This window comes from Lynx rufus, unplaced genomic scaffold (assembly GCF_022079265.1).
Source record: "Lynx rufus isolate CCGP_SWC_20201006 ecotype Redwood Valley unplaced genomic scaffold, mLynRuf1.p SCAF_34, whole genome shotgun sequence".
NCBI classification, from domain to species: domain Eukaryota; kingdom Metazoa; phylum Chordata; class Mammalia; order Carnivora; family Felidae; genus Lynx; species Lynx rufus.
This window is the reverse complement of record NW_025814850.1, coordinates 821047-959118: the sequence shown is the minus strand read 5'-3', so window position 1 is coordinate 959118 and position 138072 is coordinate 821047. Positions and strand designations below refer to the sequence as shown.

At 50.2% G+C, this 138072-nt stretch overlaps 8 protein-coding genes across 12 annotated transcripts in view; 7 read left to right on the top strand and 1 right to left on the bottom strand.

Annotated features, from left to right (window-relative positions):
• The window catches only part of STAT5B (signal transducer and activator of transcription 5B), a 65338-nt gene extending 11244 nt beyond the window's left edge, over positions 1 to 54094 (top strand). Inside the window, exons 2-19 of one of the 2 annotated variants that reach the window (XM_047093574.1) lie at positions 27490 to 27627; positions 31122 to 31278; positions 32407 to 32496; positions 33679 to 33853; positions 37280 to 37410; positions 37669 to 37820; positions 38324 to 38479; positions 38907 to 39086; positions 39473 to 39560; positions 39639 to 39761; positions 41228 to 41320; positions 43622 to 43828; positions 44853 to 44947; positions 45048 to 45178; positions 46033 to 46203; positions 50422 to 50473; positions 50808 to 50915; positions 51447 to 54094. In XM_047093574.1, coding sequence (XP_046949530.1) covers positions 27500 to 27627; positions 31122 to 31278; positions 32407 to 32496; positions 33679 to 33853; positions 37280 to 37410; positions 37669 to 37820; positions 38324 to 38479; positions 38907 to 39086; positions 39473 to 39560; positions 39639 to 39761; positions 41228 to 41320; positions 43622 to 43828; positions 44853 to 44947; positions 45048 to 45178; positions 46033 to 46203; positions 50422 to 50473; positions 50808 to 50915; positions 51447 to 51573 — 2364 coding nt within the window. In that variant the 5' untranslated portion in view covers positions 27490 to 27499 and the 3' untranslated portion in view covers positions 51574 to 54094. Of the gene's footprint in view, positions 1 to 27489; positions 27628 to 31121; positions 31279 to 32406; positions 32497 to 33678; positions 33854 to 37279; positions 37411 to 37668; positions 37821 to 38323; positions 38480 to 38906; positions 39087 to 39472; positions 39561 to 39638; positions 39762 to 41227; positions 41321 to 43621; positions 43829 to 44852; positions 44948 to 45047; positions 45179 to 46032; positions 46204 to 50421; positions 50474 to 50807; positions 50916 to 51446 lie in introns of those variants that run through there. The other variant, XM_047093575.1, reaches the window with a different exon arrangement.
• Positions 54095 to 59850: 5756 nt separating this feature from the next.
• On the top strand, positions 59851 to 67025 carry GHDC (GH3 domain containing). 4 transcript variants are annotated; one of them, XM_047093535.1, is made up of 12 exons: positions 59972 to 60238; positions 60393 to 60704; positions 61001 to 61122; positions 61270 to 61771; positions 62169 to 62361; positions 62462 to 62533; positions 62607 to 62740; positions 63110 to 63195; positions 64289 to 64354; positions 65909 to 66087; positions 66345 to 66598; positions 66935 to 67025. In XM_047093535.1, the coding sequence occupies exons 1-10, from the start codon at positions 60067 to 60069 to the stop codon at positions 65954 to 65956; spliced, it is 1707 nt and encodes a 568-aa protein (XP_046949491.1). In that variant the 5' UTR covers positions 59972 to 60066; the 3' UTR covers positions 65957 to 66087; positions 66345 to 66598; positions 66935 to 67025. The 4 variants fall into 4 exon arrangements, with proteins under 4 accessions (XP_046949493.1, XP_046949491.1, XP_046949492.1 ...); XM_047093536.1 differs by lacking the exon at positions 64289 to 64354; XM_047093537.1 differs by lacking the exons at positions 64289 to 64354; positions 65909 to 66087; positions 66345 to 66598; positions 66935 to 67025 and adding exons at positions 59851 to 59961; positions 63463 to 64223 and having other exon boundaries at positions 60154 to 60238; positions 60424 to 60704.
• HCRT (hypocretin neuropeptide precursor) lies at positions 65970 to 67401 on the top strand. Its single transcript, XM_047093538.1, has 2 exons — positions 65970 to 66087; positions 66935 to 67401. Exons 1-2 carry the CDS (start codon positions 66067 to 66069, stop codon positions 67307 to 67309), a joined length of 396 nt encoding a protein of 131 aa, XP_046949494.1. The 5' UTR covers positions 65970 to 66066; the 3' UTR covers positions 67310 to 67401.
• Positions 67402 to 69781: 2380 nt separating this feature from the next.
• Positions 69782 to 85655, top strand: KCNH4 (potassium voltage-gated channel subfamily H member 4). Its single transcript, XM_047093555.1, has 16 exons — positions 69782 to 69857; positions 71753 to 71986; positions 72317 to 72463; positions 72589 to 72722; positions 73550 to 73793; positions 74141 to 74298; positions 77039 to 77246; positions 78234 to 78428; positions 78822 to 79021; positions 80649 to 80898; positions 81487 to 81731; positions 82381 to 82419; positions 82619 to 82971; positions 83246 to 83352; positions 83964 to 84037; positions 85260 to 85655. Exons 1-16 carry the CDS (start codon positions 69782 to 69784, stop codon positions 85653 to 85655), a joined length of 3060 nt encoding a protein of 1019 aa, XP_046949511.1.
• Positions 85656 to 88701: 3046 nt separating this feature from the next.
• RAB5C (RAB5C, member RAS oncogene family) lies at positions 88702 to 112361 on the top strand. The gene is made up of 6 exons (XM_047093327.1): positions 88702 to 88805; positions 107447 to 107701; positions 109220 to 109371; positions 109578 to 109700; positions 110608 to 110701; positions 111444 to 112361. Exons 2-6 carry the CDS (start codon positions 107536 to 107538, stop codon positions 111557 to 111559), a joined length of 651 nt encoding a protein of 216 aa, XP_046949283.1. The 5' UTR covers positions 88702 to 88805; positions 107447 to 107535; the 3' UTR covers positions 111560 to 112361.
• Positions 112362 to 112836: 475 nt separating this feature from the next.
• On the top strand, positions 112837 to 122466 carry KAT2A (lysine acetyltransferase 2A). The gene is made up of 19 exons (XM_047093326.1): positions 112837 to 114438; positions 114621 to 115246; positions 115386 to 115509; positions 115844 to 115989; positions 116096 to 116185; positions 116476 to 116657; positions 116753 to 116944; positions 117857 to 117963; positions 118168 to 118278; positions 118362 to 118498; positions 118585 to 118793; positions 119004 to 119130; positions 120007 to 120117; positions 120581 to 120724; positions 120988 to 121102; positions 121198 to 121234; positions 121314 to 121377; positions 121514 to 121598; positions 121733 to 122466. Exons 2-19 carry the CDS (start codon positions 114908 to 114910, stop codon positions 121924 to 121926), a joined length of 2514 nt encoding a protein of 837 aa, XP_046949282.1. The 5' UTR covers positions 112837 to 114438; positions 114621 to 114907; the 3' UTR covers positions 121927 to 122466.
• On the bottom strand, positions 113099 to 113587 carry HSPB9 (heat shock protein family B (small) member 9). Its single transcript, XM_047093249.1, has one exon. It carries the CDS (start codon positions 113585 to 113587, stop codon positions 113099 to 113101), a length of 489 nt encoding a protein of 162 aa, XP_046949205.1.
• Positions 122467 to 122897: 431 nt separating the features above from the next.
• On the top strand, positions 122898 to 131177 carry DHX58 (DExH-box helicase 58). Its single transcript, XM_047093551.1, has 13 exons — positions 122898 to 123052; positions 123182 to 123350; positions 123557 to 123758; positions 124142 to 124332; positions 125081 to 125197; positions 125803 to 125929; positions 126086 to 126277; positions 126951 to 127204; positions 127722 to 127871; positions 127959 to 128120; positions 128914 to 129104; positions 130168 to 130264; positions 130560 to 131177. Exons 1-13 carry the CDS (start codon positions 123033 to 123035, stop codon positions 130743 to 130745), a joined length of 2058 nt encoding a protein of 685 aa, XP_046949507.1. The 5' UTR covers positions 122898 to 123032; the 3' UTR covers positions 130746 to 131177.
• Positions 131178 to 138072: the final 6895 nt, after the last annotated feature.

Below are 138072 nucleotides of genomic sequence, written 5' to 3'. Positions count from 1 at the left end.
TTAGTGCGTTTTAAACCTAAATCCATAATTAGTTAATTCAAATGTATAAAGACAAATAAATATTTTTGTGTATTAAAGATAAAACCATAAACATATTGCTCAATATGCCTTCATAAATAGATCCTGTTGATATTATGGTTCCTTTTTGCTTATTCTTACATCCTCTGCCTCCTGAAAATGTGATCAATCTTATTTAACCCAAAACTATGTTTTCCTTTGGCTTCAGTTCATTTATCATTGCTGATTTTCTCTGTAATCTGTTTTATCACTATGATATTATTATGACCAGTTAGAATAATTCTCTTTCTTCTTTTATGTACCTGAATCACTTTTACCAAATCATGAGATATTTTGAAAATCCTATAAATTTGGGGCCTCAAATTTAGCATATATATTTTATAATATGGCATCAGTCAATTGTAGAATATATTTGAATATTAATATACAAAATGATTCATTGCTTTCTTCATTTAGAACTAGATACTTGATTGTGTTCTAGTCTTTGTCTGATTTTGAGAGCTTGGTTATCCTCACAAAGATTTCTTTTCCAAGTCTATAAGTCTTATGGTTACCTCTTTAATGGAGTTCAAATATATGTAAGATTCAAAAGTCTGTAGAAAAATTACTTCCTTCAGAAGTTAACATTATAATTTTGTTTGAAACTCTGTAATCTGCTTTTTGTCTCTTAGCTGCCAGAGGGCTTTTTTTTAAATCAATAATTTATTTTTTAATTTACATCCAAGTTAGCATACGGTGCAACCATGATTTCAGGAGCAGATACCTTAATGCTTCTTACCCATTTAGCCCATCCCCCCTCCCACAACCCCTCTAACAACCCTCTGTTTGTTCTCTATATTTAAGTCTCTTATGTTTTGTCCCCTTCCCTGTTTTTATATTATTTTTACTTCCCTTCTCTTATGTTCATCTGTTTTGTATCTTAAAGTCCTCATGAGTGAAGTCATATGATATTTGTCTTTCTCAGACTAATCTCACTTAGCATAGTACCCTCCAGTTCCATCCATGTAGTTGCAAATGGCACGATTTCATTCCTTTTGATTGCTGAGTAATACTCCATTGTATGTATATATACCACGTCTTCTTTATCCATTCATCCATCGATGGGCATTTGGGCTCTTTCCACACTTTGGCTATCGTTGATAGTGCTGCTATAAACATTGAGGTGCATGTGCCCCTTCGAAACAGCACACCTGTATCCTTTGGATAAATGCCTAGTAGTGCAATTGCTGGGTTGTAGGGTAGTTCTATTTTTAATTTTTTGAGGAACCTCCATACTGTTTTCCAGAGTGGCTGCACCAGTTTGCATTCCCACAGAGGGCTTTTTGAGGTTGTGTACATCTGTGTATTTAAAAACACTTCTGGGGCGACTGGAGTAGCTAGCTCAGTCAGTTGAGTGTCTGTTGATTTCAGCTCAGGTCATAATCCCAGGGTCTTGGGATCGAGCCCTGCATCAGGCTCTGTGCTGAGCATAGAGTCTGTTTAGGATTCTCTCTGTATATTTGTCTCTCTCCATCCTCCTCTCCCTCCCCCTCTCCCCCCCTCCCCCGTTCATGCATACTCTCTCTCTCTCTAAAATAAAATAAATAAAAATAAATACACTTCCAAAGTGAGTAAAGAAATTTATTCCAAAATTTTCCAGTAATTGGGCTACCAATCAGGATAAAACTTAGTGAATATTTGTTGACTGGTAAATGAATGGGCTGTATAATCACATATGCTTTTAAGGCAAAATTAGACAAGGTACCCCATTAAACTATATTTGCCAGAGATTCTTAACCATTTGGGGATTAGGGGACCTTTTGAGACTCTAATGCAACCATAATGCAACCATTGACTCTCTTCCCAGTAAAATATACATAAACATAAAATTTTGCATACATTTCAAGAGGTCCATGGACTCAGGTTACAAGCCCCTAATATAAACAAACAACCAGCCCTCCATTAACACAGGTGGTGGAGGTGGGCACATATGGAGAAGAGATAGATGATCTAAATTTATAAAATGTGGACTGACTTAGAAACCTCTAGTCTGATCTTGTTACCTGGGGACTCAAGAGGGACTTATTTTCCCCCGGGAACTCAATAAATATCAATCTACTTCAACATTTTAAAGGTCTGTATTCCATTGGATAGCCCCAGCATAATTTAGTTAATCCACTATCTATTCATGGATATTTAAGTTGGGGACACCTGGGTGGCTGAGTTGGTTAAGTGTTTGACTCTTGATTTTGGCTCAGGCCATGATCACAGGGTCATGGGATCAAGCCCATGTCAGGCTTTGTGCTGGTCATGGAGCCTGCTGGAGATTCTCTGTCTCTCCCTCTGACTCTCCCCTGCTTGCTTGCGTGCATTCTCATTCTCTCTCTCTCTCTCTCTCTCTCTCAAAAAAAAAAAAAAAAGATATTTAAGTTTCCAGTTTTTCTCTTTTATAGACAACAGTGTGGTGCAGATTCTTAGTCTGAGTGTGTTTTTTGCATTTACTGTACCATCCTCTTAATGTAAGTTCTACAAGTGGAGTTGCTGAGCTCTCTGCATAGATAGTGCCAAACCACCCTCCCAAAAGACCACCCCAGTCAACATGCCTAACAAGAACTAGTTCATGAAGGGGATGGCCATTTCCCCACATCTTCCATAACTGAGCGTTGGTAACCTTCATATCTTTGTTAGTCTCTCATATTTGTATTTCTTTGATTTCCAGCAAGGTTAGATGGTGCTTCACGTGTTTATTGGCCATTTTGTTTCTTTGTGATTTGCCTTTTTTTTTTTAACGTTTATTTATTTAGGGGGGGGAGGGGCAGAGAGAGGAGAGAGAATCCCAAACAGGCTCTGTGCTGTCAGCATAAATCCCAACATAGGCCTCAATCCCACAAACCATGAGATCATTACCTGAGCCAAAACCAAGAGTCAGATGCCTAACAGACTGAGCCACCCAAGAGCCCCTGTGATTTGCCCTTGTATATAATTAGCCTGTTTTTCTATATAGCTGTTTGAGTTTTCCCAAAGATCTTTCTGTCTTGCATATTACAAATAATTTCCTCCCAGTTTTTTCTCTTCTTGGCTTTCAACTTTGTATAGTATTTTTTGCAGTACAAAATGTTAAATTTTTATGTTGTCTAACAGCTTTTTCTTCTCTGATCTGGTTATTAAGACATGCTTAGAAAAACCATCTCTACTGAGAGATTATAAAATTTTCATTTGTATTTTCTTTTAGAATGTTGTGTGGTTCTGGGTTTGGTTTTTGGTGGTTTTTTTACATAAAGTTTCTCCATCCATCTGGAATCTATTTCTCTGTAAGAAGTGAGGTGGGAATTGTAGCTTTGTTTTCCTGAAAACAGTATATTTAGTGGTGACTCACCATGTGCCAAGCACTGAGCTAAATGTTTTACATGTATTAACAATTTTAACCTAAATCAGTTCCAAATATCTGGCCAATTATCAAAAGAAAAAAATCCACCATTTCCCATCAGCTCCTTCTTTCTCTACTGATAAAGCACATGCTTATCATATATTCTAAGTTCTTATATCTGTTCAGATCCATTGCTTCTCTCTCCTGTTCCAGAGATCAGTTTGTCTCTGCATATACCACATTGTTGTAATTATTGGACATTTTATTTGGATCACTACATTTTTTTTCAGAGAAGTCAGGTGAGAATTTTCATGGACTTCTTTGTTCTTTTTTTTTTTAAGTGTTTTTTTTTAATGTTTATTTATTTTTAGAGAGAGAATGAGAGAATGCGGGGGAGGGGCAGAGAGAGACTCCCATGCAGGCTCCACACTGTCGGTGCAGGCCCAACGTGGGGTTCTATTCCATGAACCGTGAGATCATGACCTGAGCTAAAATCAAGAATCGGATGCTTAGCCAACTGAGCCACCCAGGTGCCCCTGGACTTCCTTTGAAATATGCATTAGGATAGATTTTTAATCTGACTCAAAGTGAATTTCACATTCTTTGAGTAGATGGTAGATAATCACCAGTAGTTCCATTAAAGATAACACTAGATTTAGTCTTAAACCTATCTTCCTACAGAGATGGTAACAGAAAAGTAATTTTTTAAAAACAGTACTTTGTCCACTCAACTCAAATAGTGTAATTTCATTCTGACATTTCAGTAAGTATAGTAAAACTTTATTTTTTTAATTTAACTTAAAAGCTTAGGTTTGCTGGGGCGCCTGGGTGACTCAGATGGTTAAGCGTCTGACGACTTCAGCTCAGGTCATGATCTCACAGTTTGTGAATTCAAGCCCCACACCAGCCCTCTGCTGTCAGTGCAGACCCCGCTTCGGATCCTCTGTCCCCCTCTTTCTCTGCTCCCCCACTTGCACACGCTCTCCCTCTCAAAAATAAATAAACGTTAAAAAAAAGAAATTGGGGCACCTGGATGGTACAGTCGGTTAAGCATCTGACTTCAGCTCAGGTCATGATCTCACAGTTTGTGAATTCAAACCCCACATCGGGCTGTGTGCTGACAGCTCAGATCCTGGAGCCTGCTTCGGATTCTGTGTCTTCCCCTCTCTCTGCCCCTCCCCACCTCGTGCTCTGTCTCTGTCTCTCTCAAAAATAAATAAACTTAAAAAAAACTAAAAAACAAAAACAAATAGGATCTCTTGCCCTCTGGGAACTGAAGCTATTGCTCTATAAAGGGAACAGAAGCTATTCTTACCTGAAGAAGATGGTATTCCTAAAACTTCCTACCAGACCCCCACTCCAAAGTACACAGAAACATGCACATATGCACTTCCTTTTTGTTAAACTGCTACCCTGAAGCATGGTTGAAGCGTTATCTACCTCCTGGAAGTCCTTCTCTTTTTTTGAGAACAGGAGACTAGTCTGTGCTGTGTGGTAGCTGGGCTGGAGAATAGACAGGGGTAGAGGAATTATTTTGTTACTTAATGGTATTCCTGACTAGAAATTTTAACATCTTTTCCTTCAGAAACAAAATTATAAAGGGTAACTAAGTTTTCTAAGATTGTAGATCAACTGAGGTTTTGGGGTTTACCTAGGTATTTTTGATCTCTCTATAACTTTGTTCCTATGGGAAAATGTTCCATGTTCCAAACAACACATGTGCAAATGAGTTTTGGAACATGAGTCCATTTGTAAGGTGATCAGGAAGAGGATATGGGGAAGATGTTGGGAGTTGCCTGTTGTTTTTATTACAGAAAGGTGTAAGGGCCTGAGTATTGAACTTTGATGCGTTGACCTAAATTGTCTCATCACCTCTATGACCCTACAACCCTGGAACTAAAACATAAAACAGCTCATTCTGTTGTAGGTATAACTCAGCTATCAAATCACTTTTAGGTAGAGTTTTTTGTTATTTTGTTTTCCTTCTGTGTGTGTGTGTGTGTGTGTGTGTGTGTTGTCGTCGTCGTTGTTGTTGTTGTTTAAACTGAATTTTCCTAGAAAAGAAAATTTTTTGATGTTAGCTACTATTCATTTTTATGGTGTACATAAAGTTGGTGCTTGGAATTTGAGATCTTCTGGTTACAGATGAAATTTTTTCCTTTCAAAAGAGAGTTCTCCTCCAATGTTAGTTTAATCTTTGGCGATAACCTAAGGAGGGGAGTAATTTTTTGTTCTCTGGAGATGAGATGATAACTCCAACTGTGTGTGAAAGACTGAACAAACAGAGCTTCAGAAGGCTGACTTGATAGAGAGATTCTAGAACCTAGTAATGCCTAAGCCCCGCTTCCTTCCATTCTTCAGTCTTTTCTACTTAGTTTATCTTAATGATCTTTTTAGATTTCTGATTGTAGAAGGAACCTTTGAAGAAATGGATGGAACTTCTATGTTGCTTTGAATATTGGCTGACCTCAAAGGCATATTAGTTGGCTTCTTAATGTTCAATAAAACATTCTAGCTCTTACTACTAGGTAGGCCTTAGGAACCCCTTTATTTTAGTTTGGTGTCTAAATATGTTAGTTATATTAAATATATATATTTTAAACATCCTGATAAAGTCTACTGAATATAAATTATTCCTCAATAAAATTGAGGATTATTTCCATAAAGAAAAAAATCCTTTTTTTCCAAGTATGACAGCCTATTTTAGAATATTTAAGATATTTCCTTAAAAATGAAAGTTTTAAAAAATTGTTATGCTTCAGGGAGTCTGATTCTTCTGTTTTAAAATTCATTCTACTCATTATGTTGCACAAAAGATTGTTGTGTTGAATTGGGAAACAGGTGGGGCATTTTCAAGTATTTCAAAATACTTTTGTTATACCTAGGTTTTCACCCTAATGGTACTTGTTATTTTAGTAGAATGTGACCTATATTTTATTCCGTGGGAAAAAGAAGAAACGAAGTGTTTGCTAGTCACCTGCCATCTTGTGCTGCTATGCATTGATAGGTAGAAACTTGAGTCCTATGGAGTTTTTAACTCTCTGCCCTATATTTTTAGTACCTTGTAGAGATGGAATCTGCAAATCATCTTTGAAAGGTAAATGATTTGATTTGATTGTATCAGGCAGGAAAGCTATCCTCTATATCAAACTGAGTATCTTGAAAAAAAGCTGGACTAATACCGCACTGAAATGATCTTAACTGTGGAATCCTTTATTAGACCTGATTTGTTTTGCATGTACTACATAGCTCCGTAGAGATGACCAGCTTTCAACAGGGATGAACAGATGTCCTGGTTTTATCAGAAATTGCTTTCACATTGCCAGGCCTTTCACAAAAGCCAGTCCTCAACCTCCATCTGATTTTGTGGAGGTGCTTTTCAAACTTTTCCCCAAATGTTGGTTTGAATACACAGACTTTTAGTGTTTACTTGTAAGATTTTGTAATAGTCAGGTGGTATCCTTTACACCCAATGGAAAAAAAAAAAAGGAAAGAAAATTAAAAGCCAAAATTAGGAAGTATAGCATAGTGTGTGTTTATTTGAATTTTCAAGTGTTTAATATCTGATACTAGAGTCTAAGTTTAATAAAAGTTGTGTCTGTTTTTTTCACTGCTGTATCCTCAGTACCTAGAACAGAACCTGGCATCTAACAGGTGCTCTTTATAAATACTTACTGTTTCTGTGAGGGGGTTTGATCCACTTTTGTTTACAGTAGACAGATACAGTAGACAGCCAAAAACACTGGCTGGTGTTGAAGATACCTTAATTCCATTTCGTTTATTCCCCTTTAATCTCAATGGACAGGGTGTGTATCCAGAGACCGCTTCAGCCCTCAGTAGGGCTGAACGTGTATGCCTTTTACTGTGGAAGAAAAACAAGAGAGGGGAAAGCCAATTAATTCCCTATATTTCCTTTGGATTTCATTTACCGGTTTAACTAGTTCAGTTCCATTAAGGACATTTACATTGTCTTGCAACAATTGTCATGCACCTATCACTGTCTATCTCCAGAACTTTTTCATCATCCCAAACTGAAACTGTATCCATTAAACAGTAACTCCCCATTCCCTTCTCCTGCAGTCCCCAGTATCCACCATTCTACATACTTTCTTTAGAAGTTTGACTATTCTAGGTACCTCATATAAGTGGAATCATATAACATTTGTCCCTTTATGTCTTTTTTTTTTTTTTGTCTTTCCCCTGAGTTTTTAGTTTTTGCTTTGTACCTAGACCTAGCCAGTGATGCATACAAAATAAGTATCCAGACAACTTAATTCAGCAGCTTGTTGCATACCACTAGGGGGTTATTAAAGCTTTGAAAATGTGATTCCTAATCTTTATGTCTGTAGGCTTATCTCCTCCAGGGCTTGCTGATAAACCTGCACTGACAGTAATAACAGAGATTAGTCTTTCTTCATGTTTCATAAAGCAAAGTGTTCTCTTCTTATAGCCTGATGATGAACTGGAAAATTACCGGTACATTGTTGTAATTGTTTATACCGACATTAAGACAAACTCTAAGGGACAACAGCTCTGAGAGAGGTTGAATTGTTGCTTCATTAAAAAATCATGTTCATAACTTGTTTCTTTTCTGTTTTCTATTCTCATTATATCTTCTCGTTCCTTCCCTCCCTTTCCTTTCCATGCCTTCCTTCCTCCTTTCCTTCCTTCCTCCCTCCCTCCCTCCCTCCCTTCCTTCCTTCCTTCCTTCCTTCTTTCTTTTTCATTATTATTTTCCTGAGTAGTTGCTGCAGAGACAAGCAGATGCTATGGCCCAAATATAAATAAAACAGTCCACGGCTTTCTATCATTCTACCTGGAAGGAGAGGGAGAAAGAGAGTAAGAGAACTAATCTGAAGGAGGAAATATCCCTAAGTTTTTTAAAGGACAGAACCTGGTGTGTTGAGAGAAAAGAGAAATATACTGCTCCCAGTATATTTATATTTGTCTGATGGGTAAAGAAAGAAAGAGAGAGGAGGGATAGCCTTGGAGAATGATTTGAAAAGCAACCTGTGCAATTTCTTTATTTATTTTTTAAATTTTTAATGTGTATTTATTATTGAGAGACAGAGAGAGACAGAGCATGAGCATGGGAGGGGGAGACACAGAATCTGAAGCAGGCTCCAGGCTCCAAGCTGTCAGCACAGAGCCCGATGTGGGGCTTGAACTCACCAACCTCGAGATCATGACCTGAGCCAGAGTCGGATGCTTAACCAACTGAGCCAACCAGGTGCCCCGCAACCTGTGCAATTTAAATTTTAAGTAGGATCTTAATCTTAATGTATGTACTGTTTTAGAGCCTCCTAAACAGAACATAGAACATAGAGCCAGTAAAGAGATTTTCTACCACTGTATGCCTTGCTCACTGACTCTGGGCAGATCTTTTCTGCTATCCTTGACTCCGTTTTCTCGACTTGTAAAATAGAGGGTCACCAGTTAGGTTCATAACCTTCGGAGTTTGGGCCGAAGCCATTAGAATATGAAAGCCATTTTGATTATTTATTTACTTTAAAATTTTTATTTTTAAGTAATCTCTATACCCAACATGAGGCTTGAACTCACAACCCTGCGATCAAGAGTTGCATGCTCTACTGACTGAGCCAGCCAGGTGCCCCTGGAAGGTATTTTTTAAATTCAACTTTTTTTTTAATCTGCAAATGCAAGTGTTACTATGCCAGAGACAGAAGTATTGACAATGAGAAATTATCCAAAACCAAGATCAGTTCCTGTTAGAAAGGTGGAAATATTTGTCATGGAATTCAATAACTGTCTTCTGGGATTTCTGTGACTTTCAGGATGTTGGGGGAATATTCCAGTTCTTGTTTAAATATTAATGAATATAGAGGCCCCTGGGTGGCCCAGTCAGTTGAGCATTCGACTCTGGCTCAGGTCATGATCTCACAGTTCACGAGTTCGAGCCCTGCATCGGGTTCGCTTCTGTCAGTGCAAAGCCCACTTTGGATCCTCTGTCCCCCTCTCTCTCTGCCCTTCCTCTGTGTGCCCTCTCTCTCTGTCTCTTGTAAATAAATAAACATTTAAAGAAGTATTAATGGTTATATGTTGCCATTATTGCCCTGCCCCCACTTCTCCCAAATTTAGATTGCCAGTATTTCTAGTTTACTGGTCATAAGTAGATTTTTGCATTTCCTATTTCTTGTCATAGGGCCCTCTTGCAGTTCAATATGCTTTTATTGGCCTTACTTTGGTTTTCTTTACAGCAGCAGCTGCTAATTAGTGACAGCTTTTGAGCAAGCAGCTTGTCATTTTTGGCAGGGGTAGGGGACATCCATAGCAATTCAAGACTATATTTTCACTTACTAAATTTACTTTGCTCCATGGAAATACATCTTAAATAAAAAATAGTCTGTAGCCAAAGGTGGCTGTATTTGCAGAAATATCTTCCTGAGTTGGTATTCGGTCCTATAGTTGAAGAATTCTCAGGAGATTGAAAAATAGGTTCAGTGTCTATCAGACCGATGCCATTAGTCCTGAGTCATCCTTCTAACGTTAATCTACGTTCTGGATGTAGAGCCTCATCATCTTGTTTTGGCATAATAATAAAACCTTTCTGGATTGTCTTTGGTAGTATGCATGGTAACCGAAGGAACGAATTGTTGATAAACGTTGTGCCTTCCGTTTATACTCAACTTCTTTCTTGACACATAATTAAAGGAAAGAAATGGTTTGGTTTGCATAAAGGAGAAGCTTTCTTTGGAATTTCAGCTTAATATTAGCACCATCATATTTCATGTAATTCTCTTTGAAATTGCTGCAATGAGGTGTTGGCTCTATTTTACAAACTTGTCACGATATTTATGGAATGGTACATTGCGATTATATTTACCTTGATTAGCACCAATGATGAGTCAAAACCTCCATCACAGTTTCTATAAAGTGTGATTCAGTCCCATTATTCCCGTAATAAGGATTCAAGTTAATGACTTCCACAGTGTTAAAAATAATGTCTGAAGGAAATAACTGACCTACTATTCATTTCCCCCAATTTAGGGTTTTTCTGGTAACACAGAATTCTACAAAAATTATATTTAACACGCAATTATTGATTACTATGCACCATGTACTGTATTGAGGAGATCAAAATGAATGAGACATGGTTCCTGCCCTGGGATAACATATAGTCTAGTAGTTGAACAACAGATAACTCAAAGTTGCCTTGGTTCTTATGTCCAGAGTATAAGGTAAATTCTAATTCTAGAGAGATAAAGCATCGCCTCTTTTTAAAAATAGGATGATCAAAATGATAAAAGGCATAGGATACAAGTATTATGTTGATTCTCTTTTCAGCTAGAGTTATTGAAGACTGTATGGGGCACCTTTCATAAGAGTATGGAATTGCCAGGTGTCCTTGTCCCAGATTTTCCCTTGATTTATTGCACGGCACTATTAAATTCAGAAGTTGTCTTTCACATCAGAGTAACTACTACTTAATGGCGTGGCTTAGTGAACCCACATGATCTCCTAACATTGAATTAATATTTATTGTGCACTGTGCACACTCACATAATTGTTTCTATATTTGTCATATTAGCATGTATCAACTATTGCAGGAATTTATCATTTGTACCTTGTTTGTAACTTCATGTGTGCATCAGTGTTAGGTAAGTCGATGTTTAATTATTGATATAATGTAAACAGTTACCAAGATAACTGACTTCAGTAGCTTTTAAGATCCTGTCTTACCTCCTAGAACATTTCACCAGTTGTTGTCTCATTTGTATTAATGATATTGTCCCTTTCATGAGAAATGTTTTCTTCCAGCAGAAAAACCTGAGTTTAGGATGATCTCTGGTAAATATTGATGATGGATGGTGACATATCTAAGGGAAACCCAACTGAGGAATTCAGGAACAAATGTAACAAATGTAACCACTCTGCTGCTTATAGGAAATGTCACAGTGCTAATTTCTGACCACAGGTGGTCAGGATCTAGGTTTTGGCCTTTTTGGAAAGTTACTCACCTCCAGAACAGTTCTCGTTATTCTCCTCCCACTCCATTTTACAATCTGAAGCTTTTAGCTGATTTCTGATTGAGTTAGAGGGGTGAAGGTGAGCCCCCAAACACCTAACATGGCTTCTTTTGATTTGTTTGAAGGTTTGTCATCTCGATGTTCTCTGACCTTTAGGAAAGGGGAGTCCCATTTAAAGCATTTTTGGATTGTCAAATAATTTTTCACACCTACTTGTGAGTTGTACTTTTTGTTAATTCATTTTGTAGTGTTTATCATAAAGCAGTCTTGGGCCACAGGTATCATGTCAGGAGCTAGGTGTGGACCATTGAGAGCATGAGCCCCGAAGGTGGGCAGCCTAGGTGCTAATCCCTGCACCTTCACTTGCTTGACGCAGGACTTTGGGCAAATTCCCTCTTGAGCCTGTTTCATCTATAGGAGGGGGATACTAATCATACTGCCTCATATGTTTGTCATGAGTATGTGATATGCATACAGCAGTGCATAATGTAGTAAGAGCTCCTTGAACGTTAGCCATTACTATTGTTAATTATTCTTATTACTCCTATGGCTTGGACCCTCTTTTTTCTCCTTTCCCAAGCTAATTCCTTTGTTATTATTTAAGTTTTGATGATTAAGTATAGGAAAGGCTTGGGAATTTAATAGTTTATTTTGGTTGCAACATGAAACAGTTTTTGTTTCCAACATGAAACAGTTTTATAACCTAACTGCAGTTAGGTTATAGCGTATGTAACAAACTAATAAGTTTTTCCTTAAACCCCAAATTGTCTTCGTTTCAAGCGAGGTATTGTCAAGAGTGGGTTACATTCTCTTCATCATCAAAGCCTAGAATCTTTAGAACAAGAGTTTGTCTCAGAAAAAGCCTCCTGTCTCCGTTGCCACCACAATCTGAAACTAACGAGGTAGAAACCACATAGAGACCTATGACATGCTGTAGGAGCCCTTGCGAAGGACCCGTCACATTTTCTTCTAGGCTGTACGTAGGTAGTTAAGCCAGGAATCCATCTGGTTGAGAAAACTTAAAGAAGTTTTCATTTTTCCTTCCTTCTCCTTCACTTTTATTCTCAAAAGGGTCTAATTTTGTTGCCTTTAGGAAGATTGAAAGTATGGATGCTTGCTTAATTTAAAGAAGCCTACATGAGAATGCTGTGTTGTTTCTTTGGGAGTGGGAAGACTTCAGTCTTATTATTCCATTAATATTAATTATTCAGTAATTAATTACAGAATTGATATTCAGTCTTACTCCATAACTGCTAGGGGTTACTACCTAAAGAGGATTTAAAATCATATTTTCTGTCCTCTTCCCCTTTTTGTTATTAGTCGTATAGCCTTTTCTCCCCCCATGTCTGATCTAAGAAACTATATAATCATATATGCGCTTCTGCTGATTGTCAGCATTGAACCTGGCCATTGCCTTAGCATGTTTGGCAACTGATGTGACTTCAGTTTGAGAAAAGGAAAGCTAAAGATTTATTTTTATATCAATCAACTGGGGAGCTTATATGTTGTCACATTTATTGTAGCCAAAATACTATTTTATTTTTAGGTGGAGAACTCTGGAGCATTGGTATAAAATCTGGGATGGTTCCAAGTCTGTTCTTTTCCTCATATTAAGTCCACATTAAATCTGGTAGTTCTTAACGGTTCCATTGCCGTTTAAAAAGTGTAGCTCTGTGTGATCTTATTGTCTTTAATTTAGTCAAGTGAGACACTTTACATTGCCTCAGTTCTGGGTGTCACATTTGCTTTGTTTTTCTTTGGAGCTTTACTGGAAACCAAATGCTCTTGCGTACTAGCTGCAGAAGCAGGAGGGGAAGTTGGCAAGAATTAACTGCTTTCTGTTTGGTCTGTCTGAGGCAGCTGACCTTTTGGAAGGAAATCGCTGCTCTTTGCTTCTTCCTGTAACAGTGCAGCCTGTAAAAGAACATATATGCACAGCAGGGTTCTGCCGTTATCCTGGCTGATGTCTTGGGGCATAAGCTGTTATGCTTTCACTGCCTCTGTCCTGTGCACTCAAGTTCACGGTGCTCAGTTGTGTAGAAATATCTTCCTCAGTACATAGCGAGAGAGAATGCTTTTCCAGAAAAAGTAGTCTGTTTTAGCGAAAGTAATTGTATTGCAGAGACCCAATGTTAATGCTGTGGTATACGTGGACAATTACTTGGTGCACAATTTCAACTCATCTTAGTGTTGAACGTTCTGATATCAGTATTACCTCTTATACCAGACAACCTTTTTTCCTGAGAGAACAAACGTTTTGCATTTTGATTTTCTGAGATGTGAGCATTTATTTATATACTTACTTATTTCAGTTTATTTATTTATTTTGAGAGAGAGAGCTTGAGCAGGGGAAGGCAGAGAGAGGGAGAGGGAAAGAGAATCCCAAGCAGGCCCCGCACTGTCAGCACAGAGCCTGATGTGGGGCTCAAACACACAAACTGTGAGATCATGGCCTGAGCTGAAACCAAGAGTCGGACACTCAGCCAACTGAGCCACCCGGGTGCCCCAGTGTGAGCTTTTATTTAAATGTCATTTTATCTCAGAATTAGAATTAGCTTCTTAACATACCTGCTATCCATTGTGGGACCACCTTTCCTACAGGACTTGTTTTACTTAAACACAGTGAGCATTTTACCCCACATACTGACATCATTTTCCAAAAGCTGCAGTCGGGCTTCATAAATGGGTTATCAGCCAGTGAGTAACAAAGGAACCAACTGATGGGACATTTCTCTCTTAAAGAGCAGATTTTGGTCTTCCCTTATTTTAACCAAAGCATATTTAAATTTTTTTTTAACATTTATTTATTTTTGAGACGGAGAGAGACAGAGCATGAACAGGGGAGGGGCAGAAAGAGAGGGAGACACAGAATCCGAAACAGGCTCCAGGCTCTGAGCTGTCAGCACAGAGCCCGACGCGGGGCTCGAACTCACGGACCGCGAGATCATGACCTGAGCCGAAGTCGGATGCTTAACCAACCAAGCCACGCAGGCGCCCCAAACCAAAGCATATTTAGGTTCATTGTTTTGTTTTGTTTTTTGAAATGATTTATATTTAAGTAACTGTAAGCAAAAATGAAGTTGATTATGGTTATTGGTAAATGCAAAGAATACAGCTACATGGAAAAAGGGCAGAATACAGTGTTCTCCATTTAGTTGGGGTTCACTGGATAGGTGTGCTTTTCCAACATATTATTGGTTTCTCTCCTAGTGTTTACTGTTGATAGTAAAGATACTGTTGATAGGTGAGCATTAGTGTTGATGTGCAGAAAAGGTGTAGGGAGGGAGAATTAGCTCAGGCTTCCTTAGCAGGATTTCCCTACAGTGCTTCTTTTCTGTTCTTGGAAACTGGTCTGATCTGTTCAACCTTCCTGAGATAGTGAAGAATCCCAGAGGGAGTGCAAACCTTGCTTAGGCTTTGGGTGTAGGTTCTTGACACAAAGTCAGTCAATATCAACATAATAGGAAGACTTTCCCCCAGTTCTGTTGGCCTAGGAGCACAGTGAGGAACTGATGGCTAAGGCCTTCCGGGATCTGATCTTGTAAGTATAATCTTCTATAGCGTTGAATTGTTACCTTTGAACTATCAAGGGACTTCACCTAGGCCAGTTGTGTTCAGGTGCATCATTAGGGATAATAGAAGTGTGGTTTTTGAAAGGGAAATCTTGCACTGCTGTGAGTGGTTTTCTGTGTATTCCATTCTGTTTAATAATTGGTACAAGTTTGCAGGGACATTTAGTCATATCGTGGATGAAAAATCATCCAAACGTGAACCTAAGTCTGTAGTATTTCTTGTCTTGAAATATGACTTTCCCATTCTTTTTTTTTCTTTCAATTTTCCATGTTTCTTTCAGAAGTCACAATAAAGCCTTCTAAATGCAAACTCCATTACCCCTGAGACCACTAATATTCAACCTGGTCTAAGTTCTGGTTTACCCATTTTTTTGCCCTATTGGTACTTTGAACTTTTTGGTATGAACATTTTCAAACATACACAAAATAAGAGAATAGTATATAATGAATATCCATAAATTCATCCCTCAAGTTCAAAAATTACCAAAGTGTTCTTAACCTTTTTTCTTCTACTCTCCACAAACACACTGTTTGGTTTCTTCTGGACTTGAAATAAATACTTCAAAGTATATTTTTGTGCCATTTACTTTTATACCACTTTTAAAAGAAGGGTTTGTTAAACGAAAGAATAACATTAATAAAGTTATTGAATGCAAGGCAATTTAGGGGATTTAAATAAAATATAAATAGATGTCAAAATTATAAATTAATCTTAGCCATTAATAGTCTTGAACTACTACTTGAAAACACGTTGTGTTGCTGTGTATTTGAAAGTGATAGAATTGTGCTTCTTTTGAAAGAATTGCAATTTCTGAATTTTTATTATTTCATGCCCTACTTAAATCAAGTCTACCTAACTTGTAAGAAAGTGCCATAACCTGGATATTGTCATGTAGGAAGTATTTGTTTCTATGTCTTCTGTGTGTCCCTTTGTGGTTGGTTCTTGTGGGATGAGTAGTACCAATTGCTCATGCTCATTAAATTTATATTTCAAATTTACATTTTAAACAAAATGTAATAAATCAAAAACTTTATTAAAAAAATTGTACCTGGGGCGCCTGGGTGGCTCAGTCAGTTAAGCGTCCGACTTCAGCTCAGGTCACGATCTCGCGGTCCGTGAGTTCGAGCCCCGCGTCGGGCTCTGGGCTGATGGCTCGGAGCCTGGAGCCTGCTTCCGATTCTGTGTCTCCCTCGCTCTCTGTCCCTCCCCCATTCATGCTCTGTCTCTCTCTGTCTCAAAAATAAATAAACATTAAAAAAAATTAAAAAAATTGTACCAAAATGCCTTCACCTAAATGGAACAACTGTTTATAGTTCTCTTTGACCTTGCTCTGTTATTTGTTCTTTAGCATACACATTGTGTATACTTTTCATTTAATATTCTTTTCTTTATATTTAAAAAATATATGTACATTGCTTTATATCTCAATATTGTCTTCATACTTTATTTAAATTGTCACACAATACTCTATCAGATTAATATATTATAGTTTAACCATCCTCCTATGTTGAATTTAGGTTGTTTCCAGTTTCTTACTGTTGTATATTATCTAATTTAACTAATGCTTGTCCCTGGGAATTGCCCTAGTGTCAGGTGCTCTTCAGAGCAAATTTTGTTAAATGGAAACTTAATGCTACTGTAATTCTCAATGGTAAGAGGGAAGATGTGAACTTTAATGAGGAAAATATTGGGAACATATATAGATTTATTAATAAATTGCCCTTTTTGAATCAAAACAAGAAGGAAGGGATTATCTTTCATTTAAATGGTACAGAAACTGAGTATATTGCGGTAGGAATTTTTATTTTCTGAACTAATCCAAACTATACAAAAGCCACATTCTAAGATGAGTTGGTCTTGATTAACAGTATAAAATGGGTACAGCTATAAACATTTATTAGAAATTGTGAGGCTAACATAGGGTTACATGGCAGTCTCACATCATTTCTTACTTTCCATAATGCAGAAGGTCATTATTTGTGGGCTACAGAAAATGTTTTTAGTTATCTGGAAAATGGCATTGATGTAGCTTCTTCCCAAATGGGTTGTTCAGGTTGCTTAATGGATTTCAACACAGATGATAATGCACGTGTATTCGAGCCGTAGGCCAGCGTGGCATGGAGTCCAGTTTGTATAACAGTGTCCTACCAGCTTCAGCACAATGTCTCAGAAGTCCAGACTTTTATGTGCTGCCAGGGACAATTTCAAGATGACGGTCAAACCTCTGCTCTGTTTTTTGTTTTTCTTTCTTGCAATTTTTGCCCTTAATTTTGATTTTGAAAAACTTCTAAATTACTGAAAAATGGAAAGGACAGAACAATGAATGAACGCTCATGTACACTTTGCCTACATTGATCAATTATTACCTTCCCTTTATCACCCTTCCTACCACCACCTTCCTTTCCCTCTTTGAAAGCCCGCTGCAGCCATCACGACCATTTTTTATCCTTAAATGCTTGAGTATGTATCCACTAAGAACAAGTCCAGTATCACCTCAATGCCATTATCGGTCTCAAGAAATTTAATATTGACAGAGTAATATCCAATCTATAGGCTATATTCAAATTCAATTTGAATTTAAAATTTTAATTTTTAATTGTCCCAGTAATGTCCTTTAGAGATGTGGTTTGTTTTGTTTATTTTTAAAATTATGCCCTAGGTAGTTATCATGTCCCTTAGTCTCCTTTAATCTAAAAATTTTTAATGTTTATTTATTTTTGAGAGAGAAGGAGACATAGACTTCGAAGCAGGCTCCAGGCTCTGAGCTATCAGCACAGAACCTGATGCGCGGCTAACTCAGGAACTGTAAGATCATGACCTGAGCCAAAGTTGGACGCTCAACCGACTGAGCCACCCAGTCACTCCTAGTCTCCTTTACCATTTTTCTGTCTTTCGTAAGAGTCTTACAATTTGGATTTGTCTGACTGTTACATGAGTAGAAGTGAAACATTAATTTGTGTATTCTTTTCAGTAGATCACATTTGGAGGCATATGCAACAGCCCCCCTTATCCACAGTTTCACTTTCTACAGTTTCAGTTACCCACGGTCTTTCTGACATATTGTCAGAAGGTTAATAGTAGCCTAATGCTACATCACTTTGCCTACGTCATTCACCTCAGTTCATCTCATGTAGGCATTAACATCACAGGATGGATGGGTGTGGTACAATAAGATACTTAGACCACATTCGTATAACTTTTATTATACTACATTGTTACAATTGTTCAGTTTTATTTTTAGCTATTGTTTTTAATCTCTTACTGTGCCTGATCTATAAATTAATCTTTATCATAGATATGTATGTATAGGAAAAACATAGTATATATAGGGTTCTGTGCTATCTGTAGTTTCAGGCATCCACCGAGGGGTCTTAGAATATATGCCCTGCGTGTAAGCGGGGGAGACTACTCTAATGTCAGTTTGTTCCATGATTGAGGATATTCGATTATTTGGTTGTTCATCATTTTCTTCCACTGAAAATATACTTTTCCCTTTGTGAATAATAAGTAATAGGTGAGGTAACACTTTGAGACTGTGAATATCCTATTCCCCAACAAGTACCACCTAATGGTTTTAGTTGCTATGATATGATCCTTGTCTGAGTCTACTCTCTTTATTTTTGAGGTTGCGTTTTTCACTAAGATGCCTTATATTTAGGTGAGCATTTTAAATATATGATAATCCACTAAGACTTGATCTGTATATTTCACAGATAGCTCCCTCTCTCTACCTTTCCTCTGCTTCTCCATCACCCCCTTTCCTCTCACTCTTCTTCCCAGAGTAGTACGTAATGATTTGGCTGTAACATGAAGATTTATGACTGATTGTCTTCCCAGAATATTATCATCTCTATGTTGCCTGGGCAAATTTTTCCTTGTTTGCTTCTTTGTGAGCCAAATGCTTTGATTCTTTCTGTTCTCTTCCCATCTGTTTAATAATCTGATTTTGTTAGAGAATTGCCTTCCTGATTGCTTATAAAGTAGTGTTTAGAAATTTTTTTAAAGAGCAGATGGCTCTGGTATTGACCTACTTTTAGATGGGATCATTTTACTCAAACCTTACTTGATATTCAGTTTAATATGAGTAAAGTTTTAATCCACTATTACTGCTATTTCACATTTTTCTGTCCCTCCAAGTTTCTACTACTAGGTTAGGTGACTGCCACCACTTAGTATATGTAATAATGTTGGTATTGACAGTAATGCAGTAAACATAACTAAGGAACTGCTCTTTATATTCTGTCCAAAGTCTTTAAGTATTAAATGGTGCTGATATAGTTAACAGTTTTGAATCCTGATTCCTTGCCTTAGACTTTTCAGATCAGAAGCAATGTTTATGTATCTCTTATTTCATCTGCCAACTAGTCCAAGCCTTTGCCCAAATCAGAGCCTTATCATATTAGGTTTCTTGCTCTAATTTCTTTTTCTTTTAAGTTATGAAATATAATAAACATACAGAAAAGTACAAAAAATAATATGACAAACCACGACAAGTTCTCAGGGCAAAGGCCACCCGATAAAGCGGTAGACTCCCCAGATCCAACACAGACCAGTGGTGTGGGACCCGGAGCAAATTTTTCATCCCCAAAAGAAATACATACTCATGAAGAGTCACTTCCCATGACTGCAGCCCTTGGTAACCACCAACTTTCTTTGTGTCTATGGGTTTGTCTGTTTGGGACATTTCATATAATGGAATTTATAATAGGTAGCTTTTTGTGTCTAGCTTCATTTAGCGTAATGTTTTAAGGTGCATCCATGTTGTAGCATGTGTCAGTATTTCATTCCTTTTTATGTCTGAATAATATTCCATTTTATCCATTTTATTTTTCCACTTATATCCATATCATCCATCCCTTCGTTGATGGACATTTGGGTTGTTTCCTCTTTTTCGCCATTATGAGTAATGCTGCTTTGAATATTTGTGTACAAATTTTTTTGGACATAATGCTTTCAGTTCCCTTGGGCATTTACCTAGGAGCTGAACTACTAGGTCATATAGTAACTCCATACTCAACCTTTGAAGAACTGCCAGATTGTTTTCCAAAGTTGTTATGCCATTTTACAATCCTGTTTAATTTGTTGAGCCTTGATTTCCTCATCTGTAAACTGGGGATAATAATAGTGCCTACCTCCTAATATTTGTGTGAGGATTAAATGAGTGGATTCATAAAAGTATTTACTGTTATAAAATATAATTTTTTTAATGTTTATTTATTTTTGAGACAGAGAGAGACAGAGCATGAACGGGGGAGGGGCAGAGAGAGAGGGAGACACAGAATCGGAAGCAGGCTCCAGGCTCTGAGCCATCAGCACAGAGCCCGACGCGGGGCTCGAACTCACGGACCGCGAGATCGTGACCTGAGCTGAAGTCGGACGCTTAACCGACTGAGCCACCCAGGCGCCCCTGTTATAAATAATATAGTAGATATCCAGTAAATGATAGTAAATGATAAATCTGGATGGTGGATAATAACAGTAGTAAATGTTATTTTAATTCATTTTTTGATCTGATTTCTGAAATTTATTTTTTATTTATTAGATGAATCAAAATATTTGTTGCTAACAATTCATACTTTAATTAGTAGGGGTCAGGTGTGTCCTTGGAAAAGGCACAACTTCCTGCTGGCTTGGTCTTCTCTGTCAGAAAAGCACATTGGAATGGGTGTTCTTTCTTTCTTTCTTTCTTTCTTTCTTTCTTTCTTTCTTTCTTTCTTTCTTTCTTTTTTGAGTTTATTATGCTCAGTCTTGCTCTTGTTGCACTACCCTTCACAGTTCTTGGGGTTCTAATTCAGTGGTGGGAGAACAGCCCTCTCAGTGTGCTCACTCACTCTTAAAATAAATAAATAAACATTAAAAAACTGGACACAGGGAGAAGGAAGCCAACTTTGTAAGTTTAAGGTTGTAAAGTCAGAATAATAATTGAGAACTTATGATGAACCAGGCACTGTTTTAAGCATTTATACATATTAACTTATTTTTACAACTCCCCAAGGGATGTATTATTAGCACTGTCTTATAAATAAGGAAACTGAGGCACAGAGAGGTACAAGAAGTTGAATCTCACAGAACTCTATTTAGGTGAATTTGCCATGATCTGCAAAACTCTAACTCCCATTTTAGAGACTTTAGTCCCGGGATATGATGTGATGGGGTGGTGGTTGTGGTGGGATGGAGAGTAGGAGTTACAAAATGCTTTAAGGGGGGCGCCTGGGTGGCTCAGTCAGTTAAGCGACTGGCTTCGACTCAGGTCATGATCTCACACTTCGTGAGTTCGAGCCCCACATCGGGCTCTGTGCTGACAGCTCAGAGCCTGGAGTCTGCTTCCAATTCTGTGTCTTCCCCTCTCTCTGCATCTCCCCTGCTCATGCTCTGTCTCTCTCTGTCTCTCAAAAAATAAATAAATGTTAAAAAAAAATTTTTTTTAAATGCTTTAAGGTACACATGAGGGGCACCTGTGTGGCTCGGTTGAGCGTCCGACTCTTGATTTCAGCTCAGGTCATGATCCCAAGGTCGTGGGATCAAGTCTGCATTGGGCTCTGCACTGAGCATGGAGACTACTTAAGATTCTCTTTCTCTCTCCCTCTCTGCCCTTCCCTGGCTTGCATACAGGCCCGTGCTCTCTCTTCCTCTCTTAAAAAAAAAAAAACAAAAATTATGCACACAAGCCCAGTGCAACAGATCCCTACACACATTTTAACTCCTCCCACTCCCACCCCAAACTAGAATATATTCACTCAGTTGGCGTATATGCATTGGGAGCCTTCAACTGTCATGTACTCTATACTTATCTTCCTCCACAGTTTAGCTTGGAGGACCTTGGCACCATGACCTTGGCCACAGTGTTCTAGAAGTCTTCAGAGAGAGTGATCTTCTTCTTCTTCTTCTTCTTCTTCTTCTTCTTCTTCTTCTTTAAACGTTTATTTATTTTTTGAGAGACAGAGGGAGCATGAGCAGGGGAGGGGCAGAGAAGAGAGAGAGTCACAGAATCCGAAGCAGGCTCCAGGCTGTAAGCTGCCAGCACAGAGCCCAACATGGGGTTCGAACTCATGAACCACGAGATCATGACCTGAGCCAGAGTCGGATGCTTAACCAACTGAGCCACCCAGGCGCCCCTAGAGTGATATTTTTCTTGACAAAGGTTTATATTTTACTTTTAAAAGGGAAGGCATCTAATAAGAGTGTATTTATTATTGAGACAAGATTATTCCTAAATCCCACTCACACATACCATTTTTTAGTGGACATTCATTTTTATGGTTTTCAGTAAGACTGTAACATTATGAGCTATTAGACTTTGAACTTTTTTTAAACAAGTGCCTGACAGTCTGCTTTATTTGAGACTCCTAGGATATATCCAAATATATAAGGTTGATTTCCGCACGTTAGGCTTTTGGAAAGTATGACATTCTGCATCCAAGGCTAATTTGGGTTGTTTGGAATGCTTATGAACACTAAGAATGCAACTAAGCAAAACTCAACTGATTCTCATCTTTGGCTAAAAATAAGATTGTGAATCCATTTCCCAGTCTTTAGAGAAGCCCCTGTGATGATTTACCAAAGATACAAACCACTTCCTTGTCAGAACATCACACGTTGAAGACAGAGCTGCCTGTAAATAAGCAAAAGAAAGCCTGTATTGAGGACAGTTACTGCATATGTAGAGTAGTATTTGGTGGCAGAATGAATACTGGTGACAAAGGACAGGGTCTCGGCTTGTGCCAGGCGTAGGCATGGCTTAATGATGGGTGTGAAGAGTTTGGGCATGTACGAGGGAAAGCGCTACTTAGGTTCTAGGTTCTACTGGTACAGTGGGGGTGGGGTGGGTTTTTTCTCCAAATTGTATATTTTAAATTGTTACATGACAATTGCAGTAATTCATCTTCTATTCCATGCACATATAACTCTTAGTTAAAAAGTAAAATGAAAATGATGCTGTACTATTTATTGTACCTTTATTTTATATGTTTTTGATTAGTAGGCAAAATCTACTCTCCAGCTCTATCAAAGCATTTTTATGTAGTGAAATTAAAAGTATTTTGTACTTATCAAAATAAGGTGGTTACCACCTTATATTTACCAGCTATTCTTCAAATAGCATTTTAGAAAATATTACAACATGTTCATATTTAGAACCATAAAAAACATTCTGACAGATTCTAAGAGTTCAGCATTCTGCTCTTTGATAATAAGTGAAAACTAATATAAAACTTAAGACACAATGGCATGATATTTATATAGTACCCCTATATATATGGCATATTACCATTGTACTTCTTTCTTAAAGCAATAATGGATACTTGGAATATGCTCAACCAGCAGGATATGTGAAATATTTACCACGTATGTATTTATTCACTAGCAAATATGTCTTGATTACTTCCTTACCATGGCAGCCATTATACTTAGGCATTAGGGAACACAGTAGTAAATAAATGTGCTCCCTTCACTCACTGGTTTTTTTTTATGTTTATTTTCGAGAGAGAGATTGAGAGAGACAGAGCGTGAGCAGAGGAGGGACAGAGAGAGAGGGAGACACAGAATCTGAAGCAGACTCCAGGCTCTGAGTTGTCAGCACAGCCTGATGTGGAGCTCAAACCCACGAACTGTGAGATCATGACGTGAGCCAAAGTCGGACGCTTAACCAACTGAGCCACCCAGGCCCCCCTCCCTTTACTCACTGTTCTTAGACTTCAGTGGGGAAGATAAACAAAAATAAGTTAGCAAAAACTAAAAAGTAAAATTACACATTGTGGCATATGTTATTAAGGAACAAATAGAGTATTGTTAATACAGACTCATCTGAGTTGTAAAATCTGTTCCCTTTTCTGGCCTTGGTACTGTATTTCTTTCCTTTTTTTTTTTTCTTCAACTTTTTAATGTTTATTTATTTTGAGAGTGAAAGTGAGAGCAAGCATGAGTGTGGTGGGGAGAGGCAGAGGGAGAGCGAATCCCAAGCAGATTCCATGCTGTCATCATAGAGCTGGATGCAGGGCTTCATCCCACGAACCACGAGATCATGACCTGAGCCGAAATCAAGAGTCAGATGCTTAACCAACTGAGCCACCCAAGTGCCCCATCTTGGTATTTTATACTGATACCTTGTTCCACAATAACTTTAAAAAGACCTGATGTATTTGACCAAATTGTGTGTATACATTTATTTGTTCACCAACAACAAAAATTTACAGAATGCTTATGTGCCAGGCACAGTTCTAGGCCCAAGAGAAACAGTGAACAAAACAAAGTCATTGTGTTCATGGTGATTTCACCGTAGTGAGAAGGCAGTAAACAAATATATGATAAATGTCGGGAATGATAAATCATGTGAAGAAAAGTCAAGTAGACCAAGAGGATACAATGGACCAGAAAATACTACATTCTTTCAGTGGCCTAAGGGGCCTCTGAAGAGATCAATGTTTCCCCCCAGTTTTTGTTCTTTTGTCTCTTGGGTCAGTTCAGCTAATGAATGGAAGATTCAAGAAAATTTTTGTATCTGTTGGTATTGTTCACATACTCATTAAGACTGCTATAGTGAGGTCCTACTTCTTTCCGGTTCCTTACCACCAAAAGAGATGAGTGCCTGAATTATGTTCTTCATTCCTTCATTGTTCTTCCATACACTTCAGTGCCTAAGAACCTCCACCCAACCCATCCATCCCGTCACCTTTTATCCAAAAAACAAGCCTTTGATATCTTTTCCAATTTTCCAAAATCTTGGGATATGATTCATTTAATTAAAAATTATATTGTACAATTAAATGTCTTCCAGATGTTGGATTATAACATGGGATTGCTTCTGGAGAGAGCTCTTTTATCTGAGTCTTTCTCCTAGTAAACTCCCAGCCATTGAAATTTGATGTCTTGGATGATCTTACAGTGATCCCAGCTTTAATGCCCAAAGCCCTAAATAAAATTGTACACCGCTCAAGTGTTCTATAGCACTGCACAAGTCTAAAATAGGTAACTGGCATCCACCCCACACCTCATTGTTGGCTAACTGACTTGTCCCATAAATAGCTTAGTGTTATACGATCGCACAACTACAACTAACAGAGAAGGGATTTTTGTTTCCTAACACACATGTGTAGTCTCTGGTACTCAACAAAATCAAGATTTGATTTACTGCACCCTAACCGTAATATACTTAAGAGAATTGTGCAAATCAGTAGCCAAATCATTTTGGATGGATTTCAAGTTAGCCTTGCCTGACATCAAATTCTACACTGTGGATCATAGAGCAAGATTCAGTTTTACTACCTTGTGTACATGAAAGTGATGTTGCTGCCGCAATCGGGTTGATCCCAGAGAGTTTCTGCCAAATGAATTAAAAATTCTCTGCTAAGTGGCCAAAATGAACAAATCAGGAGACTATAGATGCTGGAGAGGATGTGGATAAACGGGAACCCTCTTGCTCTGTTGGTGGGAATGCAAATTGGTGCAGCCACTCTGGAAAACAGTGTGGAGGTTCCTCAAAAAATTAAAAATAGACCTACCCTATGACCCAGCAATAGCACTGCTAGGAATTTACCCAAGGGATACAGGAGTGCTGATGCATAGGGGCACTTGTACCCCAATGTTTTGTTTTTTGTTTTTTTTTTTTCAACGTTTATTTATTTTTGGGACAGAGAGAGACAGAGCATGAACGGGGGAGGGGCAGAGAGAGAGGGAGACACAGAATCGGAAACAGGCTCCAGGCTCTGAGCCATCAGCCCAGAGCCTGACGCGGGGCTCGAACTCCCGGACCGCGAGATCGTGACCTGGCTGAAGTCCGACGCTTAACCGACTGCGCCACCCAGGCGCCCCTACCCCAATGTTTTTATAGCACACTCTCAACAATAGCCAAATTATGGAAAGAGCCTAAATGTCCATCAACTGATGAATGGATAAAGAAATTGTGGTTTATATACACAATGGAGTACTACGTGGCAATGAGAAAGAATGAAATATGGCCCTTTGTAGCAACGTGGATGGAACTGGAGAGTGTGATGCTAAGTGAAATAAGCCATACAGAGAAAGACAGATGCCATATGGTTTCACTCTTATGTGGATCCTGAGAAACTTAACAGAAACCCATGGGGGAGGGGAAGGAAAAAAAAAAAAAAGAGGTTAGAGTGGGAGAGAGCCAAAGCATAAGAGACTCTTAAAAAGTGAGAACAGGGGCGCCTGGGTGGCGCAGTCGGTTAAGCGTCCGACTTCAGCCAGGTCACGATCTCGCGGTTCGGGAGTTCGAGCCCCGCGTCAGGCTCTGGGCTGATGGCTCAGAGCCTGGAGCCTGTTTCTGATTCTGTGTCTCCCTCTCTCTCTGCCCCTCCCCCGTTCATGCTCTGTCTCTCTCTGTCCCAAAAATAAATAAACGTTGAAAAAAAAAATTAAAAAAAAAAAAAGTGAGAACAAACTGAGGGTTGATGGGGGGTGGGAGGGAGGGGAGGGTGGGTGATGGGTTTTGAGGAGGGCACCTTTTGGGATGAGCACTGGGTGTTGTATGGAAACCAATTTGACAATAAATTTCATATATTGAAAAAAAATTCTTTGGTAAATCTGAGAAGGCATCTTGGTAGTTTTATAAAACCTTTTCTAGAGTCAAGAGCATGTTTTAAAAATCTACCTACTCTTGGAATACAATGGTTCTTGTATTCTTTGTTTAAGAATACATTCTTAGCTGGAATGTATTGTTTTTATGTCAGAGAGATTTTTAAATACTATAACAGAAGATTGTTTCATAAATTCCTTCACAGTAACTCAGAAAATGACACTTGGGGCATTTTTCCAGATAAATCTGTGCCCTTTATGTGTAAAGCGTTGCAGCTTAGGTAACTAGTAATAACACATAGGGTTCAATTCATGCTTTAGATATTTTCACTCTTCTTTTACTGGGTCTTTTTCAAAATAGCACATTTATTATATTTCTTAAAAGTCAGAATACCAGATCCAAAACAAGTGATTCTTTTAAAAATCCCTTTGCTAATTATTTATCCTGTTGAAATGCTGCTTATTATTACTTTTATAATGTTTCTTTATTTTTGAGAGGGAGAGAGAGGGTGGCGGAGGGGCAGAGAGAGAGGGAGACACAGAATCCAAAACTGCCTCCAGGCTCTGAGCTGTCAGCACCAAGCCCGATGTGGGGCTTGAACTCCTGAACCATGAGATCATGACCTGAGCCGAAGTCGGACACTTAACCGACTGAGCCACCCAGGTGCCCCAGAAATACTGCTTATTATTACTTCAAGTTTGGAACAAAAGTAAAGAATATGTGATATCAAAGCTATAGGCAGTTCTTCCCCTAATGTTGGCTTTGTACTTTTACTTGTAGGACTTCAGTTTGTTTTACAGTCAGAGCTTCATAGACCCAGTTATATACCTTCCCACGGCCACGTTGAATGTGTACATTTTGAAACATTTTTAAAGCTAAAATTCAGTTCAAAAATACTGATCTACCAAGAAGGGCTTAAAAGCATTTGTTTCTAGGTTTTATAACTGTGAATATTTAGTCTAGTGGATTTAAAAGCTGAAGGGAAAAAAAACCAAAAACCCCACCCAAACCACTGATTGTTTGTTTAACAGGTTGCAAACCATGGCTGTGTGGATACAAGCCCAGCAGCTCCAAGGCGATGCCCTTCATCAGATGCAAGCATTATATGGTCAGCATTTCCCCATTGAGGTGCGACATTATTTATCCCAGTGGATTGAAAGCCAAGCTTGGTAAGTGAACAGAGTTTTTTCTATCAGATTTAGTGAAACATGGGCATATGGGAAGGGAAACATGATGGAGACTTTAAAAGTTGTACATTTTTTAAAAAACGACGTGGGGGCGCCTGGGTGGCTCAGTCGGTTGAGCATCCGACTTTGGCTCAGGTCATGATCTCTCAGTCTGTGAGTTCGAGCCCCTCATCGGGCTCTGTGCTGACGGCTGAGAGCCTGGAGCCTGCTTCCGATTCTGTGTCTCCCTCTCTCTCTGCCCCTTCCCTGCTCATGCTCTGTCTCTCTCTGTCTCAAAAATAAATAAAAACATTAAGAAAAAAAAAATTAAAAAAAAAAGACATGACCCATAAGAAGGTATTTAACCCTAGCTTAGATTTTAAGCAGGTGGAATAACTCTTAGGATTTTTAAAATAGGATTTCCCCCCTTTAGTAAACTGGCTAAAAGCATTAGAGTATTGCTGCTAATAAACAACAGTTAACAAATATGTTTTGAGTGCCTATAGGGTGTAAGATAGGAACAGATAAAGCCCTTGTCCACAGGGATGCCTGGGCGGCTCAGTTGGATGTCCGGTTCTTGGTTTTGGCTCAGGGTCATGGCCTTGCGGTTCATGGGGTTGAGCCCTGTGTTCAGGCTCTGCGCTGACAGTGAGGAGCCTGCTTGGGATCCTCTCTCTCCCTCTCTCTCCCTCTCTCTCTCTCCCTCTCTCTCTCTCCCTCTCTCTCTCTCCCTCTCTCTCCTGTCATTGCTGGCGTGCACTCGTGCACACACTCTTTCTCTCTCTCTCTCTCTTAAAACAAATAAATAAACAAACTTAAAAAAAAAAATGAAAAGCCCATGTCCACAAAGAATTTAGTGCTTAATGGGGCAGCTAAGGTATGCATATGTATATCACTTAATAAAATGTATTGATAACAAATTAACAATGGAGATGTTGGTGTTTTTAAAAATTTTTTTAAATGTTTATTTACTTTTGAAACAGAGACAGAGTGTGAGCGGGGGAGGGGCAGAGAGAGCGTGAGACACAGAATCCGAAGCAGGCTCCAGGCTCTCAGCTGTCAGCACAGAGCCCATCGCAGGGCTCGAACCCACCGACTGGGAGATCATGATCCAAGCCAAAGTCGGACAATTAACTGACTGAGCCACCCACGTGCCCCTATGTTTCAAAGTTTATGCATACCCATAAAGGCTAAAAGCCAGTACACCAAAATATTAACAATAGTCATGTCTTGGTGGCAGATTTAACAAGCGTGTTTATTTTTATTTTCCGAATTCCTGCTTATATACGCAGAGATAAAATTGTTTTTAAATTCTTTCAGAATTAGTATAATGTAGTAGATTGACAACATTATTGCAGGCTGTTGCTGCTCTGCTCAGGGTCTGGGAGCATGTTGGGAGGCCACAAGCCTGTCTGTCTGATCTGACGTGCTCATCAGCTACTTCAGGCCCCCCACCATCATGGCGGGGTGGGGTCCTCTCTGGCAGAGCCCAGGAGAAGCCGGCCACTATGCGACTGTCTGGGGAGAGCTGGGTACCTGTCAGTAATGCTGCCTTGGAATAATTGAGGTTATGTGTTAGTAACAGATTTCTGTTTGAAAACTAGAGAGCACCAAAGGAAGGCAATTTTCTGGGCAATTTAAAAAATCTCAGCCTCGTGTAATGAAGTGATAAGAAAAAAAAGAGCTAAATATAAGCATGTCGGCTGCACCTTGCTTAGTGCTTTTCCATTTCCTTTTCATTTTCTTTTCTGTTTTAATGATTTGGAGAGTTCAGAAAACTGTTAGTAGAAAGTTTCTGGTGATTTAAAATTTCATTTAGTAGATCTCCCATGTAGTTTCTCACCGAATGAATGTTAAAAGACTTGTGTTGCTATGAAGGAAAGCCTGAATTTTATTTATTTTGGTTTTCTTAAGAACATAAAGATTTCAATAAAAAAAAATGTTCAGTTCTTCATGTTTAAGCTAAGAAAGGCTTTTTTTTTCCTTTCTTTTCTTTTTTCTTTTAAGCAGAGAATTGGGTTTTTTTATTTTTTTTTTCATTTATTTATTTTTTGAGAGACATAACAGAGCACAAGTTGGGGAGGGGCAGAGAGAGAAGGGGACACGGAATCTGAAGCAGGCTCCAGGCTCCGAGCTGTCAGCACAGAGCCTGACGTGGGGCTCGAATTCACAAACTGTGAGATCATGACCTGAGCCGAAGTCGGACGCCCAAACGACTGAGCCACCCAGGCGCCCGAGAATTAAGTTTTTAAGTACCAGAACCAGTACTTGATTTCCATGAGTTTTGCTCAGAGACAGGATCTTCTCAAGAGTGGGTTCCTCAGACAAGGAACATTATTGCCAACCAAAACAGAGGTGCAGCTGCCCTCCATTCCTCCCAGCTTTTATTTAGTACATATTTTATTTAGTTCAGAGAGCACACGTATTTAAAATTTGGTTTTCTCTACTGTCTTTGCTTAGAGTGCAGATTTGGGCGTGTTATGTGATGAACTACATTATCAGTGTTGTGGCACACCTGTTTGTGCCTTTGTTTGAAATTACTTGCTAACTGACTTCAGGGGTTTCGAGGTGACGGAGCCTTTTAGCTACCTCTAGATCTCTTGCTTGGCTCCAGACCCGGTCAGCAGTAATTGAATGTTATTTCCATCTGACAGCTGTTCGGTTTCTTCAGTGAGCTGAGTTAAGCGATTTCATACTGCCCAGTAGCAATTGTTGCCTAAATTGTTTTAAAAAATAAAGAGTTGGAGAAGGGAGTGGGGAAAAGAGGGAAGGCAGGAAGGGAGAGAAGCCATCCAACCCCTGTCACCAGTTCAGTGCCTCTGAATGAATACAAAGTCCATGGAGTGGTTTCTCTGCCTCACGAGAAGAGTTAGCACTGCCTGCAGGTCCCAGATCTGCAACTGGTGATAGATAGAAATGTCTGATTTGTATACATAGTTTCAGGCAATTTCTGTCCTAATATCTCATTTCCAGGGCTCCTTAGAAATAGTAGTGTTGTTTCACCTGCCTTTACTTAAGAAATACTATATGTGGAATTAGCACATAGAACTAGTCAAGGCTGGAAAAAGCATGTAGAACATTCTTGACCTTGTGCCCCCTTACACCCTTAAGGGGTAACTATAAATAGGAAGTTATCAGAGCCCTTATTTCCTTCAGAGTACATGAAGCACTTTCCTTTTCCCTTCATTTCTAGAAGCAGATAGCATAAGCACCAGAGAAGTCAGTAGGAGGAAGGAGAAAGGGCAGTACATTGTTTAGAAAAAAAGAAGAAAAGAAAAGAAAATATCTAGTCCACTAAGCTAATTAGTGGATGAGGGATAGATTAACATAGTCGATTAGACATCTAGTCGGTTTGAATTGAACTGCTTCCTAAAATTTGCAGTGAGCATTATGAAGAAATCACTTTAGCTAAAGAAAAGGCGTGATGCGTTGAGGCTGCATTTATACAGGCTCATGTGCATGTATGTATACATATGTATGTAATTTTTTTCCCCTAGGGACTCAATAGATCTTGATAATCCACAGGAGAACATTAAGGCCACCCAGCTCCTGGAGGGCCTGGTGCAGGAGCTGCAGAAGAAGGCGGAGCACCAAGTGGGGGAAGATGGGTTCTTACTGAAGATCAAGCTGGGGCACTATGCCACGCAGCTCCAGGTGGGTGTGAAGGCTGGGTCACACTTAATCCTCTCCTTCATTCAGTGCTTCCCGTAGAGATTTTCTTTCTCCTCTGGAACCCAGTGTTGTGGACTTACATGTTCGCCGTATAAAGTTCTTACTGTTTGGCTTTGTGGTTGTAGCCTTTTGTTTTTAAACTTTTTATTTGAAAACAATTTCAAATTTATAGGAAGTTGCAGGATTGATACGAAGAACCCGTACATATGCCCAGATCCACCCGTTGTTAACATTTGCTTTGTCATATTCTGTCTCTACACACACGTACACACACATTTTTTTTGTCACTCGAGAGTAAGTTGCATACGTCGTGTCCCTTTGCCCCTGAGTACTTTAGTGTGCGTTTTCTATACATAGTTATAGTGCAGTTATCATCTTTAGTGCATTTAACATTGATAGAACACTTTTCAGTAATCTTGTATCTGTATTTCCATTTTGTCAACAGTCAGTTGAGTCACAATAAAGTCCTCTAGGACATTTTTTTCCCACCAGCCCAGGACCATATATTGCATCTGGTTGTCATGTTTCTTTAATCTACTTTAATCTGGAACTGTTCTCAACCTTCTTTGCCTTTTCTTACATTGACATTTTAAAATAATTCAACTCATCTGTTTTTTAAAGATAAAATGAACATCTTTTTGGGTCTGTGTCATGTCTCCTTCTGATTAGATTCAGGTTACACATCCCTGATGAGAATCCTGAGTAAGTGATGTTGTGTCCTTCCCAGGGTATCACATCTGAAGACATACACCATCCATCTTCCTTGCACTGGGGGTAGTAATTTTGACTGCTCGGTCAAGGTGGTGTCATTTCTCCTCTTATGTGGCCTTTTTGAAATTTATGTATCCTGTTTCCAAGAATGACACCCTAGTACTTTAGGCAAATTAGGAGGCAAGAAATAAAATAACCTTACCTTCTCACTGTAATTGGGTTTCCTATGATGTGCTTTTCTTGTCCCCCATTAGTATTGGAGGAGCCACATTGCTCATGATTATGTCATCATGTCTCCAGGAGTCCCCTCATCATAAAATCTTACCCCTGCTCTGAGGTAGGGTTAGGCCCCATAGCACAGAGTGGAACAAAGTGATGTCTGCTATTGGGTTCTTTCAGAACACATATGACCGCTGCCCCATGGAGCTGGTCCGCTGCATCCGGCATATTCTGTACAACGAGCAGAGGCTGGTCCGCGAAGCCAACAATGTGAGTGTCCCATGGATGTGGGGAGAAGAGCTGGGAAGTCCTTCCTTGCCGCCCTCTCTCTGGACCCAGATCTCTCAAGACAACTCAGTGTGCATCTGTTGATGTTTCTATAAATAGAGCATTGTCCTAAGGGGCACAAAAGAAATAGAACACTAGTCTCTGATCTTAATTGATTCATGACCTTGGTGAGATTACCACCTCAAAACAATGTGAACAAGTGCAAAATAATTTAACCCCAACTGAACAGTTTTTGAGTAAAGGCATGCTCATGTTCAGGTGAGATTACTTAAGAGGGATTTCTGCTGAGCCCTCTCTTAGTCAAGCATAGAGGGAATGGCTCAGACCAGGTCACTTAAATGGCTGGATCCATAAAATCCTTGCTGTGCCTGCCCTAGAACTTTGGGGTCTCCATGATACCATGTGTGAGAGATTCAGCCTCTTCCCTCAGTTAGAATAAGGTCTTGAGTGAAGACACAGATGATGTACGTTCACACAGCCTTCTTCCCCACTGTGTCCCCAGCACCTCACACGGTCCATAGCCCTGGATCAGTGCGTGAATATGGAATGAGGCATCATCATCATTAGTAGAAAAACCCAGGTATATCCTGGATGTGTTCACTTCTAGTCTCTCTGAAGGGAATTAGATGGACCCTGTTTGGGCAACTCTGATGGAGGCCAGACTGTGAAAGAACTTTCTATTATGGCATATGAAGGTGCCACAGTTGGTCAGGTCACCTATTTCCCCCTCCTTTTATCTCCCCTCCACACCAGTTCTCACAAATGATGTTTGCAATTCCTCTGACTCACAATTTTGCTTTTGGGGTTTTCGCTAGGTTATAGGTGCTAGCATTGGCTTTTTCTTCAGATTAAGGCCTGAGGTTTTCTTTCTCTCTCTCTCTCTTTTTTTTTTTAAACATTTATTCATTTTTGAGAAACAGAGCATGAGTGGGGAGGGGCAGGGAGAGAGGGAGACACAGAACCTGAAGCAGGCTCCAGGCTCTGAGCTGTCAGCACAGAGCCCGATGCAGTGCCCGAACTCATGGATGACAAGATCATGACCTGAGCTGAAGTCGGATCCTTAACCGACTGAGCTACCCAGGGGCCCCAAGGCCTGAGGTTTTCTACCATCCTCACTGCCCAGCTCACTTCCACCCACACTCTCCTCTCCTGATATGTCCTCAGGGTACTTCTCCAGTTGGAAGTCTTGCTGACACCATGTCCCAGAAACACCTCCAGATCAACCAGACGTTTGAGGAGCTGCGACTGGTCACACAGGACACAGAGAATGAGCTGAAGAAGCTGCAGCAGACTCAAGAGTACTTCATCATCCAGTATCAGGAGAGCCTGAGGATCCAGGGTGAGGCCAGGGCAGCCTGGGCGGTGTGTGTTGTGAGAGCTACAAGGAAGTTCAGGTCAAATTGGAAGAGAATGGGGTTTCTGTTCAGAGGCACTCCCCTTTCTGTGGAGTAGCCGGGAACCATGTGCTCTAAAGATCTGGCAGGGAGGATGAGACTTAGGAAGGGGAGGAGTCACGAGCTTGCCTTTGGAGAGTGTGGGTCTCACTCAGGCTTCCCACACCCAGGGAGCTCCTGGTCTGCTGGGGAAGAATTTCCTCCTGTGGGAAGAAGCTCACAGTCTAGTAAACAGTACTTTTGTATATAATTGGTGTTTCATAAATGCTGCTTTGCTGAACTGTTAAATTCTCCAAGCAGGGAAAGCATAAGGGCTAAGGGCTGTGTTTGTAGTGACAAACCTTTAATGTTTTGTGCAGTTATTCAGAGAGGCTGTCCTGACACAGAGCCTGCTAATGCACCTCAGTTAGCCTTGATAAGCAAAGGGTCCCTTTCCTGGTATAAATCCTGCTAGGTACTTAAGTACTGAAAACGTCAGTCTTGAGGCTGACGCTTGGAGCCCCACCAGCGCCCCCTATTGGCCTTGTTAAGAATTTGGCAGAGTGACTTTAATGCTAATTTTGTCTCCCTGCAAGCATGCCCAGCTGAGAATCTCAGAAAAGCCTCTGCTTGACCAGCTGTACAGACACATACCCATCTATGTAGCATGTGCGCCTCTAATACCGTGCTTGTGGGCTCAATTTTATAGCGATATTGCTATTATTATTAACTCAGTCTTCCATACTAATTATAAATTTTTTGAGAAGGGATTGTGTCTTATCTCTGTACCCTGAGGTTGGTACATTGGCTGAATCATAGTAGGTATGAATAAGTGTTGATGAGATGATTCTAGCATGTTTTCTTCCATCTGAATCCATCTCAGACTGACGCAAGAGAAAGGATGGCCCTCTTCCTAGATTAGGGAACGGGAGAATTCAGGCTATTAGTTCTACCCAAAGCCTTTGACTGGTTGATAGTACTTCCAATCCTATTCTTGGGTTTTCTGTTTCCTATTTATGGATATGGGTTTGATTCTGGTTTGGGTTTGTACCCATCATGCCATGTCAGTTCAGTCTCATGTATCAAGTTCACCCATCAGAAACACAGACTATCGATCTATTTGTGCAAGGGGAGGCTCAGCTTCCTCCAGTGGAGCAGACAATTGCCTCATGTCTGCTGGCCTCCCTCCCAGAAGCTTCTGCAAAGTGCCAGGAGAGACCTAAGTGGGTCACCTGCATAGGGAGGTTGGGCCCAGGTGTGGGGCTCACCACCGCCTCCCTGGGGATGCGGGCAGGATTTCCGAGGTGGCTCCAGACTGCTCTGCTGTGTTCCAGGCCTGGACAGTATTCTTCTCTCTCAGTCCCCGAGAGTGGACTCCAAACCATATTTCCAGTTGTCTTCTAGCTCTGGGCTTTTCCTGACTGTTAGAGTTGCTTTAGTCTGTGTGTCCCAGCTTGTGTGTCCATGAGGCAGGACCTAGGTCAGTGTGAGAGGGCCCTCAGCAGCCTGCCAGGAACTTGCCCAAGACGTGCTGATGCTCACCTCCTCTTGACTCAGGCCCAAGTAAGGACACTAGAATATTCTTTTTTTTAAAAAATTAGATAGACTGCACACCCAACATGGGGCTTGAACTCACAACCCTGAGATCAAGAGTTGCATGCTGTATGGACTGAGCCAGCCAGGCACCCTGACACTGGGATATTCAAATAGGTGATCGGCAAGGCGTAATAACCCCAGCATTTAGGATAGTGGTTACCTTTGGAGGCAGGGACGGATGTGCAAGCAGGGAAGGATGTACAGGTAGTTTTCAACGTGGAAATGTTTGATCTCTTTTTTTTTTTTATGTTTTGTTTATATTTGTGAGAGAGAGAGCATGCATGTGCACGCAAGCGGGGATGGGGCAGAGAGAGGGGGGCAGAGTTTCCAAAGTGGGCTCTGTGCTGACAGCAGACAGCCCGATGTGGGGCTAGAACTCACAAACCGTGAGATCAAGACCTGAGCCAAAGTCAAACGTTTAAACGACTGAGCCACCCAGGCACCCTGAGAAATGTTTGATTTCTTTAAGCCAGGTTACTGAAAGACAGGTGTTCCTTGCATCATTCTTTCTGCCTTCCTTGGGTCTTGAGAATTTCATAATAGATGTTTTGTAAGAGGGTACTGAGGCCTCACCGACTCCCCTTTCCTGCCATGGATGAGCTTCCCAGCAGCTAGTGTGAAGAGAACCTGCCTCCCTCTCTGGCACCCTTGGGTGCTAGAACCTTCCCTCTCCTGAGAGGATCTTGCTGCTTTCGTGTTGCCAGTGGGCCCTGGGCATTCTGTCTCCCCATCTCCCTCGCCTTTTCCCTTTCGCCCCTTCTCTTTCTGTCCCTCTCCCTCCCTCTCTCCCTCTCCCTCCCTCTCTCCACTCTCTCCCTTTCTCCCCCTCTACCCCTCTACCCTTCTATCCCTCTCCCTTCCTTGCCCTCTCTCCTCATCTGTCTCTCCCTCTCCCTCTCCCTCTCCCTTTCTCTCTCTCTCTCTCTCTCCCTCTCCCTCTCCCTCTCCCTCTCCCTCCCTCTCTTCCTCTCTCCCTCTCTCCCTCTCTCCGTCTATTCCTCTCTGTCTCCTTCCAGTTGGTCAGCTGAGCTCACGGTGACCCACCCTGGACAAACAAACACGTTAGGCACCTCCCAGCACCTAGAGAAATGCCTTCTTCCCTAGGAGAGAGGGCTGTGCTCCCGGGGATGGGACAAAGCTGGAGATGGGACAAAGCCAGCAGGCAGGGGCTGCCCTGAGGGGGCTCTGATGTGTGGGGTGGGGCTGAGCGGCTACTGGTCTCTGTCACCCTTTAAGCCTGCCCTGGGACCCCCTAACCAGTAAGGACACGCTCATCCCTGCAGCGTGTGCGTGCCGGGCAGTTCCTTGAACGTGTTCTGTGTTCCCACATATTTAGTCCTCAGCCAGCCACCGAGACAGGGGCCAGGATTCTCCCATTTTGCACATGGGCCAACTGAGGCACAGAAGCGTGATGCACGAGTTCACCCAGTTAGTGAACGGTGAGGGCACACATCAAACCAGGCAGTGAGGCTCCAAGCTGGACCCCGTGTGGCGTGAGGAGGTCTGGGCAGCCAGCTGTGTAGACTGAGGTGGGAGGGGAGGCCGTGGGGCAGGATCCTCCTCAGCTATACCCTCAGGTTTCCACCTACACACCCCCAGGAGGGGAGATCAAAGGCGAGAGGCCAGAGACCAGAGCCTGCTCATCTCTGGCACCCTTGGCTGTCAGAAGGCCAGCTTGCCATCGGTCAGATGTGTCCCTTGAGGGTCTGGCCTCCAGAACGTGTGTGTGCGTTCCCCTGGGCTTCCTGCAGGAAGCTGGGAGATGATGGTCATGGGTGTCCTGTTCCCTCCTCCAGCTCAGTTTGCCCAGCTGGCCCAGCTGAACCCGCAGGAGCGCCTGAGCCGGGAGACGGCCCTCCAGCAGAAGCAGGTGTCCCTGGAGGCCTGGCTGCAGCGGGAGGCCCAGACGCTGCAGCAGTACCGTGTGGTGAGTGGGATCCGCGTCCTCTCCTCCCAAGCCTTGAGGTGCACATCGCAAGGGGCGCGGGGAAGCCGAGAGAGGGCTAGAGCCAGGAAGAGAGCAGGACCCAGCGGAGCTGGAGGCCAGATCGTTCTCTCCCATGGGGGGCGTGTGGGCAGAGCAGGTTGGGAAGAGGGGAAGGCCTGGGCCTGGGGCCTGGTCCCTGGCCCCCAGCCCTGCCTCCCGAGGCCTGCAGTTGGGCGTGTTCTCCCCACTTGCCTTCAGGAGCTGGCCGAGAAGCACCAGAAGACCTTGCAGCTGCTGCGGAAGCAGCAGACCATCATTCTGGATGATGAACTGATCCAGTGGAAGCGGCGGCAGCAGCTGGCGGGGAACGGAGGGCCCCCCGAGGGCAGCCTGGATGTGCTGCAGTCCTGGTAATGGTGTGTGGGGGGTGGCGGGGGGCAGGAGGGGGCGGCAGGGGCTGGGAGTGGTGCAACCAGCTGCTCGTTGTGCCTCCTGCGTTTCCATGAGCAGCCGGCTCCCTCTGTCCTGCGGCAAGACTTAGTTCACTAGGGGTTCTGGTTCCTGATGCGGACTCTGGGGCCCCCGTCTGTGCCCCCTGCCCAGGAAGGGAGTCACCGTGCTGGGGAGTGGGGCAGGGCTGGGTGTGCAGAGTGACGCTCGGGCCGATTGGACCCACTTCAGGCTTGCTGCCTCTGCGTATTTCTCTGTGTTTCTGGAAGGCGGACGCTCTGCTCTGCTCTGCTCCGCTCCGCTCCGCTCCGTGGTCGGGAGTGGCGGCTTAGGCGCAGAGCCTTCCTGGGTGAGGGCGGAGCTGGGTCTTGGGGCGTTCTCCTCAGACTGGAGCCTCCCAGCCTCGAGCCTGGGGGACGGCGTGATGCCATTGTCCTCCCGTTGGCCTGGGGCTCCCGTGCAGGTGCGAGAAGTTGGCCGAGATCATCTGGCAGAACCGGCAGCAGATCCGCAGAGCTGAGCACCTCTGCCAGCAGCTGCCCATCCCTGGCCCAGTGGAGGAGATGCTAGCTGAGGTCAATGCCACCATCACAGACATCATCTCAGCCCTGGTGACCAGGTAATTCCTGCCTCGGGCCACACCCAGCCCCCGTGCGGTTGGCATGGGGGAGGCAGGCGGTGCTTTGCTGATGGTGGGGGTGGGGGTGGGTGGGCTCTTGCTTGAGTCCTTGTCTCTGTTTGCCTCGGGTCCCCGTCCCCGCTCTGTCCTCAGTTGCTTTAGCTGCTCGGTGTTGACCTTGCCCAGTTTCTGTTGTGGACACCATGTGGACTGCCCTTGTCCCCCGCAGCCCATGCCAGCTGCTGAGTCGTTTCACTGCCTCCCCTCCAGCCATCTCCTCTGACTCTCAGTGGCCTCCCTGGGAACAGGGGCGGTGCCGTGTGCCTTCATTTGCCTGCTGAGCCCCGGCAGCCTCCCTCCACAGGGGAACCAGACCCTGTGCCCTGAGCCGGCATCATGTCTGGTGTGGTCACTTGTGTCCCCGCAGCACATTCATCATCGAGAAGCAGCCCCCTCAGGTCCTGAAGACCCAGACCAAGTTTGCAGCGACGGTGCGCCTGCTGGTGGGCGGGAAGCTGAACGTGCACATGAACCCCCCCCAGGTGAAGGCCACCATCATCAGTGAGCAGCAGGCCAAGTCACTGCTCAAGAATGAGAATACCCGCAAGTACGTGTGCCCTTCCCCCTGTCTGCTTCTTTTCTCCGTCCTTACTACAGGAAGAAGTGCTCGGGCCTCCTAGCCCACACGCTGGACTCCGCCATTCATTATACGAGCCCCATTAGCCCCACTGTCCCCTTCCGGCTCTCGGAGAAACAGTGTAAGGAGTTTCTTCTGTGAAAAGAAACATATGATTATCTTTCATCTACTAGGGATAAATCAAGAAAATTTCTTTATGTTAATGTATATTTATTTCTTGTATATTTCAGCAGCTATCATTTCCTGTAAATGATGTCGGTTTTTACAACGTTCTTTATTGCCCCCCCCTATATAATTTCTACCCCACATTTACCGAGACGCGTGAGTTTAGAGTCGAGTGTCTCTCTTCTCTGCAGCGACTACAGTGGAGAGATCCTGAACAACTGCTGTGTGATGGAATACCACCAAGCCACCGGCACCCTGAGCGCGCACTTCAGGAACATGGTGAGGATGGGAGAAGAGGAAGAACACATTTTCCCTGGTTGTTTGAGGGCTTTGTCCTCTTATTTCTCTCCTTTGCAGTCCCTGAAGCGAATTAAGAGGTCTGACCGTCGTGGAGCAGAGTCAGTGACTGAAGAAAAATTTACAATCCTGTTCGAATCACAGTTCAGTGTTGGTGGAAATGAGCTGGTTTTTCAGGTCAAGGTAAAGGCCTCCCTCAGCTGTGGTGTGTGTGTGTGTGTGTGTGTGTGTGTGTGTTTGTGTGCGCATGTGTGTGTACTTTATATAAGAAGAAAGTTGTTTTGATCACATAGTGTCTTTACTGTTAATGAACAGAAACTGGGGAGACTTCATCCTTAAAACTGTATCTCTTAGATTCTCTTAGGAGCTACAGTAATAAACTAAAATAGCTGGAGAAATAGGTAGGAATGAGTCTAGAGAAATATCACTCCAGATGAATTTGAGTAACAGTTTGTAGTAAGTTTTAGACATTTGTTACTTGCTCTTTTTTCCTAGAAATGTCTCTATATTCTTTCTCTTTTCTCTTGTTCTCCATTTGAGAAACTTAGTGTATCCTTCAGAAATATCCAAGCAACATCTTATTTATTTATTTATTTATTTATTTATTTATTGTTTAATTTAGCATATGGTGCAACAATGATTTCAGGAGTAGATTCCTTAATGCCCCTTACCCATTTAGACCATCTCCCCTCCCACCACCCCTCCAGCAACCCTCTGTTCTCTATCTTTAAGAGTCTTTTAAGTTTTGTCCCTTTCCCTGTTTTTATATTATTTTTGCTTCCTTTCCCTTATGTTCATCTATTTTGTATCTTAAATTTCTCACATGAGTGAAGTCGTAGCAACATCTCTTTTAAAGTATCTAAAATCTGGGGATGCCTGGGTGGACTCAGTCAGCTAAACATCTGACTTCAGCTCAGGTCATGATCTCCGGGTTTGTGAGTTCACCCCCCACATCAGGCTCTCTGCTATCAGCCCAGAGCCCACTTCAGATCCTCTGTCTCCCTCTCTCTGCCCTTTCCCTGCTTGCACAGGGAAAAATAAATAAACATGGTGTGCCTGGGTGGCTCAGTTGGTTAAGTGTCCAACTCTTGATTTCAGCTCAGGACATGATCTCCCAGTTCGTGAGTTCGAGCCCTGTGTCAGGCTCTGCGCTGACAGTGTAGAGCCTGCTTGGGATTACCTCTCTCCCTCTCTCTGCCTCTCCCCTGCTTGTGTTCTCTCTTTTTCTCTCTGAAAATAAGTAAACTTAAGGGGCGCGTGGGTGGCTCAGTCAGTTAAGTGTCTGACTTCGGCTCAGGTCATGATCTCAACAGTTTGTGAGTTTGAGCCTCACATCAGGCTCTGTGCTGACAGCTCAGAGCCTGGAGCCCGCTTCAGATTCTGTGTTTCCATCTCTGTCTTCCCCGCTCTCATTCATGCTCTGTCTCTCTCAAAAATAAACATTAAAAAAATAAATAAAATATCAAAAATCTCTAAGATTGCACCATTGTGTAAAGTCCTGTGATTCTTGGAGCCATTGAGATTTTGTATTCACGGGTGACATTTACTGAAACTTGAAGAGAGAATGAATATGTTGTGATAGAGGAAAACAAAAGCAAGACAGGAATGTGCCGCTCTGGGTGCTCAGCCCTTTTCCTTTGTCTTTCTAGACTCTCTCCCTCCCGGTGGTGGTAATTGTCCATGGCAGCCAGGACAACAATGCGACGGCCACTGTTCTTTGGGACAACGCTTTTGCAGAGCCTGTGAGTCAATCCCTCGAACTTGTGGGTCTCAAGATCTTGATGCTGGTGTCCTGAATCTCTTTTATGTGTTCTTCCCCAGGAAAGCATAGAAAACTGTAGTTTTCTACAGTGGGCGGTAGAGAGTATGTGGAGAATGGAAAGAGCATAGGCTTGGAGTCTGTCCAAGGGCTGAACTCACGCCTTACCGTTTCCTTATGTTGTGACCATGGGGAGTTCACTTTCCCTCTTTGAGCCTAAGTTTCCCTAAGTGTCTGCACCACAGGGATAATAATGCTTCATAGTGCTGTTAGGAAGATGAAATTAGGTAACATTCAGGGGCTCCTGGCTGGCTCAGTCAGTAGAACATGCAAATCTTGATCTTGGGATCATGAGTTCAAGCCCCATGTTGGGCATAGAGTTTACTTAAGAAAAAAAGAATGAAATTAGGTAACATACAAAATACAAAATGCTTGTCATATAGTCGATACTTAGTAAATGTTAATTTGAATCTTTGGGTGAGACCATGAATGGAATTTGGGACTCCCAGTTTCCTTCCAGAAGTGAGACCTCTCAGGAGGTTACTGTAGCTTAGCAGTTGCTTCCTGTCAACTTCCCTCCAATAAATGAGGGTGCCATTCAATGTGCTCCAAATTTTAGGTTATGTGATTCATCCCACGTCTCTCCAAGAACGAGATGTTTTGTCTGAGGGAATGAATATGGTTTTGTTGACTTATACATCAAATGCTATCAGAAAACCACTAGTGTGTGCTTGTTGAGCATTTTCAGAACATTTCATCAGGAAAAGTTGTAGATGTTGTACATTTACAGTGGAGAGTAGTCCATATGGTAGGTATTCAGGACATAAAAGTTACTGCTTGTCTAACGTGACTCTAACGTGAAGAGTCTAACCGAGTTATCTCAATGGTCCTCTTTAGAGAACAATATTTTAGCTGCAAAAGGAGAGGTTTTTAGCAGAAATCCTACTGTGCCCATTCTACAAATCTTGAGTTTGAGTCTCCTCTCAAAACTCTCTGCCTGCGTTGCTTCCTAATAAGCCTCCTGGATAGAAGTGCCCCTCTTCTCTCATTCCCTTCCCTGCCTGCCCACCAAGCTCGCTCCCCATGTGACTTCGACATCTCCTGCAGCATGCCATTACTGAATAAATTGCCTAAGTTTATTTAGGCCTGGCCTAAATAAATAAGCATTTTTAACATTTTCAGTTGTGTTAATGACTGGCGTACATCTCACACTGTTTTAAAATAAATACATACTTTTGGGGATTTATTCTACAGATATATTTGCATATGTGTCAGATGACTTACGTGCATCGCAGCATTGTCTGTCATAGCTGAAGATTGCTAGGCTGACACACAGATGTCTGTCTACGGAGGCCTGGTTAAATATTGTATTGTTCTTCCAGACTGTGGAGTATTTAGCAGCCACAAAAAGAAATTTCTTGAATGTGCTGCTATAAGTAAGGTCTTGCAGAGATAGAATTAAGTGAACAAAAGGAAGATGCAGAACATGTGGATTTTATGCTACTACTTATAATTTTTGAAAGGAAAAATGTGTGTTTCTTGGTAAGCATTGAATACCTGTGGAGGCATACACGGTCAACTAGATTACATGCTCTGGGCCTGCTGGGTGGGACACAGGTTTAAGAAAGTGACTCCATCAGATACCCTCCCATGCTTTTTAAATTTTATATCATGTGAAGGAATTGCCTATTCCAAAACAATTTTTTGTAATAATGAAAAAAGAAGAGGAGGAACTCTGGCCAAATAGGATGAAAAAAACAGTTTATTAAAAATTAATGTTGTAAACTGTTTCTGAATAAAGTGGTCCAACTCACAGTTTCCACTCTTCAGCATGAAATTTTCTCAGTTTGAGCTGGAGTTCAAGGGCAAAGATCACACCTGTGCACATACGTGTGTGAGCCCACACCCATTCTTTCTGCCTGCCCTTAGAGAACCAGTCTTTCAGATTTCTGTTCCCATGGGGTTTACGGCGTAAACCAGACCTTTGGTCACGTTTTGTTTCTGCAGCCTTTCGAACGTAGGCTTAAACTGTACGTTCAGCAGCTCATTTACAAAACACCATGGACAGTGTGAGGTTACCTTCTAGGCTGTGTGTAAAGAAGGCAAAATGGAACCTTCTGCATCTCACAGAGCTGCATATGCCATAAAAGTTAGAATTTATCCTCAGGCTCAGCAAGACAAATGTGTGTGACTACATTGAGCCATCACTGTTTTTGTTTTGTGGGTGGAATGAATAAATCATGCAACTGTTTTCTCCTAAGATCCTGGCTTCTCTCCCTCGCAGGGCAGGGTGCCATTTGCCGTGCCCGACAAAGTGCTGTGGCCGCAGCTGTGTGAGGCGCTCAACATGAAATTCAAGGCCGAAGTGCAGAGCAACCGGGGCCTGACCAAGGAGAACCTCGTGTTCCTGGCACAGAAACTGTTCAACAGCAGCAGCAGCCACCTTGAAGACTATAATGGCATGTCCGTGTCCTGGTCCCAGTTCAACAGGGTGAGGGACGCGCCGCCAGCTGCCATTAGATCAGTCCTTCCAAACCAGATGCCTTCCAGAGTCTTCCTGCCCCAGGGCACTTGTTCTTCATGATGCTAATAAAATGTGCCCAGCGTAATCACCAGTTTCTGAATAGATGGATAAGCACATAGCTTTTTTTATGTAGAAAACTAGATCTTTGAATATTTAAGTAAGCTGGGCTTTGTGTGCAGCTAGTGCATTTTTTTCCTTTATAAAGGAAACAGAGCAAAGCAAAAGGTAACATATCTCAAAAGAAGTAAAGCTTTTGTGGCCAGAAGTCCATGGCTGTTTCCCATGGACTCGCTGGTGCTCGCTGCTGTGTGACCCTGCAAAACCAGACTCCCCCCAAGACCCTCAGCCCACAAAAGGGAATGCTGGTAGAGGAAACTTCTCCTCTAGCATCGGGGAATTCAGATGTCACCTATCACATCTTTGACTTTGTGTGTGTGTGTGTGTGTATACTTTAAGCATTTTATTTTTGAGAGAGTGCAAGCAGGGGTGGGAAAGAGAGGGGGTGGGACAGTATCCAAAGTAGGCTCTGCACTGACAGCTGTGAGCCCGACATGGGGCTTGAACTCACAAGCTGTGAGATCGTGACCTGAGCTGAAGTCGGACGCTCAAATGACTGAGCCACCCAGGTGCCCCACATCTTTGACTTTAAATCCAACTTTTGTTTCTTTGCTTACGGCCCCCACCCCCCAGGTGTTTTACATGACCTAATTCAAAAACAGCAAAGAAAGCTCAGATCCAGGTGGAGGTGTTTATAGCAGGGGTCCACTGGGTGTTGGTAATCGTTGTTGTTTTTTCCCTTCTTTCCTCCTCTCTCTTCAGCTTTTTGATTGTAGGACCATTTGGTAAAACTCGGACAGGCATGTATGTTTGTACGATTCTGACAGTGTAGATATTTGTTTTCCATTTGATTTTTTTCAGTTAAATCATATGCAGGCAATATTCCAAGTGTTACTCTTGGCCTTCTTGTGTTCACTGTTGTATCTCCAACCAGGAGAATTTGCCAGGACGAAATTACACTTTCTGGCAGTGGTTTGATGGTGTGATGGAAGTGTTAAAAAAACATCTCAAGCCTCATTGGAATGATGGGTGAGAATCCTTATTTCCTAAGTCAATAGAGGTTGAAGCTCTTCTTTCCTCTGTTAAAACATCACACTCTGCCTCTGCTCCTTTGGCCTTTGCAATCCAGGGCCATTTTGGGTTTCGTGAACAAGCAACAGGCCCATGACCTACTCATTAACAAGCCTGATGGGACCTTCTTGCTGAGATTCAGCGACTCTGAAATCGGTGGCATCACCATTGCTTGGAAGTTTGATTCTCGTGAGTTCCTCCCTTTTTAAAACATATCTTGGCTCTAGTTAGCTGCTTCTGTTGCAAAATTACTTTGACAAATGACTTACTGAATATTTGTGATGCAGTCAGCTCTGAGGAAGGGAGTGCAAAGGTGTCACCAGGACCCAGTTGCTGCTGCTAAGGCAGCCCTTGTAGAATCACATCACGGGAAACACAGTTAACTGATTTTGAGAAACGAAACTGTGTAACCCTGACATGGCTACCTGTAATGCAGCATTGTGTCCACAATCTCAGCTGCTTCCCTTTTGAAATGTCTGCCGCCTTATTCGACCCTGAGCTTATTTCAATGAAGAAATACTTGGATGAGTTGGAGTCATTTTAATTATTCCTTTCTCCTAATCCACATAAAGGCATGGCCACAGATTCTTTCCATCCAAGAACCGTTTTTTCCTCTGATCCTCAACATAAGATAAGAGTAGCTTGCTAGTTTTTTTGCAACTTAAAGATATTCCCAGCCTTTCACAGCTCTCTGCAGCCTCTGGCTGTCGGCAGGCTTCCTGTCTCACTCAGATGCTTTTGTACAGCAATCAAGGATTGGAGTCCATAAGAACTATTTCTTCTACAGAGGGACCGAAAAACCATTTGAACTTGAAACTACCTGAGATCATTGGCTCTCTAGGGAAGTGCCATATGCATTACCTGCTTTTTCCCCCCTGGCTTTGATAAATGAGTTGAACTACAACCTGTGGTTAATTTTAAATGGAGATCTTTATTGGGACAGTTTTAACGGAGAGTCTTTAATTTGTAGCATGTTTGGATTTTTTAACATTTCCTGTTCAGAAATCATGTTTAGAATACGATTATTCTGTTTATCGCTCTAGAGGAAAGGATGTTTTGGAATCTGATGCCTTTTACCACCAGAGACTTCTCCATCCGGTCCCTGGCTGACCGCTTAGGGGACCTGAATTACCTTATCTACGTGTTTCCTGATCGGCCAAAAGATGAAGTGTACTCCAAATACTACACACCAGTCCCATGCGAGCCTGCCACTGGTAACAATGTTCGCATTCTGATCTGGTTTTGTTGCGATTTGAGTTTTCTTTTGGTTTTTGTGTGTGTACGTGTGTGTGTGTGTGTGTGTGTGTGTCTGTCTGTCTGTCTTGCATGAAAACCTACACAATCAGTATTTAGTTATTGCTGTTTGAGTATTATTCAAGGCAGTCGTAAATCCTTGGCTATATTCTTCAGTCATATAGAAAACATATCTGCTGCTGACCCCAAATATCAAATTGAAGGGAACAAATTTATTATCTTTTTTCACATTGCTTTTATTTATTCATTTTTTAATGTTTTATTTATTTTGAGAGAGAGAGAGAGAGCACACAGGTGGAAGGAGGGGAAGGGAGAGAGGAGACAGTACCAAGCAGGCTCCATGCTGCCAATGTGAAGCCCAGCTCAGGGCTTGATCTCACAAACCCACAAGATCATGACTTGAGCCAAAATCAAGAGTCCAACACTTAACCGACTTGAGCCACCAAGGCACCCCTCAAATTGCTTTTAAAACAAGTTTAGATCAAATAAAACTAGAAAGGTGAAATTTGTTCTTCAAAACAGAGATGGTTTTATTGTTTTCTGAGTGTAAAAGTATTCTGTATTAATTGTAAAATTTCCAGAAAAGTATGGAGAAGAAAATACATACAGCATCTCTCATTCAGAGATTGACCACCAAAAATAAGTGTAGCAAATATTCTCCCTGTCTGTGCAGATATGTATTCTTCAGTCAGTCACAAGATGCTTGTTGGGGACTTCCTGTGTGGAGGTTACAACCTAGTAGTGGAAGGACAACAAACAAATACATGTATTTAGTGATGGATGCTATGAAGACAAGAAAGCACAGTCAAGGGGTAGAGACGGGTTAGGGAGGAGGATGGGGGTAGCATTTCAGTGGAGTGGTCAGGCAAGGTCTCTCTGAGAAGGTGCTGTCAGCGCAGAGCTGAATGAAATGAGGAAGCTAGCCATACAATGATCTAGACCAAAACCCGAGAAGAAGTGCAAAAACCCTGAGGTGGGAGTAAGACTGGTGTATTTGAAAAACCCCACGAGGGGGGCCCAGTAGGCCAGAGCTGAATGAGCAGGAAAGTGTGGGAGGTTAGGGCAGAGCAATAGAGGTGCCAGATCATGTCAGGCTTGGAGTTCAGTAAACGGTTTGGGTCGTATTATCCATCATCTTTTGTGATCTGATTTTTTTTCCACTTAAAAATGTACCAGAGGGAGGGGCACCTGGGTGGCTCAGTCTGTTAATCGTCCAACTTTGGCTCAGGTCATGATCTTGCAGTTCATGAGTTCAGGCCCCGCATTGGGCTCAGAACCCAGAGCCTGCTTCAGATTCTATGTCTCCCTCTCTCTCTCTCTCTGCCCCTCCCCTGCTTGTACGCTTTCTCTCTCTCAAAAATAAATAAAACATTTAAATAAATTAAAAATTATATATACCATAGGCAGAGTTGCAGGTCTGTAAGTATAATCTTACAACATCACTATAATGATTGCATGGAATTCCATGTACAGTGAGTGATTCGATGTCACTGATTTGAGAGACTGACAATTTTTTTTCTTTTTCTATAATTTATTTTTTATAATTTACATCCAAGTTAGCACATGGTGCAACAATGATTTCAGGAGTAGAATCCTTAAGCCCCTTACCCATTTAGCCCATCCCCTCCCAAAACCCCTCCAGCAACGCTCTGTTTGTTCTCTATATTAAAGAGTCTCTTATGTTTTGTCCCCCTCCCTATTTTTATATTATTTTTGCTTCCCTTTCCTTATATTTATCTGTTTTGTATCTTAAAGTCCTCCTGTGAGTGAAGTCATAGGAAATTTGAGACCGACAATTTAAGTTATTCACAGTTTTCTGTTGTGAATTAATATTGAGATAAGCTGGGGACGCCTGGCTGGCTCTGTTGGTGGAGCGTGTGACTCTTGATCTCGAGCCCATGAGTTCAAGCTCCGTGTTCAGTGTAGAGCTGACTTAAAAACTAATAATAATAAAAATAAAGAAATAAAAAATATTGAGATAACCTGGTACGTTAATCTTGTTCAACTATTACCCTGGATAAACTCCTAAAGTAGAATTTGCATCAAAGGATATACATGCTTTTTAAGCATTTTGACAGATCTTTGCAGAATCACCCTCCAGAATGGGGAATCCGTTCTCACTCCCACCGATGTCTGTTGGACCACCTGCTCCTCCATATCCCCTGCCAGTCATAGATTCTGTTCACTGGCTTCATTCTTGCCAGTCTGACTGGCATAAAAATGGTGTCTTGGTTCTTATTTTCATTTCTTTGATTCTAAGCAAGATCAAATGTCTTTTCGCATAATGATAATAGCAAAATCGTAACTAGAGTAATAACAGCTGACATTTGTTGAGTACTTCCTGTGCACTGGGCCCTTCCTGGGCAGCTTTCATATAGTATCTCATCTAATCCTCAGAACAGGTCTGGGAGGTACGTCTGTTACTCTCCTCACTTTACATAGGAGCACTTGAGGCACAGAGAAGTAACATAATTTGCCAAAGTCCACACAGCTAGAAAGTGACCAAACCAGGGTTTGAGCTCAAAGAGTCTAGCTCCAGAGTCTATTTCTTCACTTCCATGTTACTGGCTGTTTCTATTTTTTCTGTGAAGTGTGTTTCTATTCCTTGTCCATTTTTCTTTCGGGGTTCCATCTTTTCCTAATAAGGTGTAAGAACTTTTATATAGTAAATAAGCCTTTTATTATATATAGCAAATATTTTTCTCAGTATGTCATTGTTCTTTTAACATTTAAGTTTTATTTTGCTGAAGTGCAAAACTTGTATTTTCTATACAGCCTAATCATTCATCAACCTGTTTCCTGTATAGAGCCTTTTATATCATGCCTTCCCACCCTGCAAGGATGATTCTATTTCTAGGTGGGAATATAAGCCAAAATTTTTCAGATTTATGCCGTATTTTGGATTAAATCTACCATGGTTTCTTTTTCTGTTAGCACAGCTAGTTTAGGTTTTTAAATCCTATTTTTTACAGCATTTCTTTAGGTTTTATCTTTTTTGCCAATCCATAAAATTCTTTAGAAACTGTAAAGCACAAAAAGCATGCAGTATTATAAAAAGGCAGATCCTGACATTTGAAGGCGTAGAAGAAGCAGGTTAGGGTAACAAGCAACTTGTGCCCCGTGTGCCATTTCATTATCTTGGACTGTTTCATTGACAAACTTTTTATCCTCTTGACCTTAGCGTCGTCTTCATTGTCTGACATCATTAGGATTATATGTATTCCCATACTCACATACCCAAGAAATGAGACTTCATTCACCGACTTCAGACTATCACATTCCTACTACTCACTTAACTGGGTTTCTACAGTCAGCCTCTTAAAAAGGTAATTATGGCTGACCATACCACTCTCCGATCTGTCCCCTAGCCTCCCACATCCCAGTGGGGATTCTGGGGAGAGTGAAAGAGAGACACACGGACGTTCTTGTTAACCAGCCACGGGGCATGGACAGCACTCACCTGGATGAGTGACCATCAGATTACCCGCAAATGTAGAAAGCCCACAGACACAAAAGAGCACACAGACACCTGCGTGACACTCCCTTTCCTAAAAGAGGAGATTCCCAGAGTAACTCCAGGGGCCACCAAGTCAAATTCATTCCTTTCTTTGATTTCTCTGTGCAGCCCCTGACAAGTGTTTGTACTCCTTCCATTTGAAGATCTGCCGGGGTCGGGAAATCAGTTTTTCCCAAGACAACCCGTTTCTTTTGTGGGCAGTTCTAATTACGACAGTGTTCTTCTCTCTGTGATTGACAATGTGTTCCCTTTTGTGTTCTCTTCTGATCTCCTCCCAGTGTTGTTGCCTGGGACACAAAGCAAATCCTGCCACTCCGCCACATCTGTGACTTTAAACTTTTAAGATATTTTTTCTTTTTACACTTAGTGTGCAATTAATGTTTGGTTTAGATTTGTCCTGGAGCATACATTTTCTGTGGCTTGAAGAATTTATCAACACATCCAAGCCAACTCGGAAGATATCTTAACTTGCAGTTTTAATATTAAGGCTTCTCCTACACCAGGTCCCCCTAACAGATTCAAATATTAAGTGCTTGTATCAGATCCTAAGATAGAATTAGGTGCTTGTGTCCTGTCATGAGAAAAGCTGTGATTCTTAAGGGAGATTGCATTTTCATTTCTTTGAGAACTTTGGTTCTCATCACCATCCCCCCCTCGGCAGCTAAAGCGGTGGACGGATACGTGAAGCCACAGATCAAGCAAGTGGTCCCTGAGTAAGTGTCCAGGGTCCAGCCCTGGTCTTCTGCTGCCTCCTTTCCCTTCCCCCCGCGCCCCCCCTCCGCCCCTCACCGCTGCCCCTCCCGCTTATAGGCCCTGTAGGGCCCAGCACCCCCTGGCCCCCTGAAACCTGGCTCAGCCGCCGGAGAGGGAACTGAGCTTAGTCTCAATGGGACCAGGACCCAGGACCCCACTCCCGCAGCCGGACCCCCAGGCCCAGGGGGCGCTTTGTGCTTCCACACCCCAAAGAGATGTAAACATGCCCCTTGAGCCCTCCCCAAGTCAGCCGCTGCCCTGAGGTCACTGAGGCTTCTCCTGTTCCTCCTGCAGGTTTGTGAATGCGTCTGCAGACTCTGCCGGGGCCAGCGCCACCTACATGGACCAGGCCCCCTCCCCAGCCGTGTGCCCCCAGGCTCATTATAACATGTACCCACAGAAGTAGGTTGTGTTCTCTGGGGCTCCGCAGGGAGGAGCTGGGGCTGGGGCTGTGTTCTCTGGGGCTCAGGCTGGGCCCGGGGGGGCTGGTGGACAAAGGGACCCAGAGCTCCTGTAGGTCTGAGACCACCCAGGCCAGGCACCAGCATATGCCCAGGTGGGAGACAGAGATTTGAACAGAAGGTATTGGTAGTTTAGAATGGGGTTGGGCAAACGTCAACTACTCTTCTCTCTCAAAATGTAGATTTTTCTTGCTTTGTATAAGGAGCACATGGGCTTTACATGTGTGGACAGCCAGGGTTAGGGACAGCTGGGGTGGGTGTTCTAGCCTGAGCCTCTCCGTCCAGATAGCAAAGGACTCTACTCCCCACTGTTCAGATCAGGAGCATCTTTCCCCTGAAGCCTAGGCCAAGGGCACAGGCCATCTTGGGCTGTTCACCCAGTGGGGTGTGGGGCTTGGGGTGGTCTCTGTGGCTCATCATTGGCCTTGGGCAACCTTCCCCTTCCCTTTATCTCTTATCTTTTTCTCCCAAGCCCTGACCCCGTCCTTGACAATGATGGGGACTTTGATCTGGATGACACAATGGATGTGGCGCGGCGTGTGGAAGAGCTCTTGGGCCGACCTATGGACAGTCAGTGGATCCCTCACGCGCAGTCATGACGCCCCCATCTCCATCTTTAGCTTCTTCGTCCTCGCCAGAGGAGTTACTCTTGTGGATGTTTTAATTCCATGAATCGCTTCTCTTTGGAAACAATACTCATAATGTGAAGTGTTAATACTAGTTGTGACTTTAGTGTTTCTGTGCATGGTGGCACCAGTGAAGGGAACGTGTGTGAGTGTGTGAGTGTGAGGGTGTGTGGGTGTGTGTGTGCGTGAGTTTTCACATTGGGCTGTTTCTCCCCCTTGCTGTCCAGAGTTTAGTTGCAGCACTGGGGCCATAAACAGTGGCTGTGGTTGTTTTAACCTTGTGTAAAAGGCAGCAATTCCATGAACCCTGGAACTTGGCCATGTGTTCAGAGGGTGGCTGAACTTTGACATGTGGCTGTTCAAGTCAGAGAAGGACAAAGGGAGGAGAAAGCACCTCTCCTGTGAGATTTGTCACTGTGTCTGCCAAGCAACTGATATATAACCGTGATTGTCTCTGCTTTCCTCTGAAATGTACAAATTGCCTTTTGAAAAAGAAAGCCGTCCTCCCTCCTTCCCTCTCCGTGACTCCCGTTTTCCTGGGTAGGGATGGGAAAAAGCGGGGACATACAGTGATTGTTGGGGCAAGGGAAGTCACGGGTTGTCTGATGGGTAGTTGCTTTTTAAGTAACACTGAACCCATGTTCTTTCCTTCCCTCTCCTTCCATCCACTGTGTGAATTGCCCCTCAGTTCTGTGTGTGTGCACGTGCGCAGACACGTTTGATGAACCAGAGAAAAGAAAAGAGGGTCACATAACCGCAGCTTACAGTGCTGATGTCCTTTGTGTCGCAGCCAGAGTGGAAGGCCAGGCCGTGACCCACAGGCGCTGAGAAAGCTGCCTTGCCACCCGGGGCAGCTGCCCTCTGGTCTGCCCGTCCTTCCGCCCGAGCGCGGCTACCCCACGGCTTACTGATGGTGGCCACTCGCACAGGCTGACTGGTGTTTTGTTTCTAAATCGGGACTTCTTGTTTTGCTCTTCCCACCCTGATCTGATATCACAGCCCTTTCTTCCTGTGGCAGGTCCTGTGCCATTCACACCCAGGTCACCTCGATTCCCTTCACCGTCCACACGGGCCATCTCAGGGAGGGGCCGGTGGGGGTGCAGTTCGAACCCAGGGCCAGCGTGCTCAGCGACGTTGTTGCCCACTTGGTACGGGCCACTGGGTGTCAGCGTTGGTAATCTGGGGCAACACAGTCAGTGGGTTTCCTAGGAAGTTTGGTAAGCTGCAGAAACCAAACAAAACAGCTTCAGTACAACGTCCACGATTTCTTCCGTAGCTTTACCCCAGAAGGAAGGAACGGTCTATCGCAGTCAGGTGGGAAGAGGGGGAAGCAGGTATAGCTTTCCGGGTAGGCCTAAAGGTCACTCACCCCCGGCCCCCTTCTCCAAAAGAAGGAATGACCACACCAGGAGAGAATGGCCCTAAAAACCTTATTTTTATACATGTGAGTAAATAAACATATTTTTTTTACAAAAATGACTTCTGAATTTATCAGTGTTTTGATGTTAAAGGAAAATATTCCTCTGTAGTAAATTATTTATTGGAAGATGACTTTTTAAAAGCTGCTGTTTGCCCTGGCTTGGTTTCATACACTGATTTATTTTTCTATGCCAGGCAGTAGAATCTCTCTGCCTCTGAGGAGCAGGCCGACCCTTCCATGATACCAGCAGTGACATAGGATGTCGCTAAGCCCTTTACATACCCCTCAAGATTTGATTAAAATTCCACCCATGAGGATGAGTGTTGGGGAAGCAGGAGGAGGAGGCCTGACCGCTCTCGGACCCAGTCATAAAGAGCCCTTCCCTGCCTGCCCATTGGACTTCACCAGCACCGGCCCCTGAGTGCCCTGAGTGCCCTGAGTGCCGTGGCAGGCCAGCCGGGAGCTCAGCAGCCCCGACGGGGCGGAACTGACACACTTTCACGTTGGCAGGGACCCAGCGCCAGGGTGTGCTGTGGGCAGAGCTTGCCCTTGACGGTTGGCACTGGAGATTGGGGGGACAGGAGCCAAAGAGCGTGGCTGCCCCGAGCAGAGGGGTCCCATGCTGGTACGGTCGCTGACCTGTCCTCCGTTTTCCTGAGGCTGCGCTGATAGATGGGAGAGATGTTTGACTGAAAGGTATGCTCGCTATCTGCGTTGTGTTTTCTCTTTTCTCCCTGTTCCTGCAAACCACAAAAGAGGCAGTGGCAAGTCTTGACCTCCTCTGCCTCTCACTCGCCCCCAGACACGCACACACATAAGTCATCAAATGTTTCAATGTGTGGTATGTGCCGGGTTTTTGTAGGGGGGTGGGGAGACTAAAAGTGAATAGAACTTAAAGTGGAAGTATACTTTTTATAATTTTTCTTTTTAAAACTTTGTGAAATTATTTCAGATACATATTTTAGTGTTGAGGCAGATTAGTATGTAGCCACCAAAAAAGTATTGTGTACAATCTGGGGCAGTCACAAAATTGTGTATTTTATGTTACAATAAAGGCTTCCTCTGAAGGGACAATATTGAGTTCTGTTTTTCTTTTCATCGAGATGGTGAGGGAGGGTGGCTTTGATAGGGAAATATTTGCGATCATCAGTGTGACTGTGAAAAACGGAACTGGTGGCCTCAGAGAGTGTGTCCTAGCTTTGATGGCAGAGGGGGCATTTCTTACCTTCCTGTTCATATGATGTTTTAAAAATTAGAGTGATCGTCTGTACCTCCTAGCCTCCTGATTCCACACTGTTCCCATTACAAAGCTTACCCTTAAATTTCAAGCACATTTCGAGTTGCCTGCTCTGAGCTGGGCATTGTGAGTGGGAGGAGAAATTGTTCTGCCCTCAAGAGGATCGTGGCCCAGGAAAGATGACAAACATAACCAAACATGATAGGAGATTGGCTCACGCTGCAATAAAGCTGTCCTGAGGCCGTAAGGGAATACAAGAGAACATGGAAGAAGGGCACCAGTTAGCTTGAGCTGACCCCTAAAGAACACATGGGAGTTAGGAGAGGCGGTCAGGTGGAGAGACCAGCGCAGGCAGAAGCTGGAGATGCAGGAGGGCCAGATACGGCTGGATAGAGGGTGACGTCTGCTTCTCAGCTCAGGCCTGCATCACAATCTCCTGGAAAACTGGCTAAAGTGCAGATCGCTAGGCAACTCTCCAGAGTGTCCCAGCCAGTAGGCCTGGGGTTGAGCCTCAGAATTTGCATTTTTTAAAAAAAATTTATTTATTTTGAGAGAGAGTGAGCAAGAAAGGAGCAGAGAGAGGGGGAGAGAGAGGATCCAAAGTGGGCTCTGTACTGACAGCAGAAAGCCCTTGGGGGCTCAAACTCACGAACCATGAGATCATGGCCTGAGCTGAAATCAGACATTGAACCTCCTGAGCCACCTACATACCCCAGAATTTGCAGTTCTAACAAGTTGTCAGGTGATACGGGGGCAAGGACCACACTTTGAGAACTGTGGCCAGTGATGAAGCCTAGTGTGCCAGGCTAAGAGTTTAAACTTCACCTGAGCATGATGGCAAGTGAAACCTTACCAGACTTCAAGCAAAGGAATGGCCAGAGTCTCATTTTAGGAAATACTATAGCGACACTGTGTATGATGGATTGAAGGGAGGCAAAAGAGGAAGGCAGGGATCCGGGGAGGCTGTTTCAACAGTGTGGGTCAGAGGAGAGGAGGTTCTAGATGAGGATACCACAGCAGTGGCCCTGAGGCCTACTATGCAGACATTGTGACCAATGCTGGAGAGCGGGATTGGAGTCTAGAGTAATTCCAGGTTTCTGGCTTGGGAAGTAATTGATAGAGATGCTCCTCAGTGAGATGGGGAGGGGAAGATGTGGGAGAGGAGCAGGTTGGGAGGAAGATTGAGTACAAATCCGGATACGTTGGAATGTCCAAGGAGACGTGGGTGTGCAGCTTAAGAATGATCAGGGCTAAGAGATACGGAGGAGGGGAGGGGGGCGGGACAGAGAGGCAGGCTCTGAAACAGAAAACTTCGAATCTCTCCTCAAAAGAACGGACTTCATTTGCAAGGGAAGTTCAAGCTTAAGGGTGCTCTCTGAAACCTTGGAGGTTGTGAAAGGCAAGTGGCAAGAGAATGATAGCTTTATCGGAGGTAGAGGTTGAGCTGGGCTAGCGAGTGTGCTAGAGAAAGATGGGGAAAGAGACAGCCGGGAGGAGCTCTCTCGGGGTCAGAACAAATCTCAAACACTGGCCGTGAAACTGTCCCTTCAAAGAAACCTGAATTTGATTGGATCAGTTTGTGGAGCCATTTCTCCCCCCAAAGCATTGTTGGAAAATATATAGCAATTAGCCAACAATTCGTGTAGCTTAACAGCTGGGTGTGGTCAGGGAAAGAGGTGAAAATCACTGTCATGCTAGGGTGACTGGGCATACTCAAGTCTGCACCCCCTGAATGAGCAATAGCAGAGGCTTTGCACTGTAGGGAGGTGGGGGGTGGGAAGTATGTGGACTCACTAAAATGATCAGCCACTCACTACCCAAATAACAATAACAAGACAAGCCCTGGAAAATTCACAAATATATGGAAGTTAAACAATATACTCCTAAAATAACCAACTGAAAAAGAATAAAGTTGAAGTAGTCACATGTCACAGTAGGTCAAAACTTAGTGCAAAGCAACAATAATCAACATAGTGTGATACTGGCATAAGGATAGATGTATGGATCCATAGAATAGAATTCAGAGTCCAGAAGGAAACCCATGTGTCCGTAGTCAACTGATTTTTCACAGGAGTGCCAAAACCATGCAATGGGGAAAGAATAGTCTTTTCAACAAGTGGTGCTGGGACAAGTGGTGCTGGGACAACTGGATAGCCACATGCAAAAGAATAAAGTTGGGGGGGGGTGGAGAGGGACGCCTGGGTGGCTCAGTCAGTTGAGTGTCCAACTTTGGGTCAGGTTGTGATCTCACAGTTGGGGAGTTCGAGCCCTGCATCGGGCTGGGCTGTCAGCCTGTCAGCCTGTGAGCGTGGAGCCCGCTTTGTATCCTTCTGTCCTCCTCTTTCTCTGCCCCTCTCCTGAGCATGCACGTGGGCGTACTCTTTCTCTCAAAAAAATAAAAACATTAAAAAAAAAAAGAATAAAGTTGGAGCCTTATGTTACATCACGTACAAAAATTAAAATGGATCAAAGACCTAAATGTAAGAGATAAAACTATAAAAATCTTAGAAGAAACCATAGAAAACTTCATGACATTGGATTTGGCAATGATTTCTTGGCCATGACACCACAGGCAACACAAGATAAATTGGACCTCATCGGGGTGTCTGGGTGGCTCAGTCGGTTAAGCGTCCGACTTTGGCTCAGGTCATGATCTCATAGTTGGTTGGTTGGGTCCTTCATTGGGCTCCGCCCTGGTGCAAAGTCTGCTTGGGATTCTCGCTCTCTCCTCTCTGTCTGCCCCAACCCCATTCGTGCTCTCTCACTCAAAATAAATAAATAAATAAATAAACTTTAAAAAAAAGTAGACCTCATCAAAACAAAAACTTTTGTGCATCAAAGGACACTGTTAGAGTGAATAGACAACCCACAGATTGGGAGAAAATATGTGCAAATTATATGTCTGATAAGGGATTAATATCCAGAATATATAAAGAATTCCTACAAGTCAACAACAATTTTAAAAAAATTAATGTTTACTTATTTTTGAGAGAAAGAGAGAGCACAAGCCGGGGAGGGGCAGAGAGAGGGAGACAGAGAATCCAAAGCAGGCTCCAGGCTCTGAGCTGTCAGCACAGAGCCCGATGCAGGGCTAGAACTCACGAACTGCAAGATCATGACTCGAGCCAAAGTCAGACGCTTAACCGACTGAGCCACCCAGGTGCCCCATTTTTAAATGGAAAGGATGTGAGTAGACATTTCTCTAAAGATATACAGGTGGACAATAAATACACAAGAAATGCTCAGTCGTTAGAAATGCAAATCATGGGGTACCTGGGTGGCTTAGTCAGTTAAGCATCTGACTTGATTTCGGCTCAGGTCATGATCTCACTGTTTGTGAGTTAGAGCCCCGAGTTGAGCTCTATGCTGACAGCCCGGAGTCTGGAGCTTGCTTCAGATTCTATGTCTCCATCTCTCTCTGCCCCTCCCCACTTACTCTCTGTATCTCTCCCAAAAGAAATAAAAAGAAACTTAAAAATTTTTTCTAAAAAAAAAAAAATGCAAATCACAACTACAATGAAATACTTCTTACCCATTAGATTGGCTGTTATCATAACAAAACAAAAAAACAACTGTTGTAGGGGATGCGGAAAAATTGGAACCCATGTGCGTTGCAGGTAGGCATGTAAAGTAGCAGCTGCTGTGAAAATACCATGGAGATTCCTCAAAAAGTTAAACATGTGATCCAGCACTTCTGGGTATATACTCAAAAGAATTGAAAGCGGGACTCAAACAGATATTTGTACACCCGTGTTCGTAGCAGCGTTATTCACAAAAGCCAAAAGGTGAAAATAACACAAGTGTCCATCGGTGGGTGAATGGGTAAACTAAATGTGGTCTAGACATACAAGGGAATATCATTCAGCTTTAAAAAGGAAGGGAATTCTGACACATGCCACAACATGGGTGAATCTTGAAGACATTATGCTGAATGAATAAGACAGACATAAAAGGACAGACATTGTATGGATGCCCCTATGTTAGCTACCTGGAGTAGTCAAACTCATGAAGACAGAAAATAGAATCATGGTCATCAGAGGCTGGGGAGAGGAGGAATGGGGAGTTAGTGTTTCATGAGTCACACTTCAGTGTAGGAAGAAGAAAAAGTTCTGGAAATGGATGGTGGTGATGGTTGCACGATGGTGTGAATGTACTTAATGCCACTGAAGTGGATACCGGATCGGGTTAAAATGGTAAATCTTAGGCATATTTTACCACAAGAAAAAACAAATCAAAGACCTAAATGTAAGAGCTAATTTTATGGAAGTATTGGAAGAAAACATAGGAGTAAATCTTCATGACCTTGGACTTGACGATGGGTCCCTAGATATGACACCAAAAGCACAAGCAACAAAAGAAAAAGTAGACAATTAGACTTCATCAAAATTTAAAATTTTTGTGCTTCAAAGGACACTATCAAGAAAATGAAGAGACAACCCACAGAATGGAAGAATCCATTTGCAAATCATCTATCTGACAGGGGACTTGACTGCAAAATATATAAAGAACTCTTACAGCTTAATAATAAAAAGACAAATAGCCCAGTAAAAAATGGGTAAAGGATCTGAAAAGACATTTCTCCATAGAAGTGTATAAATGGCCAATAGATACATGAAAAGATGCTTGGTCATTGGTCATCGGGGACCATGCAAATTAAAACAGACTCAAGTCACTTCACACCCCACTACGATAGCTGTGATCAAAAAGTTGGGTAATAACAAGTGTTTGCAAGGATGTAGAGAATTTGAAACCCTCATATACTGCTGGTGGGGATGTAAAATGGTGCAGCCACTATGGAAACCAGTTTAACAGTTCCTTACACAGTTAAACAGAGCTACTATGCAACCCAGCTATTCTATTCATTGGAATGCAGTAAATCCCTTGCATTCATCACATTTTTATGCAAGAAAATAAAAACATATATCCACAGAAAAACTTGTACACAAATATCCGTAATAGCGTTATACATAGTAGCCAAAGAACGGAAATGACCCCAAATGCCCATCAACTGATGAACGGATAAGTAAATGTGGTGTGGCATATCCATACCATGAAATACATTTGGCAATAAAAAGAAATTAACTACTGCTACACGGTACGACGTGGAAGAACCTTGAAAACATGCTAAGTGAAAGGAGCCAGCACAAAAGACCACGTGTTCTGATTCCATTTATATGAAATGTCCAGAACAGACAAATCTATATGGAGAGCAGCTAGATTTGTGGTTGCTTATGCCAGGGGAGGGGATTTATTTCTCTACCACCTTTGTGAGAGAAAGCTGGTAGATCTTTGTGGACATGGTTTCTGGATTGGGAGAAAAAAAAAATTTTTTTTAACAGTTCTCCAGCTTGAACCTGCTCTCCTGGGGTGCGCCCTTCTCCCAACTCAAGCTGCTTCCTGAACTCTTTCCCACACTCAGCTTTCTCTTCCTTCACCTGCAGGAGTTTGAAGACAGCAGGAGTTTGAAGTCTCCCACGGTAGCTTCCTCCCACCTGCCAGCTTGGGCTTGGGCCCTTAGGCAAGCTGCCCCTTTAAGAGCACCCCCCCCAGCTCCTCCCTCAGGCCCGTGACCGGATTTCCCCATCAGGGCCCCTCCCTTTAAAGCCACGGCTCCATCTTTCTGACTGGCTGTGTACAGAGACCCAAGTACCCACCGCCGAGGGGGCCCTGGGTGCTGAGAGTCTGCGCAAGTGGGCTATGACAGGTGCACGTGGGACATGGAACCACTTCCCCGGGGCTTAGGAGGGGCCCGGAGCGGGGACAGGGTGGATCCTGGGATGCAGCAGAGCCACCCAGGAGTGGGCAGGACATGTCATTGAGCAGCCGCTGTGTGCCAGGCACTGTGTCAAACCCTGTCTATATCTTCTGCGAAGCTGTTATTATTCCCATTTTACAGACAGGGGAACGGAGCCCAGAGCAGCTGGCTGACTTACCCAGGGCCCTACGGCTAACCAAGTGTCAGAGCCAGTGTCCGACCTCAGGTCAGTGTGACTCCAAGGCCTTGATGTTGTCTCCTCTGCATCACCTGCCTGATGGGTCCCGGCTTCTTCCCAGACTTCCTTTTTCCTGGGTTTCTCGTGCGGTAGAGGGGGCTTAAGGTGAGGGAGAAATGGGTTATCCTCTCCTCCCCTCCAGGACCAGAACTTGGGTCCCTTCCTCCTCCCAGGAGCTGCTTGGAGATGCTGCTGCTGCTGCTGTTCCTTCTCCTGCTGCTGCTGCTGCCACTGCTGGCCGTGCTCTGGCAGCGGCAGCCCCAAGATGCCAGGCTGTCCTGGCTTGCTGGCCTCCAGCACCGTGTGACAGCAGGGACCCTGTGCTGGGCGGCCGCCTGGCAGCAGCGGAGACTAGAACAGAGCACACTGCACGCGGGCCAGAGCCAGCAGCAGGCCCTGAAGTGGTGTCTGCAGGGAGCCCAGGGGCCCCGCGGTCCCCTCAGGGGGAACACAGGTGTGTTTCCAAGGGGCTGGGGAGGTGGCCCCAAACAGATAGAAACCCCACAGGATAGTCAGATTTCAGAACCCAAGGATTCCCTCTCACCTTCTACCGCCAGCACAGAGGGGCCCAACGCAAAGACCCTACCCAGGCTCAGGATTGTTCAAGATGAATTTTCCATTCCTGGGCCCCAGTAGCCCCGCTCAGCCTAAGCCTATGCTGGGTTCCTTATTAAGGGTCTCACCCATCTTGCCTGAAACTCTTGGGAAACTGTGGCTTCAGGACGAGTTTATGATGTCTTTGGGCTACAGATACAAGCACCTTCCGGAACCATCTCCCACTGACCAAGGCCAGCCAGGCCCAAGAGGAAGAAAGTGAGGGGCAGCTCTCGCCTCCTACCTCAACCCAGTACTACGGGGAGGCCTCTCTGCAGGTAAACGGAGAAGGCTGGAGCCTAGCCCCATTAGAGACCCCTACTTGCAGCCAAACCCTCCCAGCAGGGTGGGCAAAGAACCCCCAAACTGGGGGCTCGGGGACTGGCTCAGGCCCAGGGCCAACACCCTCTCTTGTCTCCCTCCAGGCCACCTTGCTGGGTCTGGCAGCCCTAAACAAGGCCTATCCAGAAGTGCTGGCTCCGGGAGGCACCGCCTGTGTGACCCCTACGTCCCCCTGGCCCTGCCCTCTCCCCTGGCCTTGGCGTGCCTTGGGCCAGGTTAGCGCCCCTGGAGCCAAGCACCCTGGGGCCCTGCTGCTGAAGGCACTGAGGTCCCCAGGGCTGCGGGCACTGGAAGGTGGGACAGCGGCCGAACTCCTGGATGTCTTTGTGGGCCTGGAGGCGGATGGCGAAGAGCTAGCTGAGACAATAGCTGCCGGGAACCCGGGGGTGCCTCTCCCCAGACGGGCAGCTGAGTTGCGGGAGGCCCTAGAGCAGGGGCCCCGAGGACTGGCCCTTCGGCTCTGGCCGAAGCTACAGGTGGTGGTGACTCTGGACGCAGGAGGCCAGGCCGAGGCTGTGGCTGCCCTGGAGGCATTGTGGTGCCAAGGGCTAGCCTTCTTCTCCCCGGCTTACTCTGCCTCTGGAGGTCAGCAGGACTCAAGGCTAGTGAGCTGGGGCAGGGGGCAGAGGTCACACGGCTAGCTGCCAAACACTGAGCCCTACCTAATCATTTAATCCCCCCAACACCAACAGCTCCGTTTATACACATGCAGAAACTGAGGCTCATAGAGGTTAAGAAACTTGCACAAATTCACACGGCGCCAGCATTTGGCGCCAGGTCTGCCACCCGCCGAACCACCGCCTCCTCCCAACTAGGGCCTCAGAGGTGGCACACTGAGCCTGGGGGAGCCAGGAAGGAGGGGTGGGAGGGCAGCAGTGGGAACAGCTGCTCAGAGAACTGGGGCCTGGGGGCCCGGGGGAGGGGCTACTGCCTAGCAGAAAGCAAGGGCACCGGCCACTGAAGGGCTGCTTGCTCCCCACAGGGGTGGTGGGCCTGAACCTGTGGCCAGAGCAGCCCCGCGGGCTCTACCTTCTGCCCCCTGGAGCTCCTTTTATTGAGCTGCTCCCAGTCAACAAAGGAGCCCAGGAAGAGGCTGCCTCTACCGTCCTGCTGGCCGAGGCCCAGAAGGGCAAGGAGTATGAGCTGGTGCTGACCGACCACATCAGCCTTACCAGGTGATCGCCTGCCCACCCCTCTGGGACCCTATCGAAGGCCAGGGATATGAGCGAATGGGCCCCTGGGGCTGACCTCGCCCCCCACTCCCCCACCTGTCAGGTGCTGCCTGGGTGATGTGGTACAGGTGGTTGGTGCCTACAATCGGTGTCCAGTCGTCAGGTTCGTCTGCAGGTACGTGACCCCCTGGGGAGCTGAGGGGCCGTCCTTGTGCCCTAGGCTCCTCTGTCTCCTTCCTCCTCCCCAGGCTGGGCCAGGCCCTGAGTGTGAGAGGAGAAGACATTCGAGAGGATGTGTTCTCTGAGGCCCTGGGCCGGGCTGTCGGGCAGTGGCCAGGGGCGAAACTGTTAGACCACAGCTGTGTGGAGAGCAGCATTCTGGGTAAGCTTCTCCATCAGCTCCTGCCCCCCATTCTTGAGTTGGCTGCCCCCCATGCCATTCCATGCGGATGGAAGAACTTTAGAAAAGAGGTCAGAAGACGTGGCCTCTTTGGTTGCTCCTAACACAAGTCCTAGCTCACTCAGGTCTAACTCCCATCCCTCCTGCTGCAGTCTCTCCCCCTTTCCCTTCCGGGCCTGCTTCATATTTACGATTAGGTTTTGGGTTCCTCTCCATTTACCCTCCTCTCTACCAAGGGATTCCTCTTCTCCCATGAACCTCAGAGGAAGGTGGAACAGGTAGGAGCACCGGCATTGGCGTTGGGAGCTGCCTTGTTGACAAAAGTGTGTGAACATGGGGGTTTGTCTGCAGATTCCTCCGAGGGCTCGGCTCCCCACTATGAGGTGTTTGTGGCGCTGAGGGGCCTGAGAAACCTGTCAGAGGAAAATCGAGACAAGGTAAACAAGACAGGGATAGGACAGGACGGGACTGCGTGTCTCCTTTACCCTGCATGACTCCAGGTGCCCTGGGCGCAGTGGAGTGATGGGGAGGAGGGGGGCAGGGAGGAGAGCTTCCCTGAGGCTCTGGGAAGGGAGAGATGAATTCCACAGACACATATGGACACATGAAACACCTACCACACATACCCTGGGCACCATCAGGCATCCCTCATCCACATGCCACACAGCTACACACCAGCCTCACTCAGGCCGTTCTGTTTCCAGCTTGACCACTGCCTTCAGGAAGTCTCTCCCCGCTACAAGTCCTTGCGGTTCTGGGGCAGCGTGGGCCCTGCCAGAGTCCACCTGGTGGGGCAAGGGGCCTTCAGAGAACTCCGGGTGGCCCTTGCAGCCTGCCCTTCGTCCTCCTATCCTCCTGAGATGCCCCGGGTCCTTAGGCACAGGCACCTGGCCCAGTGTCTGCAGAAAAGGGTGGTGTCCTGAGCTGAGAGGCCTGCCCACTGCCCCATCCCCCTCATAGGCCACTTGGTACATTCCTCTGTGGCCTCTCTGGATGGGAAGTCTTGGCCAGGGTCTTCGACTCTGTGCTGCGTGACAGTTGCCCATCAGAACCCCAGGCCTGAGGGAGGTCTAAGCTGTTCAGCCCGTTCTGAGGAGCCCACGTCAACTGGCCCCTGCAGTGCCCTCCCTGAAGTCCCGTGGCGCCCTCCGGAGGACACTGCTAGAGTTCCCACATACTGCCGATGTCTCCTGTGTCTCCAGGCCCAGTCACTGGGCAGGCTGGACGTGTTAACCGTTAATGTTCCCCAGGAGCGGCCCTCAGTCAATAAGAGACAGGAGTCAGAGAAAGAGACCTCAGCATCACTGTCCCTGAGTACAATTCTCAAGTGTCTTCTGCACCGGTTGCCCGTAGTGGTAACCCTCTGATTAACACAATTCTTACTGGTTTTCCTTCCACCCTGCCCATCCCCATGTTTTCATGTGCTTTGTAGGATTACCTCCCAAATAAACCACTTGCACCCAGATTCTGGACTCAGGGTCTGCTTATGGCGAAACTGTAGTAGTCTCATTCGTCCTGCTCTTGCTGCAGGCTGGCTTCCCCCACCTTCAGCTCTGGACACCAAGGCTTTCCCCCCACGCTCCACTCCAGGTTGGGGTAGGTCTTGGGGACCCCTACCATGGCCTAGGTCAACCCAGAAGACCCAGAGCCCACCTCTCCTCCCTCTCTCCACTCCAAGCTTACCGTAAATGGGGAAGGACTGCTCCTCAACTTAGCTGGCTTAGCACAGGTGCCTGTCTGGCCCAATACCCACAAATCACCTCCATGGGCAGGGGCTATACTGCAAGTCAGGAAGTATCACAACAGGAAGCAATCTCAGAGACCATTTGGGTTAACTGCCCATCTTAGCAGTGGGGAAACTGAGGCTTCCTGAGGCTGTGAGGCTTGCCCAAGGCCCCACAAGCTCCTGTTAAGTAACACAGTCCCTGTTCCTGATCAGTTGCCAAGTCACCAGTTCTACCTCTGAATTACTGCTGGATTCCATGCCCCACATCCAGGCCACCCAATCCCCCATCAACCCCACAACTTCTTCCTGCTAAAACCCTCCTGTGGCTCCCCAGTGGCCACAGGATTCAGACCAATCAGCTTAGCCTGCAAGACCCTTTGACCCACCCTGGCCCTCACTTACCTGTCCAGCCACCTCTCCCCTGAGAAGGAAGCCACAGCTATGATGACCACACCCTACTATCCTGCATGAGCTAAGCACTGTCACCTCCAGGTCTCTGCTCAAGCTGTGCCTTCTGTGGAATGCCTCCTCCCCAGTCTTAGCTGATGGAAATCTACTTGGCATGCAAGGCCTTTTTGGGGTCCTTTCTCCCACGAAGCTATCATTATGCTAGGTTGCCTCCCCACCTGGACTTTGGAGCTCCTGGAAAATTGGGCCATGTCTGATGCACACTGTCCCTCCAGTGCTGTGCAGGGCCTGGCTGAGAGCAGGTGCATAATGGACATGCCCTGAATAAAAGAGACTCTGGCTTGGAGATGGCGCGGTCCTCCCCGCCCCGGGTCGTTCACTCTCTCCTATGGTGGGATTGGGACTCTATCCCCTACTCCAGGCCACCTGAACAGGAGGGAAACTGGGCAGGTCCAAGAACAACACCAGGTTTGGCTGTTTCCTCCCCCTACCCAGGCTGAGTTTTCAAGCTTTTCCCCCTTGGAGGTTCGTGGAAGGGGCAGAGGGAAGGAGAGAACTGGGGGAAGGGAGAGGTGTAAGAAGACTTTTCCATTAAGGAAGAGGGCCGTGGAACCTGACAGACCCCAGGGACAGCAACGAGGAGCTAGGCCTGCTGCCTAGCTGCCCTCCCCCCACCACATACACCATGTGGAGAGTGGGTCTCACAGCTGCCTTCTCTCCTGCCCTAATTAGCAGTTGCCCCCCCCCCACCCGCCCCAAACACACATACATTGTCCCAGGCCAGCGCCCCAGCCAGGGCCTCTTTTGTGCTCCCAGATTCCTGGGTGCAAGGTGGCCTCATTAATGCCCGGAGACCGCCCCATCTCCAGGGAGCAGGCAGACAGACAAGGGGGGGACCCTGGGCACAGTGATCGAACTCCCGCTTCTGAGAGCCTTGGCGGCCATTCTTTGGGCCCAACCTGGAGACGGCTGCCCTGTGGGAGGCTAATCTTAGACTTGCCTTTGTCTGGCCCCAGAGTAGACGCAAGTACCCGTCTGTCCTGCACCACCTCAGAGCACTATAAACCCCAGGCCCTTGATCAGTGGTCACAGTCAACGGCCTCAAAGTTCCTGGCTATTTGGACCACTGCAGACAACACCTTTCTTGGCTACCCCACTCTGAGCTCCAGACGTCATGAACCCTCCCTCTACAAAGGTAAAGATACCTGGGGATGGAGGGGTAACTCATCATCCCAGGGGGGCAATGAGACTGCTTGCTCAGGGGGCTGGAAAGAAGTCTGAGATGTCTCTACTCTTGGTCTTTTCCCGGGGGGGGGGGGGGAGGCTCTGAGGCAGGGGACTGGGTGGGGCCTTGGTGGAGGGTCGGCCTCTGCTAGCATGGGACTGTGCCCAGCTCCTGAGAGCTCATGTATCAGGTGCTGTTTGCAGTCTCTCATGTCCTCCTCCTGGCAGCCTGCACTATAGGAATTACTTAACCCGTTTACAAGTGAGGAAGTTGTGCCCATAAGAGGGTAGGAAACTGGTGCAGAAGCCACAGAATGCAGTTTCCCCTGTGAGGGAGCAGGCAGACAAGACAACCTGGATCCTGCCGGTCCTTGACTGCACCCCAGTCCTTGGTTTGCCCATGTTGGGACTATACTGGGTCTGTTTCCCTGAGTGAACAAACTTCCGGTGCAGACTCACACACCCTGTTTTCAGGTGGAGTGGTAAGCGCTCTAATGGGGGTAACGAGAGACTTAAGGGTACCCAGAAAAGAGGGAATCACTCTGCCCAGGAGTCTCAAAGGGCTTCCTGGAGGAGATGGTGTGCTGGGGCTTGAGAGATGAGTAGGTAAAAGAGCCAGAGAGGAGCCCTCTAATACAGTCTTGCAGACAGAGGCCGGGGAAACTAGGGGACGCAGAGTGTTAGGACCGCAGGAGGGAGGGGGCGCAGAACCAAGTGGGCGGGGCCTGGGCCAGGGGGCTGAAGGTGGGCGCGGCGGGAAACCCGCCGCCCCCCCCCGCCCTCCCCCCACCCCAGCGCCTGGCCTCGCGTCTCTCTAGGTCCCCTGGGCCGCCGTGACGCTGCTGCTGCTGCTGCTTTTGCTACCACCCGCGCTCCTGTCGCCGGGAGCGGCAGCGCAGCCCCTGCCCGACTGTTGCCGCCAGAAGACGTGCTCCTGCCGCCTCTACGAGTTGCTGCACGGCGCGGGCAACCACGCGGCCGGCATCCTCACGCTGGGCAAGCGGCGGCCGGGACCCCCTGGCCTCCAGGGCCGGCTGCAGCGCCTCCTGCAGGCCAGCGGCAACCACGCAGCCGGCATCCTGACCATGGGCCGCCGCGCAGGCGCAGAGCCAGCGCCGCGCCCCTGCCCCGGGCGTAGATGTCCCGCCCTGGCCGCTCCCTCTGCGGCGCCTGGGGGAAGGTCTGGAGTCTGAGCCGTTGCTCTGGCCGGGTTCTGACCCTGCCCTCTCCTCGCTGCCCGCCGGGTGTCAGCCCTCAGAAAAAGGGCAATAAAGACGAGTCTCTGTTAGTGAAGCTGGTCTCTGTTCCTTTGCTGTCGCATCCCGTCCTGCAGGGGGCGTGAGAGTCTGTAAAGAGCCCGAGGGCCTGGCAGCCCGGCCCTGGAGCACCTCAGCTCTGGCTGGTAGAACACAAAACACAGAGCAAGGAACTGTGCTAGGCCCAGTGGTACGGAGAGAAACGCACGTGTGCACGCTTGGAGGGGGAGGAGGGGGGGCAGACTCATCTCTCAATGCTCTCTCCTCGTCATTCTGTATCTCGACCTTTACAGACAGACAGGGATGGGAGGTAGCTAGGAATGTTGCACAGAGGAGCGGAGTCTGGCTGGAAAGGGAGAGGAGCCAAGCTTGCTCACAAGACCGAGAATTTGAGATTCAACATGAATTTTCCCGAGTGGCTGCAGCACGGGGTTGACGGTGTGGGGCGCGGGGAGACGCTGGAGGCGAGGCTCTTAGGTTCCTGCAGCCTGGACTGTGAAGGCTTTATACTTCATTCTGTAGGTACCTGGGAGTCAGGAGTTCTTAATCAGAAATGGGGCAAGATTTTCCTGCAACTTTAGCCGAATGCACCCCCCCACCCCCAATTCATATGTTGAAGTCCTAACCCCCAGCACTTCATAATATGACCTTATATAGAAATAGTAGATATAATTAAGATGAGGTCATACTGGAGTAGAGTGGACCTCTAATCCAATATGACCAGTGTCCTTATAAAAAGGGGGAATGTGGACTTACAGAAACACACACAGGGGGAACCCATGTGAACATGAAGACAGAGGTGGAGTGATGTATCTACAAGCCAAGGGACACCAAAGATTGTCAGCAACCCACCAGAAGCTAGAAGAGAGGCATGGAACAGATTCTCCCTCACAGCCTTCAGAAGGAACCAGCCCTGCCTTCTCTTGATCTTGGACTTCTAGCCTCCAGAACTGAGACATAAATTTCCGTTGTTTAAGCCAGTTTGTGGTACTTTGTTATAGTAGCCCTAGGAAACTAATATAACATCCAAAAGTAGAGACACAGAAGGATGTGGGACTTTTAAGCAATCTAACATTCCAGATAATGCCCAGGTCAGACTTGGGGATGAGGAGCACTGGTGAGGGCCTGAGATGACCACCAGCCTATCTTCCCATTCTCACTGGCTTTAGCTGCTTTGTTCTGGAAAGCAGCCACCCTAATCCACCACCCTCAGCTGCCCCCCACCCACCCCCCCACCCCCGCCCGGTGATTTTCTGCTTTTGTAGTGAAAAAGTCCGATGTCTGGTCTCACCTGGGTCCTTCTTGCTGCTGCACTGGTTCCCTCTTGGAGAAGATGGAGCTCAAAGACCACCAATACACCTTTAAAGATTTGCAAACTGCCTCTGCCTAACTTGAAACTATCTTTCTCAGCCCCCAACTTGCCTCCAGCCTCTCTTCCACTTGAATGGCAGCTGAGAGAAGGAAGGTTAAATCAAGACTACAGGAAGAGAGAGACAATTGCTCTCCAGCACACTTATTGTGTACCAAAAACATGCATTATGCTATTAAATTCTCACAACCGCATGAGGTGAAAATTATTAGCTCAATTTTACAGATAAGGAAAGGGAGGCTTGACGAGGCTAAATCACACAATCAGTGAGTAGCAAAGCTGGGATTCTACCCCATGGACTCCAAAGCTCTTTTCATCCACCAGGCTGCGCTCAGAGACAGAGCTCGCCAAGGTTCCTTACCTAAACTGGGGCTCGAGTGAGGGTTAAGCTATTCTAGAAGTTCATTTCCAGCCGTCCCGTCGACCCCCCACCGGCCAAACGAATCTCTTTAACCTTGCTATCACACTTTGGAGCGCAGGGAACTGAAATATCCCAATTCCAGCAGGCGGCACTGTGAACCAAACACCATCCGCAGCGTGGGCGGCGCGCGGGGAAACCCGTAGGGCGGAGCCACAAGGAGTCGCCTGGGAACCACGCGTGGGGGCGTGGTCACCCCGGAAAGGGGAGTGTCTGCCAACCAAGCCCCGCCCCACCTCCGTGGTCTCTGCTCCAGGTGGGCGTGTCCCGAAATCTCTCTGGGAGAGACACGCGTGGGCCGCTCCCCCCTGGGAGGAGCAACGCGGAGAAGGGTGAGGGTGTCGCTGGCGGCCCCTCCCCGTACCGGCCACGTGGCGGGTGCGGGCCGAGCCCGGGGGAAAGAACTTGGCCCGTGGGGAGGTGGGGGGACAGAGGCGGCGCCAAGCCTAGCCGAGAGCTGCAAGGTTCGGAACCGAGAGGCAGCGGCGGCGGCGGCGCTGAGAGGAGGGGAGGAGGCAGGCGGACGCATGGGGCGCCCCGGCTCCGCCGGCAGCGCGCCCCCTCCGGCCCCGCCGCGCTGAACGCCCCCCAGCGCCGCGCCTCGACCCCCCGCCCCGAGGCCATGCCGGTCATGAAGGGGTTGCTGGCCCCGCAAAACACCTTTCTGGACACCATCGCCACCCGCTTCGACGGCACTCGTGAGTGGGGCGAGGCTGGGGCTGGGTGTTGGAGCTGGGGCCAAGTCGGCTTCGGCGCCGGCGCCGGGTCTCCTGGATATGGTGACACCCGAGGCGGGGAGAGTGGACTTGACGGTCTAGGAACTCCCCAAGTCGCCGGGAAAGGAACAGGACTGGCAGTGTCCTGTGAGGGGAGGCGAGGAAAGGGCCAAGAGTGCAGGGGGCTAAGACTGGGAGTGTGACTGAGTCAGGAAATGCTTTTTGTGCCGCAAAACGGAGGAGGGGGCCGTGGGAGCCTCCCGCTGCGGGGCAGAGCTCTGCTGGGGACGTATGGGGGGGTATCCGAGACGCAGAGGTGGGACGAAGCGGTCAGGCGCTCTGGAGTCTACTTCCAGAAGGCTCCAGCATCTCCTTCCCCAGGAAAAAAAAAAAAGAAAAAAGAAAGAGAAAAGATCAGACTTAGGCAGCACCTTGCTTGGATTAAGGTCACGCGCCCCCAAATCTTGGCGCGTCTGCATCTGAGGGAGGTGAGGCAGGAGGAGGGGGTGGTCCCTGTGACGGAGGGAACTCTCTGCTCACCCACTCCCAGCTTGGATTCCAGGTTCAGCACCTTGGACAGCCACATTCCTCCTTCTCTGCCACTTCTCCCGCCTTTCCCTTTTCCTACTTTGGAGCTGAGAGATCTCCCCCTGCCCCCTTGGGGTACCCTAGCCAGTATCTGGAAGGTAGCGGGAGCGGTACCCGCGGGCGGAAACCGAGCCGCCGGGGCCTTAGCCGCCTCCCCACTCTCCCCCCACAGACACCTCCCTTGTTTCCATAGCTCCCATCACCCGGGCAACGGGCCCTGGGATGGAAGAGGGAGGCTGCTGCCCAGGGCCCAAAGCCTCCCAGGCACCTTCAGCCCCCATCAGCCACTCCACCCCCAGACAGTCACCCCTCTTAGCTCCCAGTACTGGTTGTGTCTCAGGCCCCTTCCCTCAGTGGAGACTCTGCCCCTGGATGGCCCACAGAGCCCCTCTTCGACCTCCACACATTGGAGCCATAGGGAGCCAGCTCAGGTTCTGCTGCTGGGGTTGCTGGACTAAACTTCAGCGCCCAATCCTGTCCGACTTTGAGCACTGGGACAGACCCCCTGAAATTACCTAAAGAGATGCTAAAAAGAGGACCTTTCCTGGAAGGCAGAGAATGAGGACACTACTCATCACTGTCTCTCTCCCCCAACAAAGGAGATTTGTGAGTTTGGATAATCCCCATGTTTTGGTTTCCTATCAATACAATGGGTGTGATATCACCAGAATCTCTGCCCTGTCCACTCTCTAATAGGATGACAGGGTAGCAGCTATGCATGTGTCTTGCAGGCTGTGGGAATGCGGCGGGCGGTGGGGGGGTGGGGTGTGTGGGGGGGTATTGTCGTACCTCGTCAGTGTAGCACTTAGTGAGTGCTAGGATCTGTTTTCCCCAGGTAACTCATATAACTCTCACGACAACCATGTGAACAAGATATATTACCCCCCACTTTGCAGATACGAAAGCTGAGGCACAGAAGAGAGTTCATTAACTTGTCCAAGGTTATGGTTGGAAAGCGGCAGGGGTGTGGTGCTGGAGCCCATGCTCTTACTACTATAGGTCCTCTGTATAAGCTCACCAGCCTGAATGCAGGCAGAAGGACTGCATGACCTTCTCCAACCCCCCAGTGACCCCTGTGCCAGTCCCGGGCCACCCTTACGTCCTTGTCCTTTTGTTCTATCTCTTCGCACTCTCATTTCAGAATATCCCAAAGGGGACCCAGGAATCAAATGAAGCCTGGGAAGCTTCTGGCTCTGACTTCTGACCACAGCCTGGGGGAGGTACTTACCCACCTTGAAGCTAAGCTCCCCTCCTGGCCTTGACCTAACCTTGACCTCTTCTTCCCACAGACAGCAACTTCCTGCTGGCCAACGCACAGGGCCCACGGGGCTTTCCCATTGTGTACTGCTCTGACGGATTCTGTGAGCTCACAGGCTACGGCCGTACCGAGGTCATGCAGAAAACCTGCAGCTGCCGCTTCCTCTACGGTCCGGAGACCAGCGAGCCAGCACTGCAGAGGCTGCACAAGGCCCTGGAGGGCCATCAGGAGCACCGGGCTGAAATCTGCTTCTATCGAAAGGATGGTAAGGAGGCCTGGCCTGCCCTGCAGTCCTGCAGCCCCGCAGCCCTGCCTAGGTGCCTTACCCAGAATTTGCCTGGCATGGCAGAAGTCTGGGTGCTGGTCCACCCACTGCCACAGGCTGACTAGGTGACGCCAAGTACATCCCTGATCCTCTCGAGGACTTTGTTCTCCCATCTGGAAGAGAAGGAGTCAGCTAACATAATCTCTGGGGTTCTTTCCAGATCTAAACCTTTGCCAAGCCCTTTGACTATGCTCAGGAACCATGGGAGGTTAAGGGGAAAGGGGTGCCATGGACTGCTCACCCTCCCATTCCACCTCTCCACATCTACAGGCTCAGCCTTTTGGTGCCTCTTGGACATGATGCCCATCAAGAATGAGATGGGAGAGGTCGTGCTTTTCCTCTTTTCCTTCAAGGACATCACTCAGAGTGGAGGCCCAGGACTTGGCCCCTCAGGAGGCCATGGTGACAGTAATCATGGTAACTGCAGGCCTGGGGAGGAGGCATTAATGGTCAGAGGTCCTTGCTGAAGGTCACACAAGACCTCTCCCTACCGGGCCTCATGGGATGCGCCCCCATTTATCTTGCACCCTTCTTCCCAACAGAAAACTCGGGCGGTTTTGGTAGGAGGGGAGCCAGCTCAAGACTTCGATCTGCCAGGAGGCAGAGCCGTACTGTCCTACACCGGCTGACTGGCCATTTTGGCCGCCGGGGCCAGGGAGGCATGAAAACCAATAATGTGAGTCCTGTCTGCACCCCAGCGTCTCCCAACTGTGATTCTGAGACAGCCTGGCTACTGTCTCCCCGTCTCCCTGCCTATCTGATCTCCCTCCCGTGGCTTATTCCTCTGTCCACCCGTTTCTCATGTATGACTCTCTGCTGTGTCCCATCATGTCCCCTCACATCTTCCAACCCCATTTCCCTTGCTTCCTTCTGATTGACGTTACTCTACTATGATGATATCATAAAGGCAGGGACCTAGCAGCAGTTACATCACCTACCTCTGGATGATAGAGTTACCTTTGCGGGGGAGGAGTGAAATCACAAGCTGTGGTCCTAGGGAGAGAGCCCCCAGTGGGGTCCTGCTGTCTAGCCCTAGGACCCTGATAAAGCCTTGGGATCAGTTGTCCAGCCCTCTGTGTTGTTTTGAGGGCTACAGGGAATGGGGTGCGCCGTGCCAGCCTCCCCTCATCTCTGGGATATCCCTGTCCCCCACAGGGCCCCCAAATACCAAGAGAAACTTAAGGGAGATGTTAGTGGCATCTAAGTTAGCTAAGGTGTGTGCCTGATTTGTCGTAATCTCCCTCTCAAGTAGGGGGAAGGCCCATCCTTATAAAACCCCCCTCTCAAAACAGGATTGATCAACAGGGGGCCTGAGCAGTTGCTTGGCAGAGGAAGGAAGTGTTAGGTGCCAGCCCCTGACCCCCTCCCCTGCACCTTCTATCTCCTGTCGTGGTCATGCCTGCAGCACCCACTCCCCCCTTCCCCATCCGCTGCCTCTCCCTTCCCCAAGCCTCGGCTCCTCTTTCCCTTAAATGTCCCCAACCGCCACCCCTCTCCCCCTAGAACGTGTTTGAGCCAAAGCCATCAGTGCCCGAGTACAAGGTGGCCTCCGTGGGGGGGTCCCGCTGCCTCCTCCTCCACTACAGCGTCCCCAAGGCCGTGTGGGACGGCCTCATCCTCCTCGCCACCTTCTACGTTGCGGTCACCGTTCCCTACAATGTCTGCTTCTTGGGCGATGATGACACCCCCATCACTTCCCGACACACCCTTGTCAGCGACATCGCCGTGGAGATGCTCTTCATCCTGGGTTAGACCTTCTGCCCCACATACCCTGGTGGGTGGGCTGGAGGGACCCACTCCTCCAACCTTTGCTCGATCCTGGGCCTGCAGTACCCAGGCATTCAGAGCCCAACCATTTCTGGGTCTTTAAGTCCTAATGGTCCATGTGCCCTGACCTCCGACCCCTTCAGCCTTCAACCTTTAGACCACTCCTCCCTGGAGACCAGCCAGAAGCCCGAGCTCTCTTCCTCTTCCCTGCCCCCACCTCCATTCTGGGCCTCAGGCTTGTTCCCAGCTTACTCATTTCCTTGGCCCCTCGGCCTGAGTTTCTGGGCACAAAGCCCCCTAGTAACCAACAGCCTCTTGCACCCCCAGATATCATCCTGAACTTCCGCACCACCTATGTGTCCCAGTCCGGCCAGGTGGTCTCTGCTCCTCGTTCCATCGGTCTTCACTACCTGGCCACCTGGTTCTTCGTTGACCTTATTGCTGCTCTGCCTTTTGACCTGCTTTATGTCTTCAACATCACCGTGGTGAGTGACCCCCAGGCCACCCTGCAGCCCAGCCTCCCAAGTTAGCCCAGCATCTCCTGTGAAGGCACCGACCCCAACTCAGACTCAGTCCTTCCCATCCATCCATCTGCATGTAGTTGTCAGGCACCTGCCGTGGGCTGCTCAGAAGGAGCTGGGAGGGTCTGCGCTCTCGGGGAGCTCAGCTCACAATCACTGAGGGAAGCTGAGACAAATGAAAAGCTAACTAGGGCTACCAAGGCGGCATTGGTCTGATGCCAAATGAGTGGTACTTTTCACATTTTTATTTAACAAACAACCGATGAGCATTTAGCTGTCTGCAAAGCACTGTGTGGAGCATGGTCACGGTGGGGAAAAGGGACAAGGATTCAGCCTCCAGGCAGCTAAGCTGGTGAGGGGGCAGGACTGGTGGAGGGGACAGCAGGAACAGAAGAGGTGAATGGAGAGGAAGATGGGGCCCAGGTGTTGCTGGCAGCTGGGCAGGAGCTAGCCGACCTTGGAGTTCCAGGCAGGAAAGTGGGCGTGCGTACAAATGATCTGAAATCTAGCCAGCACCTGGGAGGCCAAAGCACTGCAGTTGGAAAAAGGCCGGGGGTGGTCTGGGAAGGATTCCTGCAGGAGACAGAGCAGAGCTAGACCCTTGACAGAGAGCAGGATTTGGCTGGCAGAAGATGGGGAGAGAGCATCTGGGGGGAGCGTTGTAAGCCGAGACAAGGAGGCAGAAGCTGTGGGGTGGATCTGGAGGCAGACAGTGCCAGGTCCTGGGCCCTCTCAGCTCCCCGGGGACTGCCCGGAGGTGCCCTGAGTGGCCAGCTCTGCACCCAGCCAGCAGATAGCAGGTGCTCTCGAGTCCAGGGTGAGGGAGTCCCACCCTGTGTCCCCAGACCCCCTTGGCTGTTGGGTGGGGAGGTGGAGAGCAGTTTCCCCGTGCGCTCCTCTCTCTGCCACACTCAGCTATAGTGGGAAACCACCTACGCGCAGCCGGATTTAACTAGCCGCCAACGGGCTGTGGGCCTCTTCTCCTGGCTGGGTACACGTGTGTGCACACTCCCACACACGTGCATGTGTGTATGTCTGCCCTGAGGCTCCGGCCACTCCGAGCAGAGCTCCCCACCCCTCCCTGTGACTGCACTCTCCCATCCCGTGCCCACCAGGCTGTGTCAGCCAGCCGGACAGCTGTCCTGGGGAGAGCTACAGAGAATCCCCTGTCTCTCCTCCCAGGCAGTCCCCCTCCTCTGATACCTTAAGGAGCATCTTACATTTACTAAGTCCTTTCGCCCACATCATCACATAGGAGCCTCACAGTAACCCTTCAGGGCAGATTCTCTTTTTCAGAGGTAGCTGCAAAGGCTCAGAGAGGTTAAGTGACTTGCCACAGGTCACACAGCTAGCAGCGGCAGGCAGGAGATTGGAACCAGGCCTCCAGACTCCTAGTCTATTCCTCTTTCTAACGTACCACCCCGGTTCTCAGGAACCCCATGCACCCAACTCGACGATGTGGCAGAAGGGGGGAGGAGGAGCAGTGTGGGGCTGGAGGGAGACAGGGCAAAGATAGAGGATGAGTAGGCACTGGCAGAGCTGTGGACTTGAAGGAGCCAGGCCTGAGACACTCTGGTCCAAGGAGAAGGAGAGGAGGGCCCCAAGGGAGTGGAGCTCAGAGGCAGGTGACTAGGAGAAGCTCTGAAGGACTCAAGTTTGGAAGCAGAAGCTCTGGGAGCTGGAGGCAGGCGTTAAGCCCTGGAGACGGTCCATGTGGAGGAAGCAGGGCCACCTCCTTTCCAGCTCCTTCACCTAAAATTAGAGAAAAGGACAGGAGGTGGCTCAGGAGCCGTGCCGGGCCAGGGCTGTGGGGGATGCTGGCGGAGGCTTCTGAGAGGGCCTTCATACCAAGTTCCCCCGGCGCTGCCCCAGAGCCCCCAGCCCTAGCTTCCAAGCTGCCCCCTCCCAGAGTAGTGAGAGGATAAGTTTCCGTACCTGCTCCTCGTCTCCAAGATTTGGAGGGCTAATCGAAGCACTGGTGACCACAATGACAACAGTCGTGGTGGTAATATTAGCTAACACAGGATGCTTACGAGGTGCCACCAGCTCCATAACCCCCACCTAAGCCCCACAATGGCTAAGACCTTGAAACCCAGGCTCCTTCACTTTCTGCTCTCCTTCCCCCAGCACTTCGGTATGCGCCTCTCATCAGCAGCTCACCCACCATGGCCATGGCCCCTAACCTCCCCCTGTCCCCAAGCCTCTTGCCTGTTCGCGCCTTACCTTGCTACTCTGTGGGTTGAGGACGGCTCCCATCACAACTGCTGTCATCGCCAACAACCAGCTCTTGTCCACAGCTGGTTGTGCCTAAGACTTTGAGGGCTTCAAGCAGGGGCCAGCGATCATTGTGTCTGTTCCCCTGCCTCTGAGCCTTAGTTTACTCATCTGCAAACTGGAACAATGATGATAACTGAACTGAAGGCATGAGTGTGTCATGAGGATCGTAAGTGCTTAGCCCAGAGCCTGACACACATATAGTAAGTACTTACATAAGTAAGCAAGCACACATATAGTAAGTGTTAGCCTTTATTGGTTTTAGTATTATTCTCTCCTGGCCACATTCCCTGGTCACTTTCTCAGGACAGCAGGGACGGTTTCCCCTGCTGCAGCTCCCCCTGGCTCCAGGGCATCTGGGAGGGGACACAGGGGCTCCGAGGAGGCGGAGGCGTGCCTGCTCCCAGCCTCCCCCACCACACTCCTGCAGACATCGCTGGTGCACCTTCTGAAGACGGTGCGGCTCCTGCGGCTGCTGCGGCTGCTGCAGAAGCTGGAGCGATACTCACAGTGCAGCGCCGTGGTCCTCACACTGCTCATGTCCGTCTTCGCGCTCCTCGCCCACTGGATGGCCTGCATCTGGTACGTCATCGGGCGCCGGGAGATGGAGGCCAATGACCCGCTGCTTTGGGACATCGGTGAGCCACCGACCCCAGGCTTTCGCTGACATTCGTCCGCCTGTCTTGTCCACTCAGGCCCCCGGGCTGATGCCTCCTCTGGCACCACACCCACCACCCCACATTCTTCCCTCTGGGTCAGGCACGGGGGTACTGAAGTGAAGACCAGGGGTCTGCCTGGGCAGACCTCACAGCCTAGCAGGGGAGCAAGACCGGTGACAGGCAATCAAAGCAGTACAGGAAACACTCTCATGGTCAGGAGGGTGTTTGGGGCAGAGGTAGTGCTCCTTCTCCCCCCGACCCTTTCAGTGGCTCTCCACTGCCCTCAAAATAAAGTCCACACTCAAAAAAAGTCCCCACTCAATCCACACCCTGCATAGCCCTGCTGCCTTCTCTCTCCCCACTTGGTTTCCCTTTCTTCCCTGTGCCCTGTGCTGCAGCCACGCTGGCCTCCTTCCAGCTCCCCGGGATGCACTGCTTTCTCACAACGGCCTTGAACCTGTTTTCCTCTCGGGAATCTTCTCCCTTTGTCTTCCCTCCCTTCTCCCCCTAAGTGACTTTTCTATTCCTTGCAATCACCACTAAGCTAACTCTCCCTAACCCATTATGGCTCCTAGGACGCCCCGTACTTCCCTTTTAGTAGCTCACTGCCCACCTGTCATTTATTTCATGTGTCTTTCCCCTCCAGACGGTAGGTTCCATCAGGGCAGGGAGAATGGTGGGGTCAAGTGCCAGCACCCTGTACACAGGGGTGCTCAGTAAACTGTTAGAGTGAGGAGGGTCCCCCCAAACATTCAGGAGCTTAGGAAGTTTGCAGCTGTAACCAGTTCACTGTGGGGAGTCCCAGGCCCAGACCACCGGGGACATTTTCTGTCCCTGCGGGTGCAAACCTCCCCTCGCCTCTGTAAACACTTGCCCAAAGTCAAGCGCAGGCAGCTCAGGGAAGGCCAGCTCTCCACTGCCTGGGCCGCCGCTCCTTGCCTCCCTCCACTCCCCCCCCCCCCCCAGGCTGGTTGCACGAGCTGGGCAAGCGGCTGGAGGAGCCCTACGTCAATGGCTCGGCGGGCGGCCCGTCGCGGCGCAGTGCCTACATCGCTGCCCTCTACTTCACGCTGAGCAGCCTCACCAGCGTGGGCTTCGGCAACGTGTGCGCCAACACCGACGCGGAGAAGATCTTCTCCATCTGCACCATGCTCATAGGCGGTGAGGCCGGGCCCGCCATGCCCCAGGGTGGCCCCGCTAAGCCCAGCGTGCAGATGGGGAAACAGGCTCAGAGAAGGCAAGATGCCCACCCACGTCCAGACAGTCGTGCATTCATTCATAGCCGTTTCCTCAGCATCTACTACATGCTGGTCCCCGGGGGGGCCGTGCTGGCCTTCTGCGAAGGGAATGGGAAACCCAAGTTCATGACCTAGCTGGAGGGCAGGAGAGGAACATCAGGTCTGGCTATTCCCTCCGCCAACCCAAGCCCGCTGGCTCTCCTGCCCCTCCCTCCCCAGGCGCCCAGAGCCGTCCACAGGCAGGGTGGGTCCTGGGGCGGGGGAGGAGGCGGGAGGGGTGGCCGCCCCTAACCCGCTGCCGCTGCCGCCGCTGCAGCGCTGATGCACGCCGTGGTGTTCGGGAACGTGACGGCCATCATCCAGCGCATGTACTCGCGCCGGTCACTCTACCACCGCCGCATGAAGGACCTCAAGGACTTCATCCGTGTGCACCGCCTGCCGCGGCCGCTCAAGCAGCGCATGCTCGAGTCCTTCCAGACCACGTGGGCTGTCAACAGCGGCATCGACGCCAACGAGGTAGTGTGCCCGGACCCCGGCGCGTGGCGTCAGAGTGGGAGAGGGGTCGCCGTCTCTCTGCGGTTGGGATGGAGACACCTGGGGTCCCGGGAGGCGAAGCCCTGCTCAAAGGGGCACGGCACCGACCCCCATCCACATCCCTTTTCCTTGGCACTAGAACACGGGAGCTGAGAGGGAGCTCAGGCCTTAGCTAATGCCATCCCCCACCCCCACCCCCCTCAGCCAGCCTTTCCTGAGCGCTCGCTTTGGGCCAGCCTCTGTGCGGGACACAGGGAGCTCAGAGATGATGACACTCAGCCCTTGTCCTGAGGGAGACACCAGTTGGGTGAAGGAGGCAGACAGGTAAACAAATAATTACGCAGTGAATAGGACTCTGCTGGAGGGATGGCAGAGCAATTAGGGGACGTTGTGCCTGGGCCTAGAGGAGTCAGGGAAGGTGGCACGGAAGAGGGGACATCGTGAGGGGCAAGAAGGAAATCAGCCTGCTACCAGAGGCCATTCCAGGCAGAAAGAGGAGTAGGAACACAGACCCGGAAATGTTGACACAAAAGAGCAGGGGAGTTCAGGGAACTGAAAGTCAAGTCAGTGAGCCTTCAGGACTGGGTGTGTGAGTGCTGTGGAGGGGAGGAGGGAGACCGGAGTGCAAGAGACAGGGCTGGGGAGGCGGGTCAGGCCAGCTCATGGGTGGTCTTGAATTTAGATTGTATTCTGCAAAACTTTTAGGCTGGGCAGTGACCTGAGGATCTAGGGGGTATCTCTGAGAGCCGGAGCCGGAGGACCTGGTGATCGGCTGGTTGCAGGAGAGGAGCTCAGAATGGGCCCCAGGTCCCTGGTTCGGGCAAAGGGGCATGATGGGGGCATCACAGGAGGAAGGTGTGAAAATGAAAGTCCAGGATTAGGCCATGATGAGGGTGTGGTGCCTGTGGGAGATCCAGGTGGAGGCTGTTCCATCGGTAGTTGAAAATACAGGTCTAGACCCATAGGTAGGGCTCCAGGCTCACAGGGAGTAGGGAAGTCATGGAGCTGGCTGCCATGATGCGGGCAGAGTGTGGAAAGTTAGAAGAGGAGCCTGGGGAGGAAATGGGGACAAGAGGGAGAGGTCAGCAAGCCCAAGTGGCCTAGGGGCTCCATAAGATGAGGATAGAACTATGAACATTGTTTGGCCCCTCAGAGATCATTGGTAATGTTCAAGGTAAAAACCCTGCGTTTTACAGATGGGGATATTGAGGCCCAGAGAGAGCAAATGGATTGCCCAAGGTTCACAAGGACTTAGGGGCAGAGCTGACTTCTAGTTTCCTGACTCCCGGTTGAAAGCTGACCCACCAGGGCCGATCCTTGTACGGGGTTGAGTAACCAAGGACATGTGTGAGTGACCACCGTGTGTAGTCACAGGCAGTGGACACATAGGAAAAGGCCTAGTCTCTGCTCCTGAACTTGGGTTGAGAGGTCCACACACAAGCAAAATTGAGGTTTGATACACAGAGGTCTTCTTGAAGGTCAAACACAGGTAACTTCAAAGCAAAAGGCAAGTTTTGGAGTTCTCTCCTTGGAGACAGCTCAGCACATTTATAGAACTCAAGTAGCAGCTGCAGGGGGATGGCCAGAATGACCTATGCCCCTTATGCAGTTACTGCGTGACTTCCCAGACGAGCTGAGAGCTGACATCGCTATGCACCTGAATCGGGAGATCCTGCAGCTGCCGCTGTTTGCAGCAGCGAGCAGAGGCTGCCTGCGGGCCCTCTCCCTGCACATCAAGACCTCGTTCTGCGCTCCAGGCGAGTACCTGTTGCGCCGTGGGGACGCCCTGCAGGCACACTACTACGTCTGCTCCGGCTCGCTTGAGGTGCTTCGAGACAACATGGTGCTGGCCATCCTGGGTGAGGATCCCACCACCACCTACTACCTACCCCAGAACCTGCCCCCAGAGGCATTGGGTGTGGCCAGGAATCTAGGGCCTGGGATACCCCTAATGGATATGTGGAATCCCTGCTGAGGGGGTCCTCTTTCCTGGTGCCTTCACCTCACTACCATCCCCTTTTGACCATACCCTCAGATTCTCCCCTAATCCTATGGGCCATCAACCCGTCAACCCTTCCCCAGTGACTCTCCCCCAACTCCACTGATCCTTTCCCGCTGCACCATCTCCCAACTCCATTGACTCTTCCCCACTGACCCTCAACTCCATTGACCTTTACCCTTTAGCTGACCCCTCTGGCCATTCTTTACTGATCATCTAGTTCCATTGATTATACTGACATTTCCCATTGACTGTCTCCCAACTTCATCAGTCACTCTCCACTGACTTTTTCCCAACTCCATTGATTATTTCCACCAATCCTATTGATTGATCCTTCTCTGACCGCCCTTCAAACACACTAACCATCCCCCAGCTCCACTGACCACTTCCCGCTGATATCCTCTTGGTCCCTCTGCCCCAGCTGACTATCCCCATCCCTTACCCACAGGGAAGGGGGACCTGATTGGGGCAGATATCCCTGAGCCGGGGCAGGAGCCTGGGTCAGGGGCAGTCCCAAGCTGCGTGCTGAAGACCAGCGCTGACGTGAAGGCACTGACCTACTGTGGCCTGCAGCAGCTGAGCAGCAGAGGGCTGGCTGAGGTCCTGAGACTCTATCCTGAGTACGGGGCTGCCTTCCGGGCTGGCCTGCCCCGGGACCTCACCTTCAACCTGCGCCAGGGCTCTGACACCAATGTATGTAGACCCCCTATGGCCTCCACCTCCTCCGAGGTCCCCTCCTTCAGGGCAGACCTCCCCATCCCAAGAGAGAGTCTCATGCATCTCCTTCCACCCGGAGAACATCATTTCTCAATCCCCGGCACCCCCTTCCATTGTCCCTTCCGCGCTTAACATCTTCCACCCCCACCTGACCCTTCTTCATTGGCCATCACCTAACCCCATGGACCATCTCTCACCACTTCTACTTCCGACTCCTCTGACCCATCATTTCCTGTTGGCCACCCCTCAGCACCCCCCTCAGACCCCTCAGAGGGACCTCACTTTGGAAAGAGTCCCCCTCGCGTGCTCCTCCTCCAAGTCCGTCTCTGAACTGGGCATCATCCCCTGGGTTTCCTCTTTGGCACTCACCAAATATTTCCTGACCCCATTTTGGCTTAGCCTCTGGGCCAGGTCTACAGTTTACACCCTAGGCCTTTGTCTTTCACTGCTTTTCAGACTTACTTTGCCACTCAGACATCTCTGAGTTGGAGTTGGAAGTATCTCTGACTCAGTTCCACAAAAAGGCCCCACATTCTCAAAGCCCACAGCACTGATGGGGAGGAAGAGCTGCACCAGGAGAGGGGGGAGGTGTGAGTCAGCTTGAATCCCCCCTATGTCCCCGCAGGGCCTCAGCCGCTTTTCCAGATCTCCTCGCCTCTCCCAGGTAACACCATCTTCCTGGGAGGTGTGGGGTGGGGTTTGAGGTTGCATGGGGGAGTCTGGGAGCTGGAGGCACCTTTCCGTGGCTCCTCTGCTGCAGGGAGAAGGGGGGGGATGGGTGGCTGCATCTGCCAGTGAAGGCTGTTGCTTAATGAAGGGGCCTATTGTTCACTGTCCTGACATCAGCTGCCCTCTGCCCACAGCCCCGCTCTGAAAGCCTTGGCTCCTCCTCAGACAAGACCCTACCATCCATCACAGAGGCCGAGACTGGGGTGGAGTCTGGGGGTGGTTCCAGGCCCCGCCGGCCCCTCCTGCTGCCCAACCTCAGCCCAGCGCGGCCCCGGGGCTCCCTGGTCAGCCTCTTGGGCGAGGAGCTGCCCCCATTCTCAGCCCTTGTCTCCTCCCCTTCCCTGTCCCCATTCCCTTCCCCTGCCCTGGCTGGCCGGGGCCACAGCCCCTCCCCTCATGGCCCCCCCAGGGGTTCTGCTGCCTGGAAGCCCCCCCAGCTTCTCATTCCCCCACTGGGAACCTTTGGACCTCCGGACCTCAGTCCCCGGTGAGACGCCAGCCTCCCCTGCCTTCCCCATACCCCTGCTGGCTTCCAGAACCTTCTCTGGGCTCCGTCCCCAGCCTTCCAACCAGTGCTCTTCCTATCTCTGCCCCATCTGCCCACCCGCCCTTCCTGATCCACCACACTTGCAACCCCACCCCTCTTTGACTGCTGCTCCTCCCCAGCTCCCTGGCACTGCTGTCCCCAGTTACCCTCCGCCTGCTCTGCTCTGGCCCTTGCCCTCTCCGCATGGGACTGATGATCACTGCCCCCATCCCAGGATAGTGGATGGCATTGAGGACTCTGGCAGCACAGCGGAGGCCCCTACCTTTCGGTTCAGCAGGAGGCATGAGCACGCTAGGCCCTGCTCACAGGCCCCTCCTTCAGGTAAGGGCCAGCCGTAGACCTCACTCTCCGTCACCCATTCACCCGCCATCTGTCCACCCGTCCGTCCCTTCAGCCGTCCATCCCATGTGTAGTAAGGGTTGACCACGTGCCGGACTCTGTGCTGGGAAAGCATAGATGTATCAGACCTGGCCTGCACTCTCAGTGAGCTTCCAGTCTAGTGGGGGACACACCTGTGTCCTCAGATAAACGATTCCAGAACAGGGTGTCAAGTGCCACAACCGAGACAGGAACAAGGCTCTGAGGTAGGAGGAGAGGGCACCCCTAACTGTCCTTCTTAGAGGAGGAGACACTTGTAGGGGGTCTTAAGGGTTGGGTAGGAGTTTGAGGGGTGGAGCAAGGCAGTTGTTGGGATAAAGGCAGGAGAGAAGAGCATGTTGTGTTCAGATGCTAAAGAGAAGCTTTTGCATGTACAGCTGGGGCAGGGGTCAGGGGAAGGGGCAGGGAAGGGTCTGGCTTTCCCATCATCCTGAGCCCAGAGCTTCTTCTCCTCTCTTCTCTGCCTGCCCAGCAAGAGGAGGGGACCCAGCCCAAGCCGTAGACTCCTGCTCCTTGCACTCACCCTGCACCCTTCCACCCCATTCTGGCTGCAGGGACCAGGCCCAGCCAGGAACTGGCCACTGAGGCTGAGGAGATGAAGGAAAAGGTCTGCAGGCTAAACCAGGAGGTAGGTTGGGGTTGACTCCTTCCCTCCAACCTTGGCAGATAGCATCTTGGGATCAGCGATGTGCCTCGTATGTAAGAGCATTTGAGGGTTTGGAGCCAGAGTCCTGAGTTCAGTTATTCACACTAGCCGGGTGACCTTGGGCAAGTCCCACAACCACCCCAAACTTCAATTTCCTCATCGAAAAATGGGAAAAATAACCTGTTTTTGCCAGACTTGTTGAGCATGATATAAGAGTGCTCACATGCCTGGCCCAGCCCCTGGCACAGGTAAGTACTCAGTGCCTGCTGCCTCCACCCTTTCCCGGCTGGCTCAGGCTACCTAGCCCGCAAAGACAGCCTCTCCTCCCTCCTCCACTGTGGGGTTCTCTCCTTTAGGGACCTGCCCCCTACCAAGTCCTTTTCCTTCCCCAGCCCTGGGAAGGGAATGCTCAGCAAACTTAGGGGTCAGAGGACAGGGAGGCTGAGAGGCCTTCAGCCCTGGGAGACCTGGATCCTCATGTCTAAACCCTGGTCAGGAAGAGCCCAGATCTTGTATGCCAAGGCTCTGCCTCTGCCTCCTCCCAGGGGATCTCTGAGCTGTCATCAGGGCACAGTCAGGCCCAACCCTTAGGGAGTGGGCCTTCCCTGGGTTCTGATAAACATCATCTGCATCCCAGGAGGGCAGCCCCTGGGGCTGGGGGGCAGGACCAGGCCCTGTTGGGCCAGATGGAGGGCCAGTCCTGCTTGGGCTCACTGTTCTAGGTGGTGTTTCCCACACTTGAGTGTCTGTCAGCACCATTAAGATGCAGACTCCTGAGCCTCACCCAATTTGGAATGGCTGGGGCGGGGCCCAGGAATCTGCATTTTGACAAGTTTCTCAGTTGATTCGTATTCCCTGAAGTTTGCAAAACACTGAATAGATGCTTGAGCTTGTGTGCGGGGGTCACCTGAGAGTAAGGCTGCTGTGTCTGTCACTTCCAGCTTTGTGGCCTCTTTGAGCCTATTTTTCTGCCTCTTGTAAAAGTGAAGGAGAGGGGATAGCAATACCTGCTGTCCCAAAGCCTTTTTGGAAACAAGCTGAGTGTTTACATCTAGACGAAGATAACCCCTGCCCTGCCTTTTTCTCGCAGTGGCCGTGAGCAGGAGTGGCTGGGAAAGAGTTTTGTACACGGTGGAGGGGGGCGCACCCGGGAGATCGGTGATTGTTGTGGCATCTGGGAAACGATTTGTTGTGTTTTCAACAGATCTCCCGCCTCAACCAGGAAGTGTCTCAGCTGAGCCGGGAGCTTCGACACATCATGGGCCTGCTACAGGCTAGGCTGGGTCCCCCAGTCCACCCAGTAGTCTCGGCTCGGCTCCCAGACCCTCCTGGTCCCCAGCTGAGGCCTCCACGCATCTCACCCTGTCTATCTGGACCACCGCCTAGCCTCCAGGATACTACTTTTGCTGAGGTCCACTGCCCAGCCAGTGTGGGGACAGCAGAGATGGGGGCCGCCCCCTCCAACCTGAGGCTCTCCGTGCTGTCCCCCTTCCCCTCAGAGCCTGAGCCTCTGGGACCTTCCCCAGTGCCAGAGGCCCCATCCCCGACCCCAAGCCTCATGCAGCACAGCTTTCGGTCCAGGTCAGACACGTTCCACTGACCCTGGCCCTGGGCCCAGGCCCGTCTGGGGTGGGCACTGCTGCTTGCCATCCAGGGAGGGACTGGGCCCCTTGGCCTCCTGCCTCCGGTCAACAGCCACCGGCTGGTCTGGTTGGCTCTGCATTCTCTGGACTTTTTAACAAAGCCTGGTTACTTCGGACCCTCTTCCCTTTTCTAAACCTTCCCGTATCCTTCCCCTCTGTGAGGGGGAGCCACCTGAGGCTGTGGAACCCAACAGGCATGAGACAGAATGCAGTGCCGATCCGTCTGGGCAGATGACATGTCCTGCTTTCTCCCCAGGATCTGGAGGCAGGTAGATAACAGGGAGCACCGGGGGTTGGGGGAGGGTCCCAGATCAAGCCCACGAAGACTGAGGCAAGAGCAGGCAGGATCTTGGTGTCTAAGGCAAGAGGGACAGATTGCAGATTCTGCAGCAGAGATAGCTTAGTGATATTGTGAGGCCTTCTATCCCAGCCCCTGGATTCTGCTGGACACCTTGGAAGCGATGTCACCTTGAGACAGGTAGGTTTGAGATCGCAGCTGGCATCTGAGGAGCCCAAGGCTCCTTAGACCTCCCCCTACCAGCCCAGGCTGGAGGGGCTCAGCCCATCCCTCAACCCACACAAGAAACAAACGGGTGGCCCCCAGATATGTATTCTTCAGTTCTCGCAGATTTGTGTGTGTGTGTGTGTGTGTGTGTGTGTGCACGTGCGTGTGGTAAAATACGAATGAGTTGCTGACACTAAAAATCAGAGTTCACACAAATATCCAGATATTCCAGTTTCTCTAAAAAACTTGGGGCGTTCTGGCAACCCTGGGCCAACATTCCACTGGCGATAATCCACTGGTGTTGAGTGGCCGCAGTCCTCTTGAGATGGGGCCTGTGCTCACCACTTTTTCACAGTCCCCACATTTCTGGATCATCTCCTGACACTTAGCTGGCTTCCCTCCTTTGACTTCTTTGTCTGGTCTCTGTAGGTATTTGGATTTGCAGTTCCTGCCTTAGAGTGTCCTCTCTGGGTTCCTGTGCTCCAGAGAGTGCTTTCTGGGCCCAGAAATGTCAGCTTCTACCCCTGGGCCTGGGCCTGTCAACATCTCTGTTTCTGTGTTTCCGCAGGCTGTCCCTGAAGGTGGTCTTTTCTGCTGCCAGCAACTTGAAACAGTCCCCACGGCACTCCCTACCCCTCCCCTCACCAGACCTCTTCCGAGCCTGTTCTCCCCACACCCAACACGGTCTCACTCAGGGCCCTGACTTCTCACAAACCCACCCTGTTCTCCAGTTCTCCTTTGCCACCCAACACCCAAGGCTCACTTTTGGATAGGAAATAAATGCTTTATTTTTGTAGTTGTTGGCTCTGGCTGTTTCTGGGGGTTGGTCTGAGAGCTCCAGGGCTTTGGAGGAGCCTACAGGGCAGTCACTCCCCACCGCACCCCAGGGCCCTGTTGCTGTCTCTAGGAAGGGCAAAGGCGCCGAGCAATCCACTTGGCACCACATTCACGCCACCAGAAGCCCCAGGGATGAGGTAGAAACCTTAATGAGTCACTGCGGGCCCGTTATACCCCTCCTCCTCCCACCCATGACAGCCACAGATTCAGACACAGTGTGTGAGAGGCACAGAGTCCTGACTCAGACCCACCTCCAGCTCTGGAAAGGTAGCCAGTGGGACGCCCCACTGATCTTGTATAACCAATCCTGTACCTGTTACAGGCTAGGTACAGCAGGGTCTGGGGGGAAAAGCTTGTCACTAGCCAAGAACCTGCTAGGAATTCCACTCTGCCCGTCTCCTTTGCTCTCTTAAGTCCTCTCTTCCCTCTTAGCTTTCACTTCTCAGATGATCACTGCAGGGATGCAGGGGTGGGGAGATGGGGGTTACGGCTATTGTTAGAAAGCAGCGCTCTGGTGACCAGATGGAACTAGGTGTGGGCAGTTTTGCGGCAGGCGGTCCCAGACAGGTTGATTCTTCAGCTCAGGCTCCAAAGCATGATTGGTGTCAGCAGGTGTCACAGGAACAACGCCCACAGCTGTCTCTGGACTGAGCTTTGATTCCATACAAGTTTTGAGTAGTATTCCTGGGAGTGGGATGCAAACGCAGAGGAGATACCGGTCCGTGTTGGGGGAGGGGGGTGGGCGGAGACAGAGGTGGTCCTAATCCACATTAAGGGAAGCAAAGAAAGAAAGAAAGAAAGAAGAAAAGAAAGAAAGAAAGAAGAAAAGAAAAAAGAAAAATAGAAATAGTCCTGATCCATATGGAGGTCAAGGTGGGGGAGGCAAACAGAAATGGTTCTAATCTGTGTTTATGGATGGGGAGAGCCAAAGCAGAAGTAGTCCGGCTCCATATTTGGCATCAGAGACAGGAGCTGGTTCGGGGTCGGGGTCGGGGTCGGGGTCGGGGGAGGCAGAGGTAGAGGTGATCCTGGTGTGTCTTGATGTTCAGCCAAAGGAGGAGGGTCCTGGCTTACGGCTGAGCAGTGGCAGGAGCTCTCCTTTTGATCTCTCTCGTTCACCTCCAGAGAACCCTTCCTATAGCACTTCCGTCACCTTCCTCATTACAGAATGTCCCCAACAGTCGGGCTCCCAGAGCTGACTTGGCAGCTCTGTGCAGACAGAGGCTTCTCCGGTTTAGCCAGTGCTCAGGACTGCGGCCTCATGTGCATTATTCATTCACACCATATTTTTCCTTTCCCAATTCTGCTCACACAGTCGTCTGCCCTCTTCCAGCGCTCTGCCACCCGCCTCCCCTCGGGGCTCCTGGAACCCAGGGTGACGCGTTTGGCAGCCCTGGCTTTAAAATTTTCCCGGCCGGGCTCCGCCTCGCCGGCAGCGGGCTCCACCCTAACCCTAAGTCCCAGGCGGCCACCGGCTCCTCCCAGTTCTCTGAACTACAAGTCCCGCCGTCCCTCGCGCGCGCTCTCCCGCCTCGCCCGTGCCCCCCACAGGCGTCGCCTGTAAATCGGTCAAGAGGGCCTCCCATTGGTCTCTCCGCCCTGTCAGTCACCTGGGAGTATTGAGGGGCGGGTCCGAGGTGGAGATCCGGATCCGGAGCGGCTGAAAGGCGGAAGTGGAGGCCGGAGCCTGGGACACCGCCGGGGGGAGAGGAGCGGAGCCTGTCCGAGCCCCGGCCCCAAGTAACGCCGCCGCCCCGGAGCCGCCGTGAGTGTGCCTGTCCCGCGACCCAGTGTCTCGTTCGCGTTGAACCCTCTTCGGGGCAGCACTTCCTCCCGCCCAACCCCGGCTTAGGGGGATAGTGACCCCTCCCCCGACCCGTAGCCCCCTCTTAAGGGGCTCCCCAGGCGTCGGGCCAAAGGGGGGCCCTTCTTACCCACTCTAACCGGCCCTCTATGAGCCTTGGGACACCCCCAGGGCCCTCCTCTGGCCTGTCCAGTCCAGTTGTGGGAGAGAGAGACCCCAAATTCTGCTCCCTCTGCTCCCAGAACTGGAGGAATCTTTGCTAGGTATGAAGGAGGCGGTCTTCCTTCTCCATAGAGGTGGCGAGGAGTGCTGTCTGTCGCGGTTTTCCTCCCCGCCGGCCCACACCGTCCCACAAAAACAGTTGTCCCCTCCAGCCCTAGAGAAATTTTATCTCGATTTCCTGGGGGGGGGGGAGGGCGGAGGGGTCCTCCTGGGTGACAGCGTTTCACTCTCACAGGCTCCCATAGCTCCTCCCTTCCCCTCTTTCCTCGAGCCAGGGAGCCAGCCAGGATCTCAGCAGAATTTGAAGTCTTGGCCACTTTTTAGGGATGAACTGCCTTCTTGTCTTGCCCGCTCCACCCCCATATCTGTCCTCTAGTTATATTGTTCCCTAGTTGTGTTTTCTGAGTGTATTTCTCTTCCTGCCTCTGAAAAATTTAGCTGAGGTTTGCTTAATCCTAGCTACAGATCACAGATCAGGGTGGATCTGCCCATTCATTATCTTCTTTCTCTCCCCCCTCTCCCCCTCCCCCTTGCTCCAGGCTCAGCCCTGTCCTCCCAGAGCACGTGAGTGGTTTCCAAGCTGCTTCAGAGGGACTGCTCCTCCTAGGACTGCTGTCTGTTGGCCTTTAGGGCGGAGAGAAAAGACCAAAAATTAGGAATCTGGAATCAAAGGGTCCTGGCTCATCTCTTTCCCACTCTCAAACACACACACATCTCCTTGATCAACAGGTCTATGCCACTTCTAGTCCTAGGGCCTCTCCAGTCCCTTCTGGGCTTGGACAAATTGTAGATTATGGAGGAGCAAGGTGAGAGCACAGTGGCACCTCTGGCTTCTTGATGTGCTGATTTTTGTAGCCCAAGGGATTCCCATACATGCCAGAAAGGGCTGATTCCCCCCAGCCTTTCCAAGAGGCAGCCTGTACTGACATCTGATCCTTGTCTAGTGCTTGGGACTTAGGTGTGTGAAATGGCTGTTGTCTCAGACCAGCCTGGGAGGTTCTTTGTTATGTGGCCAAAGTACAGGCCAAGACTGTACCTTAACGAGAGTAGCCTGACTCTTTGAGGCCATGACCGACCCTTGCTATCACATCCGAGGAAGGGAGGAAAGGCCATGCAGTCTTTGGGAATTTCTGTAGCTCTTCAGTGTTCTGCACCGTCTTTACTGCCCTTACAGGTGCTAAACGGTTTTTTTTTTTTTTTTTTTTTTTTTTTTTGCCTTGAGACCTTTTCTGACTTCTTCTGGACAGTCAGTCACCAGTGTCTCACTCCTACAAACTTTTGAGCTAGACCTGGGATGCACTCATTTCGTTTTTTATTGGACAACAAAAAAGCCTACCTTATTGGGGTCAACAGTTGGACCACTAGTGTGGTCTTCTTTGGAAGGTTATTGGAGACTTCTGTGGCCAGTCTAGTTTCTCTAATCTGGTCAGCCTGTGCCTCTGAGGGGCAGGGCTGGAGAGGCCTGACTGCTCACTGGCCATCGGTCTCTGACCAAACTTATCTCGCCTGTCGAGGGTTGTGGTTTCTGGAACTCTTTGAGAGTCACAGGATGAGGCTGCCAGCCTTCTGAGGGGACCCTCTTTGTCTGGACATGCTCTCCCGGCCAGAATTCTGAAACAGGTTTTTGAAGGAGAAGCTCTCCCTTTCAGAGAGATGTGGAAGGCATCAGTGCCCCCGATAGTCAGGCAGCCGCTTCCGGTATCCAGGGATTGTAGAGTCCAAGCAGAGATCTGACATTGCTTGGCAAAAAGAGGAAGGGCTCTGTGTGCCACAGAAGCCTCTCCTCTCTTGCCTCTTTCAACTAGTTGGCCTTTTCTGCCTTCATGCAATAGAGAGGTGGTAACGATGGATTTTTAGAAATCATTTTAAAGCTGCAGGGTTTTTTCACACATGATCCTCCCAAGAAACAAAGTTCTTTTCATACCTGTTCCTTACAAGAGTCCTGGGAGATCATGAGATTTTGTATCTCCATTTTAGAGATGATGCTGAAGGAATTTAAAGTAGCTAGCCTTAGGTCATCTGGTTAGAAGGTGGTAGAACCGGGGCTTGGGATTTAGGAATCCACGTGCCTCTTTTTCCCTAAGAGTGGGCCCTTCTTCGGGCTGCTTCAAGGAACGGGCACGCAGGGTGAGCAGGCAGGGGCCCCACTGCAGACCCTTTAGCGTCCGTGTCATTGATGCCCTCCTCTGCTTCTGTTTTTTTCCCCACCCCCACACCACCTTCCTATCCTCCATGACCCCCATCTCCTCTGCCTCTGGGGACCATGGTAGTTATGAGTCCCAAGTCAGTACTCTTCGGGGCGGGAGTTTGCTGACATCTGTAGCATTCACTTCTGGGAAAGTCGTGATGGCTAGAAAATGAAAGTAAAAGTGAGTGGGCTCAGGGGTCTCTCTGGGCCGGGTTATGGGTGTTGGGAGCCAGCAGCGCGGCTTCTGCTTCACCCCCTGATTCCCCTTGCTGCTCGCGGGTGGGAAGAATGTGGCTGTCCACCAGTAGCTCCTTTCACTAGAATTTACATGGAAACAGCAAGGTCCAAATTCAAATTCAGCCCCACGAAGCAAGTCCTTCTTAGAGACATCCTTCTTCTGAGCCTTGCCCAGTAAACAGAGAGGTAGTACGGTAGGGTGGAAAGCACAGCTTTATAGAGTCAGCCAGACTCTATAGTCGCCTGGCCTTGGACTTGTGACTTGATCTTGTTGAGCCTCTGTTTCTTCCAGTAAAATGGGGGTACGAAGTATTTTGCAGAATTAGAAACAGGGTAAAGGAGCTAGTCCGGTGCCTGGCACAGGATAGCCAGATACCCACAAATAGCAATTTTATGGATCAGTGGGGTTTCGAAGGCACATTATAATTCATCCCGAAGATTCTGCTTCAGCATTTGTACCACAGCATAAGTGTTGCTGTGTCGCCTGGTGCTCTGCTTCATGGTTTTACATGTTGTCTCATCTCACAGACACCAGTCAGAATCAGTGTGGGTTGTATTCCCATTTTGCAGAAGAGAATGCTAAGGCCATGACTGTGCTTCTTCATCTGGGGTTCTTGGACCCTGCGGGGGTCCTGTGCTGTGGGTAGTCCAAGCCACTGACTAAGAGGGGTCTTTGCATCTTCTAGGCACTTCCATCTTAGTTTTAAGCATTTTTGTATTAAAACAGTCATGGATCTATTACAGATTGGAATGCAAAGTTTACATGAGTTTAAGCTAACACAAGAAACTTAAAGACAATATTTTGTTTGTGGCAGGCTGCTTTGGGTTCGATTCCCAGATTCCTGGAGTTTTGCATTTCCTCTCCTCTGACTTTAATCAGGGGTGCTTTTGTTGGGGCTATTTGAGAAGCACTGCTTCAGGTAGGATTTATAATACTTTTTTTTTTTAAGTTTATTTATTTTGAGAAAGAGAGAGAGAGAAAGAAAGAACATGAGCGGGGGAGGGGCAGAGAGGGAGAGAGAATCACAAGCAGGCTCCATGCCATCAACACAGAGCCTGACGCAGGGATCCAACTCATAACCTTGAGATCATGACCTGAGCTGAGATCATGACCTGAGGCGCCCTGTAGGGTAGGATTTATAAACTGGGATGTCACCAAGTCCAGGTAATAGTGCTTCCAAGAGTCATGGCAGAGAATTGGAATATATCTTAAGGAGTCTTCCACATTAATAGCCTGGTATTTTAAGAGAGTAGTTCTCAGATTAAATACCCCGTCTCCTGTAAATTGGAATAATAATACAAGTAAAAACGCAACTTTTTGAGCTTTGCTACGCTCTTCTTAGCCATTCATATGTCCTGACTCCTTAATCCTCCTGACAACCCCAGGAGGGTGGTACTGTGTTTAATCCCCTCGTTATGGTGGGGAACTCCCAGTCGCGTCAGAATCGAGTCTGTGCTTGGATTCCCCTCTTGTCCCATTTCTGGGCTGTGTGCTCCCTTTGCCTCCAAGGCTCTTCTCCGCCTCACCTGCCTCCGAGGCACATTTCCTGACTTTTCCTCTTAAAGCGCAGTTGGCCGTTGGAACATCACTTCCTCTGTGAAGCCTTCCCTTCCTCTAAGTAGGCTGAGGGCTTTTCCCCTCCCTGCACTTTGGTCTTAGTACCCCTTGTCTAGTGCCTGAGCCCTGGAGGGGTCATGTCCTGTTTTATCTGTGTGTCCAGGCCTCCCATGGTCCCCATCATGGAAGGCCCCCTGCTGGGGTTGTTAAAGAAGAGGGCAGACATTCATAGGTGCCCTTGAAGCACATGTCTGCCCACATCTTTTAACACACACTTTCTGAGCTCACACAGTGTGGATCCCGAAGCCTGGCCCATATCTTTGGCCTGTCCTCCAACAAGTTGCTCACACGCAGGAGAGCAAACAGGTGAACGAGATGAATGTTACAGTGCAGATGACATGGGGGTGGGGACAGGTCACAGACTAAATTTCCAGAGGGTTGCCGTCTCCCAGTCTCCAATCTTTCCAGTGAAGGGTTTCATGGGGAAAGGCGGCCATGGCTTTGGCCATCCACAGTTCCGCTGGCCACCTTCTGCAGCACATGTACCCAGTAGCTGTGCTTCGGTGGCTGCTTGTGGCGAGGTGGCATCTATGGCAGGCTGGGACTCAGCAGGATCACTGGGGGTGACTTCACCTCTGACGCGGGGCTGCTGCTTTGCACATCTGCATGGGCTCATTCGTGAAGGGGGGAGATCTTAAGAAAGTGGCACCAGCAGCTGTGTGGACAGGAGTGGTGAGAGCAGCCTTCCCTCTGTGACCTACTCCCATGGCCTTCAAACTCTCAGGCCCTGTGCCTGTGGGGTGGGGCACCTCGGGACCACTGATGCAGCTCCTGCCACCCCTCTTCCCACGCACCCCTCAGTGTGGCTCCGTGGAGAGTTCACTTGTCTTAGGAACATGAGTTCATGGTCACTGGTGTCCTTGGATCTCATTTTGCCACAAGATGAGCCACTGCCTTTTTTTTTTTTTTAATTAACTTTATTTCAGAATAGTTTTAGAAAAACTTCATAGGTAGCACAGCTTTCAGTTTTCTCATCTGCTCACTTTCTGCTACTATTAACCTCTTACATCAATATTGCATATTTGTCACACTGAGTGAACCAATTTTGATACGTAATTATTCGTGAAAGGTCCGCACCTCACTCAGATTCCTTTCGCTTTTATCTAAGGTCCTTTCTCTGTTCCAAGATCCCATCCGGACACCACATTGCATTTAGTTGGCATGTCTTCTTAGGCTCCTCTTGGCTGAGCCAGTTTCTTAGGCTTTCCTTGTTTTTGATGAGCTTGACCATCTTGAGGAATACTGCTCAGGTATTTTTTAGTGTGTTTTCGGTTGGGATGCGTCTAATGTTTTCTTCATGATTACACTGGGGTTATGAGTCCGGGGAAGGAAGACCACACAGGTGAAGTGCTGCTTTCATTACACATCAAGAGTACATGCAGTTAACGTGACTTATCTCTGTTGATGTCAGCCTTGGTCACCTGGCTGAGGTGATGTTCGTCAGGTCTCTCCACTGGAAAGTCGCTGTCTCCCCTCCCCTTTCTGTACTGTCCTCTTTGGAAGGAGGTCATTATGTATAGCTCACACTCGAGTGGGGGACTGTGCTTCTCTCCTCGAGGGCAGTGTATCTACGTGAATTATTTGGAATTCTGGAATAGGAGAGATTTGTTTGTTGTCCCTCAGTTCTTTATTCTTTTTTTAAAATTTAATTAATTTACTTATTTTGAGAGAGAGAGAGAGAGAGTGAGCAGGAGAGGGGCAGAGAGAGAGTAATGGAGAGGAAGAATCCCAAGCAGTCTCTGCACTTAAGCACAGAGCCCGATGCAGGGCTCGATCCCACAAACCGTGAGATCATGACCTGAGCTGAGATTAAGAGTTGGATGCTTAACCGACTGAGCCACCCAGGCGCCCCGATTTATTCATTTATTTATAACAGTCTGGACTCATGGATATTTATATTTTGGTTTGTAATCCAGTACTACTTTATTTTATTGCTCAGATTGTTCCAGGTCTGGTCACTGGGAGGTCTCTCCAGTCCCTTTGACCCACCCCATCATTGGGGTGGGGGTGGGGGGTTCATTTTTTGAGCACTTTTTTTTTTTTTTAATGTTTATTTTTGAGAGAGACAAACAGAGCGGGAGTGGGGGAGGGGCAGAGAGAGAGGGAGACACAGAATCCGAAGCAGGCTCCAGGCTCCGGGCTGTCAGCACAGAACCAGATGCGGGGCTCGAACTCATGAACCTCGAGATCATGACTGGAGCCGAAGTCAGACACTTGACCACAGAGCCACCCAGGTGCCCCTTTTGAGCACTTCTTTATTTTTCGTCACTACTAGATGCTCCAGGCTCACCTTGCATATTTCCTGCCCCAGTCCTAGAATCGGCTATCTCTTCAAGACCACTGCCTTTTTTTTAGCAACTGTTTGCTCTAAGTATGTTGATATGGACCTGTGTGGCTGGGTTCAATTAGTTTCTTGTCTTGCTGGTTAGTCACTGAAGACACCAGAGTTCAACAAGGTGAAGATGCCCCTGGGAAATGTGTGTGGGAGACTCCTGGCAGTTGACCCCAGGAGCAGGCTGTTGCTTCTCGACTCACCCATTCATACTTCTTGTACCCCTGCCTGATGTTTTGACTGATCCAACAACTGGACTGATCCCCGAATGGTCAGATTTGGTGTTTGCTCTGGAGTTCACTATCCATTTGGGAAGATAAGATACATGAGCGTCCTCTATTTCAGGTGCCAAGTGCTCCAGCCAGACCTTCCAGAACTCGGCCTTAGAAGGGAGTCCCTGTGGCCTGGGCCAGTGTTGTTTTGCTGCCATTCAAGAACAGACCTCCCCTTTGGGAGGGTTTGTGGCTCTAGGCAGGCCCAGGGCAGGCTGTCACTTTGAGCTGTGATCCTGAATCATTGAATAGCTTAAATCCTTCTGTTGTACTGTCAGCCCTCTGAAGATGTGTAACTTGAGCCCTTCTGGCAACACTAACTTGGGATCTTAACAGGAGTTGGTTTACAAGCCTCTAGTCTTCTATTCCTAGCTGCCTGTGTGTCCTCTTCAGGTGGCTCTGTCAGAGCATCCCGGGAGTGGGGGAGGGCGTGGGTGGCCTTCCTCACCCTGGCTGCTCTCCTAGTCATCACATTGCTCTCTGAGCTGCTCAGAGGCTGTGGTGATTAATGACGCCAATTTCCAAACCTCTAGCATTTCCAGCCTGGTTCTTTAAAAGGAACTCTGGTTTCTTTGTCAGCTGTCCTAGTCCTGCCCCCTCCCCCCCCTCCACAACTGAACTACTTCTTCCCTTTCCTGAAAGAGGCTTTGAAATGGAAGGAAGGGCATTTGGGCTTTGAGATGCTTTCTCTTGTGGGGCTTTTTCTTTCTTTTCTTTTTTTTTTTAAGGGGTTATTGTTTACCTGTTTGAGGGTTCAACCCTGCTGATTTTTCCGGATAGTGGTGGTCCCCTCTCCATTCTTGTGGCTTTGGAAGCCAGTCTCCAGAGAATACAGGGTGAGGGTTATTGACAGGACACAGGACATCAAGGGTGAACTGGTCCTTTTTCTAGGACACTGTTAAAAGTCGCCGTCTTAGTCTGTTCAGGCTGCCATACCCAAATGCCACAGACTGCCCGGCTTATAAACAAGGACATTTATTTCTCACAGTTCTAGAGGCCGGAAGTCCAAGATTAGAGGGGCAGCCAGCATGGTTGGGCTGTGGTGAAGGCCCTCTTCCAGGCCAGCTTCTCTCCATGTCCTCACATGGCGGGAGGGGCAAGGGAGCTCTCTGGAGCCTCCTTTAAAAGGGCACTAATCCCAATCATGAGTGTGCTGCCCGCATGACTTAATCACCTCCAGATACCATCACATTGGGGTTAGGATTTCAACGTATGAACGCGGCGGTGGGGGGGGGGGGGGTGGGCACAGACATTCAGACCGTAGTTGATGTGTTCAGCATTCTCTCCAAATGAGGGACATTGAAGAATGGGGTCCAAGGAGACTGTAAGCAGAAGGAACATGTGAACAGGGAGTGAACATACTGATTGAGGATCTCCTTCCTTCGTAGGGACCTCCAGGGTCGGGGCTTCCCCGCCCCAGGAACATGTATGAAGGGATTGCTCGGAGCCAGGCCCTCTGCCAAGTCTCACGTGTATCCTCTCCCCAGCAGCCTTGGGAGATGGGCGTTAGTCTTTCTATCTTATGTATCGGAAAATGGGTCCAGTGACAACACCAGGTCACCCCAGTACGTGGTGGCTCCGGGACTTGAACTGAAGTTGGTCTGACTCCAAGACTTGTGCTCTTAGCCCCTATGCAGAAGGAACCTAAGAGGTCCTGTCTGAGGTAGTGAAGAGGTTCCTTGGCTGGGCTGGGCTGGGCTGGGCTGTGGCTTTTGATGGGGTGTGAGCAGCCTGGCAGGTGGATGTGGATTTAAGCCTTCACCTGCCGCATCACTTGCCAGACCCAACCAGGCCTGTATTGCAGCTCCGTTCACCACCTACTGTGTGTGTATTGCAGACTCTGTTTACGAGCACCTACTGTGTGTCTGGCTTGATATCATGTGCTGTTAAAACAAAGGAAACCCGTAGTGCAGCCTTGGAGAATGTTGTTGTGTGCTCCTTTTCATCTGTAACAGTGCCCTTAATTTCTCTACCCTCTTCATTCCTCATCTCAAGCCCCCAAGTTCTCCAACCTCTTGCCACCTGTACCAGTCTTATGATAATTTGGGGCCATGGAAGTAGAAGTAGGACTCATTCATTGAAACTTGTTTAGACTCATTCATTGCCTGGTTTCTTCACCTGGCACTCTTTCTGCATTTTGTTCAGCAAAGATTAAGGAAGAAAAAGTCAGGGGCGCCTGGGTGGCTCAGTGTGTTGAGTGTCCGACTTTGGCTCAGGTCATGATCTCGGGTTCCTGAGTTTGAGCCTCGCATCAGGCTCGCTCCCGTCAGCACAGAGCCTGCTTGGGATCCTCTCTACCCCCCCTCTTTCTGCCCCTCTCCTGCTCTCTCTCTCTCTCTCTCTCTCTCTCTCTCTCTCTCTCAAAAATAATAAACATTTAAAAAAAGAAAGAAAAAGCCCGCCTAAAATACTGTGCTTTGTATCCAGGCTCTTGAGAGTTGCCTTCGTCTCTCAGATCTCACAGTGGGAACTTTGACCTTGTTTCTTGTTAGTTGGGCGGCCTCTGAACCACAGTGTGTGTGGTGTCTGAGCAAGAGGAATTTGGTTTGCTGGTATCTGATACCTGATTCTCTTTTCCCCATTCACTTCTCAAACACGGTCTCTGCCCTCTGCTCTCTATTTAGGAGCTGAGGGCAGTGAATTCACTTGGCTTTCTTTTGTTTTCATTTTTTTGGTAAAGACAGGAAGGGTTTGTGAGGGATGTCAGTTGCTGGTCACTTGTTGGTATGAGTAGCCCAACAAACAGGTGTGGCTGATGACCCTGACATTCGGCAGAGGTTCTTGGCATCTTTCTGGGCATGTGGCAGGAGCAGAAGTGGCAGCTGGCCCGGCTGGTGCTCCTGGCCCCCGCAGAGACCCTCCAGAGCCAGAGGGGAAGACGGGCTCTGCGTTGCTGAGATCCCAGCTAGAACTGTCCTAAGTAAATGGTAACTGCATGAGGGCGCCTGGGTGGCTCAGTCAGTTAAGCATCCAACTTTGGTTCAGGTCATGATCTCATGGTTCGTGAGTTTGAGCCCCGTGTCAGGCTCTGTGCGGACAGCTTGGAGCTTGGAGCCTACTTTGGGTCTGTGTCTCCCTCTGTCTCTGCCCCTCCCCTGCTCAATCTCAAAAATAAACACTAAAAAAATTTTTTTTAAATAATAAGTAAGTAAATTAATTAATTGATTAATTAAGTAACTGCATCAGCAGAACAAATACAGGGTAGTTGTGAGGCTTGTGGGTCAGCAGGGCTCCCATGTCTGAACTCACTGGCTTTCACGTAACTCGCACTCTGTCCTGGGATCACAGCAGGGAAGAACCTGTGCCTTGGCCGGCTCTCTTCGCATCCTCTCTCTGGCACTAGCAAGTGAAGACCTGGGTGGTGGCCCGTGAGCCACTGCTCTGCTGCAGTCCTGTTCCCACCACATCTTGTAGCTAGCTGCGTGTGGATTTGTGTCGCAGAAGGTACCAAACTTCAATCCAGCTTTTGCTTGAGACTTCTTAGCTGCCCCGTTGGGGCCAGAGGGTCCACCGCAACCCTGCCGACTGGGGTGTGCTGAGTCGGGAGATTGGGTCCCCTTAGAGAGAATAGTCTCTTAGGAGTGTCAGTGTCAGCACCTAGGGCCCCTAGTGCCTCTTAGAGTCAGGAGACAGGACGAGTTTTGCCTGGTGCAGCCGCAGGTGGTCCCCTGTCTGTCTGGCCTTCCTCACTGTCTGCCGCCCGAACGTCTGGCTCTGTTGGCCAGCACGACCAGTGAATGAGGTTCTCAGAGCTACCCATGACTCCTGGGGCCCTTCTGTGGACAGTACAGGCAGCCCACAGTGACCAAGCTGTGTCAGCAGATATGTGATGTTCTCCGCCCCCCCCCCCCCCGGCCTGGCCCCCATCAGTCATCCTCCCTATAGGCACAGGGGCTGGAGGTTTCCATCCTCTGCCTGAAAGTTAGCGCTGAGTCTGCTTCTGTCAGCTTCTCAGGATCGTCTGTTGTCGAGAGCCAAGAAAGTAGCGCGAAGCTCAGGGAAGGCTTTCTTGATGTTCTTAATGGGGCAGGGCTCTAGGAAGCTGGGGATCTGTCCCTCAAGGGTGGCTTCCGCCTCACTCACCTTGGCATCTTCCTGCCCAGGAGAAAGGGCTGTAGAGCCCGGTTCTGCCTGGAGAGTGGAAAGGACCGCTTGGTCATGTGCCTCTAGGGTTTCAGACTCCTGGAGCTCCTGCACCCTGGCCCCTTTTGCAGGTGTTAGTGCTGTTAGTGGCTCCAGCAGGAGCCCCTGTGGACAGTGTCAGGGCCCCGTTGTGGTGGGGAAGTCCAGGCAGCCAGCCCCAGCAGAGTTCTCGTTGAAAGGGGAGTGAGCTGAAACTGATCCCAGTTAAGGGAGATGGATTAAGGGCTCGGGCAGATTCAAGGGCATCTTGCAGTGGTAGGGGGCGCAGCTCACCCTGGGCAGCACTCTGGGATGCTTTCCTTCCCTTCCCCCGGAAAGGCAGTCCTCTTACTGTGACTGTGTAAACGCGGCACCCCTTCCACCCCTGCTGCCAGCTCTCCTGATCCTGAATCCCCTACTTTGTGGTGGGATGAGGGGCCCCAGCCCTGGCCTGACACACCCCATCAGCGTTCTCCCCAAATCTCAACCTGGCCTTCTAAGCCTCTGGCTTCCATGGCCAAGATTCCTCTGTTATCCTCCAGGTGGGACACAGGTCCTCTGTGTTGCAATCCCATAGTACTGGTCACACGGGAAGATGCCCCTCTCTTTGATTCCATCCCCCAGCCTGCACCCCCTAAACCCTGCAGACTCTGCAGACTCCCTCTGGACTGATTGGAGAGTGCACAGCGTCACTGTGGTAACCTTTCTGCTCACTGAAAAGACATAAATGTCACCTTCCCTTTTTATTATGAAGCTTTAAGCAACTTTAAAATTCTTCAGCCCACAGTTAAGTACAAATATATTCTTAGTATGTGTGTAGCAGTCCTATTTGTATTGAATCCTATTAGCTTGCGCCTTGTTAGCTGGGTACTTTTGTTCTTTCTCTGCCCTCTATTTTTTTTTTACGTTTATTTATTTTGAGAGAGATTTGTTCTTTCTCTGCCCTCTATTTTTTTTTTTTATGTTTACTTATTTTGAGAGAGAGAGCATGAGCACATGTGTTCGTTAGGTAGGGGCAGAGAGAGAGGGAGAGAGAGAAAATCCCAAGCAGGCTCTGCACAGTCAGCACAGAGCCAGATGCGGGGCTTGAACTCATGAATTGTGAGATCATGACCCGAGTCAAAACCAAGAATCGGACGCTTAACTGTCTGAGCCACCCAGACACCCCCTCTATTTTTTTTTTTTTTTTTTTTTATTTAAGCAATCTCCACACCCAGCATGGGGCTCAAACTCCCAACCCCGAGATCAAGAGTCGCGTGCTCCTCTGACTGAGGCAGCCAGGCTCCCCTCTTTTAGTCCTCTTCTAATTCAGGCATCCATCTTTTTGATTGTCTTTATTATTCTGAATTGTGTTATACTAAAGAGGAGGCAGAAAATATCTTCTATACAGGGAAGCTAGAATGGTTTCATAGCATTTGTAAGCTTTACTTTCTCACTGTTGTATGCAAAATTGGATTCCGGAAACATTCTGTATTGACGTGTAACTTACACGTAGTAAGATTTATACATCTCACTTGGACAGCTTGATAGATTTTTACATTTGTGTACATCTGTGTGTCTACCTCCCAAATCAAGATATAAAATATTCCTGTCTAGCAGTATTTTTTTTTTTTTTTACAGTTTGATACATTTGATCATTTTTCCATTGTTAAAAGCCATATTCCATTAAAGCCTACATAGAAGGCTGTTATTCGTACATAGAACCCCTGTTATTTGTAGTGGCTGTGATGACACTGTTAATATTCTCGGGTTTTCTATCTGTGACGAGGAAGCCCTGCTAGAATTACAAGTCCTGGGCTTGGGTTCTGCCACCACCTGACTGTGACTGCAGGCAGGCCACCTCACCTCAACTTCATTTCCTCTGTAATTGGAAAGAGGAGGATGAGGTCTTCAAGGACCTTGAGCTTTGGCAACCAATGAGTCAAAACTAGTTAGTTAGGCCCTTAGTACTGTAAGAAACCTGTCATTTGCTAGAGCCTCGCCCTCGGCCTAATACTGTGTTATTCGAACTATGCATTGTTTCATTTAACCTTGACAACAACCCCATGCGATTGGTATTAAACAATACCGTTTTATAGATAAGAGACTGAAGCTGACAGTAGTTGCCTGTCTGACTTGGCCAAGGTCACTCGGCTAGTAAACGGTGGAGCCAGGCTCTAACTAAACCAGTCTCCCAAGTCCTAATCTGTGAGCTGTGCTGGGGAATGGTGAGTGGGTACCTCATGTGGCTCATGGCTTGTGTTGCTTCAGATTTTTCTTCCTTCTGAGTCTGCAGCCAGTCAGAGGCCCGGTAGTCCTTCTGTGAGTCTGCCCTCTGGTCCTGTGTGCTGGTAGTGGTGATTTTCCCCTTTGAGGAAGGCCTGTGTTCTGGAGCCTGTGGGTAAATCATCTCCCTGGCTGACTCGAGCTTTTTAGTGTCTTCTAGCTTCACCTTTGAACCTAACTACCTCTTCTCCTGTGCCCCACTTTTCATTCTCTGCAGGCTAACACATTGCTTCTGCTCTCATCGTTTCTTGCCCAGCTCTTGTGGTGTTAGATATTCAGGAATGCTTTCATCTAGGGTATAGCTGAAGAGTCACTGGCCAGGACCACCTTTTAGGGGGCCCTGGGCAGGGTCACTTGGTTCTCCGTCCTTCCCCGCTGGGGACTAACCTTGAGTGAGCCCTTCTCAGCCTCTGGTCAACGGAGTCTGATTGGTTTCCCTAATCAGCTCACTGTCCAGGCTGTGCCGGGACTGTCAGCTAGAGGAAGTCTCTGAAGCAAACAGGAAGTGTGAGAGACGCCCATCAGCTGGAATTGCTCACTCTTTTACCAGGAAGGACAAAAAGCATGAAGTGGGTGACTTCACGGTTAGAGAAGAGACATATCTAGTGGAGGCTAGGGTGAAGGGCAGCAGCATCTGGCATCTTAGAGGCTTCAGTGGTTGCATGAAGCCAGGAATCAGTCCCCACCCACGGTCTGATCCACCTGTGTTGTCCATGGCACTGATCTGGAAGGGTGCCTTTCTGTCTCTGGCATTCCTCCCTCCTTCCTGTATCAGCTATAGCTCTTTAATGTTTATTTATTTTTGAGAGGGCGTGCAGAGAGAGAGAGGGGCAGAGAGAGAGGGAGACAGAAGACCTAAAGCACAGGCCCCATGCTGAAGAGCACAGAGTCCGATGTGGGGCTCGAACTCGTGAACTGCAAGATCATGACCTGAGCCGAAGTCCAACAATCAACCGACTGAGCCACCCAGGTGCCCTCAGCTGTAGCTCTTGTGCTTAAATCGGCTGCCTAGAATCACTGGGGGAACTTACTTTAAAAACATTTTCTGGACTCTACTTTTAGAAATTTTAATTCAGTTGGTCAGGGTTATTTCTAAATGCCCTGGTGATTCTGATAAAAAAAAAAGTTTGGTACCCACTGACCTTCTAGTGTCCAGAGCAGAGAAAAGCCAGAGTAAGTCTAGTATTTTGCTGTTTATCTCTCTCTCCCGCCCTTGGCTCCAGAACTGGCTGGGCATATATTTAGGAGCTTGGGTCCCTCTGCCCTTTCATGTACATTGTGGGGGAAAGTGTCAGGTGGCCCCCAGTCCTTGTGATCTCTTCCATTTCCTATGAAGATAATGAGATTGGAGATGGTGCTTATACTCCATAGCCTCTGAACAAACCAAGGTTCTGACTTGGAGCGTAAGGGGAGCAGTCACGTCAAGGTGAGTCTTTTGCCATGGGTCTGAAGCTCTGCCCATTTTAGCAGCTTGGTGAAAATATCCAGGAGGAAATCCATCCTACTGGTGTGTTTTTCCTGGTGTTGGAGAAACTGGTTTAAAAAAAAAAATCTTTTGGCCCATTCTGTATCTTATAAGAAACTCTGACTACAACTTTAGCTCGTAAAGAGAATTTGATTTTTATCTGAAAGAAGATTTTTGCTATGGCATTTTTGGTTATAATTCCATTACCTGCCCGTACCCGTGGGTAATTCTTGCCTCTGGTTCAGAAGATTCCCACAGCGAGATTCCCTCCCCCAGCTGGCAGGCCAGCTCAGTGTGCGAATTCACCTTTTCCACCTGCCTGGGTGCATCCTCAGCTTCCCAATCTTGGGAGGGGAGGGTATAAAGCTTCCTGGGGTTCTGGGCGTGGCCTTTGCCTGTCCTAAACACGCCCATGTCTTCGCGTGCCCTTTGTGGCAAAATCAGCTTCCTCCGTGTCTTTATTGTCTTGGAAGGTCAACACCTTTGTTCATGTGATCAGCCAGTGGGGCCAGGGATAATACCACGAGGCAACGGAGGCCATAAAAAGTGCCTTGTGTGCCTGCTCATGTGCCTCTGGAAGGCAGGATCAATATCCAGGCAGAATATGTCACCTGCCAGTTTGTGCCGGGGGGGGGGGGGCACCTACAGCACTTTTAAAAAATACAGATACTTCGGGCTCCTGGGTGGCTCAGTTGGTTAAGCATCCGGCTTTGGCTCGGGTCATGATCTCATGGTTTGTGAGTTCAGGCCCCACATGGGACTCTCTGCGGTCAGCAAGGAGCCTGCTTCGAATCCTCTGTCTCCCTCCCTCTCCACCCCTTCCCCACTCGGGTTCTCTCAGAAATAAACATTAAAGGGGCGCCTGGGTGGTGCAGTCAGTTAAGCATCCGACTTCAGCCAGGTCACGATCTCGCGGTCCGTGAGTTCGAGCCCCGCGTCAGGCTCTGGGCTGATGGCTCGGAGCCTGGAGCCTGTTTCCGATTCTGTGTCTCCCTCTCTCTCTGCCCCTCGACCGTTCGTTCATGCTCTGTCTCTCTCTGTCCCAAAAATAAATAAACATTGAAAAAAAAATTAAAAAAAAAAATAAACATTAAAAAAAAATACAGATCCCAGGCCCTCCTCCAAACCTTTGTAGGAACCTCCAGGGGCCGGCTGCACAGGTGATTTTGAAGTACAGACAAGGTCAGGAACCACTGGATAAGAGTTACTTGTCTCTCCTGGCTTGTTAAAAATACAAGTTCTGTCTGGGCAGGTTTGGAAACCCACTGATTCGATGGGGACAAGACTTAGATGTTATCTCTGTATTTCTTGACTTATGGGTGCTGATTACTTCCCACCCCAGGAGCCCTCAGCCCCAGCTGCTTTGGTTTTGTTGGAATCGGGGACTTGATCTTCCGTTCCCCTCTCCCCACTCCTTCATACCTCCTTCTGTAGTGCCCCAGCCACGCTCTGCTGCCCAGCCGGGACGATGTGTCACATGGATTTGTGGTAATAACCAACTTGTAATTCCATTGTGGTTTCCCTCTGCTGCTGTCGCCTGCCTGGCCCTGGGCGGCTCCTCCCACAGTTGGAAGGAGTCAGGGCCTGCAAGATCACTGTGACTGTGGGCTGGAGCCACACCTTGCAGGCCAGCCGGCTGCTGCCGCACAAGAAGGTCTCAGGGTCTCGCTCACCCAGCGACCGGAAACAGGGTGGGTGTTGTCTCCAGCATTCTTCCCACTGCAGGGAGATGGGCCAGGAGCACAGGAGGTAAAGGAGCACACAGGCAACCCGCATCCAGGTCTTCACCTATATGCTGGGTGGCCTTGAACAGGGCATTGAACACCTGAGAGGCAGGCTATTTATGTGAAAAAAAAAGGGAGATTGTTTTAAAGCTAAAGGGAGATGATGGTTATGCAATTGCTCGGTGAATGCTAGCCGGCTCTGAAAAGGATTTCTTTGGTAGGCCTTATGAGGAAAGCTCTCAAAGAAGCCAGAAGCACAGACCCTGCCTCAAGGGCTGGAGAGTCTCGCAAACATCAGTGACTGGGGTGAAAAGAGAAAGTTGTAGGGGCACCTGGGTGGCTCAGTTGGTTAAGAGCTGACTTTGGCTCAGGTCATGTTTTCGTACTTTGTGGGTTCGAGTCCCGCGTCAGGCTCTGTGCTGACCGCTTAGAGCCTGGAGCCTACTTGTGATTCTGTGTCTCCCTCTCTGCCCCTTTCTTGCTCATGCTCTGTTTTGGTCTCTCTCTCAAATATAAGTAAACATTAAAAAAAAATTTTTTTTAAAGAGAAAGCTGTAAAACTGTAAAATATCATACCACTAGCATTTCTTGTTACTAATAGGGATTCCCCGGCCCCCCCCCCACCCACTCCCCGTACTGCCTGCCTTCCTGTATTCTTGGGGAAGAGGTGGCTCCCGGTTCAAACCTCTTTTCCCTTGGTGCTATCCAGAAAGGAAACTGTTTTTCCTGGCTAGTGAATCATGCTTCCTGAAGCTCACTTTTTAAATGAGTTGCTAGGAGGACGGGGATGCGAAAAGGGATTTCAGACTGAACAAAGCAAGCCCTTTGCCGTCAACTTCTTGCATGAGCATAGCCCATCGCTGCCCACGGATACCCTTCTCTTCATTCACGCCCCCGTCCTCTGACTGTAGGGGGATGCACTCCCTTTGCCCAGGGGGCAGCTCTGGGCTGTACTTCCTTGGGCTCTTGTTCTGAAGACCCCTCTGCATTGACTCCATTCTGCTAAGGGTAGTTGAATCAAAGCTTTTTCTTTCCAGCTTAGGTTCAGACGCTATACAGATGTTTAGGATGAAATACCTCGTCACAGTACTCGTCTGTAAACGTTCTGGTATTTTTTAGTATAAGTCTTCTAGAGGCTTCTGGAAATAGGCTCCTCATCCTTCTTTGCGCCTCCAAAGCTATCACTAACAGAGTGACTAAGATGTCAGTGTGGAACACCGGCTGCTTGGGGTGCAGGTCTCAGTGTCCCTCATTTGTGTCTGCCCTCCCATACTTCCCTGTTCCTTCTCTGCGTCACCTTCTGCCTCTGCCAGTAGAGAATGGAACTGAGGTCTCTGTTGAAAAGGGAAATTTGGCAGCCGTTCTGACTGCCAGCAGAGCTCTCTGGCTTGGGTGTGTGTTTGGTTTTGTGTGTGTTTTGTGTTTTAATGTGTGTGAGACTTCTGGTCCATCAAAAATGAGAGAACCAGGGGGAAGAGGTTTGGGATGAAGGAGTAAAATGGGACTTTGATTCCAGTGCACAGTCCACCCTCCGACTGAGAAAGTTAGTCCTTCTAGAGACAGCAGGACAAAATGGCTATTTTGAATACAACTTGCACTGGCCAGTCCCTGGTCCCTGAGTGCCCACAAGGTTGGCCAAGCACCTTGTCTGATGAGCTTTCTATCTGGACTCCCTGTGCCCTGGTCAGCCTCACCATCCACTCTGGCTTTGCACCGAGGTGCGCTGTGATCTTAGCTACGGGACCACAGGTTCGTTGTTTGTTCATCTGGATCCTGGCGTCTTCCCGCGTGATTTTTTTGGTACTCCAAGGAGCCTGTTGACTTAACTGTCACCAGGCTGCCATATGCCCATTGTTCTCCTGTGTGTACGTGATACTTGGGATTGGGAAGTAACATGTTTGCTCAGAACCATGAACCTAGAGTTGGGAGACCACTTTTCACTGCTGAGATGATTGTAGGGCAAATAGATGTGTAGTACATCCTAGTTCAGGCTCTTCTCCTAACTTCTGGGAGGTGGGGGCCAGGGGGTTGGCAGGATGGGAGGATTTAGGTCCTCAGGGAGGGCAGCGGGAGAGACCTGTGATTTAAGAGTGATTTAAGAAGGCCTTGCTGTGCGACAGTCTCTGGCCTGACCAGTACTGCTGATCTCTCTTGCAGTTGGAGGTCCCCCGTCCTCACTAAGTGCCTCTTCGCGCAGCACCGGCCCCCGCCCCACGCTCACTGGTACCACTACAGCAGGACGGGCCATGGCGGGTCGGGGAGGTGCAGCGCGACCCAACGGACCAGCCGCTGGGAACAAGATCTGTCAGTTTAAGCTGGTCCTGCTCGGGGAGTCTGCAGTGGGCAAATCCAGCCTCGTGCTCCGCTTTGTCAAGGGACAGTTCCATGAGTACCAGGAGAGCACCATTGGAGGTGAGTGGGCACAAGGGAGTGGGGCAGCCTCAGGAATGCCAAAGAAATGCCTTGGCGTTGAGAAGGGAGCCGCCTGCCCAGAGGGACTAAACGTGCCTGCGGCGGCAGCACCTCTTCCTCACCTGGGCCCTGGAATCAAATCCAACAGCTGGTCTCCATGCCGGAGTCCCCACCGCCACCCAGTAAGACTTAGCTGGGAGTCCAAAACTGGCTTCTCCTCCCGATTATGCCACTGTACTGTTGCGCGGCCTTGGCTAAGGGCCTTCCACTGACCCGGCCTCTGGAAGGGAGAGGCTCGGTCTGGATCTCTGAGGGTCCTTCTGACCGTACCAGGCAGTGCGTCTGTCCTGGCCTCTCCTACTTTGCAGAATGGGGAAATGGCCTGGTGAGCGGGCCAGCGTTTCTGAAGTTGACCTTTACCCTCGAGCTCAGAGCCTATCATTGATTTCCTGGTGGTCAGCGTGTAGCCCGTGAGGGTGTGGGCTCAGTTCCCTGCCTCAGTGTCCTGTACAAACCTTAGGGGCCAGGGCGGACGTTGGGCTTGAGTCACCCTTTCTCTGCCCTCTTGGTAGGAGGTTTCCAGGCAGCTGGAAACTAAACGGGCCGAGTCAGCAGTCCTCTGCTGCCTCCTCAGCACCCGAGTCAGGAGCTGGAGACAGGGAAGTGAGGCAGTTTCCCCCACCCTGGGCCCTCAGGGGCGTGGGGGGAGGGCAGAGCAGGGAGCCGGCTTCCACTCTGAGCTCTCTGGGATCCTCCCCTGGTTCCCAGCGGGGAGGGGACTCCCACCTGCCTGTCCCGGCTCTGGGACTCCTCCTGAAGCATGTGCACAAGCACCACATGCTCCCTTGTCTCCTCAGACCAAAGATAGGGTCACTGTGTTCCCTGAAGGTCGAACCACAGGGTGGCCAGTCAGGAATGGGTCAAGGTCAGAGCTGGGGGTGGAGGCTAGCCAGCATGCCTGGAGGTGGCAGGGGCAGCCGGGAAGCCAGCCACCCAGCCTCCGCCTGGCAGCGGAACAGCGTGTACTTTCAGGCGGCCCCAGTGTAGCTAAGTGTGTGAGTGTCCTCAGGAAACCGAAGGCCAGTAACACCCCTGGGCTGGAGCAAACTGAGGGACTATGGAGGCTTCCAGCCTGACTGTCCCCTGTGAGGGGAGGTGGGGAGGGGGACAGGGGGAGTGGTGGGCCCACCCTTCTGTGCTTGGGAGTCCATTTTCCCCTGGGCTTTTCCCTCTCCTGCCCCTTGCCAGTCCTCCTCGGAGGTGCTCCTAAAACGGTTCAGGTGCGGGCAGATATCCCTTCTGCCCTTGCCTAGTGTGGGTCTGTAAGGCCTGTGCAACCCCCAGTCCCCTTGACACATGGCAGAAAAATACAAACACCACCTACCCTGCTTCAGCCGCTGGGCTGGGGGCTTTTCTGGGCCCATCTCAGCAAAGAGTCCACATGCAGTACTGGGGAGATATGTGGGGGTGGCTTCTTGAGCTCCTTCTTGCCTTATAACACCACCTTCCCTCTTACAGCGGCCTTCCTCACACAGACGGTCTGTTTGGACGACACAACAGTCAAATTTGAGATCTGGGACACAGCTGGACAGGAGCGGTATCACAGCCTGGCCCCCATGTACTATCGGGGGGCCCAAGCTGCCATCGTGGTCTATGACATCACCAACACAGTAAAGATTTCCCCTTACTTCTCAACACTTTGTTCCTGGATGGGGTGTGGGCAGATTTCCTCTGTCGTTTGGGGGTGTCTCACCAGAATCTCCAGGGCGGTAGCATCTTAGACACTTGGGCTCTGCCAGCTCGAGCTTCCCTAAGTGAGTGGCCCTGGGCAGAATGCCGCCTCTGTCTCTCTGACATTCTGGCCTTGTCTCCCCAGGATACATTTGCACGGGCCAAGAACTGGGTGAAGGAGCTACAGAGGCAGGCTAGCCCCAACATCGTCATCGCACTTGCAGGGAACAAGGCGGACCTGGCCAGCAAGAGAGCCGTGGAGTTCCAGGTGGGGGCAGGACAGGACTTGGTGGGGAGGAGTAAGCCGGCTCCACGCTTGGCTCAGCCTCGGCTGCTCAGGGGCTGTGCGGAGGGCCAAGTGGGGAGGCCGGGGCGCTTTCATCTGCTGTCCTCTCGTGACTTGAATGTGGGCCTGAAGGACTTCTCTGCTTCTCCTTGTTCTTTGTCATCGGCTGGTGGCGTGTGTATGCATAAGGATAGCTGAAGCTTCTGCTTATTTTTTGTGTAAACTGACTTTTCAGTGAAACTTACTGAAAAAGAATTACTTTTATCCACATAAAACACGCACGAGTAAAATTTACGCAGTACAGGAAGATACATGGAATGAAATTTTAATCTCCAACCTAGTCTCCCTTCCCCCAAGTTCATCACAGTTTCTTATTTTTCTAAAAATATACCCATGTGAATGAATCCCTTTCTTTACATCGATGGGGGTGTGCCCCATAATACTGTGTATTTTTTACCAGGCCCTTAACCAATGGACTTGTAGGTTGTTTGTAATAGCAAACGACTGGAAGCAGCACTGCGGTCAACATCCACATGCTTTTGTATTTTTTCCAAATGTGCATGTGCATTTGTAGGATAACTTTCTAGAAGTATTTTTTTAGCTTAGTGATTTTGAAGGGCAAAAGGCAGAATGGACTTAGGAAAACCTGAGTAAAACATCTGCCAATGTTTGTGAACTGAGAGGTGCTGTATGTGAAGCGGGGGCCTTGGGTGTGGTGCAGATTTGGGGGGGACCCAGAGCAGGAGAGCCTCGGGACTGAAAAATCCCTGCATTGTCTCTATTGTGTGTAAGGCGACTGTGAGGAGGGAAGATTTTTATCCTGGGCCCTGGCCCTTGCCAACTGTCATCATTTCCCTCCTACCCACTTTCTCACCTCCATCTAAACCAGGAAGCACAAGCCTATGCGGAAGACAACAGTCTGCTGTTCATGGAGACATCAGCAAAGACTGCGATGAACGTGAATGAAATTTTCATGGCAATAGGTGAGTTGCTTTCCTTCCCTCCCCTCCCCTGACCAGGGTCCTATCCTATCACCTGGCTGCTGTTTTGTAGTATGTGGTAAGTCTGTGGGGTCACTTTATCTGACTGTCAGATATAGAGAGTTCACCCCGGAAGTTTCTACAGCCTGGGCCAAAGTCTCAACATTTCACTTTCTGACCCTTTAGATTACCACCCACTGAAAACCCTACATCACCATCCCCCTACCCACTTCTTGGGATCTTTAGGCTGATCTGGCTCTGTAGTGAGTCATCCTGCCCGGGTTTGAATCCTTGTTTTATCATTTAACTCTGTGGTCCTGGGGCAAGTTATTTAACCTCTCTTGGCCTCAGGTTTGTTTTTTTTAATGTTTGTTTATTTTTGAGAGAGAGAGAGAGAGAGAGAGAGAGAGAGAGAGGCAGGCAGAGAGAGAGGGAGACACAGAATCCAAAGCAGGCTCCAGGCTCCGAGCTGTCAGCACAGAGCCCGATGTGGGGCTCGAACTCATAAATGGTGAGATCATGACCTGAGCCGAAGTTGGACACTTTACCGACTGAGCCACCCAGGCACCCTCTTTGCCTCAGTTTCTTGAAACACTCAGAATGCATGCACCTGGCACAAAGAAGCGAAGCTCCCCCATGGGTTATCCCAGATTGGGTGGTACAAAGGCCAGCTTCCACTCAAGCATACTTGGAAGAGTATTGGGGTAGCCCCACAAATGCATATTTCCCCTCCTCTTCCAAACAGCTAAGAAGCTTCCCAAGAACGAGCCCCAGAATGCAGCTGGTGCTCCAGGCCGGAACCGAGGCGTGGACCTCCAGGAGAACAACCCAGCCAGCCGGAGCCAGTGCTGCAGCAACTGAGCCCCCCTTGCCTGCCCGCTGCCCCCACCTCCTCCGCCTGACCGACCCGACTGGAATCCACTCTAACCAATCGCACTTAACGACTCGGGCTACCACTGGGGGGGCAGGGGGAGGGGTCCGCCATGATTTCTCCATAGAATTTTGATCATAGGCCGGAGTGAGTTATTCCACCTGCACCTTTCTGTACAAATACTAATTCAATTTTAAGTCTTAAGTCACTTTTTTAATATATATGATCTTCTGCTCTTCCCACTTCCAGCCCTTTCTACTGCTCTCCCACTCTTCCTCTGCTGGTAGTAGCCACGTGCCCCTGTTCCCCCCCACCCTTGTATGTGGGGAGGCGGGGGTTGGAGCAGTTACCCTTCTTTCCCTCTTGCTGATTAGCAGACTCAGCAAGAGCATCCATATCCTTACTGTGTTTGGAGTGGGTTTGGTTCTGGGTGGTGGCCCTAAGGGGCGAGGGAAGGGAGAAGCAGCTCTTCCCTCAGCTGGCTGTCATCAGGCTGCAGCCCCCCCCTCACCCCCTGACGCACAGCTGGGAGAGAAACCACAGCATTACCACAGCATTATTGTGACAGTCACCAACCCATTCCCCATAACCCCCCTCCCCCTCCGTCACCCTGACCTCTGGCTCTGAGCCCTGTTCTGACCAAATCACGATGATGAGTATTTGGGGGTGGGTGGGTAAGGGGGGGGTGGGTGGGAGGGGATGGAACCAACTTTTTCTGTATTTTGTATTGTATGTTTTCTTCAACATGTAACCAATCAGTATCTTGTCAATATAGTCAGCCGATCGATCGACCTCCCACTTGTCTTCCTTGTCTCTCTGGCAGTTTATCAGACCGCATCTGCTCTAGCTTACTTGAACTAACTTCACTCCCCCACCCCCCACCCCACAAAAGTGAAGGGATGCTGGTGGTGATGGTAACCAAGAGAAATAGGCCCTTGCTCTACCAGCTCTAAGGGGTAGGGTAGGGTGAGAGTGACCTGGGGCCGAATCTCACCAAGTTTGAAGTTGAGGGGCCCGCATTTGCCTCTCCCCCACTCCCTCCAGATTCTATTGGGGTGATGTACAGTTTGTATTTGAAAATAGTTGGTCTCTGAAACACCGGAAACAACCTCTTTGGGGTTTTTCGGTTAGTCTGGACCAGGCTTGTGAAGGACTCACTCGGTCCTCTCACCCTCCGCCCAGGTGACCTCTGAAACCTTGTGTTGTTTAGAAGGCCAAGACCACACCAGGTCCAAGCCATCTGGTCCCTGGTCTGTCAGGGCCCTCTGCTGGTTGTGGAGCCTCCTGGACCTCTACTGCTCCCTGCTGGAGCTACTGCTCCAGGCAGTGAGCTAAGCTGAGTGGGCCACACTGAGCGGGCCCCCAGCTTCTCCCAGGACCACAGAGGCCCGATTCTTGGTGGACTACCACCTTAAAGTGCCTTTCCTGCCTCCCCGAGCCCTCTTTACCTCCGTTATGCCTCGACCTCTGACCCCGACCCCAAGAAAAGACCACGGAACGCCAAGACTGCTGCTGTACACCAGGGTTGTTTATCGGGTCAGGCTAGGTTGACCCTTATTAGAGCCACGGCCCCGGAGTCTCAGGGATGGCCCTGTTTGGGCCTCAGGGGGAGGCAGCGCCCGGCACTGGCCTCGGACGCACAGCTGCCCCGAGGGAGTCAGGCTGCAGGTCATGGCGGCTGGATCCAGGTCCGGTGGTAGTTGCATCTGCCGGTGCACCCTGTGCGCTACGCGGTAGCCGGCCCCGTCCGGGCTGCAGCCCTCCAGTTGCCGCTTGCCCGTCACCATCAGACATTGGCCGTCCACTTGCACCAGCAGCTCGTCGGGAGTGAAGCCGTAGGTATCCACCTTCATCTGGAAGCCATCCTCCACGGGGAAGTTGTTCTGCGAAGCTGCCGAGTCGTCCCTGAGCAGCCGTACCGGTAGCGTGGCCACCTGGTTCTGTTCAGCGAGGGCTGCGCTGGGACAGGGGGATGCCACCTGGCTCCTGCTGGGGAGACCGCTACCGACCCGCTGCATCCGAGTGAGCAACTGCTATCCAAGGGCAGTGGCGCGAGGCACGCGGGCAGCGGCGCGCACGTCCGGGGAGGCACTCGCGCAGCCCGGCTCCCTCAGTGACCCCGGGCCGGCCCGCTTCAGCAGTTTGGGGTCAGCCACGCGAATCCTGCTTCCACAGGCCAGGTGGTCAGCCACCATGGGGCACCGCTGCTGCTTTCATCCTGACTCCTGCCCCACTGTCAGGCCCTTCCCCGCTTCGGTCACAGGGCCCCACGGCTCTGGGCTGTGACCCGCCTACGTACGCTGAACGACGCCGGACGTGCGATCCGGACCCTGGAGCGCTCGCAAGCACCGGGCGGAAGACGAGATTGAGCCGCTGCGCTCTTGCCCTTCCAAGAATCTGTCCCGAGGACAAGGATTGTCCCCTGGGACAGAGCCAACGGGATGTGGCCATGGGGTCTTACATTCTCCGAAACCCCTTTTTCTGACCGCGCACAAATCCTGTGATGACAGATGGGGCTTGGGAGATGAACGCGACTTCCCGGTTTCCTGCATTCATCAGACCCTGGGCCTTCTGTGGCAGGCTCAGGGCTGGGTTCCGGGACAAAATTGAAGAGGTGGGCCCTGCCCTCGAGGTGCCCACGGGGTTACGGGGAGAGCCATTCACAAACACTGGGATGTGCCCTCCTTTACTTCTACCTCATCCCCATCTCAGTATCCCTCGTGATCATGGCCATACCCCTGGCGCTCAGTGATTTTATAATAATCCTTTATTGCTGAAGTATCACGTATATACAGAAAAGTCCACCAAAGAGTAGAGTGGAAGTATCCCAAAGACAACACCACCCTTGCAACTTCACAGGTTCAGAAAGGTAACTGCTGCGTTTTAATCTCCATCATAGGGGCAAGTCTGTGTCCGCAGTGCAGGCCAGGGCCGGGGTTGGGGCAAGAGGGGATGTGCCAGGAAGCCATCACAACTCCAGGCCCCAGAGCTGCACTTGCACCCTCGTGGGCAGAATCTACAATTCCCCTCAACTGAAGCCTGTTTTCTCAGATGCTTCTCCAAGTCCCCAAGAAAACAGCAATCTCCACTGTCCCAGAAGCCTCCAAGAGAGAATGAAGTGAGGAGGAGCCAATCTAGGGTAATGGCTCAGGCTTCACTCGCTTGTCTGGGACCAAGAGACAAGACAGAAAAGTCTGGAAGCCGGAGGCAAAGGGAGCGGCAGTGAAAGACTACAATTCCCGTCATGCCCCGGCGCAGCGACGCCTGCGCACTGTGCGCCGGTTGCCCATGCGGCCCTAGGGCTGGGAGCGCCGCGCCGCTCCGCTGCGGGGGAGGCCATGGCGGAACCTACCCAGGCCTCAACCCCGGCGCCGGCCACGCAGTCCCGTCCCCTTCAGTCTCCAGCCCCTGCCCCAACTCCGACTCCTGCCCCCAGCCCGGCTTCAGCCCCGACTCCGGCTCCCACTCCGGCACCAGCCCCCGCCCCAGCTGCAGCCCCAGCCGGGAGCACAGGGACTGGGGCTCCCGGGGTAGGAAGTGGGGGGACCGGGAGCGGAGGGGATCCGGCTCGACCTGGCCTGAGCCAGCAGCAGCGCGCCAGCCAGAGGAAGGCGCAAGTCCGGGGGCTGCCGCGCGCCAAGAAGCTTGAGAAGCTAGGGGTCTTCTCGGCTTGCAAGGTGGGGGCGGGGCCTGGGGTGAGAGGGGGCGGGGCCTGGGGCATCCCAGGGCCCGGGTGGGAATAGGGGCAAATCTCTGGCTGGGGATCTGCTCCCCCTTCCCGGTTACAGGGTTACTGACTGATTCTTCTGCCTCCAGGCCAATGAAACCTGCAAGTGTAATGGCTGGAAAAACCCCAAGCCCCCCACTGCACCCCGCATGGACCTACAGCAGCCAGCTGCCAACCTGAGCGAGCTATGCCGCAGCTGTGAGCACCCCTTGGGTAAGGCAGGTAGTGCCCTTGGAGCTAGGGCGGGGTCAGGCTGGGTCCTGCTTGGACAGGATGATTTAAGTGCCACAGAGCTTCATTTGTGGAACCAAAAATACCTCCTAAGGAAGGATTGAGTTGGGAACATGTATCCCCCAAGGGAAGCGAAAGGAAATTTGCCAGCCCTGAAGAGACAGTGGCCACCCAAGGACTGATGTAGGAGCAGTCAGTCTCATTGCTGGTCACGCTGGTTGGAGGGACCGAGGGTGTAAATTGCCTGGTGGTGAAGAGAGACAGGAAGCTCTGGTGATCTGTCCATTCTTCCCAACCCTACCACCTATCCTTGCAGCTGACCACGTGTCCCACCTGGAGAATGTGTCAGAGGAGGAGATTAACCGGCTACTGGGTATGGTGGTGGACGTGGAGAACCTATTCATGTCTGTTCATAAGGAGGAGGACACAGACACTAAGCAGGTGTATTTCTACCTCTTCAAGGTGAGCTTTGTCCAAGTGAGTGTGGATGAGCACGGTAGACAAGGCTAGGGAGTCGGCAGCTCTGAGCTCTGCTGACCTCTGCCCCTCCTTCTTCCTCTTCCTCCAGCTTCTGCGGAAATGCATCCTGCAGATGACCCGGCCAGTGGTGGAGGGCTCCCTGGGCAGTCCCCCGTTTGAGAAGCCTAATATTGAACAGGTGGGATGAGGAAGGTGGTAAGAGAATTGGGGGCATCTTGGAGGACTGAGGAGGCTGTGTTCCCCATCCTGTCAAGTTGAGAATAAGGGAGAAGTTCAGAGAAGAGAGGATGTTTTGTGCTTCAGGTGGACATGGGGGTGGGAGTGGGCCAGAGTTTTTCTTCACCGGGAGCCCCAGAATGAGAGGAGAGCTTTACCCTGCCCTCGGGAAGCACCAGTGTTTGGATGAGAAGCCCCTGCTTGCTGCTCACGTCTCCTTCCTGGTTCTGTCCCCTGCCCGCCCCTTCTCAGGGTGTGCTGAACTTTGTGCAATACAAGTTTAGTCACCTCGCCCCTCGGGAGCGGCAGACGATGTTTGAGCTCTCAAAGATGTTCCTGCTCTGCCTTAACTACTGGAAGCTTGAGACGCCTGCCCAATTTCGGCAGCGGTCTCAGGCCGAGGACGTGGCTACCTACAAGGTCAATTATACCAGGTAGGCCCAGCCAAGGGCAGCACGAGGAGAGGCTTGTAGGCGCAGCCTAGGTTCAACGTCTCCATTCTCACTTCCCGCCTCCCCACTGGCTCCAGATGGCTCTGCTACTGCCACGTGCCCCAGAGCTGTGATAGCCTCCCCCGCTACGAGACCACTCACATCTTTGGGCGAAGCCTTCTCCGCTCCATCTTCACTGTGACCCGGCGGCAGCTGCTAGAGAAATTCCGGGTGGAAAAGGACAAGCTGGTGCCCGAGAAGAGGACCCTCATCCTCACCCACTTCCCAAAGTAAGGCTCATTCTGGCCTATCCGGATTTTGCCCCAGTTCACATCCGCCTGTTGTCCCCTTTTTTCCAGGAAGGCTTCCTGGAATGGTCCCTCCTTTCCCTCCATGAGCCTTCTGGGATCTGGGTGTCTACCTGGCAGACTTGTCCGGGGCCCAGATGCAACTTGCTGGCATTTGCCTTTGCGTGTACTAGACTGGGGATGGCAGGTACATTGCCCGAGTGCTAACATTACCCCTGCCCACGCCCCTGGTAGATGTGACTAATCATTTCCCACGGGGCCTGGACACAGCCTCAGAACCCTTCCCACCACAGCCTGCCGAGAAACCAGAGGTTACACTCGAGGTGAAACCGATTTCCACTCCTGTTGTAGACCTTTCTGTAAAGTTTTCCTCTGTTTTGCAACACTTTCCTCTCATTTGAAACCAGGATCGTAGCTGCTCAGCTTGAGAAGCCGTTACTGACTAATCCAGGCCCTTCAGTGCCCCCTCTGCCACCAGGTGGGAATATGAGGTGACAGGAGGGAGTAGATTCTGAGCCCCCATTTTGATACTGAGGTGCAGGGTGGCTCGGTGCCCTGCCTGGCCACCTAGCACAGGATGGCGCCGGCTCACACACCCGGTCGCCCTGTGCTACACCCGGTCGCCCTGTGCTACACCCCGTGGCAGACGGGGCCTCTGATCTCTGTCCTGGATTGTCCAGTCCTGCTACTTTTGACTAGGGGCTCAAGAGAGGCAGGGGAGTGTCTCTCCCCGCCGCCCCCTGCCCCCAGGCCAAAGGTTGTTTCTCTTCTTCAGCTCCCAGCCCCCTGAGAACACGGTTTCTTTGACCTGCCTCCAGTTCTTCTGGCGTCTGGTCCAGGCTGCTGTGTGGGTCGGAGGACAGGGTTGGGAGACAGACTGTACCCTCCCCACAGATTCCTGTCCATGCTGGAGGAGGAGATCTATGGGGCGAACTCTCCGATCTGGGAGTCGGGCTTCACCATGCCGCCCTCAGAGGGGACCCAGCTGGTGCCCAGGCCAGGTACACGCCCTGGTAGGCTCTGTAGGCTTTCGGCTTGGCCTTCCTGGCTGAGCTTGGCCTCCTGCCGGGGAGGAGGCACTGTGGATGGCAGCCGCGGGGACATCCGGGAGGGTGCGTCTGGGACTTAGAGGGCCCGGATCCCTTTGTGGGACCCATCGCCACCTTTGACCACCCCCCGCTCCCCCTGATTTCGCTCACCCTCAGCTACAGTCAGCGCGGCAGTTGTTCCCAGCGCCCCCATCTTCAGCCCCACCATGGGTGGGGGCAGCAACAGCTCCTTGAGTCTGGATTCCGGAGGGGCTGAGCCCATGCCAGGTGGGTACTTGACCCCTGACCCTCATTCACCCCTCCCCTAACCTCTTGCTGTCCATGGGAGACCCTGCCAACCTTCCCGGCAGGTGAGAAGAGGAAGCTCCCAGAGAACCTGACCCTGGAGGATGCCAAGCGGCTCCGCGTGATGGGCGACATCCCCATGGAGTTGGTCAACGAGGTCATGCTCACCATCACCGACCCTGCCGCCATGCTGGGGCCTGAGGTGGGCAGCCCGGCTCACTGACCAGTGTGGGGAGGGGACCTCACCGGCCTGAGGCCCTGGCTCACCAGCCCTCCTCTGGTGCCCAGACGAGCCTGCTGTCTGCCAACGCAGCCCGGGACGAGACGGCCCGCCTAGAGGAGCGCCGCGGCATCATTGAGTTCCATGTCATCGGCAACTCACTGACGCCCAAGGCCAACCGGCGGGTATTGCTGTGGCTCGTGGGGCTGCAGAATGTCTTCTCCCACCAGCTGCCGCGCATGCCCAAGGAGTACATCGCCCGCCTCGTCTTTGACCCGTGCGTCCCCAGAAGAGCCCCAACCACACCTGGGCATCTGTCCTTGGCCCCCCTATGTCCCCCCACCCCCTCCTCTTCCTCCAACCTGTGGGAATACTTGTTCCTCCGCTCTCGGCACTGAGTGCTGCCCCGCCCTCCAAAGCTGTGGGGATCCCGGGAGCATTTGGGGAACAACAGGTAGGGGCAGTGACCTGTCCCCTCTCCCCTTAGGAAGCACAAGACTCTGGCCTTGATCAAGGATGGGCGGGTCATTGGTGGGATCTGCTTCCGCATGTTTCCCACCCAGGGCTTCACAGAGATTGTCTTCTGTGCTGTCACCTCAAATGAGCAAGTCAAGGTGAGTGCGTGTTCCTGGCCCCAGCCCCTTCCGGCCACCTGCTTCTCAGTTTGGACTGGGTCAGAGCAAAAATCCCAGTAGGTCTTCTAGTGGCCAGGCAGTTCTTCCGGGCCCCACAAGGTGGCATTTGTCCTTTGATAACTGCATATTAAGACACTTGTTGACAGATGGAGGCCCAAAACCAGTAATGCTTTTAAATGGACCTGAATTTCCTTCACAAGAACATTCACATACACTGGGGAGTTAATAATTTTTACACTAGCCCTGGGCTGGGTGATCGTCCTGGGTTCTGTCCTGGAATTGTCACAACAGACCCACTGGTAGGGTTCCCGGTTCTCCTATTCTACATAACCCAGATCTGCAGGGTGCCTCCCTGGTCTAGACGTGTGTGGAAGACACTCTCTTGAGGGTTCAAATGTTGCACTGAGTGGGGCTCTTGTGATTCCTCTTCCCCTTTCCCCCCAACTCTGACGCCTGGGAACTGGGAACCAGTGACACGTGGACGGCAACTTCCTGGTTGGGATTTCCATCCTGGCCTTAACCGTGGCTGGCTGTCTGACCTTGGACACGTTTCCTAACATAGTTGAGTTTCAGTTTTTTGTTTTTGTTTTTGTTTTTGTTTTTATAAAAATGGAGGTAATAATATTTACCTCATGGACTGACTTGAGAGTTGGTCTGTAAAGTACCAAGCACCACACCTGGCCCAGAATAAGTGCTCAGAAAGTCTCCTTCACCTTCTCCCCACAAACTCCCCTTCCTCTGCCAGTTGCCTTTTCTCCTGTATGTCCAGGATCCCCTAGCTGTCTCTACATCCTATCCAGTCTGCTCCTTCCTCTCTGGGGCCCCCCTGGTAAGCCCTGCTCGCCTCCCCCACAGGGCTATGGGACTCACCTGATGAACCACTTGAAGGAGTATCACATCAAACACAACATTCTCTACTTCCTCACCTATGCTGACGAGTACGCCATTGGCTACTTCAAAAAGCAGGTGACCCTCCCCTCCCTGCACACTTGCCTGCTGCCTGGGGCTAGGGGTCATTCTGTCCAGCCCCCTGTTGTGGACGGAATGGGAGTCCCTTCATGTCCCCTGCTTCATCTAGCACCTGCGAGGAGATCTTTCTCGCCTATCTTCCTGCCCCTCCTCCCCCCGCCGCGCTGCTGCCCCAGTGAAGAGTGAGGGCCTGGAGGGCAGTAGGGCAGGCTGGAGGAATGTTTCCCATCCAGGGAAACATTGCCAGGGAGTCGGGAGGGGCAGCTGACCTGGAACCTTTCTGGGGACAGAGTGATTGAACCCACACAACACAGCATTGTACCAGCCACCACAGGAGGGGATCCAGGAACCCGGGAGAACAGACAAGGCCTGCACCGCCCCTCAGAGGCTCCTGGGGGAAGAGCTATTCAAGTTGGAAAAGCCTTGTCGACGGATTGGGTCATAACTGTCCACTCCCTAGGGCTTCTCCAAGGACATCAAGGTTCCCAAGAGCCGCTACCTGGGCTACATTAAGGACTATGAGGGTGCAACATTGATGGAGTGTGAGCTGAATCCCCGGATCCCCTACACGGAGCTGTCCCACATCATCAAAAAGCAGAAGGAGGTGTGTGTGCACATGTGCGTGCACTCATCGTTGGGGCTTACCGTGTGCACGTGGGGGAGAGCACGCGTGTGTGGGTGTGTACCACAGGTATGTGCGTGTGTGAGCCAGGCCTGGGGTGGGCCGGGATCTTGGTTCTTACTTTCCCTCCCAAGGAAGTTAGGAGGCGAGGCGCCTGGACTCAGCGGCAGGGCCTCTGACTGTGGCCCTTGGGAGGGTTTCCGCTGGGACTGGAGTCGGCCCCTCAAGACGCTGCCTTCCCTCAGATCATCAAGAAGCTGATTGAGCGCAAACAAGCCCAGATCCGAAAGGTCTACCCCGGGCTCAGCTGCTTCAAGGAGGGTGTGAGGCAGATCCCTGTGGAGAGTGTCCCCGGCATTCGTGAGCAGGGGTCTTGCTGGGGGAGGGGGCACCCTGCTCGGTGTGTGTTCTCGAATTCTTAGGGATGCTCTCCCCACCCACTCCCCACTTTGCAGGAGAGACAGGCTGGAAGCCGTTGGGGAAGGAGAAAGGGTGAGTGCTGTGTGGAGGGAGAGGGTGTTGGGGGAGGCAGAAGGGCCAAGGGCCTCAGACGTGGTGTCTCTCACCCCAGGAAGGAGCTGAAGGATCCAGACCAGCTCTACACAACCCTCAAAAACTTGCTGGCCCAGATCAAGGTGGGGAGACCAGGTTCCCTTCTGGGGGTGCCTGCATCAGCGACTCTGGCTTCATGACCCATTCTGGGGTGGGTGGCGGTCACGAGGTGGGCTTGGGGCACAGTGGGCCTGGCTCCAGCTCAGCTTTCCTCTCTAGTCACACCCCAGTGCCTGGCCCTTCATGGAGCCTGTGAAGAAGTCAGAGGCCCCTGACTACTATGAGGTCATCCGCTTCCCTATTGGTGAGGACACTCCATTCCGACCCTTTCCTTCCTCTTTGGCCCCCAAATCTACTCCTGCTCCTGCCTTCACTGGACCCCACAGCCCCGCTCGCCTCAGCCTCTTAAAAGCATGCCTTTACTTCCTGCTGCCCCAGACCTGAAGACCATGACGGAGCGACTGCGCAGCCGCTACTATGTCACCCGGAAGCTCTTTGTGGCTGACCTGCAGCGGGTCATTGCCAACTGCCGCGAGTACAACCCCCCGGACAGCGAGTACTGCCGCTGTGCCAGCGCCCTGGAGAAGTTCTTCTACTTCAAGCTCAAGGAGGGGGGCCTCATTGACAAGTAGCCTCTGGCTTTGGACCGCAGCCTTGACCTGGAATGTCTCCACCTTGGGTTCTGATCCCGTCCTGAGGGGTGCCCCTGGCGCCCAGGTTCCTCTCAGCTTAAAGCACTCCAGCCCCGGGCCCTGCAGCCCTTTCTGGATCCTCAGGCACCCCCAAGCCTGCAGCTCTGTCCCACTCTCCGTTGTATCTGACCTTGGGCAGGGATCTCCTGGATCTGGGGTTCAGCCCCTCTACAGTGGCTGGTGGCTAGAGGATAAACCCTGCCCGGCCCCGGTGGCCCCCAGCCCTGTCCCCGCAGAGCCACGAAGTCCTGGAGGCCTCGGCCTCGCCTGGCCCACTGTTTGCTTGAGGGCTGAGACTGCCACTTTTAGCTCGTGGGAGGGGGCTTCAGGGTTTGGAAGTTCAACTGGGACTGGAGTGGCCATGCCTCACCCTGCACAGTTCTGTCTGTCCCCCAGGGGTGGGGGACCTGGGGACCATTCATTTCCTGGCATTAATCCCTCAGAGGGAACAATAAAGCTTTTTTTTTTTTTTTCTTTTTCCCCTCTGTGTGATTGTTTCTTTGGTAGAGTCCATAGCCTGAACAGGCTGACCCTGTTCCCGGTACCTCCTACAAGCTGGAGTCTATTAAACCCCAGATTGTCCTGGGGCCACCCTCCCCAACAAGCCTCATACCTAGTGCCACGCCCCTGGGACGATGGCACCTGCCCGGCCACAGCCCTACTTCCACTCCTGCCCAGGTGTGGGTGCTGCAGCGGTCCCAATCACCGGGCCACCTTCACCTGGGTGGACACGGTTACAGCTGATTCAGAAGGGTGGGGGGTGGGGTGGAGACCACTCTTGGAGGAGGGGCCGGCAGGACCCCGGAGGAATGAAAGGGTGCTTTCCTGCAGGTTTTTCAGGCAACGGGGATTTCTAAGGCCGATCTCTGACAGAGCTGGCTCCTCCCCTGAGTTTCAGTTTCTGTTTCCGATCTCAGCACAACCCCGGGCGGGCGACCAACACCAGGCACTGGGGCTAACCACCCTCTGTGCCTCGGCAGGTGGCGCAGATAAGAACTGGCAGGGCAGGGGTCAGGTGTAGTCTGTGTTACTCGTCTCCCCTTCAGATGATCAGATCAGATTCCAGGTAGGTCCCTTCGGTGCCCTGCTCCACCTCCCTCCAGTGGGATGGGGACGGCTCTGCACCAGAGTGGGCTGGCCAGGAGCGGGGAGGGAGCCAGGATGGCCAGTCATCTGAGCCTCCTTCCATTCCCAGAAGGGAGCTGCGACCCTACCAGTGGGAGGTGATCATGCCTGCCCTGGAGGGCAGGAATATCATCATATGGCTGCCCACGGGGGCTGGGAAGACCCGGGCAGCTGCTTATGTGGCCAAGAGGCATCTAGAGACTGTGGACGGAGCCAAGGTGGTCGTACTGGTTAACAGGGTGAGTAGCCCGCTCCTCCCCTCGTTGGGGTCTCGGCTCCTCAGGTGCCTCACAAAGCCTGCCAGATCTCCAGGGCTGCTGTGGCCACCTCTAAGCTCACCTGGCTTTTCTCCCCTTCCCGTCCCCAGCCAGTTCCTGGGGGTCACGTTGCCTCCTCCCCATCGCCCCATCCAGCTTCCTCTCCCTGACTCCTTCCCCACCCCCAGGTGCACCTGGTGACCCAGCATTGCGAGGAGTTCAGCCGCATGCTGGACAAACGCTGGGCCATTACAACCCTGAGTGGGGACATGGGGCCACGAGCTGGCTTTGGCCACCTGGCCCGGAGCCATGACCTGCTCATCTGCACAGCCGAGCTGCTACAGATGGCACTGACCAGCCCCGAGGAGGAGGAGCACGTGGAGCTGAACGGTGAGGGCTGAGCCAGGGGAAAGAGTACACACCTGAGGCACCTCGACCTGCCAACCCCAGGGCATCTCTCCTAGTATGGCTGTTGGGATGTTTTGTGGGAGTGAGGAGATCCCCATTCGCCAAACCCCAGCATACACCCTAGTAGAAGCAGATCTGGCTAGAATGCAGGATCTGGGGCAAGCCTCAGCCCCACCGCTGAGCCTCAGTTTACTAATCCGCAAAATGGAGGTAAATCATCCCTGCCTCGGCCGGTCTCTGGAGCCTGGCTGCGGGTTGTGAAGGGAGGAGGGAGTTAGATGAACTGTGGGGACTACATGGAGAAAAGCTGCTGGGGGAGGAAAAGCTTTGCAAAGGTCACAGCCTTCCCCTGTGTTTGCCCCCAGCCTTCTCCCTGCTTGTGGTGGATGAGTGTCACCACACGCACAAAGACACCGTCTACAACATTATCCTGAGCCGGTATCTACAGCACAAACTCCAGAGGACACGGCCCCTGCCCCAGGTGCTGGGTCTCACAGCCTCCCCAGGCACTGGTGGGGCGTCCACACTTGATGGGGCGATTGACCACATCCTGCAGGTCAGCTTGGCTCCTATGACCCTCCCACCACCAGAGTCCTCCCTGCCCTGCCCCATGCCCATCAGCCCTACCCAGGCTCTCCTGGGTGACTGTCCAGGCCCCTTTGTCACTGAAGCTGCAGCCTCCAGTGGCTTCTTCCTGCACTTAGAATAGACTCCCATCTGTCCACTGTGGCTTACACAGTTCCATCCGACCCAGCCCTGCCTACCTCCCCAGCCTCATTTCCCCGCACACTCCCCTCACCCCTACCCCACAGGCCTTCTTCAGGTCTCCGGAGCATGTCCTGCTTGTCCCCCTTCTCAGGACCTTTGTGGTCACCGTTCCTTTTGCCCTGAATGCCCTTTCCCCTGCACTTGGCCTGTCTGGCTCCCTCTTGCCTTTCAGGGAACAGCTTAGTTGTCACCTCTTCAGAGTTCTTCCCTGACCTCCCCCACTGCACGCTGTCACATCATCGAGTTTCATTCTCCTCAGAGCTCATTAACGCGGCCTGAAGCCCTCTCATTCTGTTATTCTTTCCTGCTTTGTCGATCTGTCTCCCCGACACCAAAATAAGACCTTCTGGATCCCCACTGCCTCCAAAAGCACTGGGCCCAGAGAGGACGAGCAATAAATATTTTGTTGAGTAAATGAATCCCCACTTCCAATGGCCCTGCTCAGTGGTAGCTGGGACCTGTCCTGTCCCAAAGTTCTGCCCGTTGTCCTCATAGGACTCTACCCCAGTCTGGTGAACCCCCATCTCTTGCCCCAGCTCTGTGCCAACCTGGACACGTGGCGCATCATGTCACCCCAGAACTACCGCCCCCAGCTGCAGGAGCACAGTCCTCAGCCCTGCAAACAGTACAACCTCTGCCACAGGCGCGGCCAGGTGAGTGGAAGGAGGGATACGGACAGCGGGGGGTGGGGGGGGTGCTGGCATGAAGTTAGGGCACCTGGGGTTGAGCCCTGATTCCACCTCCCCTAGCTCTGTGACTTCCCGTTACTTGCGTTTATATCCGAGCCTCTGTTTCTCCCTTCTGTGAAATGGGGAAGTCGCAGCCCATGCCCACAGCCTGCTGTTTGGTTTGACTCCGACGCCTCTCTGGGCACCTGTCAAAACCCTCCAGCACCCTGTCCGGTGCTTTGCAAACTTTAAACCTGGAGCACTTCGTGCTGAGGCTCTCCCACGGTGCAGACACTGGCGTCTGCTATGACAGGGCTGCACAAGGGCTTAGAGATTGCTGTTCTCAGGCCAGAGGTCAAGGGCACGTAGCGGGTGGAGGCAGAACAGGAACCAGGGGCAGCAACCTGACCCCTGCCTCCAGTCGGGACTCATTCATATCCCGGCAGGCCTCCCTCCGGAGCTCCTTCTCAAACACCACGGGGCAGGGGCAGCAGGAGCGGTGAGGCTTCACGTGGAGATCGGCGCTCCCGTTGGGTGCTCATTGCTCCCCCATGTGTATGGGAATCCCTTCACTCCCTCTTCTCATCCAGGACCCATTTGGGGACATGCTGAAGAAGCTCATGGAGCGAATCCACAACCACCTGGATATGCCGGAGTTGAGCCGGGACTTCGGGACGCAGACTTACGAGCAGCAGGTGGTGGAGCTGAGCCAGGATGGTGAGAGGGGCTGTGGACGTGGAAGGCAAGGAGGCGGGGACCTGCCTGGGCGGAGCCTTTGGGGCGGGGCTTAGCCTCTCTGGGGGCGGAGTCTAGGCCGCTGGAGGCCTGAAGGGGCGTGGCCGCTCAAACCCTGAGGCCTCTACCCACCTGCAGCGGCCGAGGCCGGGCTCCAGCAGCGCCGGGTGTACGCGCTTCACCTGCGGCGCTACAACGATGCGCTGCTCATCCACCACACGGTCCGTGCTGTGGACGCACTGGCCTCGCTGCGGGAGTTCTACGACAGGGAGCGCGCCACTAAGACCCAGGTCCTGCATGCCGAGCGCTGGCTGCTGGCACAGTTCAATGGTGAGGCTCGTGGGAACTGTACTGGTCGGGGCACAGGAGTCAACACAGGTTGGGAGGGTGCCAGTGAGGGTACTGGGGCCCTGTTTTTCTAACCGAAAGTCGAGGCCGTGGATAGGGCAAAAGATGTATGCCCTCATCTGTGGAAGTTTGCATAGCTATGAAAACAAATTCATGATACTGCCAAAGATTTTTTAAAAGCCATTAAGTTCAGGGACTGTCCCTTGAAAGTCTGGGGTGTGTGGTACCTTTAACCTGAGCAAGCGAGGTGGTCAGAGGGTAAAGTTTAATGCAAGAGACCTCAGCAAGGTTGAGGGGCTGAAGGGGGGCAAGGATCTTTCTGAAGAGACCTGAGGTTGAGTTAGTTAATCCTGGGTGGCAGAGGTCAGCATGGAAAGGTCAAGTGTCATCCTGGTAGCTGGGTTGAAGAGGGGTGCTGGGTGAGCTATGTCTGCAAAGGATTCTATACTGTAGGTCCCTGTGGAAGCCTGGCTGGCTGGGTGGGAAGAGGGCGGCCTCAAATGCCCTTGTGGTGCCGTTCAGGGGGAATTAGGAGCCGAGCTCCTCAGGCTCCCTCTCTACCTGCAGCCCTATCCCTGTGAACCACGCCCTCTCCCATTGCCCTGCCCACCTCCAGGCCTGAGTTCTGTGCCTCTGTTTTGGGCTTTTCTGGCAGACTACAAGAATGAGCTGGCCGACCTGGCGACACGTAGCCCGGAGAACCCCAAACTGGAGATGCTAGAACAGATCCTGCAAGAGCAGTTCGGAAGCTCCGACGGCCGCCGGGGCATCCTCTTCACCCAGACCCGCCAGAGCGCTCACTCTCTCCTGCTCTGGCTTCAGCAGCAGCCGAGCCTGCAGATGCTGGACATCAGGGCCGACCTGCTGATTGGGGCTGGGAACAGCAGCCAGAACACCCATATGACCCAGGTGTGGGCTTTGGGGAAAGGAGCCGGGGCTGAAGGAGTTCCTAGGGGAGAAAGGGTGGGGACGGAGTCTTCAGCACAGAGATATGGGGGACTGATTCTCCCCAGGCAGAGGGCAGAGAACTGGGGGAGAGAGGTGGACACTGAGATCCCCAGTACTGAAGGTTTCCTCCATCTGGGGGGTCCCTGGGGGCAGAGAGGCAGAAGCTTGCGGATCTGTAGGGAAAGAGGGAAGGGATGTTTTCAGGACAGAGGATCAGAGCTCTGGGGTCCCTTGCTAGAGAAGAATAAGTCCTGAGACCTCTAGAGTAAAGCGGTGGGGATCCTTAGGAGTCCTTAGCGGAGACAGGGGTTAGGTGGTCACCTGGGAAGATGGGCAAGGCACTGGGGGTAGCAGTGGAGTCTTAGGCTCCCTAGGGAAAGGGGCCAGGATTGTGATTAAACCGGAACCAGGTGAGGCTGGGCTGGCAGGAGGGCAGGCCTGAACCCACCTGGCCTACCATGCTCTTTCTCCGCCCCAGAGAGACCAGCAAGAAGTGATCCGGAAGTTCCGGGCTGGCATCCTGAACCTCCTGGTGGCTACAAGCGTGGCGGAAGAGGGGCTAGACATCCCCCAGTGCAATGTGGTGGTGCGCTATGGGCTCCTGACCAACGAGATCTCCATGGTCCAGGTGTGTGAACCCCGTGATGCCAACAGCCCTCAGAGATCCTTGTGGGACCCCAGGCCCGCTCAGGCTCCTCCCTATCTCCTTCCACAGGCCAGGGGCCGTGCCCGGGCTGGTCAGAGTGTGTACTCGTTTGTGGCGACCCAAGGCAGTCGGGAGCTGCGGCGGGAGCTGACCAACGAGGCGCTGGAGACTTTGATGGAGCGGGCCGTGGCTGCCGTGCAGAAGATGGATGAGGCCGAGTACCAGGCCAAGGTCTGTGGGCAGCCTGCATGCCCTGCGGACAGAGGGGGGCTGAGGATGCTCTGCCTGGAAGGTCCACACACACACACACACACGCGCGCGCGCGCGCACACACACACACACACACACACACACACACACCTGCTCCCTCTTCCTCTGGGGGCTAACTTGGCCCACCTGGGAAGGCTTAAATGGACGTGAAGTGTAAAGGCCAAGGGTGGGGCTGCCAGGGAAGGCAATGGTTCTTCTCCAAACGCCTTGAGAACAGGCCTCGTCTGAGCTTTTAATTCCTCATCACCAAATACTTTGTGCATCTGTGAGAGGGCTGTCTTACAGCTCTTCTGGCACCAGGCGGGGGGAGGGAGGGACAAAGACACATGTACAAAATAAGCCCAGAACCAGGACTTCAATCTGTTCCCCTGAGGCAGGGTCACCATCATCCGGCCTTGCCCGGGACGGCCCCCGTTTACACCTGTTATCCAGCGTAATTATTAGCGATGCCCCGTGTTCGATCCAAAGAAGCAGCTTTGCACGAAATCCTCCAAAGAGGAGGCAGAGACTCAGTGACAACACTCGCTCTGCTCCCACCATGCCCCCACCATGCCCCCACCATGCTCCCACCATGCCCCCACTCCATACTCTTTTCCTCCACAGGGCTGCTTCTAAAAGCCCCAGGGAAGGTTGAGGAAAGTTTCTTCTGGGTACTAACGATCTGAGGCCTCCAGGAGCCCTTTGTTCCCTGAGCACATTCCGGGGGGCAGGCCTCCAGGGGCCCCACCTATGTCGTGTCTCCCTCCGACTCCAGATCCGGGATCTGCAGCGGGCAGCCCTGGTCAAGCGGGCCGCCCAGGCAGCCCAGCGGGAGAATCAGCGGCAGCAGTTCCTGGCCGAGCAGGTGCAGCTTCTCTGCATCAACTGCATGGTGGCCGTGGGCCACGGGAGTGACCTGCGGAAGGTGGAGGGCGCCCACCACGTCAACGTGAACCCCAACTTCTCGTGAGACCAGCGGGAGGGGCCGGTGGGATGGGAGGGAGGGCACAGGCGGGATGGGGGACCGGGAACCCCTCCCATCCAGACAGAGCTCTGAGGGTTTGCGAGCTTAAACAGCGTTTTGACAAGTACCGAATCTGCGGACAGGTTTTATCGCCACCCCGTTTTGCAGGTGAGGTGACAGAGGCTCAGAGAGGCTACATGACTTGTCCAGGCTCCCACAGCCACTATGTGGTTGAGCAAGAGCTGGAATTGAGGACACCAAATGCTGAGGGGCCACAAACTCCTCCCCCTGAACCCCCGCCATCCTACCTACTCTGAAGGCAGAAGGGCTGGTTGTCCCTGAGCCACTCTGTCATCCTCCATCCCCTAGAGGGGAACCTTCTGCCCCCCTCCATTCGTCCATCCATTCATTAAGGATTGATTAGGGACCCGCTGTGTGCCAGGCCACTGTGCCAAAGATCTCCACGCAGGCTCTCTCATTTAAGGAGGTAGCACTTCAACCAGGACATGCAGGCTGGATTGGGCTGGAAGGGGGGATGCGTACAGGCAGGGATGATGTGATAGGACTGATTCTGGTTGGTTTGAGTGGGAAAGGCCATGAAGGATGAGACTGAAGAAGACAGACTAGCCTGTGGAGAGCATTGAAGGTCAGGCCTGAAAGTCTAGCCTTTGTCTGGGAGGCAGTGAGGAGTCTTGGGTGAATTTTGAGCAAGAGAATGTCAAGGTCAGATTTGCATTTTCAGAAGATCACCCTGGCAGTTGGTGGAAGGATGGCGTGGGTTGGGAGTGCGGATGGAATGGGATGGAAGGGTGGGGCAGGGAGATCTGTTGGGGGGTAGTTGGAATCATCCCGGTGGGTAGTCCTGAGGCCTGAACTTGGTTGGAGGGCATGCAATGAGGCAGCACAGACAGGGCTGATTGAAGGTTGGGTCTTCTGGCCCTGGGAAGTCTCTTTGCCTCTTGGCAGTCAGAAAAGCCCAAGGTCCAGGTGGAGGCCCAGCAAGCAGGAGGGCACAAGATCGGGGGCTAAGTGGGGGGTGTCCTGAGCACTCCCATTCCCCTCCAGGATCTACTACACTGTCTCCCGGGGGCCTGTGGTCATCGACAGAACCTTCAAGGACTGGAAGCCTGGGGGTGCCATTCACTGCAGGAACTGTGGGGAGGTAAGTATTGGGGCCATGGCCCTGAACTCCAGTCTTCAGAAGTCCCCAGTCTGAGAGAGGAGGCCCAGCCTCTGCCATCAGGACATCCTCACGGGGATGGGGGAAGCAGCTCTGCCCCAGGAGTCCCTCATCTGAGGAGAGAGGTCTAACCACAGTGTGACTGGGGAGACGGCTCTGAGGTGGGAGACCCAGGCCCTGCGTTCATGGATGCATGATTCTCTCCTCCCCCAACTTGAGGAGAAAAGCCCAGTCTGAGGACGGTGGCCCAAACCAGCCATCTCTGTCCCACCCTCAGGCCTGGGGTCTGCAGATGATCTACAAGTCAGTGAAGCTGCCAGCGCTCAAAGTTCGCAGCATGCTTCTAGAGACACCCCGAGGGAGAGTCCAGGCCAAGAAGTGGTCCCGCGTGCCCTTCCTCGTGCCTGACTTTGACTACCTGCAACACTGTACCCAGAACCTGTCTGACTTCACCCTGGATTGAGCCTCCTGTCCCTGCAGTGCCTGGCTCAGGCTGCAGGGGGCGGGAGAATCCGTTGCAGCTGCCGTCTTCCACGGGGCGAAGCCCGGGCCCAGGCCCCTCTTGTCTGAGTCACCAGCTCGGGGTGTTTTGCTGACCAGCCACAGACAACCCGGGCACCCAGGCTGTCTGAGACTCCCACGCCAAGGAAGCAACTGGAGAGCCACAGCTCAGCCTCAGTCTCCCTGCACACTCACAGATACTCCAGTGCACTAGATGGACGTGCGGGTTGGGGGGCATTGGGAGGGAAACTGAGGCGGGAGGCTAGCCCCACTAAACTAGCAATCACCACAACTTCCCTTGACCCCCTGACATTCCTTCCCTGCCAAGGCCACTTCTATTTTTGGAGGCTCCTCATAAATTGAAAATAAAGAAGTAGAAAATTGGTGTAGAAAAGTTACGGTTTTTTAAAAATAGATTTGTTGAGGTATAAATGACATAAAATAAACTCTGTAATTACAGTGTATAATTTGATAAATTTTTATTAAAAATTTTTTTTTAATGTTTATTTTTGAGAGAGACAGAGACAGAATGCAAGTGAGTTAGGGGCTGAGAGAGAGGGAGACACAGAATCCGAAGCAGGCTCCAGGCTCTGAGCTGTCAGCACAGAACCCGACACGGGGCTCGAACTCATGAACTGTGAGATCATGACCTGACCTGAAGTCAGACACTTAACCGACTGAGCCACCCAGGTACCCCTAATTTGATCAATCTTAACCTGTCTTCCACAATCAAGACAGCAAACATAGCCATCACCTTCAAAAGTTTCCTTGTTCCCATGTATTCCCTCCCTCCTCCCCTTCCCCCTGCACTGATCTGATATTTTTAAGGTTAAAAGTTGTGGTGGTGGTGGTGGTGGTGGTGTTTTAACCACCCCTCTTTATGGCTCTCAGGTAACCTTATTTGGAGAGAGCACCCCAAGCCTCCATTTGAGAGCCATCCAGAATGGTCCCCCTGCCCCCTCCAACTCCTGAGAGTCTCCAACCCCAGCAGCACCCCTCCATCTTCTCCTAACCCCCGGGGTCACCTCCCTGGGCTGGGGAGAGGCTGAGAATCCAGGATTGGAGGGGTGGTGCTCAGGTAGGCACTGGAGCGGGGGAACTTGTAAAGGCCTACATTTTCTGTTCTCATTTTAACAAGGAAGAAAAAGAAAGGCAAGATCTAGGTTGATTCTTCAGGGAAAGGGCTATTTCTGTAGTCAGAGGCCCAGCAGGCAGGAGTCACCTTCAAGAGGAAGGGAGGGGGCTAGAGCAGAGATTTGAAAGCAGGATGGCAGTCCTTCCTGCCGTCTAATCTCCTTCCTTCCTGCTACATCCTGGGTCCTGCCTAAGGGTAGATGGAAATAAGGCACTTTCTTTTCCCCAGCACCTCCTTTTGGATCTGTCTCTTGTCTGATTGAGGCTGAAAGTCCAGTTCCAGTCTTTTTTGGCCTCCATTGCCCGAGAGGGAACCCCTTTCCCCGGGGCCTCTCTTCCTCCTCATCTTCTCCGGGAGGCATCCCTCGGCCTTGGTTCCAGGAGTCACCCTTCTTCTCCCTGCTGTCACATCTCCGCCTCCTGGGGCCCGTCCTCTGCCCATCCGGTCCCCACTTCGCCTTCAGTTGTTATCTTCCCCTGCCAGCAACGTGCCTTTTTCAGGTCAATAAAATTAGCGACTGGGGGCAGAGGGGGGGTGGCAGGGGCCCAGGGGTGCTAAGCTCAATGGCCTTGAATGCGGCTGGACGCACGGAGTCTGGACGCCTGTCATTCCAGGGCTAAACAGTGACAGCTGAGGGGCCTGAGCTGGTGTTGGGGGCAGGGGATGGTGTTGCAAGGAGTGACGGATTGAGGATAAAGATGACCCGGGCACCTAATGGTCCCCCTCAGTGGCCTGAACCCCTACACAGCTGACCCCTGGATGGGGGACTCTGACTTCAGAGGAGGTGTCCTCTCACCCACCTTGCCGGGCTGGGAGAGCTTTCTTGAGCTAGGATGAAAGGGGAAACTCAGGCAAGGAGGGGTTCCTAGGCTTTCTTCTTCTGGTGAAGGGTCTTCACATGGTCACTTCCTCCAGGCCATGTGGGCTAGGCTGCCCGAAGCGGGGGGGGGGATCCTACCTTCTCAGCCTTCGATAAGCCCAGCTCCAGACCCTCCCTAGAGGCCCAGAAGCTCTCCTCGCTTTCGGTCCCCCTGAATAAACCCGCCCACCGTACTCGACCGCGGCTCCCTCTCCCCGGCCCCGCCCCCCGAGCCGGGCCCCGCCCCCTCCCCCGGCCAGCCGGGAGCCGCGGCGCTCCCGAGCGCAGCGAGAGCAGGTGGCCGCGGCGGGCTCCGTCTCTGCCCTGCAGGTAAGTCGGCGACGCGGGCTGGTCCACGCTGAGGACCTCGAGGGCAGCGCGGGAGAACAAGGTAGCCCCCTCCACCTGTCCTGTGCCCTCGTCTCAAAACTGGGGGGCCCCACGAGACGGTGAGGACAACCCTTTTGGTTCTGCGCGCCCCGACGCTGGGCATCTAGCGAGTGGGACTAAAAACTCTGGCGAAGTTTAGAGGCTCCTGGCTGGCTATCCCTGATGCCGGCGTGGGCTCTGAGGGATGAGAAGAGACAGAGCATTAGGCACGCAGCTTTCTGAAGGAGAGCGGGTCGGGGATGGTGACTGCAGGGCTCCGGGTGAGGACCCTTTCGCTGACTCCGGGTGCCCCGTGCCTCATCCAAGTGTCGCATCCTATTCCCACCCTTCGGGAGGGATAGGGTGAAGCAAACAGCTTCTGTTCTGTGGGTAAATGAGGTAAGAGCACATAGCTGAGCTGGGACCTGGGTTTTCCCGTGAACCCAGGGCGCGTCCGCATCATTTGTTACACCTGGGTACAGATACACGTGGGTAACGCGGATGAGGGAGCAGAAGGTCTGGGGAACCCAGAGAGCCGGGGGACTGAGCAGATCTTTTCTGTGTTCATGTCCCAGAGCCAGTCGGAGAAGATGATCACAGAAGGGAGCCTTACTGCAGACGTGGGGTGCATTTGTACCTTCCGTGTTGGCATTTGGGTTGTAGGAAAGGGGTCCTGCCTCCTAGTACTCAAGGAAGGCTTCCTGGAAGAGGAGGTCCTGGACTGACAGCTCAGATGTCATGCTCAGAGCTCTGAGCCACAAGGGAAGGTCAGACTCTGGGCCCTGGTGCTGGGCTGGGGTACAGCAGAGGATCCCAGATTGTAGAAAAAAGAGAGGTCAGGATGCTGCCCTCCAGATCCAGCCAGGACCCCAAGACCTTCTAGAGATCATCACAAGCTCACGGACGGAGATCCAACTTAGGCGGGAGGGCTTCTTTTGTATGTCTAGTTTCCCCATTCCATTGTCTCCTCCCACCACACAAACTGTCATTGTTGGGAAGTTCTTTCTCATAGCTGACCTTCATCCCTTCTGCTTCTGTGCCTGCCTCTTCTGGAAGGCAATGTGCTGTAGTGGAAAGAGTGGGGTCATTGCGGTCAGTTAGACTTGAGTTCTATCACCTGTACCTACTGTGTGACCTCGGGCAAGTTACTTAACCTCTTTGAGTTTGCTTCCCCACCTGTAAAATGGGGATAATAATAGAACCCCCCTCATAGGGTGGCTGTAAGGATTAAGTGCGAATACGCATGTAGAGCGCTTTGCATACTGCCTGGCGCCTGGTAAGAGCTCAACAAGTGTAAGTGTCCCCTCCCGTGTAGGACAGCAAAGCCGATCTGCAGGGGGTGGGGGTGGGGGTTGGAAGGTTTTTTTTAAACTTGGCCAGAGAGAGCAGTGCCCTTCACCACCACCACCCCTCCAGCCCCTGCCCCCTGCTGGCTCCTGGATCCCCGTTGGACTCGTCTGGGCTGCCCAGGGACCCTCTCCTCCTTCTCTTTCAGTCGCCGTGGTTTTTTGCGTCCAGAGCGAAGAGAGGGACCCCAACAGGTCAGGGACCAGTGGCAGCAGGAGCCCACTTGGGGCTAAGCCTCAAGGGAACAGACTGGCTTAGAGAACCAACTGAAAAAAAAAATGCCCCATTTGTCATCACCTCCCTGCCCTCCCCACCTCCAGAAATCCACAAGTTGGGATCAAGCCTCACTAAATTTTTCCAGGAAGATAAATAATACAAGTGACTGAGAGTCCTGTTTGGGGATTGTCCAAGCTGCCCTCCAAAGGCAGCTTCAGTCCCTGGCCCGCGCTCTGGAAGCTGCTGGGAAGGCTGGATCTAGTAAGCACCCTTAAACCTGGGCAGGGGAGGGAGTGTCCTTGCCCTCACCGGATGCTTTCAAGGGCTCCGCTCTCGTCCTCCTCTGGCCATTCCTCTCCCTGTGGGGTGAGGAGTCAGGAAGGCCAAGGGGATGAACCTGTGCATTCCCTTCAAGATCACATTCCCCTTACCTGTGACTCCGGAAGTCCCTGCCCGGATGGTCACCCAGCCTGCTCCCAGCCCCTGCAAGCCTCCACCCCGGGCCTGTTCTCAATGTAGGTCGTGTCACTAGCGTGTGCACCCCTCGGCCTCAGGGGCGACTGCAGGTGGCTAAGGGGCAGCTGTTTGCAAGGCGTAAGGATGGAGCCAGGATGTGAGGCTCAGTGTCCACACGCACGCATCTGAGTCTCTTGTGGTGCAGAAAGGAGCTCTCCCTCCATAGCGTCATTCTCCTGCAAAAGTCCCGGGAGTCAGAGAAATCTAAGTTGGAACCTGGTCTTCCAGGTTGTTATGGAGTGTACTTGTCAAGATGGGAGGTTAGAACATATTTCAATTCAGTTTGTTGGCTTGCCCCAGGCCCTGCAAACGTTCAGGGTGGGCCCGGCAGCATCCGTGACTGAAACTGGTATTTGGTGAATTGCCTCCCTGCTCGCGCTGCCCCCCGGTAAAGCGGCACGCCCTGTGAAACTGGGCAGAGGACACGCCCACCTGGACCAGGAAGGAGTTTCAAGGTGACATGAAGACTGTCAGCTGTCACTAACAAGCAGTCCCCGCTTGGGCCTGCTGACCTCATTCTCCACCCCAAAAGTGGGACAGTGTCTTTCAAATGTCCTGTGATGCTTAAGAGGGAATGGATGAGAGGGGCACGGTCGCTTTTCTCCTGAGTGGGGGCAGGGCGTGGGCCCCTGCTGGGCCCCAGGAGGTCAGCGGCACTGCAGCGGGATGGGGGATGGATGTGACAGTGGGGGCCGGGGGGAGGTCAGAGCTGGACCCCACCACCCTTCCCGCTGCCCTGCTCAGAGGGAGACGCGCCCGGAGCCAAGAAGGAGCCGTGGGTCTGTAACGAGGGTCCTCCTGTAAGTTTAGATCTTGGGCTTTGGATGGAGAAGAGCGTGGAGGCCAGCTGGCCGGGCAGTGGGAGTCATCCCCGGCGGGAACGAATGGCACACTGGTCTCGACTACAGCTGAGTGCCCCGTGGCACCTGAACACACCGTCTGTTCGCGGGAGAGAGACACGCGGCCTTTGTGTGGCCGTCTCTGACGCTCATCCGTTGTGATCGGGCTGTTTGAGGGTCAGACCTGCCGCTTTGGCCTCATTGGCACTGGTCGAAGGCTCACACTCAGATGCCCTCGCACGGCCAGGCACACGTGCCCGTTTGCACCGGCTCACGGTTGCACGCTCGACACGGCTCTGAGTGCAATCTCGGGGATGGGTCCCCGCAGACCCGCCCTGACGTGTGCGCCTGGGCCACCCGCATGCCTTCGCCACAGCCACGGTGTCACCCTCCCCTATCGGTCGGTGACTTTTCATTCACCTTGGGTGACCTGCCAGCTCCAGTGGCCAAGGGTTGGCTTACTCGAGGGTGGCTGGGGGCCAGATGCCTGCAGCGCTTCAGTGCCGGGGACAGAAGACGGCAGCAGTGCCCTCCTGGGACTCCCCACGGACCCACTGGACCCGACATTTGGCACCTCTGGTCCCCCAAATCTGTCAGGGGGGTCCCCAGGCCCTGAGTCTCAGTCTGTCTGTCTTTGTGTAGCTCTGTGAGCCTCTTTCTGCCTCCCAGCGTGTAAGTGCGTCTGTCCCTGTGTCCCCCGCGTGCTCTCTGCTCAGTCCTTCTTCCCCAGCTCCTGTGCCTGTCATTTCCGCCTCTCCTCCCTCCCTGTCTCTGGTCCATCTCTTTTTCTGTGTGTCTTTCTCTCTCTTTTTCTCTGTATGAGCACCTCTGTCTCTCTAAGTCTCTTTTTCTCTGCGTGTCTCTGCCCTTTTATCTCTGACACACACACACACACACACACACACACACACACACACACACACACACACTTCCTCACCCTCAGTCTCTCATTTCTGTGTCTCCAATTGTGAGACGTCTTTCAGGTTCATCTTTCTGTCTTTACAGCTCTCCATCTCTGCCTCTGAGTCGGGTTTGTGCCTCTGAGATCTCTGTCTTCCTCTCACGAGGCGTCCCAGAGGGACAGGACAGCCAAGTGTCTCTGAGTGTGTAGAAGAAGGTGACAAAGCATGGCGGGGGAGTGGGGGTGGGGGTGTGTGTGCTGCTATGGCTTCTGGGTTGCTCCTCTGCCAGGCGAGGAGGGGGAGAGTAGGATCAGGTTCGGGAGAGGACGGACGTCAGCCCACCTCCCCCACGTCTTCTGTCAAGAACTTCAGAACTTGGGGGGCTTTGGCTCCAGACTCCTTCTTCAGCCACCAGGCCCAGGGTCACGGACTGGGAACAGGGCCGGGGCTTCAGAGTGACAAAGAGGAGAGCCCCTTGTCTGTCCGGTTGATCTGATTGACCCGGAACCGAAGGAAGTGTGTTGGGGCTTTGGAGTCCCCACTCCGGAGAGGCGCTGACCAGAGTGGGGCTGGACTCGATGCTTTTCTTTCCCTCGAAGCAGCCAAGCCCCACACACCCACCCCAGGCCCCCCGCTTCCTGCTCCAAACCACCGGCTACTCCCCACCCTGTTCCAGAGGTTTCCGCTGACTGCCCCAGGGCGAGGGGCCTGCCCAAACAGCCTCCCTGCTCTCTCCTCGGGCATCCCCACCTCAGTGGGCCTCTCCTCGCCACTGCCCTGGCCTCTCGCACAGGAGCGGCTGTGTTGGCTGTTTGTTTATTTGACTAAGGTTTCCTTGGGTGGAGTGAGGGCCGAATCCACAGATACTTCTCCCCAGTTCAGATGCCCAGGCAAGAGGCCAGACTGCCCTCCCCCAGGTCCCACTCGCCTCTTCTCTATCCTCAGGCCCCAGACTTTTCTATCCTCCTGGTCTCGGTCTGTGATTCCTCCATCCGAGGCTGGCTACCCCCCATCTCACTGGACGGGCAAGTTGGGGAGGTGTGAGCCACACCCCTCACCACCCCTATCCCTCACTGAGGGGAGGGTATTGGGAACTGGATCCCTTG

Bases quoted from the DNA above. Each gene is read 5' to 3' on its own strand.
- RAB5C (XM_047093327.1), top strand. From the start codon at position 107,536: ATGGCGGGTCGGGGAGGTGCAGCGCGACCCAACGGACCAGCCGCTGGG. The intron at 109,701-110,607 runs GTGGGGGCAGGA...CATCTAAACCAG, and splicing joins AGAGAGCCGTGGAGTTCCAG to GAAGCACAAGCCTATGCGGA. The intron at 110,702-111,443 runs GTGAGTTGCTTT...TCTTCCAAACAG, and splicing joins TGAAATTTTCATGGCAATAG to CTAAGAAGCTTCCCAAGAAC.
- HCRT (XM_047093538.1), top strand. From the start codon at position 66,067: ATGAACCCTCCCTCTACAAAG. The intron at 66,088-66,934 runs GTAAAGATACCT...GCGTCTCTCTAG, and splicing joins TGAACCCTCCCTCTACAAAG to GTCCCCTGGGCCGCCGTGAC.
- DHX58 (XM_047093551.1), top strand. From the start codon at position 123,033: ATGATCAGATCAGATTCCAG. The intron at 126,278-126,950 runs GTGAGGCTCGTG...CTTTTCTGGCAG, and splicing joins GCTGCTGGCACAGTTCAATG to ACTACAAGAATGAGCTGGCC. The intron at 130,265-130,559 runs GTAAGTATTGGG...TCCCACCCTCAG, and splicing joins ACTGCAGGAACTGTGGGGAG to GCCTGGGGTCTGCAGATGAT.
- GHDC (XM_047093534.1), top strand. From the start codon at position 60,067: ATGTCATTGAGCAGCCGCTGTGTGCCAGGCACTGTGTCAAACCCTGTC. The intron at 61,772-62,168 runs GTCAGCAGGACT...TGCTCCCCACAG, and splicing joins GGCTTACTCTGCCTCTGGAG to GGGTGGTGGGCCTGAACCTG. The intron at 63,196-63,462 runs GTAAACAAGACA...TTCTGTTTCCAG, and splicing joins CAGAGGAAAATCGAGACAAG to CTTGACCACTGCCTTCAGGA.
- KAT2A (XM_047093326.1), top strand. From the start codon at position 114,908: ATGGCGGAACCTACCCAGGCCTCAACCCCGGCGCCGGCCACGCAGTCC. The intron at 116,658-116,752 runs GTAGGCCCAGCC...CACTGGCTCCAG, and splicing joins TACAAGGTCAATTATACCAG to ATGGCTCTGCTACTGCCACG. The intron at 120,118-120,580 runs GTGACCCTCCCC...TCCACTCCCTAG, and splicing joins TTGGCTACTTCAAAAAGCAG to GGCTTCTCCAAGGACATCAA.
- KCNH4 (XM_047093555.1), top strand. From the start codon at position 69,782: ATGCCGGTCATGAAGGGGTTGCTGGCCCCGCAAAACACCTTTCTGGAC. The intron at 74,299-77,038 runs GTGAGTGACCCC...ACACTCCTGCAG, and splicing joins ATGTCTTCAACATCACCGTG to ACATCGCTGGTGCACCTTCT. The intron at 84,038-85,259 runs GTAGGTTGGGGT...TGTTTTCAACAG, and splicing joins TCTGCAGGCTAAACCAGGAG to ATCTCCCGCCTCAACCAGGA.
- HSPB9 (XM_047093249.1), bottom strand. From the start codon at position 113,587: ATGCAGCGGGTCGGTAGCGGTCTCCCCAGCAGGAGCCAGGTGGCATCC.